The sequence below is a fragment of the Sinohyriopsis cumingii genome, chromosome 9 (genome assembly GCF_028554795.1).
Source record: "Sinohyriopsis cumingii isolate HCF-2022 chromosome 9, ASM2855479v2, whole genome shotgun sequence".
Taxonomy (NCBI): domain Eukaryota; kingdom Metazoa; phylum Mollusca; class Bivalvia; order Unionida; family Unionidae; genus Sinohyriopsis; species Sinohyriopsis cumingii.
Window position 1 is genome coordinate 120,164,511 of NC_142969.1, and position 129,343 is coordinate 120,293,853.

The 129,343-nt window shown below is 35.4% G+C and overlaps 2 protein-coding genes across 5 annotated transcripts; both read left to right on the forward strand.

Annotated features, from left to right (window-relative positions):
• Nucleotides 1–14,195: 14,195 nt before the first annotated feature.
• Nucleotides 14,196–90,047, forward strand: LOC149792600 (uncharacterized). 2 transcript variants are annotated; one of them, XM_089971218.1, is made up of 13 exons: nt 14,196–14,312; nt 35,433–35,625; nt 38,115–38,218; nt 45,218–45,356; nt 50,223–50,326; nt 51,728–51,784; nt 53,032–53,199; nt 60,485–60,615; nt 68,131–68,270; nt 68,779–68,863; nt 70,310–70,368; nt 73,541–73,645; nt 78,905–90,047. In XM_089971218.1, the coding sequence occupies exons 2-13, from the start codon at nt 35,455–35,457 to the stop codon at nt 78,986–78,988; spliced, it is 1,347 nt and encodes a 448-aa protein (XP_089827344.1). In that variant the 5' UTR covers nt 14,196–14,312; nt 35,433–35,454; the 3' UTR covers nt 78,989–90,047. The 2 variants fall into 2 exon arrangements, with proteins under 2 accessions (XP_089827344.1, XP_089827343.1); XM_089971217.1 differs by lacking the exon at nt 14,196–14,312 and adding an exon at nt 23,795–24,074.
• Nucleotides 90,048–95,814: 5,767 nt separating this feature from the next.
• On the forward strand, nt 95,815–112,074 carry LOC149792601 (phosphoserine phosphatase-like). Of its 3 annotated transcripts, none has more exons than XM_089971220.1 (6): nt 95,815–96,073; nt 99,227–99,393; nt 101,890–102,024; nt 106,229–106,374; nt 108,507–108,655; nt 109,794–112,074. In XM_089971220.1, exons 2-6 carry the CDS (start codon nt 99,245–99,247, stop codon nt 109,905–109,907), a joined length of 693 nt encoding a protein of 230 aa, XP_089827346.1. In that variant the 5' UTR covers nt 95,815–96,073; nt 99,227–99,244; the 3' UTR covers nt 109,908–112,074. The 3 variants fall into 3 exon arrangements, with proteins under 3 accessions (XP_089827346.1, XP_089827347.1, XP_089827345.1); XM_089971221.1 differs by lacking the exon at nt 95,815–96,073 and adding an exon at nt 97,323–97,390; XM_089971219.1 differs by lacking the exon at nt 95,815–96,073 and adding an exon at nt 97,754–97,861.
• The last annotated feature ends 17,269 nt before the right edge of the window (nt 112,075–129,343 follow it).

Below are 129,343 nucleotides of genomic sequence, written 5' to 3' on the forward strand. Positions count from 1 at the left end.
TCCCCTTCATGCACGTCTATACTTTTTTTGCTCGCTATAGCATTAACGTTGATTGTTTCTATTCTCTGTCCATGCGCGTCCACATTATTTATGATCGTTGTAACATTAGTAATGAGTGTATTTATTTCCCGTTCATGTACGTCTATACTCCTTTTGTTCGTTGCAACATTAGTGTTGATTGTTTTTATTTCCTGTCCATACGCAGTGATATCATTTATAGTTATTGTAATCTCATCCGGTTTGACATTTTTTTTACCAAAGAATTTATCAACGGCGTTATCGATCCTGTTAGTATTTTTTCGTAACGAGGTAAATTGGCCCGACAGCGTCGTAAACTCCGAAATAGTATTTTTTATTGTTGCAAGATTTGGTTCGGTCACCGTCGGGGTCCCAAAAAAACTAGCGGTAGTGAGTTGTATATCGGTCACCGATCTATCTAACCTTGTAAAACCATCTTGGACTAATGTTACCCTATCCGTCACCGTCGACAGATGTTCACCCGGTTTGAGTCGTCCGTCGACGGTATACAACGCGATAGTGCCCTCGCCGGCATCACGCTGTCGTGTTAAAACATCATTCAGTGACACATTACCGGATTTCAATTTACCCTGGCGGTCTTGAAATACAACTATTTCATCTGGGTCAACACTGGTTAAATTCAACGTATCAGCGATTTCATCCTCAATTAGTTTTTTTATGTCATCGGTGGCGGGCGTTTCCGTGGGCTTTTTCAGCGCCGAAACCGGTCGTCCCCAAATATCAATCATTATTATTGTAAATGTTATTCTCTAAAATCCGTTGAGCTTCTACGACCCCACTAGTATATTCGTTTACAACCACATGAGGTGGTTTTCGCGATGATGAAATCGCCGCAAGTACGTTCAATACCTCGCGGCCACATATCGGTGGGTCACTCAATTGCTGTGTTGGCAGCGTGGAATAAAAAACCCGGGTTGAACACGCCGGGGCTGAACACGCCCGGACATACCGCATGAACTCTTTCGGCGGGGCTAACCCGTATGAATCAAAATAGACGATTGCACGCGGATCAATCGCGTACGCAACCCAATGAGTTCCCGCTCCGGAGGACCCATCGAGGTTAATTATGCCTGTTTCAGTATTCCTTGGGGCCGCCGGTAATTGATCCCTCATAAAAACACCTCTGAAGTTTTTTATCGCTAACGCGTTTGCGGCGTCTATTAAATCAAAATTAGACATTGGAGTTAATAAACGGTTCCCGGTAGTCTTAGACCCTTTCCCGAGTACCATGAATACGGGGTTCCCGGTAGTCTTAGACCCTTTCCGGCCACGGGTCGTTTTTTTTTGTAGCCTTTCCCGGTTGCCTTCTTTAATGCCATTCCCGCCGCGGTACCAACGGCCCCCAACGCCGCCGCCTTAGCCACTGCTGGTGCGGCCGCGGCAATCAATGCCGGAATCGCAGCTAACAGCGGAAATATCCCACCGGTCTTTTCCATGTTTTTAATTGCTGCGGCGGAAAAATCTATTTGAACACCCTTTTTATTCTTCATCGCATCATTGAAATGTTTTATTTGACGCGCCGTCAACGATATCTTATGATTACCACCCGCCATCTGTGACGGCTTCAGCGTTATTGTGGTTCCGCATTGTTTAGCCGACTTTGATCGTAATTTCTTGACTTGACCATCAGTCAACTCTACACTGACGACACTATACGACATTTTATTGTAAACGCGTTTGTGTTTTCAATTACATGTTTTCCACTGGTGCATCAACGATTCTCATTCGTCCACCAACGCCTTCCAACAGCATTGATTTATCGCTGAGAATGACAGCAACCGCTCTATAATTAACACCACCCGGGGCTATACGAGCTCGGAAGTGTATATCAACGACGGATTGTCTCGTTAAATCAAGATGTTCCAACGAAAAGTAATAAATCGGATACAGGTTTTTAAAATCAAGTTGTGATATTTGCAAACCAGTGTCGACGTTTTGATCACGACCCATATATGACAGCAATCGATGATACACACGTGCGATATGGTTGTCGCCGTAATTAAGCTGTATATCCTCGGATGGTTCCTGTTGTCCGTTTATTCTCAGCGAAACATCCCTGACTCCTAATTGATCAAATATCATATGGCTGTGTTCTTGACTACCCAATCGATTCCTATTCTGCAGCGCTATGAATATATGACGCGGGGCTGAAACACCCTGTTTTGACGCCAGGTGCCATGTAAACGTATCGGCGACGTTATCCTCTTTAGCATCAGTTGTTACCGCTAGCCAACTCAACAGCGATTTCCCTCCCTGTTCCATAAATGCTAACAATCGTGCTTCCGTGGTAACTGATGGAGTCAGCACCGGCATCCACAATGCCATTTTAGTTAAAATGACTTTACCGGCAGCGACGCCAGCAGCATGCCATATTGCATTGTTATCATCGCCCCTTCGCGTCAGCGCGATTGTATGCTTAGCCCCATAGACAACTTTTCTAACATTTCTGCAGAATCCAAATATGTGATGGAGTGGAATCGCGCATGAAAACTTTCGGCGTGGTCCTTGCAACATTCCTACTCGTGTTGCGAATCCTAGATTGAAATCATTGTTGGTGCTTTTTATAACAGTGAAATTGTCACCTGGTTTTGCTTTGCGGTCTGGGTTAGCTGCTTCATCCTGGTCAGCTGCGGTATTTCGTAATGTCAGCACGTTAACGTACTGAAGATGGTCAGCGTTATTGGTGGTGTCCTTCGAAAACATCATAGATGGGCCCGCCGATCTTGTATAATCATCCGAGTATCTCGCCAACCCAATTATCGTTGTTGCAACATCAACCTCGCGTTCTATTGATTCAATTTCTCGCCCGTCAATAAGATATCTGGCGCTCTCAAATAACGCCATGATACCGTTGTTGACGAAGCCAACTCGAACACGATGGTCATCTGCGTATGGCGCATTATCGGCAGCATTTGTCACGAGTTCTCCCTCGATTTCGATAAACGCTTCACACGGCAGAAAGTATTTACTGGTATCTTGGACTTGAAGTTCAATTCGCGATCGTAGGTCAGGTTGCGCTGCATAATAAGAATAATATTGATAATCACGGACAGAATCATCCCTGCGCACTGGGGCGTCCATATCAAACGCGGGATCAGCGGTTCGCGCAAACATTTTATTATTTATCATGTTGATGTTTTCAATTGCGATTTTTTCGTCGTAAATTCTTTGAATTTAAACCACTACCCGCTATCGCGTTCATGAGCGCGTTGGTTGCCGCATCGGCGGATGGCTGAGCCGCCAACGACTCTAATTTTTCTTCCACGGCGTTATTTATTACTTTACTGACATTTGCAGGCATCACTGTCGTTGATGGCATTACCGGTGGTTTCTGTTTTTTTCTCTTGGATTTCACCAATGACATTAGTTTGTCCCGCGCGGCTGAAAGCGCCTTTCCGGCAACATCTCCAATAGCACTAATACCCTTATTACGAATAACATCAATAGCCCTCATTCCTAATTGTTTGGCTAACGGCGCTACTTTTGGAGCCATTCTTGTAAATAACCCCGCAATGGTGCTACCGAGACCATCTCCATAGTACGCGCGGTAAACAGGCAATCGCGAGTTTACCACGTAGACGAGTACTGGTTTATCGTGGTTGTAGTGTATGATCATCCTTATTAAAAACACCAGTTTTCCAATTAATCATCCACGAGTTCGTCTATGAGCGTTCGATATGCATTAATGTCCATAATACCGCCTGCAAATAAACGCTTGCAAATATCAGCGGCCTCATTGATTATTTCCGGAGAGTTATTTCCGGCTCGTTTTCCTCCAATTAGTACCTCTAGCCGTGATATATCACTGAGAACACTACCAGGACAGGTAACGCCGTAGGATTCTTTACCAACAGGGTATCCTTTTCCTTTTTTTGGTGTTATACTCTTAACTTCCTTGTGGAATTCATCGTAATCGGGATCACCACGATGTGGTAATGCATCTTTATGTTTACTCGCTAAATACACTATTCTTGCCCAGTCCTTTAACGACTTTATATTTTTCTCGTAACCGCTATTGATATGCTTCTTATCTCGTATGTTCTTAGCAAAATTGTTGGCAGCAAAATTAATTAATTCTTCCCTGTTGCTGAAGCCTCTAATTTGATCTATTGTGCTCTTCTTGAGTACAATACGGGGTATATTCCCCTCTTTTTCTTCTGGTATTTCTTCTTCTGGTATTTCTTCTTCTGGTATTTCTTCTTCTGGTATTTCTTCTTCTGGTATTTCTTCTTCCGGTTCTTTCGCAGTAGCACCTAGTTCTTCTTCATCGGCCATTGTAACATAGGGTTCTTGTGGTTCGGTTATAGCGAGTGGTGGCGGCCTCCGTGTTGTAGCAGCCGCTATTTTTGCAGGAAGTGTTTCTAAAGACCTTTTTGTTTGTTCGGTCTGAGCCGCTATTTTTTCAAGCGCACCAAGAACGGGTACAGTTGCCGCCGTAACATCTTTGGTCGCTTTAGTTACCGGGGCAAAGAGTTGTTCGCTTCCAACAGTAAAATCGGTTTGTAGTTGCTGCCGCGTTTGAAGTTGTTCTCGGACCCTGTCTCGTAACGGTATGAACCTTCTAAGCGCTGCTAGCCGCTCTCTGGCTAGCCGAGTAGTAAGTGATTCGCCTACCATTATTGCAATTGCGAAGCAATTTCTAATTTCTCGCCGGAGACTCCGTCTATAATCCTTCTAATGTTTTTGATCTTACTAGAAATCTCCCGGCGTCGTTCATAAACACGTCCGAGTTTTTTTCGTATTATTTCAACGGCAGTAAATAGTCCAATGAATGCATTTGCGTCATTGTGGTACAAGTTTTCATTAATCGTATGTTGTAATCGTTTTATAAAAAAGTACTCGCGGGCCAGGGTAAAACGCCCCCGTTTCGACTGTTCGTTAATAATCTCATAATCGGATAATATTTTTTCACTGTCGAGACCATCAGATAATTCAATTCCTTGATTTTTTAATTTTGAAATCTCGGCTAATATATTATTGATGTCTTCGATATTCATTATTCTTATAAAACATCTTGTTTTTAAATAAAAAAAAATGAAACCCCGTGTATCAATTCCGAAGGTGTTCATACTTTGTTTTCTTCCGGAATAGACAATAACGTTTCACACTGTCATGGTGGCCTTGTCAGCGCCATAGGCGCTGGTGACCTTGTCACTCGCTAATTTCTGTTATATATGAAAATCGAATTCTGTGACTCGTCTTTTTTGAGATCGCTGTTTGATATACTCGTTCTGCAACAAATCGTACTGCGGGCATACAAATATCAAAATATTTTCCTGCCGCATTCATGGAGTGAAATGTTTTTTCCTCGTGCGTTGTTGTATCAAACGATTTGACGCTCTTTGCTTTTTTTGCGTGCTTCCCTGTTTTACCTTTTTTGGTGTTTTCACTCTGAGAGATGGCTTGCAGGTTTGTAAGAGAATTATCAGTCTTATTATTATTAATATGATCAATCACAAGCCCATTTTCGATTAATCCGTGAAAACATTCATAGATGATTCTGTGACAGAGATATTTCTTCTTTCCGGCACCAAACATTAAATACCCGTGATTATTTACGGTACCAACCGGCTTCTTCAGTTTGCGGTTTCTAACAATGCCGTCGCGAGACGCCTCGTAACTGACGAACACAGGATGCGGCTGAAATTCTTGGTCCATTTGTATAATAATACTATTTGTCTAATTTATTATTTGGTTTAATTATGAATCTTTCAACGTAGTCTTGGGGGGTTTTGATGACTAAGTCAGCGGTGGGATCAATGACAGCGTTTTTAATTCGCTTGTCATAATAGCGTTTTAACTCTCTGTATCGCTTTCCGCCACAATTGATACACAACTGCGATTTTCCTCTTACACCAACGTGGCAAACCAAGCACGGTAGGGGGCCAAGAGAACCATTACGAACGCTTTGTAAATGATACCCGCAGAATTCACCTCTACATGATTTATTGCACGGGGTTATCGACCCAATCATCAACCATTTGCAGTGATTCATTATACTATGTTCTTTCATTTAAATACTTGTTTTAATTATATGGATGAGTTCGAGAGATTAGCAGCAATTAAGCCCCGGAAAAATATTAAGTTCAATCTCGATAGAGTCCTCAAGGACGCACCAAAAGCGTTAATAAACGATAGAACCCTGTTGAATAAAATACGCGATTGTATCAATGAATTCAAGCGTGATGGCGCATCTCACAGTTGGTCAACATTTCGAATTGATGGTGTTGTTGATGCTACCATGAACGACAACCGCGCAGCAATGATAATATCACAACTTGACGGTAAAAGATATTTCTTCAGAGTAAAATTCATTGTCCGGGTGGAATCAGGTGATTGGATCATACGTGATAAATTTGAACCAGTTTTCAGCGATAAGAAAACAGTCATTGTCAGCCGCGACTCCAAGCCGGGGTTGTTAACCGGAATTGACAAACCATACTATGAACGAGCGTATCCTGAAACAGCAGTTGTTTATGGAATATACCCGTTAAATAAGAAACCTGATATCGGAAAACTGAAACCGATGAAACAGTCAACGGGGATAAATTGTGTAGCAGAACGAATAATAGAGCATTTTACAAATGCGTGTCGAGGAAACAAATTGACTAATTTACGACGTAGCAAAATCAACCAGTGGGAACTAACCGTAAAAGAGCGTGGAGCGACCATCAGCGACATAGCGAGATTAGAAACATTGCTGAGATTTCCAATAACCGTTACAACGATAACCGGTGAAGTATTATACGAATCAAAGTACAAATCAAATGGAGCCCCAATCAAAATTATTGATCATAACGAACACGCATGGACGCCCGCGATCACAATATTTCCACGGGATAGAACAGTAAAGTATATCCCGGGGGAATTCCTGGAAGAGAACGGTTTTCTCGCGGAGAGGAAACTATTTGATGCTATTGCTTGTTTGTGTAAAAACGACCCTGTGTCAGTGTGGTTACTTCGCAGCGCTGATACCTTTGATCAGTTTGTAAGACCAAACGGTGAATTATATCGCACTGAAGCGTTTCACAACAAGATGAAAAAAACCGCCATGGAATTTGAAGAGCATGATGAACAACTGCTAACAAATTGTTTTACGATTCCATCGGTTGTAGCTCATGTTGCAGCAAGGAAAAATGCGTGGAGACCAACGCGCAAGGAATTTCTACCGGATGTACAATCCAGTTGTTTGGAATACTATCACGGTGGACTATGGAACACTGAATACAACCGCGACGCTATGATCTCGGTTGATATGGTTGCCTGTTATCCAGCGAGTTTTCTCGGGTATGGATCCGCCGCTGAGTATTTCAAACGATTTGGACACCCCAGACATGAAATGACTCGTGTTGCTATTAATGGACCACTGCCTAATTTTGATTTAACCGGATTCGCTCGCATAGTATCATTTGAATTCGCAGCAGGACTTCATCGCTGTTGCTATATTTGGATCGGTAGACACATAGCTGAAAAGAGATGGCTTCCAATAGCGCTGCTACGGTATATGATTGATTGTAAAATGCTTGTATCGTTGATTGTCAGTGACGCGATTATATCATACCGGGCACAGACTGAAGTCTGGTTACCAGAACCGGAGCGTCTAGATAGCATAATTGACGAGTCCAGAAAAAACATTGATGCTGACGAGGAATATATCATCGAATGGTCCAGGAGGATATTTAACCAACGAAACCACGAGGCAAAAGATCTCGGTAGAAGAATAATTGGTAAGTTCACACAAGGTGGAAAAAACTGCGACTACAAACGATATTGCTCACGGCTGATTATAGATGATGCAGAATATGATTTCGTAATCAAGGACGCAGTGGCGAAAAATAGATACGTGAACTGCGAAACAGCTTTCTTGTCCAATGGAACAAAGTTGGGTACAGTTGTTACCTACTTTGATGGAGACAGCCCCGCGTATCCGCATTTGAGGGCGTCTATGCTGGGTTATGCCGCTATCAATTTATTCTCGATGATAAATAGATTCCCGGATACCGCGGTTAGAGTAGCCGTTGATTCATTTTATATAGACGTAGCGTACAAGGGAAACGTAGCCGAGTTTACTAGTCCGGACGAGAGTTGGGGTACATGGAGAATTAAAAATGAAATACGACGCGATTATTCCCCGTCAGCAGATGTCACCGTTGAGAACAACTACTTACGCGGTGATAAATTGTCAGAATGGTCTAATGCACCGTCGTGTTCTGATCCAATTTGTAGACACAAGACGGTTTATTTAAGCGGCTGTGGCGGGTCAGGAAAGACGACTCGGGCAATTGAATTATTTCGAACGCGGGCAAGTATAATCGTGCTTACACCGACCCATAGACTAGCGCGAGAGATAAAACAACGAAATGTTGACGCCGTTACTTATCACAGCTTTTTTCGATACAGCGGCGGTGAGTGGACTCCTGATCGAATGGGTGAAAAATTTATTCCCGACATTATCATCTGGGATGAGATATGTACTGTTTCGTTAGATACTTTACAAATGTTTCTTGAGTGGTTGCTGCGCGCGAATACAGCGGTAATCATGTGTGGAGATCATGGCCAACCACCACCATTTGTCGGCGAGGGTCCACATGATTGGTTAAGGGGTTTTGTGGACTATTATGAAGAAACCGATACTGATTACCGAGCACTTGATGAACAACTGCGCGAGGTTAAGAAATTAATCAGATTACAGCCGGATAGAGTTCAGTGTGAAATAATCCGCGAGGTAATTCCGGAAACGCCGTTGAATGAATTCTGGGAAACATGGAGACCAAACGATTTGATTGTAGCGAGTAGAAAGATAGTCAGAGACACACTTCAGCGGAGGTTGTTTGCGTTGCATAAGGAAAAGTTTCCAACGCGTCCAGTGCCATTATGTTATAGACCCGCGGACACACGGCGGCAGAACATTGAAGTTGAAATTCCAGCCCCGACAGCGTCGGGAACAAAAAAACAAATTCTTGTGCTGAATGATATCGTGCTCGTTGATATCAGCGTCGTCGAGGACGCGCTACGTGCTGATAAATCCCCGTGGACGCTAGGATACGCAACAACAATACATTCCTCGCAGGGACTAACCATCACGGACACAATTGTTTGGATAGTTGATAATCGCATCGAATGGTCGAATCTAGTCTATCTTGCAGTGTCCAGAGTACGAAGGATAAATCAGCTTCGAAGAATTGTTATTGACGGAGTCAGTGACGGAGTCACCGACGGAGTCACTGACGAAGCCGGCGACAAAGTCACCATCGATGCAAGCGTCATTGATAGAAAACTCTCGGGTTACCGCCAACAGGATAAAAAAAAACAGCGGCGTTTTGATATTGATGCCGAATTAATAATCTCGCTACGACAACAACAGAATAATCACTGCGCGAGTTGTAATTGTGTAATGCGCTGGCGTTATTCGGATAAAGACACTCGCCAATTTACCGTGGATAGGATCGATAACAGTCTCGGTCATGTCAAAAACAATGTGAGGTTGACCTGTCTTGAGTGCAATAGACGCAACGGCGCTAGTTAAGACCACGTGGGGGCAATTGAGTATCGTTAGGTATCACTTGTAGTTGCTCGCGTGTAAATCCGCGCTGAGGAGCAGTTGAATCCAGTCTATAGATCGGTGGTCTACCAGTTGATCGTGTTATCGTTGATATGTTATGTGTGGTAACACTCCAAATAGGATCAGTAGCTCTTTTTTTACCGCCTTCAAGCTCTCCTGGTTCATATAGATATCTAACAGTGACATCGCCAAGAATCGGCTTGGAAACGCTATTTATTTTTGATTTTCCGGGTATATACTCGTATTTAATCGCGTCGCTGGGCTTCATGTTGATTGCTCGGGTAATCTCGTTATTTAACGCTGCAATTACACCTGGCAACCTTTTAACCCATTCACGAGATCGTTTTTCTTGGATGAATTCCTTCGCGTATTGATATCCAAATAACCGTTCAGCGAGAGTCCGATTGAATCGTTCAACAATTGCCTGATCACGATGTAGCGCAGTATGACCTCGTCGTATCGCGACGCTATGATGTTTCAGCGTTGATAAAACAGCGCCGCGAAATTCACTACCAGGATCAACTTGTAATAGATTTGGCCAGCGCAGAGGACCTCTTCGATAAATCCGCTCAAACGCATCGGCTACTTCAGTTGCTGACTTTGTTTTCAACGGTTCCGCTTGTTTGTATCGACTCGCAACATCAACTACGGTTAGCGCGTATTTGTAACCGTTGTCATGCGGCAGAAATAGTATATCAGCCTGATGAACTTCATTAGGTACGCTGACATCAAAGCGCGAGAAGTTGATTTGTTTAGGCGGTGGTAGATAGATTTGCCATATAGCCTGTTTGGATAACCAATTAGCCGCAGTGGTCTTTGTTACCTTTGCAGCGCTTGCAAGCTTACCAATTGCGGCCTTCCCCTTCCAGTATCCTCTCGGAGAATAATAGATGGAATCCATCGTTTTTCTTGGATGATTGTTATTAATTACCAGCGCCAATCATTAATTTACCTTTCATAGCCGATTTTACCAACCATGAGGCCAATTTTTCTTTGACGGATTTATCAGGAATAGCATTTAGCGCGTGAATTAATTTTACATCCGCGATATGACGCTGTTGCAGATCGCTACTTTTGTAAGCAACATCATGAGCATGACACGCCTTATCGATAGCGTTTATTGGATACTCACCGGGTTTGGGCTGATTTTGATCATCGAGTCTAATATCTAATCGTGTTCCGGGGCCACAGTAGTTATATCCTGGGAGGTGTTTTTCTCCTGGATACTTTGCCCACGGTGTTCCGGGGAGTTTTGCCAATTTGGCTGCGATGTCACCTCCTCGCTTTTTTTTAAAACATCTCCGGGTCTAATAGAAATAAATCTAAATTTCTTTGTACCGCATTGTACACACTTACCAGTAAGCGCCGATCTGTTATTTCTTGTCGTAACGGTTGTCATATCATTTGTGCCAGTACGCACTCTACACTTCACACAATATAGATCCATAATTTATGTATAGAGATATGAATATAATTGATTTTTCGGCGACTAAAACAAGAGAACCAGTTAAGCATGTTGCAGCGTTACCAAACTCGATCCGGATGATTATCATCGGACCATCTGGATCCGGCAAGACGCAATTGTTACTCAATTTAATAATGAGATGGATGAAGTGGGATAAGTTGTATTTGGTTGCTCCTAGCGTAGATGATCAACGATGCTACGAGGTGTTGAAAGATTTCAACGAGAATGCATCAGCGATCGCTAAAAAGAATGTCATTGAGTTTATTACGGATATCAATGATGCACCGGGTATTGATGATATTGATGGCGACGTTAACAATCTAGTCGTGTACGATGATGTTATGTTAGACAATCAAAAAAACCCAGCTAGGATATTTTCCAGAGGCAGGCATAAAAACACTGACGTGATATATGTCACTCAACGATACACTCAGATTCCAAAAGTAATTAGAGACAACTGTAATATTCTTGCTGTGTTCAACGGCGTTGATACACACACGCTACGAAATATTTGGCAGACATGGTGCGGCGGTGACATGGACTTTAATGTTTTTCGAAACTTTTTTAGTCATGCTCAGTCGACCCCACATGGATTCGTAACGATAAATTTACATGATCCTCGGACACGATATCGTATCGGACTTGACCAAATATTCGGTTAGTTGTAAATAATTTTCATTGTAAATAACTACTCAGCAGCAGGGGGGGCGATGACATCGACGCGGTCGTCGATGTGCTTACCGGACGCTGACGACGCTGGGGATCGGCACGCAGAAGGTGTTAATTAAACCAAATGACGTCACCATCGTGTAAGATGGACCGACGTCGTTTTTTTTTACCAGCGCTGATTACACCGGATCCGTTGAGTGCAGAAAGTAATAATTAAGCAAAATAACGATTGGACAAAATGTCGGATTCGCCCCCCCTGCTGCTAACCTCGACACTAAGCAGGGGCTATTGTGATTGGGCGATTTCCTATCCAGTATTGGACATTATCACTACGCTGATCTGCTAGAGGGGCAGGGGCCAGTTTCTATGTACAAATTTAATGCCGCAATCAGCGACCTAGTATAAAACAAATCATAAAAATGTCAAATACACAAGTGAGGTCAAAAAGGTCCATATTTTAGATACCTATATTAAAACAAAGCATAAGAATATTATTCACTTGACCAGAGGGGTCACTGGCAGTTCATAACAGAAGAAGTTTAAGCACCCAACCCCTATTTTATACATGCATTTTTCACATCCAAAGGCCATTTTTGACAGCATGTGGTGCTCACATTGCAAACGCAATCCCTTTCCTGGATGAAAATTTTGAAAAACATTGTCTACTAAATCAGAATAGTTGTCATCCAAGCCGTTTTTGGGATATTCTACTTGCCTTGGTTATTGTTGTTGTTATAGGTTTTAACGCCATTTTTCAACACAAGATAAGCTATACATGGCGACCAGTATTAATGGTGGAGGAAGAACCCGTGAAAACCCGGAAAGAACCACCGACCCACGAGAAGCTACTGGAAAGCTTTCTCACATACCCACAGTGGCCGAGCCCGAGACTCTAACCCACGCAGACAGCCGTGAGATGGCAGTGGTCCGTATCTGTGATCGCTTTAGACCACTCTGCCACTCGGAGCCCCCTACTTGCCTTGAACCCATGTGTCTACTGCTATAGGAGGCTAGCTCTTCTTCCATGCCGACTATTGGTATTTCACTATCAACATACTGCAGAATAAACAGTAACACAGAAAGAGTGAAAACAACAAGGTTTTTAAAATTTAACAAATAATAGTTTATTTTCCTGGAAAATTCTGTATAAATGAAAAAAGGAGAAGAACTTACGGTTTCAAGAATCAAATCCAAAAATAATCTAAGAATAATCCACGAATTAAATTGTAAAAGTCCTAGTAATAAATGTTCCAATAATTTCAAGTTCGAATCCTGATGGAAAATCCAAAATGGATGACGATTACGTATGATGTATTCAGTACTGTGCTTATCATCAGTTCCTTGTAGAAATACAAATAATGGCACTCCGGTGTTGAAAATCCAATTAAATTTGTAAGCAATGCCTTTCCAACATTTGTGTGTGAGTACTCCTCAAAATATTTGTAGAGAATAAAGAATTAATCCTTTTGAAATCCAACTGATCTGAAGAATTATTATAGCTCAAATCTGGCTACAACAAATTAACTTGACATCAGTATGAAAAGCCCCAAACTGAGAAATCTCTCTCAAAACAAAGATTATACGGTATCATAAGACGCAGTTTCGAAATTCCCCCAAGTTGCGAAATCGGGGGGGGGGGGGGTCACATGATCATGTTTTTATCACATACACAGAATATGGCATTGATTAGACCAATGATTTTATTCCCAGAACAAAAATATAAAAAAGTGATTACTTCTTAACCCCCGTAGTCCCATCATGACCTTGACAACAACCAATCATTTTAAAATAAAAAGAACTTTGTTTACTAATTCTGAATCCAGGTCAGAATTTAGATCAACACCTGTTGTTTATAAACTAACAGTCAAGGTCAAACAATTTTCTGAAAAAGTATCATTTCTAGTGAATAAATTTACATTATAGTAGCATGTAAGAAAAAGAAAAATTTAAATCAGATATACGTAACACATGCCTGACATCAATTTCAAGAACAACACAAGCCCGAAACACCTAGTTCACAAATATATCCATATCCATAAATAGTAAACAATAATACCTGAAAGAAATCACACATAGCCTTTAGTTAAGAAATTTGACAGGGGCCAATTTACGAAACTGGACCCTGAGACCTAGGCAGACAGGCATGTATGTTAGTATAGTTCCAAACAAATGGTACCCATTGTGCATTCGTTGTGAAGTTGTAGCAAAAGTCAATCGGTTATATGTCTTGATTGTAATTTGAACTAAATAAAAGTTCTTGTAAAAATGTATTAACATGTGGGGTGGGTTTTTTCTTCAAAAAACGTAAGATTACTGATACTCATTGGAGGACTTCAGTTGACAAATATTCGCTTTCGGAATGTGCATGGAGTTTGCCCGTTGTCAAGCTCTTCAGTGTCGGAGATCAATAAATCTGCACGTAGTCCGCAATCCCATCATGCATATAAAGAAGTGAGTGTTTGAAAACCAAATGAACTTACGAAGTTTGCGTTTGGAGAAGCCTCTGCAAATACAATTGTGGGCGAAACCCTAGTAGATCTATATATAAAAAAACACCACAGAAGGCTATTGTAAAAGGTAAGTTGATTTTAATCTGTACGAAATCAGTAATAGTCAAATCATTTACCCGCTGTATCCACTATATTGCTTGCACATTATTTGATCTGTTCGACTGTAACAAACAACATTATTGATTTTTGTTTAGGAACGCGGCAATTTATTAGCCAAGAACAGGTGCGTTAGTAAGGACATTTAATACTAAAAGGCTAATTATAACGCTGTATCCTGTGCTTAAAAAATAACTTTAAACCAACAATACGAAATGAAACCATACATTTAAAGGCATTTTATTATCTCGACCAAGTTTTGATAAATTTTACTTTAAGTATAGTCACTTAGTAGCCGCACAATGGCCGAATATCACTGGTACATACTACCTGCAGGCCTGTGTAAAGATATCCAGGTCTGTGCCGTAAAGTAACCTATGTTGGTGCCGTGTAGGTCAGGAATTTAGCACAGTAGCATTTGCTAGCCAGTGGATGACCTTTGGGATGCCTGTCTTTTAATTCTCCATGTCGATCCATTCTTCAGTAAAGTCATTTCATACTTTTAGAGAGAGATTTAATATCCAGCAAGTGGACATTTTGGTTCTTTATAAGCAAAACATTCGTGAACTCGATTGTTTTAGTTTTAATATATGCCACATTATTTCATCTCATGCAATGCAACCTGGAATAAAGTCGATCTTTTTATTTTCCAAGGGGTGATAACTCACTTATTTATCCCCCATAGTACCGGGTTCGTCTTCTAGTCTTTACTGGTATATCTCACGTTCCTAAGATTACCTTAATTGATATTGCTTATCGTATTTATAATATTCGCATACCTTCCCATCTGTGTTTACCCCTCTTCCCTTCCGATTTTAGAAACGAAAAGCATCAAGGATTTAAAAAGAATGCACAAAAACGTAGTCATTTTATTCATCAATTTATAATTTCTAAGCTGGTTGTCGTGATAGGGGCCCCTAATACTGTCAGCTTAATGGCTTTTCAAACCAAACGAAAGCTCCCGATGTAAACATGCAAACAGGCTGCTCACCGTCTTCGCTAGCCAAGGTTCCGATATGATAATCCTGTCTACAACTTGGCGGATCGAACAGATCCATTGGTGCTTTGTCCTAGCGACATCTATTGGATTTCATGAGTTGCCTCCCTTAGTATGTAATGCCAACTAACCAATAGCGTGGTGCATTGTACTTAGGTCGCAAATGGTGGGAGCAATTGACCCAACAAGAATACTTTTGAAGTTTAACATTGAAAGTATGACTATGTACCAGGGGGAAAACATTACAGGTGTATTGGAGTGAAAGGTATTTGTACAAACAGGGACATGTACTGGAAAATTGCTTATTTATCAGTTCATTCAAGTTGTGTGCTCCCTTTGTCTCGATCATATAGGAACAATGTTCAAATTTGAACAACTTACATTTGATTGGTTGCGGATGCTTGCCGCCGCATCGAATGAAATTCACAGACCCGAAGGACAGAAAGTTCTGCTCGATATGCTAAGGTGTTGATAGGAATATCACATCGGAACCTTGTCTGGCGAAGATGAGTGCTCAATGTCCTTTTCCGGTTTCTATAACGGTTCATTTGAGTAAAAACTAAGTTGTCTGCGTCTAACATTTGCAATGTATAGATTTTGTATTTTTAAAACAAAGTGGGCCAATGAAAAGAAGGAACTCTTGTATAAATGTATTCAAAGAGATGTAACTCGAAAATTTACGGAATTACTGAGATTATCAAAGATGGTGAATGCAGTGTAAACCTTAATCTAAGTAGCTTTGAAATATCACTTGACAGTTAAAGTAATCAGATATTCCACACCAACAGCTGGTTTATGTTATACATTCACTAGGGTTTATGTTCCATGGGAAAAATACTCTCAGGGCAGTCTTTACTCCCCTTCCTAGCGGTATTGATGTCTTGTATTTAATAAATAGTATAGAATGCCTACTCGCATCTGTTACTTGAAAACAAATCAAATACTCGTCCATGAAAATACGACGACCTTGTTGCTAAAAGGAAACTCCAGTTTAATTTGAAACGCTAACAAGTTGATAGTCTTCGGAACCCCTGTTGGAAATCAGGTTAGAAATTGTAAATTTATGAAAGAAATTACTCAGTTGTGTGGATTTGTTTATATTCCTATCTTTTATTTTAAAATATGTAAGGGGTATACACCAATGGAAGGATATGCGAATCGTTGCATATGTCGGCAACGACGCGGCATTACTCAGCGAGAAAACAATTCTTCCAACGCTGCTGCAGGTTAACAATGAATCTGGTGAAATAATGTCCACCCAGAGATCTTTCAATGATTGGTTCACAAAATACCCGCAAACCATTCTTCAGATCTTCAATCCAAGAATCCCAGAGTTATTTCTTCCTGATTTTGTAATCCTCTCTTCGAAGGGTTCGCTCTTATGGCTGTCTCTGCAACTAGATCTTGCTACCAGACCTTTATTATTTTTCTCCGTATTCCTAGTCCCACGAGTCTCTTATTGAAAATAAAGCCCCCATCTCCCAAAGGCGATAGTCCTGCGGAGGGTGAGTACAAACCGGTTTGGAGGCATATCCCTGTGAAAGTGGCTTCACAACCACTTTTACAACTGGAGAATGGGAACGAGACATGGGAATGAAAACGATGATGGTAAATGCGAACGAAGGTGTTTGTGGCCTGTTTTGGGGTATCTGGCGCCCTAGGTAAGGTTAGATTCTGGCGCCCCCCCCCCCCAAAAAAAAATATCAATTTCAAAATTTATAAACAATGAATTTAAAATAATAAAAATCAACATTTGAGCACAGACCAAAGGTAATTTAAAAATTTTGTACCCCTCTGTGCTCAAATGTCCGGACACCCCCCCCCCCAAAAAAAAGCACTACTTGATACTATTTTATTTGCAAAATTAAGACAAGAATAAACAAACATAAAGATGGACATTTAAATACCCCACACAGGCCATTTCTTTCCTTGTTTATACCATTAAAATAAGGAGTTACCCATCTCAGTTTGGTTTCCGCGGCAAACTGAAGGTTTCGTATACGCGTGGTTCCACGGAAAAACTCTTGGCCTATAAAAACACGCGAACGTAATTACGTCCTGAAAGTTTCGTATACGCGCGATTTTCACTCACTCATTTTGCTTGTTCCGGTCAGCCTGGTGTTTCGGTCAGACTGAATCTACCCGATTATTTGTCCCTGTATGAAATAAACCAGGATAAAAAACGACCCTCAATAAAACTGAAATTTATTTATTTATTTTTCAAAACTGTTGTTGATTTGGAGAAATGCGCCCCCTGAAACCAGCGCCCTAGGCGGCTGCCTAGCTTGCCTATATGGTAGCGCCGGCCCTGGGTACATGATTGATGGGTGTATTTGGGGTTATAGAGTAGATAGCAAGGCATACAGCTTGGTCTTGCTTCAGATGTACACTTATGACACAAAAACTCGGCTAGATCCACTTGGTCATTTTCACTTCCTGGACTTCGGAGGTAAATTGTAAAAAAGAACCGATAACGTTCTTACATTTGATATATTTGGTAATTCGTTCATTGCACTTTCATAAACGAGTACTGTCTAGTCTGGCAAAATTCAATTTCCCTATTTTAATCACTGAAGATAGAGTATTTTAGATTAATTCTGGCTGGGAGGAGTCATTTTGGTCACTTGTGTGCTTAGAGCATGTCTAGTTTCCTTAAGTACAATATCCAATGAAATTTCAGCCACAGTACATAAAAGTAACATAGAGCTATGCCAACATTCTCTCGACTGTGTATGTTGCAAACGCACCTTGTACCTTTCACTCTCTCAGTTTGTAATATATTTAGAGCTTCCCCATTGTCCTGAGACAATCAGTCGGAACATCCTCTGCTTTTTCTTTCAAATGGAAAAAGAAACCTCGACGCCGTTGAGTTATTTTCTGAACTACTTTCGTTTACCTCGAACACTGGCGACGGAAGAAAACAAATTCACATTCAGAATAATCAAAGCCTTTCGTGTTGAACAGGAGCATACGGTATTGTCGTTATACGGCCTTACCTCGGTATTTTTGTTTCCGGTGGTATGTACCACGGCACTGATTCAATGTACCGGTACGTAGGTAGTTTCTGCCAGTAAGGAATATACGGAAATTCCTGATAAATCTTTTACGATTTTAATTATATTAACAGTGTTTCTTCATAATTCATGATAAAATAGTTCACAAATATTTTGTGTATAAAATGGTTGTATCTCTCGCAAATTAATAGTTACTCAAATCAACGTGCGTCCAAATACAAATATCATGTTATGATACATATTCGGACCAAATCCGACTTTCAGAACAAATGTCATGTTTCAGTTATTTGCTAGCTTGTATATATATATATATATATATATATATATATATATATATATATATATATATATATATATATATATATATAGATACATACATACATACATATATGTGTGTGTTGTAATAACTTTGGAGTATGCGCATGTGTATTTAGCTCTCCATTTTAGGGATTTTGTTAGATTTTTGTGATTACTTGTTTGATTATGTGATTATGGTGCTGGGAAATAGTCCTCATCCCGAATAATTAGCCTATTACTAGGAACAAATGTCACGGAGTGCAGTGTTGGTGAGATTTCATGATGTCATGGTTTAATATTAGTGAGCTCAGGTCAGGCCCACATGAGTGTCCCTGTCCCTGTCGCTCTGTAGTTACTATTAAAATCTAATTGTGTGGATTGATTGTGTGACCCCATGTGCAGTATTTATTATTTTGACTTGTAAATTGCACACTGGAATAATTGAGAAGGGACTGTTCCATCATCTGGTGGCGCCTTTTTTTTGTTGCTATGATGGTAAATATGGTGTAGAGTTACATGAGAAATTAGGCTTGAAATCATGATTAGACTGGCCTAAAGTAGCGCCGGAAAATAGTTCCCTGTATTAGGTGGTTGATTTGTATATTTTCACGGTGTGAAATACTGGCGTTACGTTACGGAAATGTAATGGGATGAAACTATGCAGTTGTGAGGTTCACAGGCAATCGTGAAGTTGGGAGATTTGTGGTCATGTACTAGTTAGAAGAAAATTATGTCTAGTTTGAGCGGGTTTAATTTCCAGTTTACAAGAGTAGTTGTAAGTCCTGGGAATCAAGGGAAAACCAGTGACTTCTAGCGGGATTCACGCCAGGGCTGAAATCGCTCTGTGAAGTTATATATATATATATATATATATATATATATATATATATATATATATATATATATATATATATATATATATATATATATATATATATATGTGTGTGTGTGTGTGTGTGTGTGTGTGTGTGTGTGTGTGTGTGTTTTGCTTTGTACGACTGCAAATCATCCTACGATTTTCAGAAACGCACTTGTTTTCAACTGAACCTTGCATAATTTTTCAAGTACAATCAATATTTTATCGTTTGTTGAATGAGTGTGTTTTATGTTTATAGCCTTCTCGGATGAATATCTTGTCTAGGTGTCGGCTAGTCCGAATTTCCTCTGACCCTTGTCACCCCATTTTTGATTGATATTTGGATATTGATGTTGGGGTGTAGGGGCAGAGTCCATACCCTATTGAAAAGTTGGAATTCGCCCACACCTTTGGTGTCGCATGCGGTAGGCGCTTAATAATAATAATAATAATGAGGACTTTGTATAGCGCCTAATCTTTAGAAGCTCTAAGCGCTTTACAACATTAGACAACACCTATAAGATAAGAAACATAATAATATTGTTACAAAAACAAACAACACGAAATTAGAAAAACATTTTTTAAAAAAAAAACATGCTGAGAATATTTCAGGTAGGAAACATTATTAGGTCTTTAAGTTTGTTCTTGCAGTCGAAGTAAGTGAGTTTGAAAGCCCTCTTGAATGTGATCACTGTGTCTTTGTGTCTAAGTTCAGTGGGCAATTCATTCCATGTTGCTGGCCCCTGGTATGCAAAAGAACGCTGTCCATATGACTTTGTTTTCATAGTGGGAATAATGAGTATACGATTGTCAGAAGAGGAGCGTAAGTATCTTGCTGGTGTGTACACATGGGTGAGGTCAGATAGGTATGTTGGACTAGAGTCCGACAGTGAAATGTAGCACAGAGAATAAATTTTGTGTTTGATTCTGGATCGAATGGATAGCCAGTGTAGGGTACAGAGCAGCGGTGAGGTGTGCTCTGATCGTGGTACTCTAAGTATGATCCGAGCAGCTGTGTTTTGAACTTTTTGAAGTTTCTGGAGTAGATATTGAGATGAACCAGACAGAATTGAATTACAATAGTCCAATCTTGAAAGTACTAATGAACAGACAAGTGTTTTAGTGGCATCAACTGAAAGATATTTGCGAATTGAGCTGATGCGTCTCGGCTCAAGGTATGCAGCCTTGCCTATGTTCATGACATGTTGGTGCAATGTGAGAGTACTGTCCAGAGTAACACCTAGGTTTCGTACTGATTGTGTGAATTTAATGTTGGTGTTGCTGATATTTATTGTTTGAGGTAAAGGATGTGAATGAGAAAGTCTTTGTGTTGTGATCAGAATGGCCTCGGTTTTGGATGGTAGCATTAACTTCAGTTGGGTGGCTAGATTTGTATATTTGGGTGTCATCAGCGTACAGTTGGTGAGACACTGGATGTTGATCTATGACACTTGAGAGCGACTGAGTGTACAGAATGAAGAAAACAGGTCCAAGAACAAGCCCCTGTGGAACACCACAACATAGATCAACTGGGCTGGAGTGTATTCCATTTGCAGATACAATTTGTGTTCTGTTGACCAAGTGGGACTTGAACCACAGTAAGGCTGTATCATGAATGCCAAATACATGCTGGAGACGGTGAAGTAATATATCATGGTCTATTGTGTCAAATGCTGCAGACAAATCAAGGAGGATGAGGAATGTAATCTTTCCGCTATCTAATGCAGAGAGAATGTGATTAACTACAAGCTGGGATGGAACAACCTTTTCTAAGATTTTTTAAATGAATGGGAGATTAGAAACTGAGCGGTAGTTCTTTAAATCGTTATGGTCTAGTGTTGGTTTCTTCAGCAGAGGCTTTACAGTGGCAGTTTTGAAAATGATGGGAATTCCCCAGATGAGAGAGAGGTATTAATAACATCAGTAAGTGAAGGCAATACTGGATCTAAGCACTCAAGCAGCAGTGATGTTGGAATTGGATCAAGTTCACATGACTTTGGTGCACTCTTCATCACGATTGTACGTACGAAATCCATAGAGACAGGTTCAAATGCTGCTAATTGTTGCCGCTCAAATTCTGTATCCCAACTGTATGGTGACGACGAGTCAGTTGAAATTGTGGTGTCAAGCTTATCTCTAATGGTTTGTACTTTGTCATGGAAGAAATTTGCAAACATGTCCGGAAGGTCGACTGGAGAGAAGGTAGTTGGAAGTGGTGCTGATTTGTTCCTTGACGTTGGCTTGTTAGTAATCTCGAAGAGCTCTTTGCAGCTGGAACTTTCCATGATCTTAGTAGTGTAGTGGGCTGATTTCGCTGCATGGACTATATTTGTGACATTCTTCTTAGCGTCTTCATAGATTTGCTTATGAATAGTGAGTCTGGTGGAAACCCAGAGCCTCTCAGCTTTACGGCGGTCTCTTTTAGCAGTGCGAAGCTGGTCCCTAACACTGCTATACCATGGAGAACACTTTTGATTTGATACTCTGCACTTGGTAGCTGGGGCATGTTTGTCAAGTAATGAACGCATACAGTTATCGAGTTGTTCTGCGGTAGGAGGTAAGCAAGTTGTTAGGTTAGCTTGGATGTCGTGCATTAGTTTGGTTCTATTTATCATACGGAGGTTTCTCTTAGTAGCAGATAAAGGTGGAGGGTTAGGGACTGATACGTCAAGATGGCCAAGTAAAACTTTCAACGAGATCTACCTGCATGAAATCGATATGAATATGATTTATTTTCTCAAAAATCGTGAGCATTGCATTCGTTATGTCTTTAATCCACTGACAGACGAGACGAAAGTGCTTCGTTGCTGAAATTTGACCTAGATCTGGCCATTTGCATTCCGAGTCACATGCCCATAGAAATCTCGCGACCAACAGACATCAGAGGTCATATAGTCACGTGATATCGACAATAAACAAATTTCCAAAGTTGTTGTACATAGAATGTGGACATATTATATAGAAGTCACTTAATGTTTGTAAATAAATATAATGCATACTCAATTCTCAACATATTTATTATGAGAACAACTACCAGAAACCTGTCGGTATCGCAGCAGGGTAGAGAAAACCATTTTCAAGAAGTACAGAGCACGTGTCAGCGATGTTTTTGTTGGTGTCATGTGACTATCACGGTGACGTGCTCTTTGCATTGTGAATCTGGTTTTCTTCAAATTGCTGCAATATTTACAGATTTTCAGTCGTTGTTTTGACAATAAATATTTGAGAAGTTTGTTGTTTTCATTTTTCTATAAAAGAAATTACGTCATTTTCATTTATATGTTCGATTTTTTTTCTTCCTACAGCAACACTAGAAATGGTTTATTGTTGATATCACGTGCCTCTTTGACCTCTGATGTCATTGACATGTAGGTTGCGAGAGTTGTGTAGTCACGTGACTAGGAATGCAGATGGCTAGATCCATAGCAAATTCGTCTACTTTAAGATACTGGCCATTTAATTTTTGGGGCCGGGGGTGGGGTGGGTGGGCGGGGTTATAGCTAAAGTATGTTATGTTCTTTTATCTCAAAATAATTTTTACTGTTTTTTTTTTCTTCTTCTCCAAGTAATGTCATGGATATAACAGGATGTTATTATTTTGCTATAAATCAGAGCAAGATATTTTTCCAACTACACTCAATTGACAGATACAAATTAACCAAAAGAGGTGTCAGGCCACTGCCCTAGAACATTGAATCGCTGGTCCTTAGTATAATTGCGGTATACCATGGTACCTATCGCGGTACGTTAAGAAATATCGCTGTATACCGCGGTTCAGAATCTTTCGTGGTACCCAGCTCTAGTGTTGTAACATATTTGGTGTACTATGCCAGAGGCGAATCACTAAATTCATCAATCTGATGTGTATTCATCATTCCTTTTTTTTTTAAGAATATGTTTTACAATAACGATGTTTCGACAATCAATGAAATATATGCACTTTTATTTTTTAATGTATTTCTGCAGTATTTTAATGAAACATTGTAAAGAGCTTCAATTGTCTGCAATTGATTAGTGTACTGGTAGTGAATTAAATTAATGACTCATTACGACGTCTATGAAGTATTTACGTCTTAACAACGACCTCGGGCTTGATGACAGTTCTAATGGACACGTATGCACGCGAGGGAAAAGGCTGAGGATATTCCGAACAGATTACCGTCTACGCTGATGGACACCTATGCTTGCGACGGAAAAGGCTGAGGATATTCCGAACGGATTACCGTCTACGCATATGGACACTCATGCATGCGACGGAAAAGGCTGAGGATATTCCGAACGTACTACCGTCTACACTAAAGATTCACTTTGGCCCCTAGGTGTAATTTGATGCAAGTATCTGATTATTAGCGAAGGGGTGGTTTATTACCAATTGAACACTTTTGTCGGACAATAAAGCCCGATCTCAGCACCAGACCTGATCAACTTGGCCTGAAATCGATGTTTATAATATGCATTTTACAAATGGAGAATAATTTTGCGAGCACATGACAGTGTAAGTAACTGTAAAAGTAGTATTGGAATGGCCAGGACCTACAGAAGAAATAATAGTACAAAGTTCAGAATTAGGTGAGTACGGTAAAGAAGTGTTCTTATTAAGACATGACAAAGATTCAAATTGAAGAACTTTGCACCAAAGCAAATCGTTGCTCACAAAATGCGATTTTTTAATTATTATTTTTTTTTAGCTGTCAGGGGTTTAGTTACGGTAGTCGCAAACCCTCCCGTTTGTTTGCTCCCACCTTCCCCAGTCAGCACCAAACACATTAGTCCTACATGTAAGACCTCGACGCTGATATTTATGTTTTGGGCAGGATCAAAACAGCACAGTAAGTATATTAATTACATATCAATTTGTTGAAGAGTGATGATATGGTCTGCCAAGTGTGTGAAATATTCCTGAAACTTTGACTACTCGGAAAACTCTATACAAGCCTGTTATTTGGATAATAAGACATAGCACTAAGACAAAAATAACATGTGCTGTGTCTTGCATTGTAGGACTACAAACACATAAGTATCGGGCGATACATCTCATATTGTAGGGCCATTCCCTCTCTCTCTCACTCTTACAGATTTTAAAAACAAAAAGATTTAAGGATATTAAAAAAATGCATACACGTTTATTGCTAGGGTGTCATAATCACTGTCAACTTCTTGGCTTTTCGAATCAAACGGAAGTTTTGTTAGTAACATGGTTGCCATATTTGCATGGACGAGTGTGTTTTCAAGCAACAGATGTGGTATAGTTCGCAGTCGTTGATATTCTCAATAACAATGTTAATTTTGGAGTTACATATCTTTGAACACATACAAGTGGTCATCCTTTTTATTTGTTCATACCAAAACTTGACACTGCAAATATTGGATGCTGATGACAGTTTTTACTGAAATGAACTCTTGTAGAAATCAGAAAAGGACAGCGACGAGTCTGTATGTTGTTTACATCAAGAGCTTTAATTTGCTAATAAGTTGACAGTGTTAGAGGCTCCTTTGCAACAATCAGCTTAGAAATTATAAATTCCAACTAAACACTGCAAACATGACACCGAGGCAGTTTAAAGAATCCTGACTTTTTCAGACTATGGCTCATGAGGACCATTGCTGATTTTGACAAAATTATGGACAGATTCAGACCATGCAGAATATTTTTAAAAAAATGATGAACAAATAACTTACCTCATTGTTTTATAGTAGTCATTGCTGTTTTTGCAAACTTGGTAAGAGATTGAAAGAGAATGATTTACATTTAGTTCTTCATAAATTTCTAGCTGAAATCTCGGCAAATTAGACCTATTGCATTTAGATTTGTATTTTTAACTAAAGAAACTTTCAGATGTTTACAATAAGGAAATCCATAAATCAGGCTGGTATGGTCCACTTTCAACTCTATCAAGCATTAATTGTCATGAATTGACCCATGGCATTGATTGATTCTTGATTCAAATTATGTTTTCTTTGCATTATGTTTGCCAAATAAATAGAGTACAAAGATATATTGAACAGTAACAAAATATTAAACAATTTAAACATACTTTAGAGCTAACAGGTAACTGCTGTCATGCTTCAGTTGGCATAACTGAATCAAGGTTAGATTGGTTTGAGGACAGGAAGTCAATTTATGACTTAATTTGATTAACTCTTTTTCTGCAGTATATAGGAGAAAGCTAAATTTTAAAGACCATCTACCTCACCTGTCACTTTATCGCTGAAATCTAGAAATCTACCCTACCGCTTTTCCAAAATTTATTATTTATTATTATTTTCAGACCAAACTATCACTATATTTCTGCTTACTAAAAACCATTTTTTTTTCAAAAATCATCAGAACCAGTCTACAGAGAACTGCAAACTTGTATTGGTGATAGATGTCTAGCTTAGTAGTGAGATTGGCTAATGTGCACACAGTCAGCTGTTAATTGATTACCATACTGTTTTAATCTGGAGAGTTTAATGCCAAATGTGGATGGGTTTTGAGGGTCTAATAGGGAATAAAGAGAACAGAGGTGGTTTCAGCCAAACTATTATTTCAATAGGTATTTTTGTTTCATCGTCTTGCTTAATTTTTGGGGGACTTTTTGGAGGAATATTTAAGGACAATTGATATGTTTTTGTTCAATTTGTGTCAAAATACCGATATTTTTTCAATGCCATGGCAAATACTGGTTAAAAATAAATATGAAACTCAGGATTAAATCTGATGCCAAACTCAGAAACATTCTCCTCATAATGAACTTAAATTGGAGCAGTATTGGACCACAGTCATCAAACTTAAAAACCCAGTCACAAGAAAACTGAAGTTTGAATGTTCTTTCAGGCTGAGCACAAGTGCTTTGTCATTGCCACATTCTTGTCCACAGATGACATTTCATACCGAATTTAACTGAGTTGCTCCATAATTATCCGAATAACCTACCGAGTTACATTATACTCCAGCCAATCAAACGCTGGTGGGCACATGTATGTAACAAAATGACATCCATTGTTGTTAAAAAATATTTCAGAAATAAAATTCATTAAATGATTGAAATTTATATGTAAATTATCCACAGACTTTCAAAAACAAATCTGATAAACTCATATGAAACGCATTTTATTATAGTGACGTTTCAGATGCACAGAAATAGTTTGAACAACTTGCTCTTTGATTGTCAGGATTAAATTTACTTCGACACCGTTTCCTAACTTACATGTACATGTCCAGATGTAAACAGCTCAAAGCTACTCTCTCGTATGGGTTTAAAATCCGCCCTAGTTTCCAGAAAATAAAACAGAATGGTGCCAATATTACATTTCGTCAATATCTGCGGCAGCATCGCTGTTGAATATGCATTTTTCAACTCGATAAATGGTGTTGAAGTAGTTACAGAACCTGATGCTGAAGCGTTAGCCATATTTTGCCCACCACCTATTACGGTCAGCTGACCACCCGCCACGTGATCAAAATTCCAAGCAAATTATGAAGTTCACCGAAGTCTGCATGAAATGGGCTATTGGACATACATTTGGTAAACACTTGTACTGGTATAATTATATACAGAACTCATATCTACTGTCAATATAATTTTCAAACAAGATTTGTTTGTAGAAGTACATTTTATCATCATTTTATCATCAGAAATGTTAAAAGTAATTTTTGCCATCTGATGAAAGTACAGTATCAACATATATATATGGTCACTTTTATGTGAAAACATCTTTGTTGAATAACTTAATGACTGCTAGGTTAGTTCTTTGTTAATTGGAAGAAAAGACATTGTCAATAATCATTTGTTTTTTTTTAAATATTTGAGATCTTTTCTTGACATGTAAATGGTGATAAAAATATAAGGTATGTCACACTGAAGTTGTAGGTACAGTTTAGTGATCCATGTGTTAACAAGAATCTTGCTTGCCCAGAGTACAATGGCTTGTATTGAATAACTGTTATTTCAGTCACTAATTTTGCAAAGAATATTCCCAATTATTGGTATTTCAGATGTAATAGTGTCACTATTAGAACTAACATAATCCAAAAAATAACATCCTGATTACCAGACCTAAGTAGGCATAATGTGTCATGCACTATAACAAGGGGAGCATCATCATTATCAATTCAATTTTGCCCGTCACTCCTGCTGGGGTATAGGCCCCCCCACAAAAGATCGCCAGAGGCTTCTGTCCTGTGCCATCCCCTCAAGCTGACTCCAGGTGTGACCCATCATAGTGGTGTCCGCCTCAAGGTCACATCGCCAGGTGTTTCTTGGTTGTGGCTTAGGTAGGGTGTGTCCTATCCAACACCACCTTCTCTTCTTGATCTCATCCTCTACCGGAAGCAGGGAGGTTCTCTGCCACAGGTTGGTGTTGCTGATGGTATCTGGCTAGCGGATCTGGAGAATTCTTCTTAGGCAGCTGTTGATGAAGGTCTGAACTCTCTTTACGGTAGACTTGGTGGTTCTCCAGGTCTCTGCTCCATACAGTAGGACTGACTTCACGTTGGAGTTGAACAGTATGATCTTGGTAGTTAAGGAAATTTCTTTGGAGCTCCAGATGTTCTTGAGCTGTAAGAATGCTGCTCCAGGCTTTCTGATCATTGCCTTGACCTCTGGAATGTGCCACCCTGCTGGTTGATAATGCTGCCCAGGCACGTAAAGGACTCCACCTCTTCCAGGGGACTTCCCTGCAGTGTGACTGGGTTGTTAGTGGCATGATTGATCTTGAGGATCTTGGTCTTGTCTTTGTGGATGTTGAGGCCAACCTGTGCTGATGTGGCTGCCAGTACGTCGATCTTGTCCTGCATTTGCTGCTGACTATGAGACTAGAGTACTAGGTCATCGGCAAAGTCCAGGTCCTCAAGTTGACTCCACAATGTCCACTGGATCCCATTTCTATTCCCATTGGTGGATGTCTTCATAATCCAGTCAGTGGTGAGAAGGAAGAGAAATGGCAACAGCAAGCAGCCTTGCCTCACGCCAGTCTGCACTAGGAAGCTGTCTGTGTGCTGTCCTGCATGAATGACTCTGCAGGACATTCCGTTGTAAGTGTTCTTTATCAGGTTCACCAGCTTGGTTGGGATGCCATAGTGGCGAAGAAGTTTCCAGAGTGTCTCCCGGTCCACACCGTCGATTGCCTTCTCATAATCGACAAAGCGAAGAGTAGCTATTTGGTCCGTACATGATCTGTTCTGCCGGAAGCCCGCTTACTCATCTCAAAACTGGGGGTCAGCGACCTCCTTCATCCTTTCCAAGAGGACCCAGTTGAAGACTTTCCCTGGTACTGATAAGAGTGTGATTCCTTTTATGTTGGAGCAGTTGCTAAGGTCGACTTTCTTTGGGATCTTGATTAGGTGTCCCTCCTTTCAGTCAGTTGGTATTTCTTCTTCCTCCCAGGTCTTCTCAAAGAGGTGGTATAGCATTTCCACTGAAGCATCTGAGTCTGCTCTGAGGGCTTCTGCTGGGATGCCGTCAGGTCCAGCTGCCTTGCCATTCTTCAGCTGGGTGATGGCTTTCTTGATCTCATCTCTGGTGGGATTGTCACAGCTTATGGGAAGATCTGCGTTGGCTGGGGGGGTTTAGTGGGGCTGGCCTGTTCAACAGTTCTTCAAAATGTTCTGCCCATCTATTAATCTGGTGTTCTGTGCTTGCTATGGTCTTTCCCTGCTTGTCCTTTACGGGTCTCTCTGTTTTGCTGTATTTGCTGGACAGCTTCTTGGTGATGTCATACAGCTTCTTCATGTTTCCACTTCTGGTCGCTTCTTCTGCCTCTGCTGCTATAGTTTCACTTGTGTATCTTGATGCTTCTTTTCACTTCTCTCTGGGCATCAGTATACTCTTTTTGTACCTTTACTTTTTTAGTTATTGTCCTACTGCTATTTACTGCTGCTTTTTTCTGTTTATGTTCCTGGATTTTGCGCAATGTTTTGGCTGAAATCCATTCTTTCTGCTGGTGCTTCATGGGGCCTAGTATTTCTTGGCATGTTGATTTTATTGCCTCTTTAACGTTCTGCCATCTGTTGTTCACATTGTCTTCCTCATCTTCAAGAAGCTCTTGTAGCACTTGGTACTTGTTGTTAAGCGTCAGTCTGTATTTTTCTTTAATTTTTGCATCTTTCAACAGGCTGGTGTTATACTTTGTTTTATTCTCTTTTGTGCCCATCCAGTTCTTCTTCAGCTTAAGTTTCAGCCTTGCGACAACTAAGTGTTGGTCAGATGCCACATCTGCTCCCCTCTTCACCCTAACATCTTGCAGGGATCTTCTGAACTTCTTGGCTTTGCAGATGTGGTCAGTCTGATTTTCTGTCACATGGTCTGGTGATATCCATGTGTTCTTGTGGATTCTCTTGTGGGGAAAGATGGTACCCCCAATGCAATGTTCAGTGCACAAAGGTCTGCGAATCTCTCATCATTTTCATTCATCTCACCCAGGCCGTGGAACCCCATGGCTTGTTCATACCCTGTGTTATCTGACCCAACTTTGGCATTAAAGTCACCCATGAGGATGTTGATGTCTTTGTCTGGGAAGTTCTCTACTATGTTCTGTAGTCAGTTGTAAAACTGGTCCTTATCTTTTTCTTCACCATCATTTGTTGGAGCATAGCACTGTATGACATTCATCTTTATTTTCTCCTTCTTGGTCCTAAACGTTGCCTTGAGGATTCTGGGCCCATGTGGTTCCTATCCTATTAGTGAATTATATGCTTGCTTTGACAGCAAAAGCCCCACCTCCTGTGTATGAGGCGCATTATCTTCTGAATATAGTAGCATCTCTCCTGTCATCAGTCTTCTTTGTCCAGATTGAGTCCATCTTGTCTCATTAATGCCCAGTAGAGATAGGTTGTAGTTCCTCATCTCTGCTGCTACCTGTGCTGTTTTTCCTGCCTCATACATTGTCCTCACATTCCATGTTGCAATGTCAATTCTCTTGTTTAATAGAAGGATGGTCTGCTTTATGGCTTCTGTAGGCTTGAGACTTTCACGACATAGCATCATGAATCTTCCAGAAGACCCTTCCTCCCTCAGGCTTTCAGTTTCTGGTTTTTCTTCTGTTGGCATTTTTGTAGCAAGTTGGGTTTCACAGAGTTGGGTTGCTAGCCCCACACCTAACCCTCCTCTTTTTACACCCGGGCTTGGGACCAGCAATGGCAGAGTTATCATCATTGTCACTGTGTAATGATATATTTTTGCTCATTAAACCCTGCCTTGATGAAACAGTTTGCAACACTGTCTATGGAAACATGATTCCATGCTTTTATTAACTGCAGACATTTTATGTATTTCACACACAAATTTTGTGAATGCCTGGCTTCTGTTCTTTAAGACTTTATATTATTTGTTGCTTTGTGTCTCAAAAGAGGCAATTTGTTTCAGACTAGATGATTTTAAGTGATTTTCACAAGACTTAGAATTCAAAACAAACATTACTTTCAGCTTTTAGTCCACATGTAGGTTTAGAAAAATAACTATGGATATTTCTAAGTTATTTAGTCATAAAAATGTCTAACATAATATTTCTTTTCATCTGTGAACTGCACTGAAACAGCTACCCATGAATGTGAAGTGTTGATTTGAACTAATATGTAATTATCATGGTGTGATGTTACCTAGCAGCTTTCTTAGGCCTTTGTTATTTAGCAATTATGAATGATGTGATTATCAGGTACATTTGTTTTCATACCTTTCCTATTTAAATGACTGCCAATGTTATCTGGCTTCAAGATGTCAGGTGATAAATACATTATAATTGAGTTAATTTTATCAGGCAGACCACATACACCAAATATGTACTGTAACCAATTAAATGTTCTAACCAAGGAACATGAGAACAGATCCTTTGGAATGCTTGGTAATTAGGAATTTGGCTGGGTAAATTACACTCGTATGTTAGAAATGAGCCAGCATTTTATCCAAGAATATAATAAATAATCATTTATATATATATATATATATGCAGTTGAGCTGACAATGAACAGTGCAAAACTAGTATCTAACTAGCCTGAGCGCTTTCAACCCTTTAATGAGACATTTTAAGGCAAATACAAAACATAGACAAGATAAACAAATAAAACAAAAACAATTATGTTTGCAAAACTTGACATCACTGTTTCTACAAAAATTCAACCTTTTAACTCTATCATGCGTCAGCTAGTTTATTTCAGCTTGTTGCTGATACTGGAACATATTTGTATCAACCTAGAAATTGATAACCCATAATGACATCTATTATTTTATGTAAATTTATGTAAGCGCAGATTATATCCCAGATATTTCATTGTTATAGTAGTCATAGGCTATTAAGCAAATTAGGGAATTATTTAAAAGAAAATGAGTCTGCCGCAAAAGATAATTTTATTTGTGCATGGTTGTCTTTTTCTTGTCTTCTTGGTTGAAACCGCTTGGTTTCAGTGTTCCCAGGCAGCATATCCAGTAAGATTCCTTTTCTTTCCTGGTTTGGGAACTCCAGCTGGGGCTATGAGCAATAGCAATAAGTGTTAAATCACTGAAAGTGTGGCCAGGGGAGAAGTGTTCGGCGACTGGGCTTCTGTACAGCTTCTTCGTCATCATATCAGATATATGAACGTTGATCCTTTTGTGTAGCTTTTCAGTTTCTCTGACATACTGAAGGCTACAGATCTTATATGTGATGAGATAAATCACATTCTCTGTTTTGCAAGTTTTGTGTGGAACATGTATGTTTGGTTTTTATCTAATCACTTTGCTAGAAAATGTTCATGTAATGTTTTGTTTATATATATATGTGGGTGGGTGTGGTAAATATTCTTAATGAATTTTACAAAATGGCTAACCCAGTTTAAATTGACTGTTTTAAGGTATGGTCTGTATCTTTTGGTACACGTCTGTTAGAGCTACTCACAATAAAATACCTAGAGGATTCCCATGAAACTATTCTCACACATTTATACCACCATCTAGTTGGTTGTAAATGAAAATGGTGCCACTTAGAAAATCTGTCATCTTGATCATCTTGTTCTCACTACTTCTGTTTAATGGATGATCATATCAGCATGGAATTTTCACTAGAAGACTTCTAATGATGTCTCATTACTCCTAAACGAAAATGATGCCAATGAGACATACAGTATGGCTGCTATGGCAGCCATCTTGAAAATCTTATTGTTATTGTTATGTGTCGTTCTCAATGGAACTTCTTAATGACATTTGGATTTTCACTACAGGAGCTCATTACAGATTAAATGAAGAGAAGCAGTCAATCATTTAAGTGCATTGGAGTCAAAACCTGTAACAAAATAACTCAAGGGAAGACATCATTCCTCAGCCCATAGCATTTCTAATGGCTTGTCCTATTGTCATTGAACATAGAGTTTATGATGGCCATAATCAAGAATGAATCAGTCTTTAAAACAGCTCAACATGCCTCATTCAGTTAATGACATATTGCAGAAAATTAGACAGTTGTTGGCCAGTTTTGAGAACCTAGATACTGTACTACCATGGAAGTTGTTGTTAGTGTTAGGATAGTCTTAGAGTTCATCCTTGGCAGAATGTTAAGCTCAGAATGCCAGAGTTTGTATGCTAATGTATTACAATATGCAAATACTGCGGAAGAGAGGTTGTTCTGAACCTATCTTTCCATCAAGGGTGAAAATCCAAGGGTTTGGTTTGGCACTGTAAAGATCCATTTATGAAATCCTATTGGTTAGCAGGCAGCAATCAGTTGACTTTTTTCATTTTCAGCCAAAGTGGTGTGGCTTTTGCTGAGTTGAAGCTACTTGTAGTTGGGCCTTGGTTGGCTTTGTGCATGTTTTTTTTTAGCTTTTGCTGGCTTTGTCTGGGAAACATTATAATGGTAAGGCAACAGTCATGTTAGCCCTACATAAGTCATCCTCACTCACTGTGTTAGGAAAGGTTGATCTACTTATTGGCCCACAATGAGTAATGTTAATTTTACTGACATTGCTATAATTAAGCTCTCCAGCATCTTTCTTGTTCTTCTACTAAAGTTTATACATTCAGTAGAAGGATCACAACCTAGTGGTGGCAAGCATATGCAGTGTGTGAAGGGGCAAATTTTCTGGCGATCTAACAAGAATACATTAGTTGAGACCAGAGAACCATTAATTAGATTTATGGAGACAGGCGCGTATCATATTGCCATACTGCCGTGTACGGTAATGTCCTTTAGAAGGAGAATTTTGTTCCTAATTAAGCATTTGTTTATACAGCAGCCAGACGGCCTATTAGGGACACGGTAAACTTCATTTTCATGGTAAAGTTGTCACGATTGAGAGATCGCAGAAACTCTGTTACTCAAACTGCCAGGTCAGGCTGACCCCGACTTTGGCGCCTCTGGAAAAAGGCGGCAGAGATATTTGATTGTGATTGGTTACGTTAAATAAGGGGCGTGTTTCCCACACAAAATTTTCTGGCTTTTAAAATTGTCACATTGGAAATTCTAATCAGTCTAAGCTTTTCTGCGTGAGAAACCAAAAGTAGGACTCCTTGGGATTTGCAAGAAATTCCTTGTAAAAATGAACTGTTGTCCATAGGGGACTATTGTCGAAAGGAACCGAAGAACTAATTTGCTGATTAGAGGGAGGAACATTGAAAGCAAAGGGAGAAAATAGCTCCTGAGACATATTATCCTGAGATGTATTATTCTGGGACGTATGATGTGATGTTATTCTGTGAAGTATACTGAGAAGTATAGAGAGAAGTGCAGTGAGATGTATAATCCTGTGACGCAATCCTGCAACGTATTAATTTCTGAAACGTATTCTGAGAGTATCCTGAGACGGATGGTGGAAAGTATCATCCTGAGATCCAAGGGTCTGAACAGCTACAGTGGAGGACGAACAGGTTATGAAATCGTACAAGATGTTGACTTCGATTGTTCACTTGATCCTATGATGAACTAAATCTATCACTAAACAGATTGGCTGTTTTATTTAAATCTATTTGCATTTTCTTTGTATTTCGGTTAAAGTTAAATTTCTAAAAGCAGAGTATATTCCTGATGTAATGAATTTTCACAGTGTTTTTATATAATTGATTAAATTGTTTGTTTACATGTACGGGGTTTGTGTTGGTTTGTTCTATATACCTGCTCAGATCTCTATCTATTTCACCTATAAGTTTCACCACTTATATTTATATTTACTCGAACTGGGCAATAACATCAAGGGCGGTCAACCCCTAGATAATGAAAACCAAAAATTTGGCGGGACACCCACCAGGGACAATTCTCCCCCCATTACATAGTGTTTCCCTTTACCCTTGTTTGTGTGTTGAAGGCCTCATTTTTTTAAATCACCAGTTCTGACACTAAGGTTTGGTTTTTGCACAGTCTGATCCCCAGTTTTGTCACCAATGGGCCTTTTTATTCGCTGTCTAACATCCCTGGGAGAAACACAGGAAATGTTATCATACTAGTATCTTAAAAGAGTTAACTTCATTTGGTACCAATTTTAGGGTCAGTACTATATATATATATATATATATATATATATATATATATATATATATATATATATATATATATATATATATATATATATATATATATATATATATATATATATATATATATATATATATATATATATAAATAGAGATAGAGGGGAAAGACAGTTTTTTCCATCTTTCAGGGAGGGTGGAATTGGGAGGCAGTGAAGTTTATTTTCTAATGTTAATGTGATTTGTTAAGCATTTTCAGAGAAACAAAGTTTACTCTATTTCTTTCTGTTGCAAAGGTCGTCATCTTCTAAAATGTTTCCTATCTGAAATTGGCATACGTTTACATTATCAGAATGACTGAGCCTCATATTATCAAGATTTGAAGGTAATTTTTTATTTGGTAAGTACTTTTTGAAAAAAGTTAAAGGATTACTGACTTCACTGTTAAAACTATATTTGACAAGAATTCACTGTTCCGTTAGGTATCATGCAGTATAGTGTATCGGCATCTTTTCAGATTTCCTAAGATATGCCTTGTGATGGGGACGATATCATCGGCTACAAGAATCAGAATTTGGAAGCTAGCGGCACTGATGTGTATCGTGGTTATAATCTTTCTCATCTACATGGAGTTGACAGTTCCTATACCTCTGATTTTCAAAAGTATGGTCCCCATCTCTCTCCACACAAACAGATCCAAACATAGCAAGGTTTGCAAGTTTATTTCTACATACTTATTTATATTTTCAGGTCTTAAAAAAATGCAGTTGCAAAACAAAGTATATCTACCTGTAAATGAACCTACTAAAATGCTATATAATAGAATATACTGTTAAAGATTCATGTCAAGGTCATTGGCCATTATGCCAGATGAGCTTATAGTATTGTCCTGCTTTCAGGTCATCAAAAACCCATCAGTCAGTTTCAACAAAATGTGGTAGATACATCAAGGCATAACAGTTGTCAAAATTTATACAAATGACACAGATCTTACATTGAATATGGTCACCTGAACACAATAACCCCTAGCGACGAGTTAATGTGGCAGGAGGTAGTAGCCTACTGCCGAGCTCTGTAGCATCATGGTCATGCAAGATACACTAAAGTGGGTGGTATTATAGAAAGGTAGACAGATGTAGCTCTAAAATGATACTAAATAATCTGGAATATCTAGATAAAATACAAATTTTAAAAAAACTCATTTTTTGGACCCAATTTTTTTCTACCCAAATTTCACCCGTGGTCGGAATCCGATTTTGTGTCTGGATTTTATACTTTTTTGTCTCAGATCTAAGGCAAACCAGTATGAACTGCAAACAGACAGATGAACCTTTGCAAAAAGTAGGATAAGATGGGCATTTGATATAAAGAGTGGTCTCGATACAAAAATAATGGTTCCATTTAGCAAAACAAATTAAAAATAACTCCCAACTTTTACCCTTCTGCTCATGCGCAAGCCAAATAGCCAATGAAAAACGATGTTTCTTACACAGCTAGGCAGTATGTTATTGAAAGATCACCTAGGATTTGGTGTTTTCAGATCTATTAAGAAATAGCTTTCAAAATGTGTTTCCTACTTGATTTTCATGTGAAAATGACAAAAACCGCCAGGGGTTAATGTGTTAATCAAAATACACAAATCTCTGCACGACTTCTTTTCAAAACAATTGAACTGAAGTTGATAAAATTTGACAGAAAGTTTGTGGTATGAAGGACTGTAATGATTCTAGTTTTCCAGCTAGAATCTGAAAGGGGGATGGCACAGATTGCATGAATCTCATGTACAAGTGCAGTTAAATTTAAACTGGAGACAAGACATACCCAGTTTTTAAAATGTACCAAATGGTAACAGTATATCATGCTGCTGCATTTAATTGACTTTGCAAAATTTTACAGTAAAATAATTATAGAATCAAATATATTAGCTGCCACTGGATATTAGAGGATTTTTTTCTTTTCTTGCATTACATCTCAATTAAGTCATAGTTTACAGTCTCTTTGGATTTTGAATAGTCTCTAAATTTATAGGTGCTCATATACAAGTCTTTTTTAATATATGGGACTTCCCACAAACTAGTCCCAATCTATCATTAATTAAATTATGTATAGAGTTTTTGTCATTTGTGTGAGATGCAACAAATTTTAATTGCTGGTCTCATATACTGTAACCACTTGTTTACAAACATTTCTAGCCATATTGGCACATACTAAAAGTCAGTTCTAGACTGCATCGTGTGAGCTTCCTAGTACAGAGAGAGAGAGCATGATGATCCAGAGGTGTGGAGTACAGGAAGAATACACAGTGGCGATTTATCAAAGGAAGTAGTGAGCGGGTGCAAAGTTATCTCTGCATTGCTCAGGAGATAGGTTCAGAACTTTTTGTACAGAATTAACTTCAACAAATTGATTGGAAAAACAATGAGTTTCCAAATATGTTTCTGTCTGCTGTGCAATTGTCCTGAGAGTAACTTTTGAGATCACCACACTACTTAATGTGAGAGTCAGTGAGCTGACTTCATGTATACAGGTGGAGAAAATTATGAAAATATCTTTAACTGTTTGCTTGTAAAATCTAGCTGTCATTATTTGCATTTTTCTGCATTCTGGTTGAGAGGTAAGATTGGGATGAGTATAACTTTGTTAATAGTGTAGTCATCAAATGCACATCATATACATTCAGTATTTATGGAAATTTATGTATGAGGATAGATCAAATTGAGAATGATGTGGAAGTGAAAATTTGATTTTGTTTCCTTTAATGCTGTTGCCATTTATGGATTCATTGGAGTAGCAAGTCTAAATTTCAGAATACACATTGTCATGCAGAAGTGTCTTGATATATGTAATAGTTATTTTGTCAACATTTGAACAGACACTTACGTAACCAATAAATAGTGTTATGAAGTAATTTGAATTTTGGAAAGCACTTATTTTCATATCTAATTTAGAGGACTTATCCTATGTCAGCATCCTTAATGAAATTCAACTCACTGGCACTAGCTGACAGTTCTGATATACAAGAGGATGAATGATGTTAAGATGGAATCTTTGTGTTCCTCTAGTCATGTAAACATTTTGTCAGTATGACAGCCTTTATAGGCATATTAATAATAAGCATGGGGATTTACCATACCAAGCCATAGAAATAACTATAGTTTTTTTTGGAAATGGATATCATTGCCAAGTGTTTTAAATTCAGGATTGGTTCCTGTCTACCTGTGTTAATGAAACTCTACACATGTCTCTCGAGAATCTTCCTACAGTTCTGGACTTATGGAAACAATCCCAAGACAAGGAATGCAAGTAAGTTTTAAACAATAAATACACAATTCTTTGGGGCATGTATTTTAAAAGAAATGTGTGGCTGTGTGATATCAGATACTTTGGGGCATGTATTTCATATGAAATGTGTGGCTGTTTGATACCAGATTCTTTGGGGCATGTATTTCATAGGAAATGTGTGGCTGTTTGATACCGGATTCTTTGGGGCATGTATTTCATAGGAAATGTGTGGCTGTTTGATACCAGATTCTTTGGGGCATGTATTTCATAGGAAATGTGTGGCTGTGTGATGCCAGATTCTTTGGGGCATGCATTTCATATGAAATGTGTGGCTGTTTGATACCAGATTCTTTGGGCATGTATTTCATAGGAAATGTGTGGCTGTGTGATGCCAGATTCTTTTGGGCATATATTTCATAGGAAATGTGTGGCTCTGGTACTAGATTCTTTGGGGTATGCATTTCGTAGGAAATGGGTGGCTGTATGATACCAGATTCTTTGGGGCACGTATTTCGTATGAAATGGGTGGCTGTGTGATACCAGATTACTGTATACATAAATGTTTGCATATTTTTTTCCCCAAGTCTTTAACTTCCACAAACTATAAGAAAGATGGAATGACAATCGTACACATTGTACTGCATGCACATATTTGCTTCAACAGTCATGAATGATTTGTAACCATGAGACTCAGATTCTTCTCTCATCCTTTGACAAAAATGTGCACAGAGCAAATTGTTTCTCTGTAATCATTGGATCAAAGGATGTTGGGCAAAGATGGATGTCAGACACTTCTGTTAACTTCCATTATAGGACACACTCTCTCTCTCCCATTAAAAAATTTCTTAATGCCTGAATTTGTGTACAGCCTACACTCATAAATCCTATTAGTAGTTTGAGTTCTGGGAATGAAGGTTGCTTTTCCCTTTTGACGAATACACAAGGGTGAGAAGGCAAGCCAAACATGATATCTTATGTTAGAATGTATGTGAGTGGCATCAAGGAAAAATCATTTATTTAGCTTGTGGGTTTACACCAAACTTACCTTCTGATCCCAATGAGTTCTTCTTAATGGAATATTCATTATGTGTAAGCCAGTTACATTGGAAAATATTGATGCATATTGGTACAGTAAGTTAAAATATTGATGAATTTTGGTACAATAAGTTAAAATGTTGATGAATTTTGGTACAGTATGTTAAAATGTTGATGAATATTGGTACAGTAAGTTAAAATGTTGATGAATTTTGGTACAATATGTTAAAATGTTGATGAATTTTGGTACAATCAGTTAAAATGTTGATGAATATTGGTACAATATGTTAAAATGTTGATGAATTTTGGTACAATAAATTAAAATGTTGATGAATTTTGGTACAGTAAGTTAAAATGTTGATGAATATTGGTACAATATGTTAAAATGTTGATGAATTTTGGTACAATAAGTTAAAATGTTGATGAATATTGGTACAATATGTTAAAATGTTGATGAATTTTGGTACAATAAATTAAAATGTTGATGAATTTTGGTACAGTAAGTTAAAATGTTGATGAATTTTGGTACAGTAAATTAAAATGTTGATGAATTTTGGTACAATAAATTAAAATGTTGATGAATTTTGGTGCAGTAAGTTAAAATGTTGATGAATTTTGGTACAATATGTTAAAATGTTGATGAATATTGGTACAATATGTTAAAATGTTGATGAATTTTGGTACAGTAAATTAAAATGTTGATGAATTTTGGTACAGTAAGTTAAAATGTTGATGAATATTGGTACAGTAAGTTAAAATGTTGATGAATATTGGTACAGTAAGTTAAAATGTTGATGAATATTGGTACAGTAAGTTAAAATGTTGATGAATATTGGTACAATATGTTAAAATGTTGATGAATATTGGTACAGTAAGTTAAAATGTTGATGAATTTTGGTACAGTATGTTAAAATGTTGATGAATATTGGTACAATAAGTTAAAATGTTGATGAATATTGGTACAATATGTTAAAATGTTGATGAATATTGGTACAGTAAGTTAAAATGTTGATGAATTTTGGTACAATATGTTAAAATGTTGATGAATTTTGGTACAGTAAGTTAAAATGTTGATGAATATTGGTACAATATGTTAAAATGTTGATGAATATTGGTACAGTAAGTTAAAATGTTGATGAATTTTGGTACAATAAATTAAAATGTTGCTGAATATTGGTACAATATGTTAAAATGTTGATGAATTTTGGTACAGTAAATTAAAATGTTGATGAATTTTGGTACAGTATGTTAAAATGTTGATGAATATTGGTACAATATGTTAAAATGTTGATGAATATTGGTACAGTAAGTTAAAATGTTGATGAATATTGGTACAGTATGTTAAAATGTTGATGAATATTGGTACAATAAGTTAAAATGTTGATGAATATTGGTACAGTAAGTTAAAATGTTGATGAATATTGGTACAGTAAGTTAAAATGTTGATGAATTTTGGTACAGTAAGTTAAAATGTTGATGAATATTGGTACAGTAAGTTAAAATGTTGATGAATATTGGTACAGTAAGTTAAAATGTTGATGAATTTTGGTACAATAAATTAAAATGTTGCTGAATATTGGTACAGTAAGTTAAAATGTTGATGAATATTGGTACAGTAAGTTAAAATGTTGATGAATTTTGGTACAATAAGTTAAAATGTTGATGAATTTTGGTACAGTAAATTAAAATGTTGATGAATTTTGGTACAGTATGTTAAAATGTTGATGAATATTGGTACAATATGTTAAAATGTTGATGAATTTTGGTACAGTAAATTAAAATGTTGATGAATTTTGGTACAGTAAATTAAAATGTTGATGAATGTTGGTACAGTATGTTAAAATGTTGATGAATATTGGTACAATATGTTAAAATGTTGATGAATTTTGGTACAGTAAATTAAAATGTTGATGAATTTTGGTACAATAAGTTAAAATGTTGATGAATATTGGTACAGTAAGTTAAAATGTTGATGAATTTTGGTACAGTAAGTTAAAATGTTGATGAATTTTAGTACAATAAGATAAAATGTTGATGAATTTTGGTACAGTAAGTTAAAATGTTGATGAAAAATAAACTTTTTTTTAAAGAAAAATAATTTTCTTTGCCTATTTCAAGTTTTAAAAAAATGTCTAACTTATGAGGATGGATTGTTTGGTCTTAGAATTGATGTGTGTGTCTTTCTGTGATCTGTTTGTTGCCTTCCTTTTCATAATTACTTATTATTGGAGTGCAACTCCCTCAACATAGTTAAGTACTTCACACCTTTCAGAATTACTGGAATGTATTTGTTTTATAAATCTTGCATTGGTTGGTAGACTAGACAGGTGCATCACAGGAATGGGTAGTGTATTTGTAATGGATGAGTGTTGGTTGGTAGACTAGACATTTGTATTGGAGGATTGAATAGTGTGTATGTAATGGAAAAAGTGTTGGTTGTTTGGACTAGGCATTTGTATAACAGGAATGGCATGTGTGTGTGTGAAAGAGGTAAGTTGGATTGCAGAGTAGACAGTTGTATTTCAGGAATGGTTATTGTGTTTGTAATGGTAAGTTTTGGTTGGTTTGACTATACAGTTGTATTTCAGGAATGGCTAGTGTGTAATGATTAAGTGTTGGCTGGACTATACATTTGTATTAAATGAATGGCTAGCCTAAGTGTGTGTGGAATGGATAAGTGTTAGATGGTAGACTAGACAGCTGTGTTACAGAAATGGGTAGCCTGTTTATAATTGATAAGTGTTGTTTGGACTAGACATTTGTATTGCTGGAAGGAGTAGTAGATGTTTAATGGATAAGTGTTGATTGGCTGGTTGGACTAAAAAGTTGTATTACAGGAATGGGTTATATTTAATGGACAAGTGTTGGTTGGTTGGACTAGACATTTGTTTTGTAGGAATGGCTTGTATCATTGTAATGGATAGGTGTTGGTTGGATGTAATAGATATTTGTACTGTATGATTACATTAATGGATAAGTGTTGGTTGGTTGTAATACATATTTGTACTGTAGGATTACATAAATGGACAAGTGTTGATTTGTAATATATATTTGTAATGTATGATTACATTAATGGATACGTGTTGGTTGGTTGTAATGATATTTGTACTGTAGGATTACATTAATGAATAAGTGTTGGTTGTTTGTAATAGATATTTGTACTGTAGGATTACATTAATGGATAAGTGTTGGTTGGTTGTAATATATATTTGTACTGTAGGATTACATTAATGGATAAGTGTTGGTTGGTTGTAATAGATGTTTGTACTGTAGGATTACATTAATGGATAAGTGTTGGTTTGTTGTAATACATATTTGTACTGTAGGATTAGATAAATGGACAAGTGTTGATTTGTAATATATATTTGTAATGTATGATTACATTAATGGATACGTGTTGGGTGGTTGTAATAGATATTTGTACTGTAGGATTACATTAATGGATAAGTGTTGGTTGTTTGTAATAGATATTTGTACTGTAGGATTACATTAATGGATAAGTGTTGGTTGTTTGTAATAGATATTTGTACTGTAGGATTACATAAATGGACAAGTGTTGATTTGTAATATATATTTGTAATGTATGATTGCATTAATGGATAAGTGTTGGTTGGTTGTAGTACATATTTGTACTGTAGGATTACATTAATGGATAAGTGTTGGTTGGTTGTAATAGATATTTGTACTGTAGGATTACATTAATGGATAAGTGTTGGTTGGTTGTAGTACATATTTGTACTGTAGGATTACATTAATGGATAAGTTTTGGTTGGTTGTAATACATATTTGTACTGTAGGATTACATTAATGGATAAGTTTTGGTTGGTTGTAATAGATATGTGTACTGTAGGATTACATTAATGGATAGGTGTTGGTTGGTTGTAATAGATATTTGTACTGTAGGATTACATTAATGGATATGTGTTGGTTGGTTGTATTAGATATTTGTACTGTAGGATTACATTAATGGATATGTGTTGGTTGGTTGTATTAGATATTTGTACTGTAGGATTACATTAATGGATATGTGTTGGTTGGTTGTATTAGATATTTGTACTGTAGAATTACATTAATGGATAAGTGTTGGTTGGTTGTAGTACATATTTGTACTGTAGGATTACATTAATGGATATGTGTTGGTTGGTTGTATTACATATTTGTACTGTAGGATTACGTTAATGGATAGGTGTTGGTTGGTTGTAATAGATATTTGTACTGTAGGATTACATTAATGGATATGTGTTGGTTGGTTGTATTAGATATTTGTACTGTAGGATTACATTAATGGATAAGTGTTGGTTGGTTGTATTAGATATTTGTACAGTAGGATTACATTAATGGATATGTGTTGGTTGGTTGTATTAGATATTTGTACTGTAGGATTACATTAATGGATATGTGTTGGTTGGTTGTATTAGATATTTGTACTGTAGGATTACATTAATGGATATGTGTTGGTTGGTTGTATTAGATATTTGTACTGTAGGATTACATTAATGGATAAGTGTTGGTTGGTTGTAGTACATATTTGTACTGTAGGATTACATTAATGGATATGTGTTGGTTGGTTGTATTAGATATTTGTACTGTAGGATTACATTAATGGATATGTGTTGGTTGGTTGTATTAGATATTTGTACTGTAGGATTACATTAATGGATATGTGTTGGTTGGTTGTATTAGATATTTGTACTGTAGGATTACATTAATGGATATGTGTTGGTTGGTTGTATTAGATATTTGTACTGTAGGATTACATTAATGGATATGTGTTGGTTGGTTGTATTAGATATTTGTACTGTAGGATTACATTAATGGATATGTGTTGGTTGGTTGTATTAGATATTTGTACTGTAGGATTACATTAATGGATATGTGTTGGTTGGTTGTATTAGATATTTGTACTGTAGGATTACATTAATGGATAAGTGTTGGTTGTTTGTAATAGATATTTGTACTGTAGGATTACATTAATGGATAGGTGTTGGTTGGTTGTATTAGATATTTGTACTGTAGGATTACATTAATGGATAGGTGTTGGTTGGTTGTATTAGATATTTGTACTGTAGGATTACATTAATGGATATGTGTTGGTTGGTTGTATTAGATATTTGTACTGTAGGATTACATTAATGGATATGTGTTGGTTGGTTGTATTAGATATTTGTACTGTAGGATTACATTAATGGATAGGTGTTGGTTGGTTGTATTAGATATTTGTACTGTAGGATTACATTAATGGATAGGTGTTGGTTGGTTGTATTAGATATTTGTACTGTAGGATTACATTAATGGATAGGTGTTGGTTGGTTGTATTAGATATTTGTACTGTAGGATTACATTAATGGATAGGTGTTGGTTGGTTGTATTAGATATTTGTACTGTAGGATTACATTAATGGATAGGTGTTGGTTGGTTGTATTACATATTTGTACTGTAGGATTACATTAATGGATAGGTGTTGGTTGGTTGTATTAGATATTTGTACTGTAGGATTACATTAATGGATATGTGTTGGTTGGTTGTATTAGATATTTGTACTGTAGGATTACATTAATGGATAGGTGTTGGTTGGTTGTAATAGATATTTGTACTGTAGGATTACATTAATGGATATGTGTTGGTTGGTTGTATTAGATATTTGTACTGTAGGATTACATTAATGGATAGGTGTTGGTTGGTTGTATTAGATATTTGTACTGTAGGATTACATTAATGGATAGGTGTTGGTTGGTTGTATTAGATATTTGTACTGTAGGATTATATTAATGGATATGTGTTGGTTGGTTGTAATAGATATTTGTACTGTAGGATTACATTAATGGATAAGTGTTTGAAGGACAGAGAATTTTGCTGCATGTTTCTTGACTCACATTTTATTGCATTCTGTTTAAAATGTATTTTTAACCATACCTTTCAAAAGATTGTTTCAACTTGGAACTGTTATTATAAACCAATCTAAATGATTTTTTTTTTTTTTTTCAGGCTCTTCTATGAAGTTTTCACAGGAATATTTAGTGTTCAGTACAATCCTGCAAAAATAATTATTCCTTCATCTTTTGAGTCAAAGGTTAGGAAGTGGCTTGGCAGCAGTGAGAAACTGTTTCAGGAGTCCAAAAATCAGGTAAGAGAAATGTCTTTAGAAGAAAATGATGTTTTTTAATTTCGAGGAAGGTTCATGAGGTGTTTAAGGAATTATTTTATAATATTATTTTGATATGTTTATGAATGTGCAATAATTATTGGATAAATCAAGGATGTATATTTTCTTACATATATAGATGTCAGAATAAACCCTTTGTCAATACAATGATTGACACCGGCACTGACTAACCAGCCTGGAACATGCATAGCCACATGGAGCATGCATAGCCACATGGAGCATGCATAGCCGCATGGAGCATGCATAGCTGCATGGAGCATGCATAGCCACATGGAGCATGCATAGCCGCATGGAGCATGCATAGCCGCATGGAGCATGCAACTTTGCATAAACAGTTCCTGGTGACTTAAATGTTCATTGCTGTCTTGTACATACAAAAGTGTTAAGAGTTATGATAGAAAAATTCAGAAAATTGGCTTTAGCACTGATATAGGAACATAGGATTAAAACTTTAATATTCATAGATTCTCATCAATTGCATTTACTTAAACCCATTCTGTTTCCAGTGGGTTTATTTTGAGAAATGCTAAAAGACGACATTACATAGGAAGTTAGTCTTGTGCGAACTCAGACTGTCAAAGTATTTATTTCATGCATTAATTTTGGTGTAAATTGAAGTACTCCTTGTTTCTTCATGTCCAGTTGTAACAACTTTGTTGTCTTAGGAAGTATAGTCTGATGTTCCAACCAAGGACTTGGACTTATCTAGAGAGTGGGGTTTATATAGGAAAAATTTGATAAAACCCACTGGCCAACAGTGCAGGGCAACTAAATATTAGTCTCAGGCAACCAGGTTTCTCACTGTCGCAGCCTAGTTGGGCAGCTAGATTTTGACGGCTATGGTTTATAATGGATTACTATAATGAAAAGTCAGTTTGTAAGGGTCAACTTACAGGTCTGCTAGTTGTTATGCATGCTGTTGTTAAAGTTCACAAAAGATTTGATACTTGGCATAATAATCTCACTGTCACTCAACAGCTCATGACTGGCAGATGTTAAGCTCCTCACTATAAGACGCACGTTTACTTTCCGACACTAATTAGTACATTGCAAAACAAAAACTACACATGGAAGAGACACCAGAAACAGTTTTTACTCAAAATACAGTGGAACCCCGCTATAACGCGATAATTGGGGTCCACAAAATTGGATCACGTTAACATCAGGTGCGCGCTAAAGCGGGGTTTGACAGTATTTTACTTTTTTGAGAGAATAACTCATTGGCACATATACATGTATTTATGTCTACAGTATATGATGAATAGGGTATCAACACCGTTTACTAATGTGCTTCTCGTGGCATTCAGTTCATCTATAATGCATGTAATTCCATTGAAAAATTGCACACTGATTTACAATATTCAATATTTTTTCCCTGATCATTGTATCTGAATTAAACGTCTAATGTATGGCATGAACAGAGAGTATCAACACCGTCTACTTGCCATCTGATATCATAACGTCGGGGCTTGAAATTGATCCATAAAATATATAATTCCATTGCAAAAATTGCATACATATTTAAACTATTTAATAATTTTGTCACTGATCATTATGTGTCTGAATTCAATGGAAAAAATTAACAGCAAAATTAGGTTAAGAAAGATGAAGCACGTGTACGGTTCATTACATTCCAGGGTCTATGAATGGTGTATGTACAAATTTCATACTGCTAAAATTTTCTCATATGCGTTTCCATGTACATTTATCCATTGCAAATTTCCAATAAGTAACGCTTGTACACCTATTCGTTTGAACGACTACAACAAGAATAATTACAAATCAATACATGCTTTCAGCGTGCATATAACTTTTACTTCAGATTTTGTGACTATCGAAAGAAACATCTGAAAACTACTATACTAATCATGGCGCAAAGTGCAGAGAACGAATTGCGTTTGTGAGCTTGTTTTTCCATAATTGTAAAATATTTGTATAAAAAAATAGTTCATAAACAAACACCATACTCATGTAAAACCTGAGAACTAAGTGCAGTAGGCCTGCAATGGTCACAAGTCACTTTGAACAAAATGTAAAGCTGAACACATGTACAATTTCATACCCTTTCAATTTCCAGCTGATAAAGTGGACATTATTTACTGGTCAACTGATTGCATCTAATAACACCACCAAGCCCAGCAAACATATTGGCGGCTTTTGTTCTTTGATGATTATTAAATTGTGATAATCTTTTATCAACCACCGCATTTTCTGCTGCTTGTTTGTGTATGCACTTAAAGAAACACATGTTGGCTATTGTTGGAGCAACGATGGTATACAGAATTAATTGAAGACAATCACAAAGATGACTTACTGGCTTTACTCATCGATCAGTTACAAGTAACAGTTCCGATAATGTTTATTTTGGCATAACACTTCAAGAACCTGGTGAAATTATTAAATTTCAGAAGCCAATCCACGATCATATTATATTCGAATTCTTACTCAAACTCTTCCCCAAAATGATAATAAATGTTTTACACACTATTTCTCTTACTTTTAAAAAGTATTTTTCCGGGTACGAGAAAAATACATGTACATGTATTTAAAATTTCAGGAACCATGCCACGATTGTATTATACTCGAATTCATACATGATCTCTTCCCCAAAATGATAATATTTTTTTTTTGCGCAAAGTGCATAGAACGAATTGAATTTGTGAACTTGCATTACCAAAAATTTATAAAAAAACAATAGGAAATTAATAACGAGTTCTTAAGCAAACCCCATTCACATGTAAAACCCGAGAACTAAGTGCAGTAGGCCTGCAATGGTCACAAGTCACTATTATAAAAAAAAATTTTTAAAGCTGAACGCATGTACAATTTCATACCATTTCAATTTCCAGCTAATAAAGCAGAAATTGTTTACTGATAACATGTCCGATAATGTTTATTTTGGCATAACACTTCAAGAACCTGGTGATATTGTCAAATTTTAGAAGCTACGCCACGATCGTATTATATTAAAATTCATACGCGAACTCTTCCCCAAAATGATAATAAACGTTTTACACACTATTTCTCATACTTAAAAATAATATTTTTTCCCAGTACGAGAAATATGCACATACATGTATTTAAAATTTCAGGAACCATGCCATGATCATATTAAATTCGACTTCATACGTGATCTCATCCCCATAATGATAATAAATTTGTTATTCACTATCTCATGTACTTTGAACAAAAAATATTTTTTCATGTGCGAATGAATATATGAAATTTTGGGAGCCACGCCACGACCGCGTTATATCCGAATTCGCGTTATAGCGGAGCGCGTTATAGCAGGGTTGCACTGTAATCATGTTCTTTTTTTTTTGGTACCATTCTTGAACTGTCACATGTTGTGATTGCAGCAGTTTTTCCAATGCATCAACATCATTGGAGAACCTTTACGTTAGTGCTTTGTCATCGATGTTTTAAAATCAATTACTCTTTCGTAATTGTATGCAGATAAACTTTAATGATACGTACTTAGTATTTTCTAATCGTGATTGCATCTTGTATGTGAAAGTATGAGGGATAAATAATTCATCTACAAAAATAGATTTGTTGATTTGCATGGTACATTGATACACAGTTTGAAAAAAATACCATAAAGTTAAATGTATCAAATAAAAAATAAAACTTTTAGTAAATGAAAAGAACAAGAAGAAATTCATTTAGCAGAAATGTAATGTTCAGATCAGTTAAAATCATAAAACATTTTAAGCTAAAAGTAATTCTAAACTTGTAAATAATACTTTCCCTATACAACATTCAGAGAAAAATCTAACACTGTGACTTAAGAAATGTTACAAATACAGGACATATGATTATTTATCGACAGTTATATCTTTTTGGAACCATGCAGTTGGTTCTTTCAGTATTGATGTTAGGGTTTCTTTGTGTTCAAAACATATTGGGAAACAGACATGCCAAATGTATTAAAATCGTGATGTTTATTAAATCATATATAGTTTATATAATTTATTGACAAATGAAGTTAAATATAGTTTATATAATTTATTGACAAATGAAGTTAACTAACTGCCAAAGGTCAAGACCACTGACATGTACGTATTTACTTAAACTCACAAAAAAAGAGCATCATTTTGAACATCTCACAAGTTACGTTCATCCCTTTGATGCTGTTTAAGGGAACATTACCTGAATCATCCCTCGGATCCTATTTAAGGGAATATTACCTAATTAAATCATCCCTTAGATCCTGTTTAATTGAATATTACCTAATTAAATCATCCCTTAGATCCTGTTTAAGGGAATATTACCTGAATCATCCCTTGGATCCTATTTAAGGAAATATTACCTTAATCATCCCTTGGATCCTATTTAAGGGAATAATACCTGAATCATTCCTTGGATCCTATTTAAGGGAATATTACCTGAATCATCCCTTGGATCCTATTTAAGGGAATATTACCATAATCATCCCTTGGATCCTATTTAAGGGAACATTACCTGAATCATCCCTTTGATCCAGATCCTGTTTAAGGTATCATTCCTTGAATAATTCCCTTAATCCTATCTAAGGTAGCATTCCTTAAATCATTCCAATGATCCTGTTTAAGATAGCATTACCTACATTGCCCAAGATATCATTGTTCTCAATACTTTGATTTTCTAAAGACGCAAATTTATTGAACTTGTGTCCTTGAAAATTAGTTAGTCTAATTGCTGGTGACTTTAGTCTTGAACAGTTTTTATAAGCACGTTAAGTATAGTAATTACATTATTGTTATTAGTGCAAACATAATTTTCACCATTTTTTAAAATTGAATTAAGTGATGTTGATATAATGTTATGATTTTTATCTGTTTACAGTCTGTAATATTTCTATACAATGAATTCACAAGAGAACAAAACGCATACAATCCCATCCGTGGGAAAAGGCCACTACCCATACCAGAAGAACCAGAGAGACTTTAGTAAGTTTAATTGTTGGTGCCCACAGTGGTAGGTAAGGCTTTGTACTGATAATCCTTGCTGAGAAATCTTATAAATTTGATGAAGAGACAAAAAAATATTTCCAGAGTCTTATTGCTGGGAGGGGTTGTAACTTACTAGATTTTTTTTTTTACTTCTCTAAATGGTGTATTTGGTTGATATTTTAAGGCAGATTTCAAGGTATAAATGGGTTGGGTTTGGATGGCTTTTAGCACACTTACCACCATGTTTGCCTCTTGGAGAATTGTCGATTTTGGTTCTTGAGGTAATACTTGCTTACTAATCCAACTGAATCAAGAAAATAAGAAAGTATTTCAGGCTCTTTGAGATGTCAAAAATTTTATTTTGAAAAACCCCGTTACCTATAGAGTAAGTATATTCTACTATATTAAACGAAGTGCATAATTGTTGTATGCCAGCCATATGGTGGAGGATGTTTTATTATGATGTTGTCTGTCCATCTTTCGCATCTCTTGTTACTGGTTTTGTTTCCACACAATAACTCCAGGAACAATCATACTATTCAGTAATCTCCAGGATCAATCATACTATTCAGTAATCTCCATGTCAATCATACTATTCAGTAATCACCAGGTCAATCATACTATTCAGTAATCTCCATGTCAATCATACTATTCAGTAATCACCATGTCAGTCATACTATTGAGTAATCTTCAGGGTCAGTCATACTATTCAGTAATCTCCAGGGTCAATCATACTATTCAGTAATATCCAGGGTCAATCATACTATTCAGTAATCACCAGGGTCAATCATACTATTCAGTAATCTTCAGGGTCAGTCATACTATCCAGTAATCTCCAGGGTCAATCATACTATTCAGTAATCTCCAGGGTCAATCATACTATTCAGTAATCTCCAGGGTCAATCATACTATTCAGTAATCTTCAGGGTCAATCATACTATTCAGTAATCACCAGGTCAATCATACTATTTAGTAATCTCCATGTCAATCATACTATTCAGTAATCTTCAGGGTCAGTCATACTATTCAGTAATCTCCAGGGTCAATCATACTATTCAGTAATCTCCAGGGTCAATCATACTATTCAGTAATCACCAGGTCAATCATACTATTCAGTAATCTCCATGGTCAATCATACTATTTGAGTATTATCATAAAAAACTATTAAGCACTGGATGGGCATATAATGTTTCATTTTATGTGCTTTTGTGTTTCTTCTTTACTTGCCCAAACCATGTCACTGAAGTTTTATATGACCTTCATTATAAATTATAATGCATTTTGCAGTTAGGATACATGTAACGCAGTAATTATTCAGACTTATGTAAATGTTAGTAAACTAATTAAAAGACTTTTTAATTTTTTTAATTTTTATTTTTTGTTAAAATTTTATTTTAGTGTCGACAGACTTGCAAAGGACACAGCCAGTACCTGTGACTTCTGTCAGTATGAAAAGTAGGTACATGTTATGACTGCATTAATTTACACATATTAAGTTCAGACTAATTATATATCTTTATATGTACATTTATAATAGATATATAAAATAATAAATCAAATCTTAGTCATTCATTTTGAAGATTTTATTTTAAAAGTGTTATCACTGATTGTACATTCAAGAAACAAGAACATTAAAATTTTATTTTTATTGTTCTGTCAGTAAGTTATTAATGCTGTGATTTCATTGCATGTTGTAGCAAAATTTGTGCTCATACTTCATCAGCCTCTTAGTGCCAGATTAGAACTTTAAAGTTCACTGCAAACTTTGGATATTGCTTCTCCATAGTAGACCCTCTCTTTGAAACTGTAAGTTGTTCATGCACCAGGTATACCTGGGTGGGATATACCATTGCTTAATGTTAGATGCTTTTACTATGCCAGTTATAAACTAATGAAAACTGTTTGATTTTATTCTACCCTCTTTACTTGATTTGATTAAAAAGGATTTACTAATATGAAAATATAAAGCAGATACATTTTTAGTTGATTGTAACAATGCAGCAAATGCTTCAACTAGTAAAGGATCCAAGCCCAGTCAGAACTTAATTGAGTTTACACACAGCACTGATTTGCATCACTTTTGATGGTCAGTTAATACTTTTCATATTTGAATGAAAGATGGTATATTATATTTATTATGATTACATTGAAACCAGATTAAAAGATTAAAAAAAACCTCAAATTTCACTTGACAGGACTTATTTCATTGGTATTTATTTCTTAAGTGTTGCCACCAGTAGGCATCACTGACAAATTTTATTATCTGATTTTTCTCATTTAATCCCATTTTTTTTTATATGTCTGACTAATATCTTAGATAAACTCACTTTATTGCTTATACATTTTATCAAATTACCATTTGGTTATATCTTGACATAACCAAAGACCGATTCAGTGATCCATGATATCAAGTTTAAGATCAAAGGCCATGATAGAATTTTGTTCTTACTTGTGTCATGTGAACATGTTAACTCAGGCTTAAGAAAATGTTGCATTACCAAATTTTTATGTTGGAGTTTCTGAAAAGTATTAGAGATATTTTCCATTCTCTGCAGTTAAAATGAAGAAATGGACTTATCTTGACATTCTGGAATTTTTTTGAGGCAGTGAACACCTGTCCCTTCAAAGGACTCGGTTGTGATGTGTCATCAAGATTCAAAGAAATGTCAGCTTGGTGATAAAGCTTACATTTTATGTTTCAGATTTACAGCTGAAGAGTCTTTTGGGCGCATCATTTCAAATTACTCGGCAACTGCAGCAAACACTTTTAAACTCGACACCTGGCACTCTCTAATTCTAACAAGGACACATCATCCCCTTAACTGGACAATGGTACAATTTGTTGACCTTTACAACACTGCACAAAAATGGTAAGGTTTCTATGAGGATACAAAATGATACAAAAAAATACAAATCCTTGCTATTCTTTATTATTGTTAAGACTGGTCCATGATCATAAACACACAAAGCAGTTCATTTACAAATTCTATCAATGAGGTATAAATAATATCAACTGTTAATACGTTCGTCATCAGTAAAAGAAAAGTAAATGGAAATATAGTATTATATAAACAGAGATTATCATAAATCTTTATGACATTATTAGTATTGGCTACAATAATATATATTTTGAGTGTATAAATGAAGAAGTTGTAACATGGCAAGAACTCAAATATGGGATAGAGTAAGGAAGAAAACGTACCTTAAAAAAAGAAAGAAAGATTGAAATGAAATATTATTTCTGTTTATGTATGCATTGTATGCCAGCTCTTTTAGGGATTTCTGTATTTGAAAATTTGAAAAATTATATTAATTTGAACATTCTCGGATATATCCAGAATCTACTAAATGTATATTCTTACCGTAAATGTATATACCATGGACAGACAAACCTAAAAGTAGATATTACGTCTCATCCATTGTTTTTGTCTAAAATTAACATTTATTCCTGGAAAAAAATATTTTTGCTCAGAATAATGGTCATATTTGATGTAATTATGCTGTAGTACTTAGTCATATTCATCTGATTGGAGTGATTTTATTTGCATATGACTTTGGTAAATAAGCAAAAATCAAATCCAAATCTTTGTTGAATGACTAATCAGTGTAGCAACTGCAGTTCCCATTTGGTTAGATATCATATAGACAGATTTAAATACAGAACAAGGGGCCCCGAGTGGCTGAGTCGTCTAAAGTGCTGTCCATTACAGATCACTGCCATCTCACCTCTGTCTGTGTGAGTTCGAGTCTTGGATTCAGCCAATGTGGGTATGTGAGAAAGCTTGCCAGTAACTTCTCGTGGGTCTGTGGTTCTTTCCAGGGTTTTCCCAGGTTCTTCCTCCACCATTAATACTGGCCGCCATGTATAGCCTATCGTGTGCTGAAAAATGGCATTAAACCCTACTACAGCAACAACAACAACAAAGACAGAACAAAATATAGATAGACAAACAGAAGAGCAAAACTGTGGAAATAAATATGGGTCAAGTAGAGCTATGATGATTTTTTTTTGCTATTCTTCCAAATCATTTAGATAACATGTACTTAATGCAGTGATGTGTATATTTTATAGCACTGTATATTGAATGAAGCATCTCATTTTCTGGAATTTTTTAAAGTCCTACATTATTGGAACCATGGGCAATTTATTTATCATATAATATTTATGAATAATACATGTTATTCTTAATATTTTAAAATCTGATATATTTAGAATAAAAGTTTTAAAAAATCTTAAGGTGCAAAAGCTGGTGATATCCAAGTTCTTTAGTCTTAGGTAAAAACCTGAATGCAGAATGACAGTTTTGTTTTATTGTATATTAAATATTTTGGTAATACTTGTATTGAATGCATGTGGGGGTTGGAGATGCAGATTCAGTGCGGAATAACAATAGCCTAATGATATTAATGTTAATAGAGTATTTAGTTTTTTTGTGCAAATCAGGGTGGGGATGGGTGGAAGGATGTATGTAAGTTGAATGACCGTAGCCTTATGATAGTATCATTAATTGTATATTGCATGTCTTGGAAATGAATGTATTAAATGTATGCAAGGGGGAGGGGAGGATGGTTGTGAGCATTCGGGGAGTTAAGATTGGGGGTTAAATGAGCATCTCAATATTGTCTTGACATCACACACAAAAATAGAATATCATGAACTAGTGATTTAATTATCAGTTAAATGCCTGATATAAATACAATGTATTAAATTATCAATTTTCTTTGTGAGGGAGAGGGAGGAGAGAAAAGTGATGTGCTTATAACAGCTGCAGATATACATATTGGTACCAATATTTTTGCGATACATGCATTTTTTCACACAAATATACTAGATGAACTATACCATATATTGTATAAGGAAGTTTTCTATGCCACATCAGCTAAAAAAAGAAATGCTTGATCAAATTGGTAAAATGTTTCTTCACATGTGCATCTGTCTGAAGAAGGAGACATGTTTTCTTTTTTTTTAATTGAATTTTAGTTGTCAGGATTTTACATGTTCCCCTACATCACCACCTGACCAGGTGTATGGAGCATTACCTTAAGATTATTTTCCATTCTGATCTTAATGTATAATGCTCCTGTAGACACAATACATACACATGCACACACACAGACACGTACACTCACAAATATTGTGCACAAAGAACCACTCATTTACAAATCTCAGAGTGTTTTGAATTGCTTGTTTATTTGTTTGTTTGATGTGAAAGTAAAGAAAAGTTAAGAATCATGTACCAAAGTTGACAGACGAGTCAACTTTATCGTAAATTCATCACTTCAGTTATTCACTTTGGCCACATATTTATCCCTCCTTTTGTATGATAAAACTCAATTTTTATGATAGGTGAGATTTGGGATTTGGATGTAAAATGCGATCTGTATATAACATTTGCAAGCAAAACTAGGAGGGTAATAAGATAATCAAAATTATTATTTCCTATAAAGATGCCTTTTTGTGTAATTTTAACATTTGGTCGGTAAATTTTGATCCATTCCATAAATAATTTCCAAAAATATTCAATAATTTATCATTCATAGAATAAGAGCTCAATTTGTTATATTCCCTCCTTACAAAAGGTGCATTTATCATTATCACTTAATCTTTTTTCAAGGACTGGTTTGTGGCAATAATTCTGTGTAAAAATTTAAACTTAAAACTAATCAGTTTTGTGTCTTTTATACAAAGGTTGGCCAAAACAAAAAGAGTTGGTCCATTCATTTACACCAATTCTACACCCTAGCTGCCTGGACCAATGTTTCATGTGTATCATTTGGCTTTTGTATCTTGTTCCTTATCAGATCTTCATAGATTCTTTGCTCTTACACTAAGGAACAAAGTTTTGTCGAGTATTACATGGAAACTATTTCTATTTTCAAAAAACTTTTACATTTTTTCCCCACTTTATTGATATCTTTTAGATAAGAGCAAAGTACCGTATAAAATTATTTGTTTGTTGTTTGTTTGATTTCCTCAGAACTTAATAGAGATCCTTTTGCATCAGAAATATGTTTAACAAGTACAACATCATTTGTTCTTCACCTTGTGCATGATTTAAAATTATCTATAGTTACTAAATTAAGAATATCTTGAGACAAGTATTCCTGAACAGTCGATGGTTCATTTTTCCATTAAGATAAAGGATAAATAACATCACACGAAAAGATATTTTTAATAGATTTAAAGATTTCATTCCATTTTGTTTTTCCTAATTTAAATATCAATATACCTGCAAATTTTCCAAATATTTGTTCAGAAATCAGTTTTTGCCAAAAACCATTTTCATTTAATAAAAGGTGCCTAATCCAGGGAAGTTTTTTATAACACAAGTGACTGCAAGTGAATCATATTTAATCCCTCTTCTTTAAAGGAAGCAAGAAAAGTCTCTTTTTGCCCTCTCGGTTTTGCCAACCCAAATGAACTTGAAAAATAATGTATTCAGTTTTTTATCTGTATGGGGTGGAGGGTTTGGTAGAGCTGGAAGAAGATGAAAATTGTTTGGTAAAGTCAAGGATTTTATCAAGTTAGTAATTGTTCCAATAAGGGATACATTTTTTTTGTCCACCAGCCAAGCAATTTCTTTGCTTCCTTCAACTTCATCAAATAATTAAATCCTACTATATCCTCCAAATTCAGGGAAATCTACTCCCAGTTATCTAAAATTGGACATTGACCAGTTAATCTCAATTTCTGGCATATTGTTTTCATTAAAATTGTTTTTATTTCCAATCCAGCTATGAAGAAGATATGTTGACATTGAAGTCCAGCTGTTGATAGATGATGTTCATAGCTACATGTATATTTACACAGATAGCGTTATTTAAATTAAAAAAACTCAGTTCACAACATGGTGAGAGAGTAGATTGTGAGCTGTTGCTAAAAACTGTACTGCAAGACACAGAGTTACATCTAAAATTAAGTGACGTTATTTTAAATTAATTGGAATTGATCCACATGATTAAAAGAGACAAAGAGAGAACTAAAGATGCAATTAAAGTGAAGAGAATCCTAGACTTGAACCCACGCAGACAGGTGAGATGGCAGTGATCCGTAACGAAGCGCGCTTTAGACCACTCGGCCACTCGGGGCCACCATATGCAGAATTGCTGAAGATAGATGACTACATGACTGCTTATTTTTATGAAGCTGCATAAAAGACACTTAAAACAATCCAGGATATTGACCCAGAAGTTTTATTTTGCAGAATCAAAAGTGTACATTTTTTATGCATGTCTGGTTTGATTTTGAGTCATATGACACCGCAACACATAAATTCTAAACTAAATCAGACAGTGGTCTTACCCTTTTCTCTTCCTTTTGTAATCATTTACAGTTTCATGTACTGAGGCAATGGAAGATGGTTGACAGGTTTGCCTAACATAGTATGTCCTTGTAGAAAGATTTTTATACATTTCTTGGCATAAGAAATATGAACAAATTCAAGTTTTAATATTGATAGTGACCCACAGTACAATAATATATGTAGCAGTACATCTTTTCTCTAAATAATTAAACTAAATAAACCAGATCTAGGCTTAACATAAGAGAGAGATTTGGGTTCTGAGATCTGGTAGTGTCAAATATATAATTTATGACAATAATGAAAATCAAGCAAGCACACAATATTTGATGGCACACAGTGTTTGACCATTGTTAAAAAATAAAATCTGATTGCAACTTAATTATCAGAGAGAAAGACAGATTAATCTAGTAATCAAGACAATTGACAATCTAACAACATCAGTATTTATTTCAGCAATAAATTTTATTCAGTTTAATTGCAGACAATTAACAATTTCTGTTGTTATTTGATGAATAATTGGTGCTGTTAAACAAATAGCTCCTGGTTAGATGGCTGCATGTAATATAAATGACACCTTTCCCAAAATGAAACTGGCATCCTTGTTTGATGTGAATTTTTGTCAGTATTTTATAACTGTCAACAATGGCAACTGCTTTGATTTCTGTGGAACATTTGCTGAAGTCACGTTTGTGTGTGACAGACTATTTAGTTTTATAAGGAAGATTGAGATTCTACTTGAAAAGTTTGAAAACAGTTATCTTCTGATTTTGGGAAAGCTGAAAGGTGTGCCTTTTGTTAAGTCATTGTGCAAGGTTGATCATATTACTTTATAAATAAAGTAAAAATGTAACATTCCTAGAAGTGTCGGTGTGAAATTCTTGGGATACATAGTTTACACTGAATTTGGAATGAAGGTATGATATAGCAATGACTGCAAATAGAAGTAGGGATAGAAGTCAATTCTGAACACATATGTATTGAATATACAAGATTCACTTGAAAATTTTCTTCTAAATATGTAATCAACAGAAAGATGACTGATTCTTCAAGTGGTATCCAATTATCAATTATTCTGACATCGCTGTTTTTCTCTGTTTAATCATCATTTGTTCCCTATTCAAGTGTCAATCAGTGGAGTTGCACAAGGCATGCCTGCTAAATTGTGCTAGTTATTTTTAGGTATTTATCCATCTACTGCATAGTGTTAATGTGGAGTGAGCATGGCTGTGATTATCTGCCCCAACACAACATGCAGAGAAATGAAAACTTTTTTACTCTATGTATATAAATAAATAACTAGATACAACACATATGTATTAGAGAGATGGAAAGATGAACTTGTTGGTGATATTTGATATATAACAGAAAGACTAGACATCCAACTTTAAACTGCCACAGGAAAATAAACTTTACTACCTTCTGAATTCACCCCACTCTAAAGATGACCAATTCTTTTCAGCCTGTATACCATGTAGACAGGTTGCACCAGTTTTATGCTTTTGCTCAGTACCATTGACATGACCCTGTAAGACTTCCCAAAATCCTTTGAATATTTTCATGATTCCAACCCATCCACCCAGAAAGTATATTATAGTAAGGTTTTTACTACATTTGATAGACATTATTTTTGACTGTTTATCAATATTTATATGATTTATTTTAGTCATTTTTGACTTCATTTATTCTTAGTAGGTTTAAGCCCCTCTGCATGTGTCAACTGACCAACCAACGGTCATACATACCAGTCAACACTTGAACTGACCATCTTGCCAGTTCTCCATCATATTCTCTTGCTGCCAATACCAACAAAAACATATATACAGAAAGGGTATTGTGGAATTTACTTGGTTAATGTGATCAGATAAGCATTATCGGAGAAACATAATTTACTAACAAAATTTGCTTTCTCTACTCAATTTGACTAAATTAATGCTTGCTTAACCCACTTTAATAGTTGTTGTTGGGTTTAACAACATTTTTCAGCACACGATAGGCTATACATGGTGGCCAGTATTAATGGTAGAGGAAGAACCCCGGAAAACCCCAGAAAGAACCACTGACCCACGAGACTTCAACTAAGCAGAGGAAAGCTTGCTCGCCTACTCATTATGATTGTAGCAGTAGCAAGGCTTGCAAAATCCTTTATGGGTGGCTACAAAAGCTTCAATCACTCTTTAGTAGTACAAAGAAATTATACTGACATTACTCTTGGATCAGTATCATGGTAGAGATGTCCATAAATGTCAGGCATATTTAGTAAATATAAATGCCCTGTGGAAACATGTAAAGAATTTAAATATGTGAATTTATGTTACAGAGTTTCAAATCCTGTTTGAATTTGTAGGAAGATTAAACCTTGGCCCAAACTTTATTTTTAAGTGTAGGATTATTCCCCACCCCACCCCCTTTTTTTTTAAAAATAAAAATGTCATGCTTTTACATCCAGCATCATATTTGAAAGTGTCACTGATTTTATAAACATAAATCACTAATGATGAGCTTCTGTTTGAAATGTTTTCTGTTTTACTAAGATTAAATCTGACTTGGATTGCACCGGCATAATTTCAGTTCCTCACTTTAACTTAGTCTGGAATTCTGTAATCTAATTGGCTGAAGTTTAAGTTTCAATTACAGTTGATGAACTAGATGTTTAAAATCTTTAATTAACTTTCAGACTTATGTTTTATAATATCATGCCTGGTGTTCGAACATTTTATAAAAAAATCAGTGTCTGTAGCCCCTTCAAAATACATGTGCTCCAATCCTAAACATCAGACCCCTTTACTTGACTAAATAATGTTAGTAGACACATAAAAATTGTATGATAATCTTAGTTTGTCTCTTTCCACAGGTTTTCCAGGGCCCACATAGAAAATGCAGAATACAAATTTCCATCTCTGATCTGGGACCTTTTACCTCATGCAGGTGCCAGCCAGATCCACCCCCATCTTCATGTCTTCCTGGACAGAGTCAGGTATCAAGGTAGGTCTGAGGGAAATCTTGGATTTACAAGTAACTAAAGGCAGTTATAGTATACAACGAGTGTAACGACCGTATTCCACTAATTTTAATGTAGTTAGCGATAATTTACACCCAAATATATTTTGTTATATTCAGGTGTGACCGGTGCAACGGCATGTTTTTCAGTACTTAAGTTTGTGCTTGTGATATTGAGTGTTTTATGGCTTTTTATCCTTAATGTGGCATAACTTGCCAGAATGAGTTCATCATCTGTGACTAAATTACACTCGGTGAAACTTTATTGGGGTTTACTTTGGACTAAATAGTTGAGTCAAGTGATTTCTTCCGCCAATCAAAACTGGACCAGTTGAATTGTCTCTCCTGTCAGAATTTGGCAAAACTAAGGGAAGTGAATTAGAGGGAAAAATTTAGAATTTCAAAATAACTTTCAAAAAAACATTTTGTTAGCTCACCTGGCCACAAGATTTGTGTTTTGTGGGTTGAACGCCATTGTTCAGCCAGTATATCTGATGGAGGAGGAACTCTGGTAAAAACAACCAACCAGCTGGAAGCTACTGGCAAACTTTCTCATGTACCCTCATTGGTTGAACTCGAGCCTCAAACCCACTCGGACAGAGGTGAGATGTTGGTGATCTGTAGAGGCAACCACCTTAGACCACTCAGACATGCAGGGTCCCTGACCACAAGGCCAAGTGAACGTAAAGTCTCCATAGTGCATCCATCAGTGATTGCTGTTTTCAGTTCTCAAAAACTACTTGACTAAGATTTCGGCCAAACTTGGCAAGAAGCAATACAGGCATGAAGGCCTTTTATGCAAATAGTGCCAATTTGCCATAAAAAATGGCCACTAATATCAAAAATGAAAATAAATTAAAACTACTTAAACTGGCAAGAACAAGTTTGATATTGCATGGGAATATGGGTCTTCAGGCCAAGATATATTCACACACGATATTGAACTAATTATTTTCCTGGCTCAAAACAAAAATGTGAATGTGGTTTGGTATTTATTATGTAATCTTGTCTTATACATTATCCAGATGTTTTCCCTATATGGTGTGAATGGAATTCAAAACAAATTATGATTTATACAAGTTTGTTTTTAAGTATGGAAGCTAAATGATGTGCAGATGTCAATGCTGACCCTTAAATTGTAGAGTCAGAGAGCATGATTCAGAAATATCAATTGACTCTGTGCATCCCGCACCAGATCAACCATGTATGATTAAATGGGTGTGTAATGCAAATTTAAAGAACTTATTTTTAAAAAACAACTTTAAATAATTGACCAGTAGCATTCTGGTATGAAGAGCTTTTAAGTTTTGTACAAATTATGTTGATTCAATTTATATATAAAAATTTAAACAATTTTCTCAAAACCCACTCAGCAAAATTGAATTGAATATTAAGGACTCTCAGATTTTTTATTAGCAATGCCAATCCACCTTTAAACAAGGCTGCCATTCCTAAAACTTTAAACACTTGTGTACATTTTTTTTATCGTTAACCATTCAGCAGAATTTGATAATTTAATAAAAAGCATTCTGATATTAGATGAGTTCATATAGTTACAGATAATGTTGATTTGGCATCCAGTTTGGGTATCATTACTATAAAAAAAAAACATTTAAGGAACTGACATAAAAATGCTTAATAGTTATTGACCATCTTTGAACGAAAGCAACCTAGTATATAGGCCTTTAAATATTGGACAGATAATGGTGGTTTGCCATCAAATAGGTCAACATTACTAAAAGCAGAGAACTATTTGAACAAATTTAAAAATATCATTATTTACCAAATCTGAAAGAGATTATTCTGTGATATTGCAGAGCTCATTAAAAAATGTTTCCAAGCACTCATCCCTGGCCCACTTGGTTCTCTTTTAAGTCCTTTGAGTTAAATAGTATTAAACTAGACAAACTGCTCATCATTTTGTATAAAATTGAATTTCGTTTGCTTCTCTTGATTCTTTCAAACTGCTGCATAATTTTGTTAATAGCATTAGATGGTAACATTGAAAATAGGTAACTCCTTCCAAAATATGTGACTGTTGTTCATTATATGCAGATGATCTCTTCATTTTCATTTGAAAGGTTGGATAGATTCATTTGTATTTCCTAATATATAGCTTACAAATTCCATAAAGGTATAAAATCCATCCTTTTGGACTAAAAGCTTTCACTCACTTCCTTGGGGTTCACATCAGTATTTAGCAGAAAAATATCATTTAAGTGCACCAATAGCAATTAATCTGCACAAAAGTTGTTTTGCACCTGAATGAGTGTAGTATTGTCATTAAACCTTTTGTGCAAAGTATCGTTGTGGAATTGTTCCCTTTTTACTATTGTTACATTTAAAACAAAATTACTCGTTTTTGTTAGGTTGGCATACAGATTTGTAGCATAGCCTGTTATGAATAAACCTTTAGGGGAGGAAAATTACACTCTCCTCAGTCAATATTTAATAGAGTTGCTGCCCTTGGTCAAAATTAGTTGCAGGGTCAATAAGGAGGAGTGAGCTGAAAAATCACTTAATTTTATTGAAGATAAATGCTGTTTCTTAAAACGCCCAGACCCCATTCCCAGTCATCCATAAAACACACCTGATATCCACCCAGTATCCTTCAGAGATTCAAATGTACATAATATTTCTTTAATATGTGAAGATTTTTACATTGTGTGGCTTAACTGAGCCGTACCAATGCTACAGAAATAAAGCAGTGACATTGTACATTTTTGGCAAAATGACATTAAATTGCAAGAGTGGAAAGGATGATGCATAACTGAATGCAACAACAGAGAGTTGGGGGAGGATGGGGAAATTTGAATCTTGTAATAACTTGACTAAAGAAACTTGTAACCTAGGACTGAAATTTTGGTTTGAGAGGCACACCATGTTTATTTTTTTTAAATCACTTCAGTCTGTGGTGATTTTCTCCCTTTAAATGTCATGTAGCAATCTGTTCAGTGCATCTTTCTCCATTTCTTAGTCAGCCAGGTATTATATCAGTTTGGCTGTGTAATATTATGCATTTCACACTCACCCCCACCCCACCCTCATGGCCAACTCCATGGAATGACCCACCTATACTAAATCATATTACAGGGAGGGACAATTTTCTTGAGACGGGTATAATTTAGCATTGTATTGTTTCAGTTGCTGGGTTCTCAGTCATGTATTTCAAATTGTGTGAAACTAATTTCAGGAAAGAAAATATTAAGAGGCTCAACAAAATAAATTATAAACGGAAGTTAGTTTGAGATTATAAATTTTTATAAAAATAATTACAGAAATACAAGATCTTATTAACAATACACAGTGAAGATAATTGGATGCGTTCAGTGCATTAAAATCTCTTGCTGTACATTGTTGTGGCAATGATACAAATTGATCAAGTTCAGACAGAAGAAATACTCTTTGAACTGTATGAAAACAGTATGTTTTTTTTTTTTTTAATCCACAAATTTATTTTTATTAAACTTTAGCTTAATAGTATAAGATGCCAAGCTGAAATATAGATAATTCAGAATTTATTATTCATATTTGTGATGTCAGAATTTCATGTTCCTCATTAAAGATCAAGCAATGAATGGATTTTTTAAAATTTTATTACACTAATGCTTAATATAGATAATGCTGATTGAGGTTTATATTTATTTTAGGACTAGAAAAAATAATCTTATACCATCCTGTGGTATATCATTCATTTCACAGCTCTTGATATGTAACATTCTTAGAGCAGATTTGTATGCCATATTATAATTGCAGGAATATGGTAATTCAGTCAGCAGCCTAGTTGACCACAGAGCATGTATTTGCAGCATAAGAACCCTTATAGTGCTCTTTGTATTCATTAAAGTAATAAGACCAGTGATCTTGTGGCATTTAATTTCAGTGGAAAAAAGAGGAAAACCTTGTGGAAGAAGAGTAATATCTTTTTCATCAAATGGAAAAATAGGATAATGTGTATGTTCACCTGTATTCTGACATTAACCAGGATAATGTATGTGTTCACCTGTATTCTGACATTAACCAGGATAATCTCTGTATTCACCTGTATTCTGACATTAACCAGGACGATGTATGTGTTCACCTGTATTCTGATATTAGCTCTGGTATTTATCATTGAAACGAAAACTTCATAATTGACCTGTCTCAATTTATTTTACAGTGTAATTTATAGATTTTATGAAATGTCAACTGACATACAAAATGAAAGTTATGAACAGACCAAATTTACAATAGGTAATCTTGAAGACTAAACTATGTTTATTATGATAACAGATGAATTTAAACACAAAATGTTGTGCAAAAATTACGGAAATATATTGTTTTGTAGCGATATGAATTGAACACTAAGAAATAATATTGGAACCAATTTTTCAACATGGCTTTAATTTAATGAGGTGAGTAATACTTGCATGGACTTTATTTCTACCTTTTATTATCTTTCTTTTCAAGGGCAAGCCTTTCCTTATTTTAATATTTTATGGTAAAATTTGGCTATAAAGAAGAATTTGTATGACCAGGTAGTGTATTTTTTTATTTTAAAGATAAAATATAAGTTTGACGACAGCTTTTTGTACATGCCTGATATACAGTGAGCATTTGTTGATCTGCATTGTACCATTTTCGTTCCCTCACAATAACGTCGACTATTTACAGTTCTTGGGTGGCTTGCATTAAGGAAAAATCTTTTGGTTTTGGGGTCAAAGATCATAGTCACTGTCACAGAAATAGGAATGTTGGTTTCCACACAATAACATCATCTTTGATTACCAAATTTTGTTGGTGGCTTGCAGTTGGAAAACAGTAAAAGCCTATCAGTTTGGGGGCAAAAGATAAAAAGATCAAAGTCACTGTGAATGCAGACCTACCAGTTCTTACATTTTAACCATAAGACTGAACACAATGACTGTTAAGTTACAGACTTGTGGAATAACAGTGAAAATTACAAAAATTGGATTGTTACTGTAAAGTCCAGAAACTGGCCTGTTCATTTTGATCTGGATCCAAGTTTCATGTTAGATTCAGTTGAGTTGGTCAGGAAACCAGTCAAATTTTTACAGTAGTACCTTGGATGCTTAAAATTGCTCATATTTTTCATGCAAAACACCTGTATGATCAAGCAGGTGCTTTTAGCATTATCTGGAAATGGCATTGAACAAAAACAATTGTCTTGAAGATGAAATGGACCATAAGCCTCTTAAAATGTTTAACAGTCAGCAAAGAAATACATAAAGGAATATTCAGATCCTTGAGGAAGAAGGCAGGAATGGCAGCAGTTACATTGGACATCATTTCATGTTGATTTGAATATGTCATGGCAGGTGCTTTAGTGCTGTCACCACTTGAAATTGAAAAAGAACAAAATGTAAAGATGACATCAAGCACAGATAGCCTTTTAGCTCCATGTGATTTTGAACTTCAGTATCTGAAATGTGCATGAGATAGGTCTATGTGTACTTTGCAAACTGTGCATGAGATAGTTAAGGTCTATGTGTATTTTACAAACTGTTTTAGGTGAACATAATATCTGTCTTTAATGCATCAATCTCAGGTCACACATCTGAACATTTTAAATGCAAGTTTCCACATTGACATACCTTCCTTAACTGAGAAGGTCTTGGTAAGGTTGGCAGGACTGTGACTGAAAGATGGATTCAGCCCAATAAAAATAATTCTACCACTCATACCTGCTTGAAAATGTGTGGTTTACCTGCGCTTGGAATTTAGGAAGAGTCCTATTCATTGGGAATCTAAAGCTCAGACACCTAGGTCATTTTCTACAGAATACCTTGAGTTCTCCATTATCTATGGAGACAAAAATTTGTAGATGGCTTGCACTTGCAGTAAGGAAGAACCCAAATGATTTCAAGATCAGAGGTCAAGGTAACTGTGACTTTAAAAAAAGAAAAATGGTTTCTGTACAGTAATATTAATTCAATAAATGACCTGAACCAAACACTCTAGATGGCTTACACTTGGTAAAGAGGAAACCTGTTAATTTTGTAGTCAAAATGTAAAAGGTCAAGATCACTGTAACTGAAAGAAGAGAAGTGGCTTCTGCACACAAATTTCAGTTATACACATAGAAGATTATTTAACACAGGGCAGGTGTGTCATGTACTTGGTACCATTCTTAACTCTTGTTATTGTTTGACATAGCACAGTCAGAACCTTGTGTGTGGACCAGTATGTGTAATTACCTGGTTTGAGTAATGTTATGCAATGATAATAGCCCTCCTAACTCAGTCTGGCCTTACACAACTGGTAAGTGTGAAGAGCAATAAGAAAACACTTAAGCAACTCCAAAATGTGACTAAATTTAGCTCAATTGGTAAAAGACCAGAAGATCTTATGGAGTGGCCTGTTGTTGGTTGTCTGTCATCTGTTGTCTATCCATACTTTAATACAAGTTTGTTATTGCTATTACTATTAAACTACATGGACAATTGCTGTGAAATTTTACACATACTCATCTTGAAATTCTTGCTACCAAGACTCCTCTAAATGGAAAGTAATATCAATATGGGGTTTTCCCCATATGCCTTATAAAGTCTAGTTGATTCTGAATGAAAGTAGTGCTTCCCAGAAATCCAGTATGACCACCACAGGCAGCCATCTAGGAATCTTGTTATTGCCTCTTCTCTTCATTGGATGGTTGTATCAATGCAGATGTTTCATTGAAAGGCTTTTCATGATGTCTAATTGAAAATGGTAGTGATGTAGTGTCCAATATTGGCACCATAGCAGCCCTCTTGAAAATAATTAATTTTTTTCTGAAGGCTTATGATGTTTCATTGGGCCTATGCAAATGGTTCAACTTTGACTTCCAATGTGGCTGCCACAGTGGCCATCTTGAATACTTGTTTTTGCTTCCTCAGAATTGAAAAACACATGATGTTTTCACCCAAAGACTGATTATGATATCTAATTGGTCCTGAATGAAAATGGTACTGATCTGATCTCAAATATAGCTTCCACAATGAACATATTCAAAATCTTGTCACTAAATCTCCTGAATGGATTGTCATATTAACATGGGGTTTTCATCAAAAGTCTTTTAATGGTGTCTAGTTTGTCTGAAATGAAAATGGTGTTGATGTTACATACAATATCATTAACACAATAGCTATTGTGAAACTCTTGTCACTTTAAGATTTCCAGAGATGGTTTCAAAAGTTTTTTAAAAATTCTTAAAAAGAAGTAATCATATCTTGAATTTCTGGAAATTCTTTACAGACAGTAGTGCAGGCAGTAGACCACTGATCCCTTTGATGGGCTCTTGTTTTTGGTTACTATGGTACAAAAAAAGATAAAATGTGTACATAGCATGCAAAGAGTAGCATTCCCATCACAAGATGGCACATCATCTAACATGTTTATTTATTTTTCTTCAGACAAACATGGTATAAATAGGAAATGCCCAGAGTCTGAGGCATCCAGATAAAGTTAAGCAACTAGATTTAAGTTCTTGAACCTACCTGATGGTTTATGTCCCATTCTTAGGTGCTATGGAAAACTGGCGAACTGCAGCAAGGGAATATGCACAGAAGAACAAGAGGGACTTTTTCCAAGATATGATAGATGTTCATGCATTACTAGGTCTTTCTGTCCAGTATGGAAAAGCTATAGCTTTTGCCAATTTGGTAGGTTGATCTTAAATACTGTTTTATCATAGAAAGGATCAAGATGCATTCATTATCTTTTCTTTCTTTAATTTGCCAGCATAGTCTGACAGTGTTAATATCATGTATGTATATTTTTAATGACAGTCAAATTGACAGCAGTATGTATGTTTTTAATGACAGTCAAATTGACAGCAGTATGTTTTAATGACAGTCAAATTGACAGCAGTATGTATGTTTTTTAATGACAGTCAAATTGACAGCAGTATGTATGTTGTTTAATGACAGTCAAATTGACAGCAGTATGTTTTTTAATGACAGTCAAATTGACAGCAGTCTGTATGTTTTTTGACAGCAGTATGTATGTTTTTAATGACAGTCGGATTGACAGCAGTATGTATGTTTTTTAATGACAGTCAAATTGACAGCAGTATGTATGTTTTTTAATGACAGTCAGATTGACAGCGGTTTGGGTTTTTAGTTGGGAGGATTCATAATATTGATAGCTATTTCACTATTTCTCTTTCAGGTACCAAAGAAAGAAAATGAAATTGTAGTAATTAGTCAAGAACCAGATGAAGATTTCTCTAAGTTATTATACTTTGTGTTAAGAGGTAATTAAGAACTGAAATATTCATTGAAGTATGAACCGCCATAGATTGTGCAATCCTATCATGTCTAAATTTGCACAGCATTTTTTCATTTCATACTTAACTGGACTTCAAAAAAATTAACTGGTCAATCCTTATAATTAAATTTTAGATCTAGCAAAGACAAGATAATTAAAATTCTTTGAAAGCATTTTAAATAGATCTTTCTAACCTTTACTAGCCATACATGAATACATACAAAATAACAGTCATATCCATCGTAATTTGCATACAGCCAATTGGAAGACAGGAACCAGTTCCCTGACAACAAGCACAAACAACATGGCATCCTTTGTCATAAGGTCAATATATGAGAAGCCTCCAATGTATTATGTAGTCCAAGTCCAAAGTGAAATACGTGGTGGAGAAATTGGCATTAATGAATGAACTGCAGCATTAACTTCAATTGATTTAATTAATTTTACCCAAATTTCCCGATGTTGAAATGTGGGAGTGGTGATGACTTGTCCTAGCTAGTGTACAATATTCATTTTTGTTTGAATATGAAGATCATAAAAAAAATTCTAAATCCATCTATGAGCAAAGCTTTATTTATGTGCATTTAAATCAGCATACGTTGGAATAGCTATGTTTAGAATTGCAACCTATATTATTGACAATCTTTGAGCTCAAAATTTGAACTTAACAGTGTAAAAAAATTGACATTTTGACCATCATTTGTACAGACTGGATTTCAGAATGATTTTTAAAAAAATCGAAGACTTATTTATTATAAATGATAAAGACATTATCTTTGTTGATTCGACCTTGGCATTAGCTACTCATAGCAATCACTTTGGCATCCATGTTTGTGTCTGTCCTTAAGTCAACACCCAAGATTAACCTCAATGTTAAAGATTTGTCTTTCCTTATATATTACTCTTTTATAGCTGAATCTAGCTTGACATAAAAAGGGATCACTTGTTTAATGTAAATAAGATATTGATCTTATGAAATATTCCACTCAAAAGGTTATCTCAATTGGATCACAAAACAATGGACATATTTGAATAATTTTGATTTCTTTGTACATGCTAGAACAAAATGACTTTTGGACTGTTGTACTGTGAATTTATATTTTGACTTATCCTCTTGTGGGTACGTGAAAAATCTTGCCAGTAGCTTCTCATGCATAGGTGGTTCTTTCTGGGGTTTTCCTGGGTTCTTCTTCCACCATTTATACTGGCCGCCATATATAGCCTATCTTGTGCTGAAAAATGGCGTTAAACCCTACAACAACAACAACAACAACAACAACCTATCCTCTTATAACAATGATGTTGTGCAGTATGTTTTCATTGTGAAATTCTTTTACAATAATGGAATTTAATGACTGATATCAAACAGGAAATGTTGTGCCATTCTTTCATGTAGTCGAAGATTATTTTTAAAAAATATTACTTATTTCAGCTTTTATTGATGATATGGAACAACTCTGCTTTAGTTCTGGAGTAGCCTATCCTAGCCTGGTATGTACACATTTTTAAAGGAGCAAATTCTTGCAGATGGTTATTATATGAGCAGTCTTTGTACCAATTTTGGGTAATCACCAACAAGTGAATTTTTTACTCACTATTAATATACCAGAAAAGTTTATGGGATGGTCTGTCATCTGTCATTTACACATGTTATTATCACTGATCCTAGACTTGTTAGAGGATTATCCTTATTACACTTTCATCCCATGGTCTAGTTGGTCTTAAATGAAAAAATTGCCACTTGGACATTTAAGATGGCTACCAAAGCAGTAATTTGAAAACTCTATTTATCGCAACTCCTTAATGGATGGTGATATCAACATTTTTTTTTTATTGAAAGACTTCTTAGGATATCAGGTTGGTCTCCAGTGAAAATGGTGGCAATCTTGATTCCAATATGGCTGCCATGACAGCCATTTTTGAAAATCTTGTCACTACTTCTGATTTTGATGGTCATGTTGACATGGGTTTTTTACCAAATGACAAATGATGTCCACTTTGTCCTAACTGAACATAGTACCAATTTGAAATCAATTATGCCCAGCTTTTGTTTTAAAGACTTGTTATCACTGAAGAATATCAGAGGTGGTTTGAGCACTAAGCAGTTTAAAGAAAGATATGGTCTTATCCTGAATTCCTGTAAAATTCTTTTTGCCCAGTAGATCGTCAGCCCTTTCAAGGGACTGTTGTTTGCAGAAGGTGTGGTTTTGTACAGACTGATTAATGGGTGCATAAACATGTATTGGCATTAACACATCAAGATGTGACTTTTGCTGTTCCTTCTTTCAAATAAAATTTATGAAACTTGTTGACAGTTTTCAGTCTTGCTTGATATTTCTCACACATGAAAGAAATTATTTAATTTGTCTTATAAATTAATTTGAAATGAGCACACATACAAGGTCTTTTATATACAGTTGATTATGTTGTTATGACCATGTCTAGCCTAGGTTGGCTACCTTGGTGTGTCCTTTGGAAAGACACTTGGTATGATCTAGTCATTAATGTGTTTCAGGTTCCATTAATTCCACAAAAATTGCACAAAATCTTTTAAGAGTTAGTCTGTCTTGCAAACACAAAAGTTGTTCAGATAAAATATTTTTAAAATGTGTATTAAAAGAAAACTTGTCTTAAAAAGACCATTTTTATTCCCATGCCTTAGTATGATATTACAATACCATCAGTCTGTTTATGCATAGAAGTATTTTTGCAGGATTGTACAAAAAAACAACTTGATATAGAGAAATAAAATTATACCTGCATATTTGTATCCATATAAAGATGATCTGGTTCAATTTTCAAGCCATGAGAGCAATTTGTCATTTTTTTCACATTTTTTTAATCTTTTGGACTTGTATCTTCATGGAACTCTTTTGTCTGCATTGGAGACATATGTGTATTGAAGACCACAAGTTCATTTTTCATGCAGATGTTAAACGACACCATGCAGTTAGAAGAAAAACAAGGAACAGGTTTTCAAGACAAAAAATATATTTATTTTGAAAGTCAATTCAGAATGAATCATAAGCCGAGATTTTGTCTATTTAATGAATTGATGACAAACAAGAATGCATACTGTAATTCATCATAACAACAGAAAATTTCTGTGTTGGCCTTTTATATTATAAATCAGGGGTTTTTTTAGCTTTAAGAAATACACACATAACTCATTATAGCTGTCTGCAAGCTTTTAGTGGGTTGTTTTAGAAGTTGACTCCCTTATATCCAATAGGGAAGCATCTAAGTAGGGCTTGTATATGGATAATGGTTTGTACTGATATTGCAGGCGAGATTTAAGTAAAATGGGGTAAGCTTGCAAACCCCATGTACTTATGACAAAAACACAGTATCTAATGGTAAAAAGATTTATTATTTATTATATACTCACATCAGTAAATTAATAAATTGAACTTAAATTGCTGTTCCCAAAATTACAATGATTGCAACTTATTCTACTTATTTTTAATGAATGAATTACACACACATACATGTATGTGTTTGTGTCATATATATATATATATATATATATATATATATATATATATATATATATATATATATATATAAGTACATGTATGGTGTGATCTTGTGTACTCTTTTATCTCATGATGGACCTGCTGTGACATCATGTTATGCAGCAACAAACTTGTTGTGTCATTTGTTTGCTTGACAGCCTCGAGTAAGTGCTTGACAATGTCCAGTACAGTAATACCTCGTGCATTCGCGTTTCTAGATTCACGAATTCACGGATTCGCAAAATTTTCATTGGTACCCTCTACGTACATGTTTTCTTTATTTTATTGAATTGTACCTTCGTTATATGACTTCTGTGACATATGAAGTTTACCTAGTTTACCTTCCTGACAATGACAAAGAAAACGTCAGTCATTAAGTTTACAGTCCCATTCGTTACTTGGTTTTGCCTTACTCTGAGTGCAAAAGAAAATGGCAGCCAGTGAATTAGTATAGGGGTAATATTAGTATACATGTACTTTACTGTAAATGCGCTAGTGTGGCAAATACCAATTAGGCAATACTGTACTCAATTTTTACGTCTACCATTTATTTCTCTTTTTAAGGGTAATGTATTAAGCTAACTTTTAAATGAAATTAAAGTACTTTGTGAGCATGATTTGGGTCATATTTAGGGTTTAAACCCTAGAAATAAGCATTTATTAGCATTTTTAGTGACTTGTACCAAACATTCGTGATTCCTCCTGATACGCAACTGGTTCTGGAACCTAACCTCGCGAATGTTCGAGGTATTACTGTAAATATGAAAATGTACTGGATCATCCCAAGCAATACATTTGCAAAGGAAATCATGAGCTGGATTTATAACAAGATGGTTATGATAGTCTGTACCAGTTGGTGAGGGGTGGGTTTTTGAGAGACTTGACAGTCAACTCCTGGTAGCATGAAGTGTGGTGATATATGAATTGTTAACAATTGGTGAGGGGTGGGTTTTGAGAGACCTGAGGGTCAGCTTCTGGTAGTATAAAATGTGGTTATATTGATTTCTGTTTTCTTTGTATGTGTTGTATTTGAAATGATGATGCATGTAATTACCAGAAAGTCCAACACAGCTCTGTGAGAGATTCTGGATTCCAGCACATTTGATGGATGTATAGTTTTTACTGTAATGTTTTTATTTCATTTTCAGGATAGTAAGAAAAATGAAGATAGAATTCCAGTTTTTGCAAGGCTTGTTACACGGGGAGCAGTGGCTGAAATTCGCTCTGATGTCAGCTCACTAGAGCTGTTTGCAGTAAGTATGATTGATTGAAGCAGCTGAAAAACATAATCAAATCTGGTGCCATCTTTAAATGAGGAATGTTAGTTGTTTTTAAAAAAGCTTCATTTGGAATTCTGACCATTTAAAATGTCTGTACTTTTCACCAGTTTTTGTCAAAAATTAAGACACATAAAGCACTGAGGAAATTTTTAACCGTATTCAGATTAAATTTCACATTATCCTTGGTCGTTTCAGCCAGCCATAGGCTTGATATCATAACCATTAAGTTCAAAATAACCCTATTTCAATGAATGTTTGCTTGGTTTTAGATTGCATGCTTAGAATAAAGATTTGATGTGCAATGAAACATGTGATTTTGAATTTTTTGTTCTCTTTTATCCCAACAGTACAGTGTTATACATCTGTCAGATATATTATATTTGTACTCCTGAGTACTTTTTAAAAAATGCTTGCATTTGGCAGTGCAATAGCTTGAGATTCATTAAAAAATCTTGGAAATGACAATTACCAACACTTCTAGAGTGTGCAGACTTAAAAACACAAAGAATAATATGAGAGTTTGTGGTAACCCAGGTTGGGTGTTGACATTTATGTCCAGTTTTGGGCAAGTTGTTTTGTTGTGTTTCTTTTCATGGCCATTTGGATTTTTTTGTATGTATGTATGGATGTATGTGTGGATGTATGTATGGATGCATGTATGTATCTTGAGAATCCAATTGGTAAACATTTTGGAAAACGTTTTGTTAAGAGTCAGGTATATATGGTTAGCTGATTTTCTCAGTCATTGTTCATTTTTGAGTCTTAACACTAAAGAAAGGCATTTCACTGTAAGCATCTTCACTAGCCAAGTTATGCCAATCTGCTTTGTTGCACATTGACCCATGGCATATGTAGCAAGCCAAAACACTATCTGCTAATCCACTATCACATTGACCCATGGCATATATAGCAAGCCAAAACACTATCTGCTAATCCAGTATCACATTGACCCATGGCATATTTAGCAAGCCAAAACACTATCTGCTAATCCACTATCAGATTGGATGTAGCTGAACTGATCCAATCCATCACTTTTGACAGCTTTACTTTAATTTCCTCGGCATTATTGTGGGATGCATTTCTAAAATAACTTGTTTTTCTTGTAAATAATGTTCTCAAAGCCTTACAAAAACATCCGTAATTAAATATGATGATGATATGATCTAATCTGCCTGAACATTAAAAATGCTTCAGGAATGAATATCATTGCACATGGACCTTATGGCACTGTTTTACAAATATGGCACATGGACCTTATGGCACTGTAATACAGATATGGCACATGGACCTTATGGCACTGTAATACAAATATGGTACATGGACCTTATGGCACTGTAATACAAATATGGCACATGGACCTTATGGCACTGTAATACAAATATGGCACATGGACCTTATGGCACTGTAATACAGATATGGCACATGAATCTTATGGCACTGTAATACAAATATGGCACATGGATCTTATGGCACTGTAATACAGATATGGCACATGGATCTTATGGCACTGTAATACAAATATGGCACATGGACCTTATGGCACTGTAATACAAATATGGCACATGGATCTTATGGCACTGTAATACAAATATGGCACATGGATCTTATGGCACTGTAATACAAATATGGCACATGGATCTTATGGCACAGTAAGAGAAATATCATGGCACATGGACTATATGGCAGAGTAATTGAAATGTCATGGCACATGTACAATATAGCACCCAAGTAATAGAAATATAATGGCACATTGATCATATGGTACAGTAACAGAGATAGCATGGCACAGTACAGAGTGGGTCTCAAATACAACTGGACACAAAATGTCCAAATAGCCAATGTCCTGGATTACCCATATGGGAGAATAGTATGCATGTAATTTACAAGAGTGCATCACATTAAATTACATGCTGTATAATTATGCCATAACTATGCTGATATTATGAAGAATAATATTCACTAAAAGAAACACCAGTTTTAATCATTAGAAAGATACAAATCCTTAATTGTGTTTGAAAGTGTTTCTATGATGTCACATTTAGTGAAATAAATTTTAAAACACATAAGAAAATGCAAATCTGATATTGCTGTTCTGGTGCATAGCTCGGTTGTTTTCATGGAAAATATTTAATTGTATTTGTACCTATTTTCACCTTTGCATTATGTTTTTACACAATAATACAGTGTTCTATTGGTCCTTCTATCTGGTGAAGTTTTGCTTCTAGGTCCGTTTTATCACTTTGATGGGGTGCTGGTTGTAATTATGTTATGTCCTGGTAACTTCCACTTATGATTAAAATTTCTGTGCAGTTCTGATACTATACTGTGAATACACTGACAATGGAGATCCAATTCATAAATATAAATGTTATTATACTGAATAATCCATGTGCACCTACTGGAGTACATGTAGACTATCTTGTGCTTCTCGACATTGTTATATCAAATTCATGTACATTCACTTGTTATAACCAACTGCATTTATTGATATTACATGTAATTCAGCAAAAGCAGTCCCCACAAAGAACAAAACAACTATAAAATAATACACTGTATTGCATTCCTACCATTGTATATTTTTGGTTTGTTTTGGAGAACTGGTTTTAGCTGAATTGATATGTACAGTAAGTTCAAACTTCCATAAAACTGTTTTCAGTTATTATATAAATTAGCTGGCAAAATATGTGGAATACAAATTCAAGGAATGAATTTGAGAACATGAAACCCATGAGTGCAAAGTGTCATCCCTAGTATAAAACAGAAAATGGTATAGAACATCAAACCCATGATTGAACTATTGCATCCCTATTATAGGACATCAAACCCATGATTGAAGTATGGCATCCCTAATATAGAACATCAAACCCAGGATTGAAGTATGGCATCCCTGGTATAGAACGTCAAACCCATGATTGAAGTATGGCATCCTTAGTATAAAACATCAAACCCATGATTGAAGTATGGCATCCCTAGTATAGAACGTCAAACCCAGGATCGGAGGGTGGCATCCCTAGTATAGAACGTCAAAGCCATGATTGAAGTATGGCATCCCTAGTATAGAACATCAAACCCATGATTGGAGGGTGGCATCCCTAGTATAGAACATCAAAACCATGATTGAAGTATGGCATCCTTAGTATAGAACATCAAACCCATGATTGAAGTATGGCATCCCTAGTATAGAACATCAAAACCATGATTGGAGGGTGGCATCCCTAGTATAGAACATCAAAACCATGATTGAAGTATGGCATCCCTAGTATAGAACATCAAAACCATGATTGAAGTATGGCATCCCTAGTATAGAACATCAAAACCATGATTGAAGTATGGCATCCTTAGTATAGAACATCAAAACCATGATTGAAGTATGGCATCCCTAGTATAGAACATCAAACCCATGATTGAAGTATGGCATCCCTAGTATAGAACATCAAACCCATGATTGAAGTATGGCATCCCTAGTATAGAACATCAAACCCATGATTGAAGTATGGCATCCCTAGTATAGAACATCAAACCCATGATTGGAGGGTGGCATGCCTGGAATAGAACATCAAACCCATGAATAGAATTGTGATAAAAAACAACACAAACACCGAAAATTCAACACAAACGCCGAAAATTCCAAGAATTTGCAAGATTGTTTAATCAGAACTAAACAGACAGAAGATAAAAAAATACACTTTTCGTCGTCTAAATGTAACAGACACCGGTTCTCTCAATGTGCAAACATAAGAGAAAGTACTTCTTTCAGTAGTGCTAATACAAAAGAGGTATTTTCTCTATGCGATAACACTAACTGCATATCAACTGATGTGATTTATTTAATAACCTGTAAAAAATGTAGCATGCAATATGTTGGACAAGCACTACAACAAGTTTCTAAGAGAATGAATAATCATCGCTTTCATATAAAAATTTTTTAGAGATCCTCAGTTTTCCTCTAATGTTTCAACACACTTTAACACCAATAATCACTCTCTACTTAATTTTTCTTTCATGCCAATAGATATTGTGCATGGTGACATGAATAGACTCATAAAAGAAACTTATTGGATTCATAAGTTAGATACTCTGTATCCTAATGGACTTAATGCTAATGCACCATATAAAATTATATAATTTAAATTGATATATTGTATATCCTTTATAAAAATATAATTATATGTATGACTGTTTGTCTCTAGTTTATTTTACTATTCCCTAGAATAGAACATCAAACCCATGAATGGAGAGTGACATCCCTAGTGTAGACCAAATCATACCTATGAATGGAGTGACATCCCTAGTGTAGACCAAATCATACCCATGAATGAAGAGTGACATCCCTAGTGTAGACCAAATCATACCCATTAATGGAGACTGACATCCCTAGTGTAGACCAAATCATACCCATGAATGAAGAGTGACATCCCTAGTGTAGACCAAATCATACCTATGAATGGAGTGACATCCCTAGTGTAGACCAAATCATACCCATGAATGAAGAGTGACATCCCTAGTGTAGACCAAATCATACCCATTAATGGAGACTGACATCCCTAGTGTAGACCAAATCAAACCCATGAATGGAGTGACATCCCTAGTGTAGACCAAATCATACCCATGAATGAAGAGTGACATCCCTAGTGTAGACCAAATCATACCCATGAATGGAGACTGACATACCTAGTGTAGACCAAATCATACCTATTAATGGAGTGACATCCCTAGTGTAGACCAAATCATACCCATGAATGGAGACTGACATACCTAGTGTAGACCAAATCATACCCATGAACGGAGTGACATCCCTAGTGTAGACCAAATCATACCCATTAATGGAGACTGACATCCCTAGTGTAGACCAAATCAAACCCATGAATGGAGACTGACATATCTAGTACAGACCAAATCAAACCCATGAATGGAGTGACATCCCTAGTGTAGACCAAATCATACCCATGACTGGAGACTGACATACCTAGTGTAGACCAAATCATACCCATGAATGGAGAGTGACATCCATAGTGTATACCAAATCATACCTATGAATGTAGACTGACATCCCTAGTGTGGACCAAATCATACCTATGAATGGTATTGTGACGATCACATATTGGACACACATGTCAATTAATGTTCTAATTGAAGTGCATTATAGCAGGGTTGCCTATATTTTAGAAGTTGTGAAATTGATTTACAAGTCTTATTTTGAATGCAATGTTTCTGTATTTCTGTATTTTTCAGGCTACAAATGCAAATACAGATCCATTTGAAGTCATCAGAGTCATACAAAAGTCTGTTGAAAAGAGATCTCAGATGAGCAAGTAATGAAAAAGCTAACTTTGCATCCATCATGAAGAGTTTGCAAATCTTTTTTCATTCATTCATTCTTATACCTGTAAATGCCTCTACTTTTACTTGTTTTATAATTCCATTTTATACCGATCTCAATAGATGCAGCAGAACAGTGAAAATTAGAACATTCCTCTCTGCTATAAATGATATAAAGATTTATGGTTTAAGGGCTGTACATTGAAGCAAACAAAAAGTGTATTACCTCAATGTTTGCTAATGACAAAGAATAAAGAGGTTTACTTCCAATAAATAATGTGTTCAAAATTTGTAATACTAGTGTGTTAAATATATTAAACTTTCATTGGTGAATTATTGAATTTGTACAGCCCTTTATTGTCTCTTTATCACCTCTGTGCATATAAGTAATATTTAGAGATTGCAGCATTGGATTTAATAGTAGTCGGCAATCATAGCATCAGTGCCGTTGTATCAACTAGATTTTGCATTACAGTTAAACAAATGAAATCTGTCACATGAGAAAATGCTGGATAAAACCAACTGTCATATGTACAAACATTAACTAATGGCTATGACCTTCTACTTCATGTGCATAATTTGCAGTTGGATATTTCTGTGTTGTGCAGCTAGACATTTGTCTCTGTTCATCCATCTTACCAGGGTGATTTCTGCACAATAACTCAGGTTGCCTTTAACCTACAGTTACCAAACTCTGTGGGTAGTGTGCACATAGCCTAAGGAAGAATCTTTTTGATTTTAGAGTCACAAGATTGAAGGTCAGTTTCACTGTGACTAAAAGAAGAACAATGGCTTTTACACAATAACTTGAGTTTTCCATCATCTACAATTTACAGGCTTTTTGGATAGTTTGCATTTGGGGTTGGAAGAACTCTATCAGTTTCAGGCTCAAAAGAGCAAAGGTTGCAGTCCATGTGACTGAAGAAGAGAATGGTTTCCATACAATAACCAGACTTCTCCACAGCAACATTTGCCAAATTTTGTTGATGGCTTGCAGTTGGAGTAAGAAAGAACCATTTAGGTTTCAGGCTCAAAGATCAGCTGCACAATACCTTAAGTTCTCCATCATCAGTCGTATCAAGTTTTGTTGATGGCTGACACATTGGGTGGGGAAAAAAAAAACCCTCATTGATTTTGGAGTTAAAAGGTCAAAGGTCACTATGACTGAAAGAATAGAAATGTTTTCTGCGCATTAATATCATTTTTACATCATATGCCTCAAACCACATTTTGTGGATGGCTTGCACTTTGGGTAAGGAAAAAGGTAATACTTTATGGGGTACAAAGACCAAGGTCATTGGGACTGAAAGAAGAAAAAATGGTTTCCACACAACAACATAATTCTAATTTGCAGATCTTTACCAAACTTTGTGAATGGATGGCTTACTCTTGGGATAAGAAAGAATGTCTAGGTTAGAAGTTGAAGACCACTGAGTGAAAGAGCGCACATTTTCTAATCATAATTTTTAGAATATTAGAAAATAATGTTTTTGATTGTGTAGTGGAAAACAGTTAATGGTCTACTGGTATTTAACAATCCTGGTTCTTTCATTTTTGATTGATATTATGAAATTCTTGTTTGTGTAACAAATTTTTTATAATTGTGTAACTATTTATGGACGTATGTATGTAGTATGTATATATTGTGTTTAATCTCACATAAGCTTGATTCTAGCTATATATTGCTGAGGGGTGCCACAGGAAGCCAAGTGGTCTAAAGCACTCACCTTTACAGATCACTGCTGTTTCACCTCTGTAGGTTTGAGTCTTGGGATCAGCCAGTGTGGATACGTGAGAAAGCTTACCAGTAGCTTCTCATGGGTCAGTGGTTCTTTCTGAGTTTTTTCTAAGTTCTTCATCCACCATTTATAATGGTCACCATGTATAGCCTAAATTGTGCAGAAAAATGGTGTTAAATCCTACAGCAACAACAACAACAATATACTGCTGAGTAATAATTAGTATAAAACAATATTGAAGTTTACAACAGTTGCAAAAACTTTGTAGAAAGATAAACTCTTTCAAACAAAAGTAAACACCCACACCTATAAAAGTAAAGATAAAAGGTAAAGAGTTAAAAATTCTTAGCATGGTATACCACAAAATTCTTTAAAGGTAAAAAAAAAGATAAAATCCATAAAATATAGACTTAACATTTTTTATATAATCTGCATTATATTTGAAACTTGAAGATTTTATCTTGTGACACATCATCAGAAAGGTTCCTCATTGACTTCACATCAAAAAGCTTTTTTCTCACAGGGTGGAGGTTGGTAAACAAACTAAGTATGTGACATACTGTGGACACTGCTGAGGTTCACCTTTCATGAGGTAAGCCTGATTCAAATGTGTATGCGCCTTGTACTTGAGAGAAACAGGATGATTTCATCTCTCTTGTTTGTTTGTACAGGAAGAATGCCACTCTGAAATAATTTGTCTGATATTCCATGCCTTGTGTTTGGTCCATAATTATAATTATGAACAGGGGGTCCCCACTTAAATTTCATTCTCATCAAGGAAGTGAGTCTTCCTTTCTCCCAAGGTAACATTGATGGCACTCCAATCATCCCTATCAGCCTGGGTCAACAAAAGGAAGGGGGCAGCATCATTCACCCTGTAGATGACCTAGATGGAATCAGCATTCCCATTCGTCTAAGAAGTGCACTAATATAGGGTTAATCCCATCACTCCCTTCATGGGTGGCTTTGATATGAGGGCAACCCTATTTAGCATCTCTCTCTCTGGATGGACAGTCCTGTCTTGCCATGGGAGATGACTCGGGATAATATTGCCATTTCCATCGTAGTTTAGTCAGAGTTGACAGGAGCCAGTGGCAATAGTCCCTACCCCTCCATTGGGGTCATCAGATCCTTTCCACCTGTTGATCCATGTGCTGGAGGGGTAAGTGGAGATCAGTGTTTAGAGCCTCCTTTCCCAAGACTTGTATCCTAAACCTTCAAAACCGCTTATGAACCATTGACTGAAGAATGCTTTGAGAACCTTACCTGTAAGACTGTTTTCCTACTCTCCTAAGTGTCAGCAGTGAGAAGGAACAAGCTTCCTGCCTTGTCAGTGGAAATGGGTTGTTTACAGTTAAATAATAAATATGATTTGGTTTCTCTTATTTGCCAACCTACATTTCTGGCAAAGAATCAAATAACTTCAGTAGATCAAGTTCCCTCAGAGCCCCAGTGTCAGCCTTGTCTGTGTTGGGGATGGTCAAAATAGGCTCCTTTGTCTAGTTAGGGCCTTACAGTTTTATTTGGCTTCTTCTTAAAGGAGAAGGTAGAGTCCGAAGTGTCTCTTCCTACCTATTAAGGATTCTGCTGATATTTCCATTGCCATCATTTCTGGATGTATTATCCTCACTATTAAGAGAACTTATCAGTCCCTCTCTGAAATGAACCTTTCTTTCATGAGAACTGAAGCCGATGAAGTTCGGACGATTGTTACATCTTGGGCCTACATGAATCACTCTTCTTTTAGATGATTTTATAAGAGCCACCTTCTGGCAGTCTCACACTATCTTCTTTCACCCTCAGTTTTTGTTTCATCATAGTGAAGGCATCTTTTCATTGGACCCAATAGCCCATTTCATACAGAATTTAACCGAGTTGCTCCGTAATTATCTGAATAACCTCCCGAGTTACTTTATACTCCAGCCAATCAAACACTGGTGGGTACATGTACATAAGAAAGTGACGTCCATTGTTGTTTAGAAATATTTCAGAAATAAAATTAATTAAATGATTGAAATTTATATGTAAATTATCCACATACTTTCAAAAACAAATCTGATAAACTCATATGAAACGCATTTTATTATAGTGATGTTTCGGATGCACAGAAATAGTTTGAATAACTTGATCTTTGATTGCCAGGATTAAATTTGTTTACTTTGACACTGTTTCCTTACTTACATGTACATGTCCAGATGTAAACAGCTCAAAGCTACTCTCTCGCATGGGTTTGAAATCCACCATGGTTTCTAGAAAATAAGACAGGATGGTTTCAATATTAAATTTTGTCAATATCTGCAGCAGCATCGCTGTTGAATATGCATTTTTCAACTCCATAAACAATGTTGAAGTAGTTACAGAAGCTGATGCTGAAGCATTAGCCATATTTTGCCCACCACCTATTACGGTCAGCTGACCACCCACCATGTGATCAAAATTCCGAGCAAATTACGAAGTTCACCGAAGTCTGCATGAAATGGGCTATAGTGATGACATTTCATGTGGCCCAAGCTTCTACCTGCTTACAGTAGAGAACACTCCTACCATAAGAGCAAGTACAATAGTTTTCTATACCAGATCTGTTGAGGCCATCAGCCTCCCTCATCACTGATCTATTCAGTAATGCAGTAGTAACTGGTAATGTATTAAAATATTGTGATTTTTTTTTAAGGGGTAACACTAATTTTCATTATGTAACACATACCTGCTACTACTGCAAAGATTCCATCTCAGTCAGGTACTTAAGGTCCAAGTCAAAAGAGGATGGCATTCCATATGAAGGCTGTGACTATGTGGTCAGACTGGAGTCATGTTCTTTTCAATTCTGGTCCTCCATTACTAACTGGAGGAGGGCGTAATTAGCTTGAACTAGGGACTAGAGTTTTAGGAAAGGGAAGCAATGCAGTAATAGCAGTCAGTATTACACAATTTTAACAGTTTTACACTCCTCCCACAAACTTCATTTTTCTTGTTTTACTGTCAGGATTTACCCATATTGCTAGTGGTCATACATCATGATTAACATTGGACAATATTATATATGGAGAAAATATGTTTATTTGATGCTTTACTGATAATCATTTACTGGTTATTGACAAGACAGTTCATTAGTTTGAAAGCATAGTTTCTCAAGATTGAAAGCATCACTATACTAAGTTGTTGTTGTTCGGTTTAACGCCATTTTTCAGCACACGATAGGCTATACATGGCGGCCAGTATTAATGGTGGAGGAAGAACCCGGGAAAAACCCCGGAAAGAACCATCGATCCACGAGAAGCTATTGACATGCTTTCTCACATACCCATATTGGCCGAATCTGAGACTCGAACCCATGTAGACAGAGGTGAGATGGCAGTGATCCGTAACGGAGAGTGCTTTAGACACTCGCACACTCAGGGCCCCACTATACTAAGTGAAAGTGCAATAGAGGATTTTGTGATACCAACTAATTGTAATTTGTCGTACTCTTTTATTAGGTATTTTTAAGGATGTATAAGAATTTATAAATAAATGTTGTTAAATTTAATTTCTGGGTTATTCATAAATGTACAATTTTGAACAATTAATTTAGATTAATTTAGATTCTGTGGATGAATTGTTATGAAAAATCTCAGACAGTATTGTGATGTTCTTTGCACACTGTCCAAAACTAGCCTCAGTAATTTTATTTTATCGTATGAATATTTGCTTATTAACGTTGTAAAGAGTTGATTTTTTCCTCTTTTGCTCACTGAAGATGGTGATGTAAATAATTTGTGGTATAGTTTTGAATATGACTTATTTTGTCAATTTTTGTTTTACTCCATATAAATTATATATGAAATTGATATTAATCATTTTTTCATGAATTTGTTACAGTATTGTAAGACTTTTGTAATTTGAGACTTCATTGGTGGATGAAGTCCAGATTTGTCTTTTAAATTTGTTTCAGCAATGGTTGTATTTCCTTTTTATTATGCAAAATTGAATGTCAAATCTCCATGTGGAAGAAGTTGTGATTTTACTTAAATGGTCACAATGGATTTCATTGTTATCTTATAAACAATATGTGCTGTTTGCTCATCTCCTTTTTGTTAATAAATTTGGATTTTGTGGTATTGTAGGTCATCTAATGTTGTTGTCTAGTCATTAAACATCGTAATTGTTGCAATAAGTGAAAGAAATACAAAGAAACACCTTATTACAGATATATTTTGGAAATACTTTCTGAGAGACATATTTCAAATTAACAATGGACACAGTTATCCCAAATACTGTCTTCAAACAGCATTAGTTTATCCTACTTTTTTCTACTATTTTATCTATTTTTCGTGTCACAAGAGCTAAAAACTCCACCACATAGCTGTCTGGAACATTTTGTTTTCTTAAAAAGACAGCATGAATATAACAAACTAGTTATGTGAATATATTGTACAGATATCCACACAAACATGGTGCAGTTGGAAACAAAATGGACAAGAGACAGTATGTAAGATAGTGGATTTGTTCATGTTTCCAAAGATAAGTCATGTAAAGGTTTTATTTTTTATATAGTTACTATAAAATATTCCTATTTTTCCCTAGCTGTTTTAGTTTTTAAAGTAGTCCTGCTATGTCCCTACTTTTTTCACAAAGGTTTGCTGGAAAACTGTGAATGTTCATTTTTAATGACTATTCTCAAATAAATGTTAGTTTGTTGCAACAATGATAACAGCATGTTCACATGTTTGCTGTAATCAAATATAGGAACTTGATAAATACATGACTCCTCCTTCAAAAGAATATGATTCAAAGGGTAAAGCCTATCAGTTAATACAGTGGTCCCATAATATAATTATGTTAATAGGAGCAATAAAATTGTACTTTAATCATGATAAGTTAGCCACATGCTGGGTTCATTACAGGGACAAATATAACTTGGCAAATACAGTGGGATCCATGACTATTCCATGTTATATCTGGGACACTGTTATAATGAGTTTCTTTATAATGGAGGCTAGTGTTGGTATATGTACATTTAATGGCAGTAATGTTGTCATTGTTGTAGTGTAGGCAAAAACAGGCAGAACAAGGGAGCGCTTAGGAGGTAGTGAGGAACAAGTGACAAAAAAATAGAACGCGGATAAAACATGTAGGCCCAAGATGTAACAATCGTCCGAACTTCATGGGCTTCACGATAGGCTATACATGGCGGCCAGTATTAATGGTGGAGGAAGAACCCTGAAAAACCCAGGGAAGAACCACCGACCCACGAGAAGCTACTGGCAGGCTTTCCCACGTACCCACGCTAGCCGAGCCTTGGACTCGAACCCATGCAGACAGAGGTGAGATGGCAGTGATCCGTAACGGAGAGCGCTTTAGACCACTCGGCCACTCGGGGCCCCATGTCAGTAATGCATTACCTGTCAGTACTTAATAGCTTAATAGTTCCAGGATGGAATTACCTTCATCTGTATCATTGATTCTCAAACTGTATGCCGTGGCACACTAGTGTGCCGTGAGAGATTTGCAGGTGTGCCGTGGGAGTTTTGAAAAATATTTAAAATTGCTAGCATTTTGAAACCTTGAACATATCAAAAAATTAAATGGTAAATCAATGTCGCAAAAGTTAAAAAAGTAGCATATATAAAAACGCAAACTGTCAGTCTGTCATTCATTGGTTCCTTTCGTAACGCGAGACTTGTGCGAGATCTCGGGAGAACTTGATCGCTCTAATTATAATAATAGTCTAATAATAAATACATGCAGCCCATTACACTGGTGTGCCATGAAATTTTTTAGATCTTTTTGGTGCGCCGCAAGACAAAAAAGTTTGAGAAACACTGATCTATATGAGTTCCATCCTCATTGATCAATCTTCATAGAGAATTACATGGAAGAACCCTGAATATAACAGACCCGTATGCTGACAGTCACTGGTGCATGTGCTGTAGTCCTCATCTTTTTCCTGGATGCCATATGCAGTGCAATCTAATGTAACATCACTCTGTAAAATGTTTGCATTCAAGATGCATCTAATTGTGCATTGGACATTTGAATATGGATTGGAACATTTACACTCATCCACAAGTTTTTCATCTGTGGATTTAAACTCTTGTGAGTTTTTCAGGGCAAATTCAGGCAGTACCTTGTTTATTGTCCTCACTCATGCCACAACCTCTCCATGGTGTGTGGATGACCTGTAATTTTGATTCCTAACAATTGTTGTTTTATTCTGGCCCTTGAGTAGTTATCCTTCTTCATTGCTGGAACCTTAAGACCTTGTCAGATGTTGATTCTTGTTAGAAAATTAGTTAACTCATTCTTTATGCTGTACTTTGAGTTTTGTCTTGCATAAGGGGGTAAGACACCAGCCTTTTGTTTTTGTGTGTTCAGAATATTAGAGGAAGAAAAAAAATTTATTGACAAGATATATGCAGGTTTTAGATTTCAAAACAAAGATAGTATTGCTGTGTCAGCAGTACATTCCCCAGTCTCACTCATATCTGTGCTGGGGGTAACAGTATTGACTTTTATGCCTAGTTAGGGCATTCCAATTCTATTTGGACACCTGTTCAAACAAAAGAAATGGTTGGAGACAACTTTCCATCCCCTTAAAAGGTTCTGTTTTCATTTTGGTATCCACTGTTTCTATGGAGATTGTACAAGCAATCAGGAGAGCATATCAGTTCCTGACTAACAGTGATCTTTCTTTCATGAGGATTAAAACCAATGAGGTCTGAGACAATGCTGCCTCTTGGCCCTGATTAATTCATTCATCATTGGAGGACATTATGAAGGCAATGTTTTGATGATCACACATGACTTCACCTACCATCATGCCTTGGCACACCAGAGCAAAGGCATTTATTCTCTAGGGCCCATAGCCATGGCACAAAAGTATTTGCAGTGGATGCTAACTTCCAGTAGTGGACATCACTGCATTAAGGATAAGTATATCCTTGTTAACGTCAGCCTCTTGCCACACAGGCTATGCAGTAATGATGGGTAATGTATTACTGATATCAATATGCAGTGGGTGTGGAGTAAACTAATTTTATTATAATGCTTACCTGACTCCTTCCACCACCCTCTGATGCCCCTTTAGTAGTCTAGTCCTGAAACAAGTTGAAGACTGTGGTGCATGAGACAGTGATTTGGCTCTCTCTTATATTCTGGGTTCTTCACATAATTCTTTATGGAGGTTCATTGATGGGAGGATGTGGACATGGGTAATTCCAATGGGTAAGTATTATATTTTTCGGGTATGAATTTTCCTGTTTATGGTATATTTCATGTCTGTTCAGTAGATGTCTTACAGTAGTTGATCATTGTTTGCTTTATTTTATATCTTTTTCTTTCAACGTCTAGTCACTTTTATTTGTAAATGCTCAATTTAATTTTATTCTCATACCTCAGTAATTTCTGTTGTCACCACTTGATTACATGTATTTGCATTTGGTTGAATAGTTTACCTTCTGTTTACCGCTCCGGTGGCCTAATGGTTAGATCATCTGCCTCAGATGTGGAAAGTCATGGGTTCGATCTCCGGCCGAGTCATACCAAAGACTTATAAAACTGGTACTAACAGTTGCCTTGCTTGGCGTTCACTATGAAGAGGCTAATTTTACGATTGGTCGGCCTGGTGTCAGGATAATGTCACTCAGTGGGACATCATGCTACATGTCTGCAGCATGATGCCCCAGTGCTAGACATCACTGTAATCTGCCACATTGATCGTAGCGATATGACTGAAACATTGTTAAAGCTATGTTAAAATTCCAAACACACACACACACACAGACACACACACACACCTTCTGTTTACTATCTCTTGTATCATACAAATATTGCAGTTTAATTTGTTTTACATATATAGCACACCTGTGCAAAGACCAAAGCTTATGGTATTGCCTTTTGTCTGTCATTCGTCTTTTGACCATCTATCAATCAACACTTGTCTGTGAGTCTTCATTTTGGATCATATTTCAGTTGGATTTGGCATGTAAACTTTACATTATCAAGAGCTCAGACATTATTTGATTATAAGCAAAATACATGCTATTAATGAGGTGGTCTTGAATCTGATCAGCTGATCTTGTCAATACTCATGGGCCATATTTCATGTCACATTTTGATCAGATTTGGTATGTAAACTTGTGTTTTCAAGCTTTTTGATGACTTCATTAATAAGTGACATCCACGGAGACCAATGAGATGATCCTGCATCTGATTGGTCAAGCTTGTGAACACGCTTGAGGCCAAATATCCGATGAGATCCTGATTAGATTTGGTATGTAATCTTATATGATTAAGATTAGTTTGATTAGGAGAAAAATCAATTAATGACAATCCTGCCATCTGAACCAATGGTTGGTACTCTCTGGCCAAGAGGAGAGTTCATTGACTTAACCACAGAGTAACAGCAACTCCCTTGGGTGGTGATATTGTGGGTGGATTTGCATTCACGTACTGACATTTGTCAACTACATGTGAATGATATCAGACTCACTTGGTCCTCTTCTTTATTAATAATTACACTGTATCATATCAATTTTTGATTGGTTTCATTGTTCTTAATTCCTCTGGGTATCTGCAAAACTTTGTTGAATTGATTGCAATAAAATAGATGAAGACCAGTCAGTCACTTTAGGTACTTTGATGTCCCACTATAGCATTGTTAGTTATATGGTGTAGCCATGTTTTTCTTTCCTGTCCTCCACACCAGGTACTGTGCTGGAGTATCCATGTTCTATAAAAATATTTTAATTTGTTTCTTTGGATATGATTTGTACATAAAAAGGTCCTGATAGCTTATGTTCATGGGAAAATATTTTCATTTTTTGTTTTTATTGAAACAGGACAAATTACAAGGCCTTGATCAAAATCAAAATCTAAGGTTCAGTTTTGTATGGAATGATTCATCATTGTTATTCAGTTAAGATATTTGCTTTCTTGTTTAACTGAATCATTAATACAAGTTCCACTCTTAATCTCATAATTTGTTGCTTTATATATATATATATATATATATATATATATATATATATATATATATATATATATATATATATATATATATATATATATACATACATACATACATATATATATATGCTTTATTATCAGCATAGTGCAATATTACTTGTACTTGCTCTAACCAGATATTTATTGGTTGCCAGTATTCAGTCAATAATTTAGTATTTAAACCATGGTAACTTAGTCTCATTTGTAGACTTGTAAGTGTTTTTGTGCATATTTTGTCAGTTGAATGTATGTGGAAGTCATATTGCTGCAGTCTAATTCTCAGTATTTATTTATGAAAAATACAACTTCTTAATAAAGGTGTTTTGAATTCATGATGCTCTTATTTTTATTCATTTAGTAATAATTGAATATTTGGTGGAATAAATGCACTTAATGGTACTTGAAACTGCATTTTATTTTTAAATACCAATACATTTTTTACTAAATTATTTCCATTACATTACTTTTTTGTTGTTTTCTTTTTAAGGTTTTAATTTTTTTGCACTTTCGAAACAATGAACAATTTATTTATAATAAATGAGAAAGAAAAGCTTAAAACACTGATCTAACTTTTCTACACACATGTATAAACAAAGATTTGATTACAATGAGAAAACAAGAAGAGGTGTAGGACAGAGGGGGCCATATTTTTTTTTACACACCACAAAATAATTTTGCATGAGAATATTTATATCATTATGAAAGAAAATCTCTGGTGGAATAAATAAAAGGAACGTGGTTTATCATTTTCCAATTTATTTCTTGTTTCTGATAAAGAGCCTCCCAGTTTTGATGAATGCCTAAGTATAAATCATTTTCAGACAAGTTTTGTTGTAAAGAAAACCATTTTTTTTTATAGTTTTAAAAATATTGTCTATCAGACATTATGCTTTTTCATTTATTTTGTTTTTCTTTTAATCAATTCCCAACATATTCAAACTTAAGATACAAGAAAATGACACTTTATGAAGTCTTGCTATCAGATTTCATTGATAATAATCTAAAGATCAAAAGAAATAATTTCAGAATCATTATCTTTTATAGTTTGCATTCCTTTCTTTATCCATTTTTCATGCAAAGTACGTTTATTATAAAGAATTTGTGGAGTTATTCAACAGTACTTGATTTCTAAATGAGAAAACCTTTTCACTGTAGTTAAAATAACAATGATTCAATTATTTGTTAATAAAATAAAGATCCTTTAAGTTTGTTTCTCAAATGGGAGGTATTATGGTTATGTTTAAAGAAATGTTCACCACCAAGGATACTGCATTGATTTACTTGTGTTCATGTTACAAAGTCCTTTATTTTCCATATTTAAAAAGTACTTTATCCAAGTAGCTTTCAAGAAGTGCACTTCAGTGCTTTGATGTTAATCATTTTACTCCTCCACACCAGCTCACTAGATGATAATCTTTGCTTTTTTTTTTGCAATTTATTTTTGTCATTTTTATTTCCACAATTTATTTCCTTGAGAGTTTCAATTTTCGGGTTGGGTAAAACAGTAGCAGTATCACCTTTGATACAGTGAAATATTTTAAAACTGATGTTGTTCATATTGGTAATAAGTTCCTTAATTCCAATTTTCCAAACAGGAATAGGATGCTTTTAATTTGGATTAAAATTCGATTCCTGGATATGTTCTGATTTTGAATGAAAAGTGGTTTCCAAAGTTTTAGCCCTTGAAGAAGTTCAGTTAAATCTTTTCGAAGGAGCGCATGATTAATTTAAAAATATAAAAATAGTGTATTTTTCATAATTACAATTCTGGCGTTTTCTTTTAATACTCAAAAAGACTATATATCGGTGAAACTTTCTTCTTAGCCATGCAATATAATGATAGTATCATTGGCAAATAATGTTATTTAAATTTCATTTTCTAACTTTAACAGTTGTTGTTTTTTTCTTATGTAATGCATAAGAGAAAATTTTTAATGAAAGTTCAAACAGAAATGGGGAGAAAGGACATCCTAGTATAACACCAATTCAGTGGAAACATTTCAAACTGATATCCACCGATCCGGTGGCCTTGTGGTTAGAGCGTCCGCCTCCAATGCGGGAGGTCGTGGGTTCGATCACCGGCCGATTCATACCAAAGACTTACAAAAATGGTACTAACAGCTGCCTCGCTTGGCGCTCAGTATTAAGAGGTTAGTGTTAGGACTGGTCGGCCTGGTGTCAGGATAATTTGACTGGGTGGGAAATCATGCTACATGTCTGCGGCATGATGCCCCAGTGCTAGACATCACTATAAACCGTCACACTGCAGACATCGTAGCGATATGACTGAAAATTTTTTTAAAGCTACGTTAAAAGTCCAAAGCACACACACTCATTATGTTACTGTCTTTTGTCAGTGTCATCTATTCACTACCTAACGACATAAAGTTATTTAGTTTAACGCAATTCAGTCCTTCCTTGCTGTCGCACAATTATATATCTAAATATACAGCGGAATGGTCTGAGCAGAGACAGGGTATAATTTCACACTTACAGATATTATTCATGAAACAGTCAGTTACTAAAGAATTGTCTAATCTACAAAATATTGAAGGTCACTATTTAATTATATTCGTATCCAGGTAATATTTCTTCAAACATCATTACGTTTATGACTATTTTTTGGCCAAATATCAATACGATTATGCATATTTTGCGGAATACCGATACAATCATGTCTGTTTTGCCAAATATTAACACGAGTATGCCTGCATCTAAAAGTTGGTGTTTCTCTCGTATTTGATTTTACATGTGGTTGCCCTCAGTTATCAATCACAAAATTGAAAATTATATTTCAATCAGCACCAATCAATTATTTACCCGACTTATTCATTTGTACATGTCCTTACTAATAAAGTCAAGGCCCACCTTGTTCGGATCATGTACATTTATAAGTATTGCTTCCATGTAATTAATTAGCAATCTAATAGCCTACCGATTTTAATTGCAATCAGACTTTGAATTATTGACTGAGAGTTGTAATCAAATAATATTCCTACCACGGCCCCGAACTAATTTACAGTTAGCACCAAATTAAGCTTCATTTCTCCATTTGTGGAATTCGTCTCTATGCAAAAAACAAACCCAAATAAAACAAATATTACAATTTGTCCTTGCATCTATTTAGAAATCTGAAGTCTGTTTTTGCATCTCCTAGTTTTTGAAGTGTTCATATCATAATACCTTTATTATATAAAACTTATAAAAACTAAATTGCGTCGGCATTAATATAAGTTTAACCTTTTTGGATTTCAGCTAAGTACCGTAAGATTTATTACCAAATCAAAAGGTGTTTTTTGTGTATATATTGCTAATTTTGCAGCAAATTTAGCACCAAAATGCGTTACATTCAAGAACGAAGTATTTGATTTCGTCAAGTTAAAATAAACTCTCTTCGTAAATATTACTTAAATAAACGACTACTGGTAATCCATGTCAAACTTTAAGGCCTCAATATTAATTATTAAAAATACTGCAAAAGAATTTTATTTAAATTCTTGAGTTTAATAGTCAGTTTGATCTTCGTTTCATTATTTTATTTATGCATCCAATCAATTGATTATTCATTTATTTATGTGGGTTTTTTCTTCTTTACTGTCTTTCTTGATTTTTTTCTCTCTCAATAAATGCTTTTTTTCCGAGTAATTTTCATCTTTAAATTTCTCTGGTTTTTCTGTGAAACGTCATGCCACATGTGATTTACCAAGATTGAAACAAGAAAAAATAAACGAAGGAAAGAAGGAACACAAATGTTACAAGATTAAAAGATGTATTCGTTTATTTATTGTTTACACTTTACATAATATTCTGGGATATTAAGGGTTGACCGAATGAGGTGTTAAAGGTCAGCTACAGAGAAAATCTTAAATGTTTGAAGCTGTTCACAAATCATGTTAAAAAATAATGTGTGTAAATTAAAAATCCCCATTTATGGTGTAATTCATTCCCACAGAATACCTCAACGTCGTGTACATTATACTAGCTTATTTCAAATTACCGGCTACCTACCTCCCTGGATTAAATCTCTGTTTACTGCCATGTGTGAAGTCACTGAAGACTATAAGACAACCTTATATTGGTGGAATGACCGTTTCAACGGAATGAACATTTCTGATGTAGCAAATGTAATTAAAACATTCCAGCTAGATCATAAAAGTCTCCAGTCACCACTCCTGAAGCATTGCTGGGACTGGGGGGTTGTTTTCTTGTTCTTTGTTGTTTTTTTGTTTGTTTGTTGTTTTTTTTTGGGGGGGGGGTGCAGGTTCAATGCTTGCTATGATTGGCTTCCTGATTGTGCAGTGCGGCATTGAAAAAAAATAACTTAGGAAGCCAATCATGGCATGCATTGAACCAGCGCACCTTGGAAATTCAATGTTACATCAACCGTGCTACCGCGGCTTGCTAATTCTGTAGCTGAAAATACGCACCAAAAAAAATGGATCTACGGATTAAACTTGGATCAACTGAAAATTATCATCTCAGTTTGTTTGTCCAAACTCGTTATAGGTAATCAAACTACAGTAAAAGCTTCTAAAAACTTAGTAGTTAGTCACAGATTCAGATAACTGAAATCTAACTTGAGTTCGGACGATATCGGTGGGTACTGAAATAAATTACAGAAAGATATTTCGCCCATCCGTAAGGATGATAAGATATAGAAATTTTAAGCACTGTTTATTATGTGCTATTGTCTGACATAATAATAACGAAAGATATGGAAGCGGTAATTATGAAGTAACAAATTGCAAAGGATTTTTTCAAAAGTAATGTATTGTTTTTGTATAATGTTTTAAAGGTTTTCCCCATTTACAACTTCCATTTACAACAAGAATCCATAAAAAGTTATTATTGAAAATTTGGAATAAATCTATTTCGATACATGCGACTTCACATAATGACTTATATAAAAAAAAATGTAATAAACTTTATTCTAAAAACGTCGAGATCGCCCTGATTAACTAAAGAGAATAATCGAAAATTTTCAGAAATGTGTATTATTCATTTTTTTTGTTGCTGTTTGTTTGTTTTCAATATTTTTTGTTTCCTATTATTCGCTTAATATCTTTTATATGGGCTGTATGTGAATGAAGCGAAGCAATTTCATCTGTTTCCCTAAATTCATACTTTTATGTTGGAATATTTCGGGAATCTCTAACACTGTTATCTCAGCTGCAAGGACGTCATTATTCTAAAGCTGCGTCACTTCCGCACCATTATCAAGGAGAGGTAGAGCCAGTCCCACTGGTTGAAGTTGAAACCTGTACATTAAATAATGTGAAAAAGAAATGGTTATGGTATTTTTTAATCGTTGAAGATTGACATTTAATTTGAACAAAAACATCCACAACTGATACTTAATGTCTGCAATAAACACACACACACACACATAATGACACAAAAGTTGGAAAACGTAATGGAAAAAATAATAAAATTTCCCTGCATTCCTACCTAAACCAAGGATCTTCCTTAGGTAGCAATATAAAGAATATATACATGTACAGCAGCCACATGTATGAAGATTGACATGCACAGAACAATACATGATTACATTTTGGTACAAAGAAGCACAACTATTCAAAACAACGAAGAGGTCTAAAGTAGAGAAAAAAGAACAAACAAAATGTATGAGAGAAAATAAAACAACATAGCCAGAATGGGAGCTATTTGCTATGAATAATTAGGATATAAACTTTAGTAAGTATTAGAGTTGTACAGCTTGGCGTAACCTAGTTTTGTGCATTAATATAGTGGGAGACAGGGCTCACGAAGGTGGTGAAAAGACGTAATACTAATTAGTTACAATACTATTTGCGTCATGACATGCAAGTTTATGATGTGTCAGGAAAGAAAACTAACCCTATTTGCATCATGATATGCAAGGTTATGATGGGTCAGGAAAGAAAACTAACCCTAATTACGTCCTGACATGCAAGGTTATGATGTGTCAGGAAAGAAAAATAACCCTATTTACGTCCTGACAAGCAAGGTTCGGATGTGTCAGGAAAGAAAACCAAGCCATACTATTTACGCTATGACATGCAAGGTTATGATGTCAGGAAAGAAAACTAACCCTATTTACATCATGACTTGCAAGGTATATATCATATTATCGTGTGCAGTGCGTGCGCAGCCATTTAACAGCGTCATCATGAGCAAGGTGCAGAGCCTGCAGTCCACCGGGGAACTTTGTCAATGACTGACTTGGACCAAAGTGATACGTCCTATATCTATTCTACATTCATCTTCTGGCCAAATCAAGCTAGAAAGAATAATATGACACCTGTGATAACCTTGGCCAGCCGCTGCGTTGGAATGCTCATACTATCATAAGCAACTAGCCACATGACAGCCCCTTGAAGTCAGTTGTTTTTATTTTTTTATTTTTTATTTTTTTTTAATATATGCTATGGGTAATTGTATTTTGGACTTGACCTTGTCCAAAGTCAGGTTCATTTTCTACCTGACCTGAATCATTGATTTAGATTTTGTAGTAAACATGTTTCTCTCAATCTGAGTCAGGAACTTCGGAAATTTCCCATGAAATGCCAGGTCTATCTGTTTCTAGTACATTTTATGTTATTATTTTAAAAATAGACTTCTAATCATAACTAAGATTTCATCTTGTAAACTTTCCATTAGGTAACTTTTTGTGTTTCTTTTGGGGTTTATATCGTTTATATATATATATATAAAAATGTATTTATTTATTTTTGGGGGATGGGTTTTTGGAGTTTTTGTGTTTCTTTCAGAAAATGCTATATGTGACCTGCGGTCAGGTAGACGAATGTATAATTTAGTTTCTCTATTAATTAATTATTCGTGCTGTAAGATCTTAGCAGAATCAGTTGTATTATTGTTGTGTCCAGTAGTTCATTTGGACTGGAATTTATTTATTCACATTATTTAATTCAAGTGATTCTTCTCTGCAAATGTAAAATGCTAACAAATAACACTCCTGGAAATAGAGACTTGAATTTTTGATGAAATTTCTAACAAAGGATATATTTTTGGATTGGATTGTTGTGATCCAACAAAACACTGTTGGCACATCACCACTATAGGGGCCACCACAGACACATCATCATTTCCAGCATTGGATTTAATTTGGATTTCTACTAAAGTTTGTACCGAAAGTTAATCATTTTGACTTGTATGTATATTCTATGATTATTTGAAATTTAATTCGTAATACCATAAGTTCCTTTATTTATTATATTTTCACTTTGTATTCAACGGAAATAAATTATCTGTTGAATTTTACAAAGCTTGTTGCTTCTCACTCTTTTCTATTACTTGCTTTAAGACCATATAGTCGTAATAGTAATAAGGACACACGGTACTAATTATATGGAAGAACTGTGAACCAGTCTAGAAATGGGAAGAAATGATAGAGCATTTACAGGTTTGGTGGTCCATAATTGGTCAATAATGAAAATTAAAATTTTAGGAAAAATATCTTTTGAGAGCTTGTCCTATATGTAATGTAAAAAAAATATTGACAAATTTCTACTGATGCAATTTTAGCATTTTTACAGGCTTGACTCAGGAGTACTCAATACTGAAAGTAGCACCTGATTCATTTGGTGCAGAATCAATAACACGTGTTTCATGCACATGTATGTAAACAAATTGCCGCGGGTCATATGGTGTTCTCCACACATAAGCTTGCACCAAGGTTAGATGTGCACGAAAAATTATAGGTGTCATTATCAGCACCCATAAATTTTAAGTTATTGAATTTTGAATATGACAGTGTTTCCATATGTTTACCATTGGAGTGGAATTAGTACCCTGAGTCCATAAGCGATGCCCCGAGGGGATAGAGGTGGTGCAAGGTGGAAGGTTCGTCTAGGACGCAAAATCCTGTTGCACCGGTCCTAGTATAATAACGTAAATTCTATCACTATAGTAAGAAAATCCAATATAGAAATTCTCACCCCTCTAGTATTCTGACATTTCCTTACAACAGTGATATAATTTCAAATGTCTGTGGAACAACATCGTGACCAAATATTTCCGCACCGGTTCACTGGAAACTAATAGAGTGCGTGAAAAGTAATTTACCACCGGTTTCCACATGTTGGTGAGAAAACTGACAGGTTGTGGTAGAAACTTTATCAGCCATATACAGTTTAAATGCAAAGCGGTAATTATTCTAATCAAACTGTTAACTTCAAAAGCCTATGATAACATAATAATTGAATGAATTCAGTTTATACGATGCTTATGGTCATTTAAGGTGTGCTTACCTTACCAGCTGGTCAAGGGGCTGGCGTGGACGCTTGGGATTTATTTTAAAACCAGACTTTTATTTCTTTTGCCTCAATATATTTTTTCTTAGCCTAATATTTTAAATGTATTTACTTATGCAAATTAGAGCAGTAATTTTTTTTCTCCAACTTTTGGGGATGGGAATATTTTTTTCTTTACAAAACGTAAACAATCTTAGTGTCCCCCGGAAAAAAAAAAAAAAAAAAAAACATGTCCATTCCTCATTTTAAATAATACATGTACTATATATTGTTGATTTAAAATTCATCTTTAAATAATACATATATAAACTGAATTCAGTCAATCGTACATGCATCGTTTATATATAAAGAAACGATATGCTACCGCTCCGGTGGCCTAGTGGTTAGAGCGTCCGCCTCGGATGCGGGAGGTCGTGGGTTGGATCCCTAGCCGAGTCATACCAAAGACTCACAAAAATGGTAATGATGCCCCAGTGCTAGACATCACTAAAAACTGCCACACTGCAGACATCGTAGCGATATGACTGAAAAATTGTTAAAGCCACGTTAAAAATCCAAATCACACACACACACACACACAACAACATGAGACCGAGGTCACTTTATATTTTAGGAGCATGAATGAGAGACTTGTGTTGCTGTTTACTATAAATAATTGTTTACTTCCGTGTATTACGTTGTACATGTATTATTCACAGGTAGACTGTGACCAATGACACAAAATCTGTGTGCTTGATTTAAACTGAAAAATATATTTTCAAGTATCAGCCAAAAACATAGCAAGATTGTAAAATGTATACATTTGTAAGCCTTGTGATTATTTATGGCAAATGCTAAGATTATTTTAGTGGCTGTCAAAAAACAGGGACATGAATTTTTTAATCATAAATGGATAAAAAAAACAAGAATGCAACAATAAAGTTGGTTGTGCAGTGAAAATTGGCCTTTTTTCTTTTACTCACGGTGAAAAAAGTTGTAAAAATGTATGATGTTTGGCTTATATTTATCATTTATCACTATTTCTGACAAAACCTAGCAAAATTTAAAGATTTGGCATCACTATTTCCTTTGAAGTAAAGTCTTTACTGATAATGTATGCATTGGAAGTATCAGACGTGTAAATAACTCCTATGACTCGTAGATATTCTGTTTGATATGAATAACAGAAGATAGTTTATTAACTAGTTATTTTATTATTTGTGAATAAATGAGTAAATAAAAACAAATGGATCAATAAATATTATTTGTTTACATTTCAGGTACGTCAGATTAAGAAAATGTCAGTAATAGCTTCTCAAGAAGAAGTACAGTCAATCTGGCGTTCAGCAGATGCTGTATGCTTTGATGTAGATTCTACAGTCATGGAAGATGAAGGTCTTGACGAGCTGGCAGAATTTTGTGGAGTTGGACAGGAGGTTCGAGAATGGTGAAGAACCTTCCCATTATGATAAGGTTTCTTATTTGACCTCCTATGGAGAGTTTCTTAATGTCAGAAAAGTGGAAAAATTAAATTTGTGTAAGCTATTACATCAATTGGTTTGAAAAATACAATGCAACAATACAGAACAACTGCTAAAGACCAGCAATGTCAGGCATGCACCTGCTTGCATGTATCAGTAAGGAATCATGGTGGAATACACAATGCACGTGGAAACAATGTACGTTTACTTGGATTGTAAATGACAATATAAAATCAATGTTCTTGCTCTGGTCTTGTTCTTGTGTTCACTGGCAATGTGTATTTTCATTAAGTGATGACAATTTAAGATACAAGTTAATTTCATTTTTGTTTAGAATTAATAGATTTTGATTAAAGTCTGCACAATTGTTTCTAAGCTTTAATTCTGATAGTTTGTCTTGGTAACCAATTTTAGAACACTCTTTTGACATACAGAAATTAACTTCTTTTCCAGCATTGACAATATGTTTCTTATTTATAAAACCAGTTACTTGCATGGCCTATCCTTTTGCATCTGTACCTGACATTAAATTCTGGAGCATGTAATTTAAAGTATAGTGAAAGAAAGAAATTTGCACTGGTCTGTGACTAGCTTGCCAATAAATGACTTAGCAAACAGTAATCACAGTGGACTAATAACCAGTATTAGCGCTACCAATAAATTACATATCACTCAGTAATCCCTGTGGGCTGCTGACCAGTACTATTGCTGACTGGTTCTGTCACCAGCCTGCCAATAAATGACTTATCATTCAGGGTTCCCAGTGGACTGCTATTACTATTGTTAGTACTATTGCTGTCTGGGTATAGTCGTAATGTTAAAAACTTGTGGGAACATTAAGGTCTGTTGCTCTATCACCAAGATGATTGACATTGTCACTGAGTGTGTGTATATATATATATATATATATATATATATATATATATGTGTGTGTGTGTGTGTGTGTGTGTGTGTGTGTGTGTGTAAAGGTTGGAGGGTGAGATGCCAAAGTTGTTGTTGTGTGGTTTGACGCCATTTTTCAGCACACAATAGGCTATGCATGGCGGCCAGTATTGATGGTGGAGGAAGAACCAGAGAAAAGCCTGGGAAGATTCACAACCCACAATAAGCTACTGGCAAGCTTTCTCACATACCCACATTTGCCGAATCCTAGACTCAAACCCACGCAGACAAGAGGTGAGATGGCAGTGATCCGTAACGGAGAGCGCTTTAGACCACTCGGCCACTTGGGGCCCCCAGATGCCAAAGTAGGTGAGGGGTTTGGGGAACCTTTTCCAACAGGGACATAGCTTGTTTTGTTTTTTTAAATTAGCCAGTTGTAAAGTAAAAAGTAGACAGGTAAATCACCCAGCTCCTGGCTGATAAGGAAAGCCCTATTTTAGAAGTTCAGGTAGTAATAACTTAAATAATTTTCACAAGTGTTACTGTGCACAAAAAAAAAAAAAATTGATATACTAGACTATGAGTTAATAATTTTTTCTAGGTTTATCAGTTTTGTGAATTTCATGGTTTTTTACAAACAAAAGTTAAACCATATAAACAGTGATGTTTCAGACTTGCACTTATCCCAATTTCCTGATTTGTTTGCTAAAAATCCATATTTTAAAAAATGGCAAAAACTTTTTAACAAATACCTTATTGTTCATGATGGCTATGCAAAGAGAATAAAAATGATACAGAAATTACATGAAGAATACACTACAGTCATACTATGACAATCTATCATTTTTCTATTTTTTTCAATTATGTTGATGTTTAGTGTGTTAATTGAATTCATACTAAATTCCAGCATAAAAGATAAATATGGAAAATGATTGATTTTTTATATGACTAACATACATTTCTTACGTAAGTAAATAGCATAAGACAGCAGAAATTTCAATTTCTTTGTAAAGTTTTGTAAATATATGGTTGCAAACACTGATGCTAATTTTTTTTCTCAGATTCTGACTTTTGCCAATTGGCATCCTGATTTTAATTCCACTAAAGGTGGAAGGTTTGATGTTTATGTGGAAACAGTAATATCCCTTTCCACATGCATAATCTCTGGTACAATCAGTTCTTTATGCCAGATAAATCCCCATTCAAACTAATATCCACAAAAATAAATCTCTTCATGGGGGTTAACTTAACAAATATTTTTTGTTTGTTGGCACAGCAGATCATCTGCCCCCCCCCCCCCCCCAAGTACAACAAGTTATTCAGATTGTACTGGTCTGCATGCCTGCACCTGTCATTACTAACTGTCCTTCCTCAGAACCCACAGAACATGGACTTGTGGGTAGGCAGAGTTTGCTGTGCTGATTGGCTAATTGGACAATGAAATTCATGGTGAGCAGAGTCAGGCCGCTTAGGTCACATCTGTATATCATTATTTAAGTGAGAAATCAATCAATAGAAGTACACAAAAGTTGCTGCAAAACTTTTTTTCTTGCTTTCCAATATTTTTTTTTTTTTTTCAGGACCAAAAGAGCCATGGGGGGAAATGTTTCCTTCAGGGAGGCCTTGACAGCAAGACTGAAGATTGTCAACCCATCACATCAAAAGATTACAGAGTTCATTAAGCACCATGATGTGTGTTTCACGTCAGGAATAAAGTTAGTACTTGTAAATGGAAATAAATAAAAAATATTGGTTTCATATTACATTATTTTGGTCATACCATGTTCATGTCACTTTACTTTAGATGACACTTGCATAGCTGCCAACCCTCACGAATTTGGTGTGAATTTCACGAGACTTTCAGTGATTCACGGATTCACACCGCAAGCCAAAAATTCATGAATTCTCCAGTTCTCAATTATTTTAAATCTTTAATAAAATAATAGATTTCCCGTTAAGCGCTAGTCATTATATTCGCAGTTGTAGAAACGGTCCGGTACTGCTGGTCGTGATATTAGTAGATCTACAGCTGATTAGTACAGTTGGCTCGGTAGCAAGCATTTTAGCCTATTTTAATCTATATGTATAAGAGTAGTTTTACAAATTCTTTTGAGAGAAACTGGGGCATAACCGGAATTTCGCTCTGCGCATACGTCACCAACACTGATTTGAGTTACTGTTCACCATCGCATGTAAGATCTTGAAAATGTCTTCACCACTATGGAAAAAGAAATGTATTGCTCAAAAAGTGAAGTTTAATTTGGAATACATCACAAATTGGCAGTGCATTCTGCCATTAAACATTGATATTCATCATGCTTTTTGCACTTGATGTGCCATCGCAGAGATGATGTGAGGAAGCACATCGGTTGCAAAAATTACGTGGAAGTTGGGAAAATTAAGAATTAGCAGATTTCAGCTCTGGAATATTTTAAGCCATCGGCGGAAGACGTGCAAGCTACTGAGTTTTCTTGTCGAACACACTCTACCTTTATCAGCTGGAGACCGTTGCGAAACATTTGTTCCGACAAATGTTCCCTGACTCAAAAATCGCTTCCAAATTTTCCATTGGAAGAACCAGAAGTGCTGCAGCTCCTGTGCATTCCTCACAGCAACAGTGACAGCAAAAGAGTATTTTCTCTAGTGAGGAAAAATAAGACCGACTATATGGCCTCCTTAGCTGCAGAAAATTTGTCAGCAATTTTAGTCACCAAGATCAACCAGCAGGCAAGAAGTCTGAACTGTTTAGAAAACAAATTTACAATCAAGCAGTTGAGGACGTTCAAGTCTGCCACAGTATTATGTCATGATAAATAAATATTTCTGCATATATGTAGTGTTTTAGTTTTATATTGCGATCTTGATATAGTGTAGTATTGACGGTCAGAGTGGATGGAGTTATTGTCAGGGAACTTTTCACTAATTCAGGTCCAGATTCAGGACTTTTTATCCCTATTTTCACTAACTGTGAGCCCGGAAGGTTGGCAGCAATGCACTTGGTTTTTATCCTACATATATTAAATCAAAATTATGTATAATAAAATATACACAGATTTTTGTATCATTCTGTTCACAAAGTTGCAGTAGTCCTTGTTTGAATTTCTTTAAATACATAATTGGATCATAATACTTTAGGAGTATGTCAAACTACCTTGCAAGTCCAGCCCACTTTAGCTTTAAAAACACATTCATCATGTGTTTTTGTCATGTATTTGCAACAGAAGTACCAAAATAATGGAGTTGGCACCTAATCTCATAACTGCTCCAGTGGCTTAGTGGTTAGAGTGTCCGCCTTGTATGCGGAAGGTCACGGGTTCAAATCCCCAGCTGAGTCATACCAAACACATAATAATGGTACAAGCAGCTGCCTTGCTTGGCACTCAGCATTAAGAGGTTAGTGCTGGGACTGGTTGGCCTGGTGACAGGATAATGTGACTGGGTGGGACATCATGCTACATGTCTGCAATATGATGCCCCAATACTAGACATCACTACAAACTGTCCCACTGCAGACACCATAGCGATATGACTGAAAAATTGTTAATCTGTCATTGGTTAGATAAATAGATCTTTTCATTAATTGCAAGCATTGTAGATTACAAAGTAGTTCTGTCATACATTTTGACAGACAGGTGTATATGTTTACAGTCATCCATGACACACAGACACATATCCTCCACAGTTTTGAAAAGTAGTTGTATGGAATTAATGTACAGTCAGAATTTTATTTCTCTGTCCTTTTCATACTCTTAATGCCCCTCCCCATGCTTGCAGCGAGGGCATCTTGATTTAGTCATATCCATCAGTCCCCATAAACTTGTTAGAAAGACACACAAAAACCAATTACTGTAGATAGTGACAGAAATCTTATAATACTATGATGGTCAACTAGTCTTATTGTTTCATTATGGTCATACAAAAATAAAATATAAAAAACCTTGTCATTTTCTTTCGTAAATTTGAAAGTAGTAATGTTAAATCGAGACTAAGATATAATTAACATTTTATTGCAAATCTATTCTGTGATATACCCCTCTATTGTTTTCTTTATTGGCAAGTTTGAAAAACAAGTAATCCATGTTTGTGTGTCCTTACAACATCTACTATATGGACAATGGCTCCAATAGCACATTGACAAATTTTCATTTCCCTAAAGAAAGCCTCATTTTACTACTGGCAGGCTCGCTGATTTGACCTCATGTGTTGAATTTTGTCCTGTACGAGGTTTCAGCTGGAATAACCAAAGCGCTAAGCATATTTAATTAGCATGTAATAAACACTGCATAGCCATGTGATTGTTGTGATGATGCATATTGTAGTTAAAACAAGAATGAATTGTTGATTTAGAGGTGTTAATTGATAATGGAATATAGTAGTGTCGTAATACATAAGGGTTATCACAATCATCATGTAACTGAAAATACATGTAGAGTCTTTTTTCTCTTTGCAAAGCTCAAATAAAAACTGCCTGGAATAAATATGGTCTTGTACATTAACAAAATTTTGTTTCATCTCTCTCAATCTTTTTTGAGTACTTTTATTTTCATTCTAATTAGATTCTGGATTTGAGAGCAGAATGAGACAGAAAATATACGTTTATTTTGAATGTTTGTACAATTAGGTTGTTGAGTAGCATGTGTTCCGTTGAACTTGTTTGGGTAAAATCCTTTATTTTTCATACATGGTCAGTACCACAAAATGACAGGACCCCGAGTGGCCGAGTGGTCTAAAGCGCTCACCGTTCCAGATCACTGCTATCTCATCTCTGTCTGTGTGGGTTCAAGTCCAACTCTTGGCTAGCATGGGCATGTGGGAAAGCCTGCCAGTAGGTTCTTGTGGGTCAGTGGTTCTTCCCTGGGTTTTCCAGGGTTCTTCCTCCACCAGTTATACTGGCCGCCATGTATAGCCTATCTTGTGCTGAAAAATGGCATTAAACCCTAGAACAACAACAACCACAAAATGATAATTATTTATTTTACTTATAATTTTTCGTACACTGAAACTGATAATTATATTTTTGTGAATTAAAAATTCCTTGAAATACGGTTGTCATACTTCTGTAAAAAGATCTCCATTTTTTAACATCCACATTTGAATTTAACATTACTAGGGTTGACTAATACCTTCTTAGTATGGTTAAACAAAAATAACTTTAAGTAGATGCCAGTATTTGAAATGAAAGTTTTTGTATTTGTAAGCATGTGTAGATGACCTGATTACATTTTCATGCAATTGTAGCAATATTTAAAATTTGTCTTACACTTTTGAATATTTAGGGACATGGACATTTTGGTCTGCAGTTGGAGGCATATGTGTTTTAAAGACACAAATGTTAGTTATTTCTTTCATCTAATGCCTAAGTACTGTTGTCCATCTTAGGATGGAACAGTTACATTTTCAAGATAAGAATAAAAAGTATTTTAATAAATAAAAAAATCAAGATCAGTGAGTTTTAAAGACAGTTTGAGCAAAAAAATTAAAGGTATAAAATGCTGCTGCAAGTTTAACAATTGCGACCTCTTGTTTGGCAGCAGAGACACACAGGGAATGTAGGCATTTATACATTAAATATTTAAGTTACTACTACTGCAAGATTGCCTTATAATGAAGTACAAGATACATATAATTGTACTTCCATTTAATGAAATAGGATCCATGACCACAATGTCCATATAACAGAAGTCGTGTTATAATAAAGGGCCTTGTAGTGTGGGAGTGCTGTGTATTTATCGTTAATAGCAAATAAGACAAATATTGTTTGCAGGCTAAGTCAATAGCTATTACAATAAGTGATATTATAAATAATTGTGTAGCAAAGGTAAACTGGGACTCGTAGCTACACATGTACAGGGAATAATAAAAGTAAAGTTTAAAAAAACCCCAGTGAGATTATTATTTTTGTGTAATTTTCATGCACAGAGAATTGGTAGCCAGACTGCAGAGTCGAGGAACCGAAGTCTACTTGGTGTCAGGAGGTTTCCACAGTATTATAGAGCCTGCAGCTAAAGAACTCAACATTCCTGCGCAAAATATATTTGCCAACAAACTGAAGTTTGATTACAAAGGTACTTAAGGCCTTGATTTTGTTACTGGTAATTATGTGCATTAAATCTGTCTTTTGTTCCATACTTAATTCATGTAAATTTTTATCCTTGGGTAATATTTTTCAGAAGTGTTGGCACTTTTTGTATCAATATATAGTAAAACTTATAATGGTGACTCAAGGGAAAATATAAATTTATATTAGTTGGACATCTGTCCTTTATAAGAAGGTAAAATTAAAACTAATATTAAAAGATGGGACAATATATTTTGAGAATCTTGTTGTCACTGCTCCTGAATAGATGGTCATATTACTATGGGTTTTCACCAGAAGACTTCTTGTGATGTATCCCTGGTCCTGGTATGAAAACAATGGTGCTAATCTGAGATCTAATATAGCTATAATGGCAGCCATCTTGTCTACCTTGTCCTAAATGAGTACGGTGCAAATCTGACATCCAACCATACATAGCCAACACAGCCGCTAATTTGAAAAATTTGTTATTGCTTTTATTCCTTAATGGATGGTTATGTTAGCATGGCATTGTCACTAAAATACTTCTTATGATGGCTAGTTGGATTATAAATGAAAATGTTGCTGATCTGGTACCCAATATGGCCACCACAGTAGTCATCTTGGAGATCTTGTTACAGCTACTTTACAATGGATGGTTATATCAACTTGATGCAAAAGATTTCATATCATGTCTTGTTGGTTGTAAATAAAAATGGTGCCAGTCTGATGTCCAGCATGTTTACCACAGCAGACATCTTAAAAATCTTATCACAACTTCTAAACAGGAAGTCATATTTTTATGGGGTTTTTTTTTAAAACCAAAATATTTCTAATGATATCCATTCGGTCTTAAGTGAACACAGTGCCTGTGTTTCATCTAATAAGATGGAGCAGATATTTCTGTGCTTCAGGTCTGTATATCTCATTAGATGTGGCAGCAAGCCACCGCATCCAATCAAAATTAAGTTGTTAAAATTTGAGCAGTATTCATAAGTGATCAAGACAAGGGGAGTACACAACTTCAATGGGACTGAAAAATAAGCAATTTTCTAGTGCCGCTTTATGTTTACAAAAATACCTGTCACTCAAATACACCTGTAATGGCTTCCCTTTTGTACATAGTCATACTTTCGATGTTAAACTTACAAAGTATCTTTTTTAGGTCAATTGCCCCCACTATTTTCAACTGATGTACAATACACCACGCTATTGGTTACTGTATTTACTGCATATGCTGGTACATGAAACAATTATTATTTTTTTCCGTGTTTAAACCTACATTACGTGTCCCAAGACTTAGGAATTGAAATAAATTGTGTTCAGTTTACATCCCCTGCCACAACCGACCACACCGCATGTTACAATAAAATAGATAAAGAAAATGCTTATATGATACTAAAATGAAAGAAACTAACCTTGTATTGTTATCATTTATTCACTTTTTTGGTTAACATTAGCATTTTATTGAAGGAAAAATATATCCACAAACTCCTATAAGTAGTGCATGCATCCATAGTGTTATTGCTTTCGTCAGACAACACAACACATTGGTCATTGACATGAATATTGAGAAACGGATCATGTTTGGTTGTCCTCAAAGGTTTGAATGTTATGAGAATGAAAACTGGATCCTGCAGAATCACACACAAATGAGAGAGAGAGAAAGAGTAAGTGTTTGGGTCAGTTTACAACCAATGTTTTAGGCTTGGGTCATTTTTAGGTCTACAACCTATCATAGCAGCCATCTTAAAATCTTGTTTATACTACTCCTAATTGGAGATCCATATTGACCTGGGATTTTCACTACAGATTGTGATATCTAATGAATGAAAATTGTGTCAATCTGATCTCATATGGCTGCCACAATGAACAGTTGGTCATTTCCACATGGAGCTTTTACCAAAAGTCTTCTATTGACATCTGGTTTGCCCTAAATGAAAATGGTACTGTCTTTAATCCAGTATGGCTGCCAGTGTGGCTTTTTTTAAATCTCACTGATCATGAAAGTAAGAGATGCTCTCGGTATTCAGCAGTTACCAAGAACAAAGTGTTTTACCTTGAATTATTACTTAACCACATTTCCCGCACAATAAAATGAATGAAAATCAAAAATAAAATGTACATTTATTCTTTCAACAGGTGAATTTGCAGGATTTGATGAAAATCAGCCTACATCAGATTCTGGTGGGAAAGGGCTGGTTGTTAAACTGTTGAAAGAAAAGTTTGGATACAAGAAGCTGGTTTTTGTTGGGGATGGGGCTACAGATATGGAAGCCTGTCCACCTGCTGTATGTCATTTTTATTCATATATATGCAAATCAAGCCTTGAGGATTATTTTGTAGTTAAAAAAAGATCATTTCATTTTTTTTCCAAGGCTTTACTATTTGCCAGTTTTAAATAACAGAGGCATAGTAATCAATTTCAGGTGGTGTGGTAGCAAGATTGATGGAATTAAAATTCTGTTCTTAGTTGTAATGTTACAGATGTGGCAGTGAAAATAATTATCATATTTCATTCCAATGAATTATCATTTATTTCACTTTTCAAATCCAGTAATTCATGGCATAGCATAAAGTAAAGTATATAATCTTGTTTATTTGACACAAAGTTTTGCCAGAGAAAGCATCACGTAAAAACAGTCATGACACAGATTCATTTTATGAATGTTGTTATAAAAAACAGCATTTGCAGTATGATATGACCACTTGAGTGGCCTAGTACATAGAGCATCTGCCACAGATGGGGGAGGTTGCAGGTTTGAACCTCGGCCAAATCATACCAAAGACTTTTAAAAATGGTACTAGCAGCTGCCTCGCTTGGCATTCAGCATTGAGAGGTTAGTGTTAGGACTGGTCAGCCTAGTGTCAAAATAATTTGACAGGATGGGACATAATGCTACGCGTCTGCAGCACCATGCCCCATTGGTAGACATCACTTTAAACTGTGACACTACAGACATCGTAGCGATATGACTGAAAAATTGTTAAAGTACATTAAAATTCCTAAACATACACACTCACACATGCAGTATCATATAAAATTATTTGCCAAATAAACAAGCCTAGAATATCATTGAGGAAAGTTTTTGTATATTAGAGCTTTGTAACAAATTAGTAATTTTCAAATCAGAAGTTTCTCTTATCATTTAGGCAAAGTGTCTGCATGTCTTTGTGTGATATATTCTTTAAAACCAAGCATTACTATGCTAAATTTATTTGAATAGAAGATTATGAGTGTCAACCCATCTTTGTGGAATATATATTTTTGTATAACCAAACAGTTCCTTTTACATTTATTGAGATCACATTATTTTTCTCCAACAGAAAGTATGTATGGATAAATTAAGGTTATTATAACTACCGGTAGGTTAATTTATTTTTAATTTATTTGAAATCTGTTTCAAATACATTTATTCAATGTTTCAGGATGCATTTATTGGGTTTGGAGGGAATATCATAAGAAGTTCTGTGAAAGAAAAGTCAGCATGGTTTGTGATGAGCTTTCAGGAACTTATGAGTGAATTAGACAAAGCAAGTTGATAGACCCTTGAGACAGGACATGTACAGTTTGCAGAAAGTGGATGGATATTGATGCACTTGTGCTGCTAAAGAGTAATGTTGAGGGTAGATCATCGACAAGTTTAATTTATGCATTTATTGGAGTACATTTAATAATTCAAGGAGACACATAGTAAAATCCAAACTGTCCCAATGCTACCAGTGTTACTATAAAATGCTTCTATGGGTATTTAAAGGTACTACTACTAAAATGCATTTTCTTTTAGAAAAAATGTTTGTTAGCATACATGACCCATGTGACTTTGACTATAGATACCACTTGGAACTGTCACCTAGTTCTAGCTGTGTAGGCTTGTGACAAGTCTAATTTTTGTCATTTATTTCCTATTGCTAACGTCGTAAATATGTCATCTGTATTTGGCAAAGGATATTGTTCAAGACTTACTACACGATTTATTGATTGTTTGTAGTCCTGTAGGCCCCACAGAGTCTCAGTGATTTGTCTCCTTCAGGGATGACCACTATAGGAATTGTCCAATCCTTGCATTCCACGTTTTCAATCACCCCTGTTTACTCCCACTTATTTAACACATCTGATACTTTCTCCTTTAATTTATATGGAATCAGCCTAGCTTTGCAAAATTCAGTACTATTTTTGCCTTGAAGCCTTTGATTGCATTTTCATTCCTTTCAAATAGATGTGCACACTAAGGTTTTGAAGTGTCACATTCATTAATTTGAACTTGATATATGTCTCCAGTTGAGTTTGATGTCTTCCAACCGATCTCTCCCCAGCAAACTTGGTTTGTCTCCTTCAGCTTCAACCAGTTTCATTTCTGCAACTGACTACTTCCCATATTCACCAGAACATAAATTTCTTCCCAAAACTTAATACAGTCTCCTGATTACACTCTCAGTGAGATGGTTGGTTCTTACAAAGGGTATTTACTGACAACGGTACAGGCACTACCTGTATCATCTATGATATAGATGTCTTTCCCCCAGTGTTCATTGCTGCTCAATATTTTTCTTTCATTTTATCTGTTATGTTCATGTTTATGGAATAAATTCCCAGTTTTTCATTTTCTCTGGATCCAGTTCCTCCTGTTGAACATATGTTGTTTTATCCTGCTTAGGACATTTGTGAGCTATGTGGCCTATTCACAGATGTTTATAGCACTTTGCACTCTTAAGATTGCACCTGTCATGAAGGATATTATCTCCACAATGACAACTGGTTTATTTTGAAGTATTGGTGATATTAAATTTTGACTTGGGGTTTGTTCGTCACTTGTTCGCACCTAAGCTTCTGTACCTTTCTTTCACTAAGGCTACGTCTGTCACAATGCTTTTAATGATCTTTATCTGCTGTTTCCAACTCAAAGCAAAATGAACAGACTAAGATCTGCTGGCACATTCTGTGAAGGCAGATATGGGTCTGTGCTGTTTGCAGCTATTCTCAACTTACAAGTGTGTATATATGGTATTTGCTTATAAGACGAGTCCAACTGGAAACTGCATACACCCAGATTTGCCATCACATAATGCATCGGCAAATCTGGGTCTGTGCAGTTTGTGAGAAGTAATCAGTAGAACAAACAAGATAGACACTTATCTACAGGTGCATTATGTTACTGTAGATCAGGATCGTTGTTGTTTGCAGTTTGATTTTGCATCATAAGAAAGATATGTCACAATAATTCCACTCATGGCAAGATGTTACAAACCATTTAAAACTTGTTATTTCAATAGAATCAGTCTGATTTTGTTTTTAAAACATGTCATGTGTTAAATTGAGACATTATGATATTCTTGGACTGACAAAACTTATGCATTTTTACCAATAAAATTTATAGGAACAAGTATGTTTATTTTAAGCTATATATAACTCATTGCAAGAAAAAATTGATGTAGTCATATAAAGAGTGTTGCATTGTGATGACATCATCATGTTGTTTTTGAAGTAATATAAGTTGCATTTGAAAAAATACCTTCTTATTGACACTCCTTGTTGTGATACATTTCATTATGAATTTCATTATGAATTTGTGGGAAAGTAAGTAGAAACTATGTACTTTTTATGGGAGAAAGAATGTAATATCATGTTGGAACTGAATATTTTTGTGTATTGTATGTCAAAGCAATGACCAGTAAATTTTAATAGGACAATAAAAGAAGAAGAATCTAAGGTTTTTTTTTCACTTCTGCATTTCTTTTACAACTGTTAATCATCATCTTTAATTTCTGTAATCCCATTCTGAGACTACTAAATCTCTGAAATGTCCCCACAACTAAAATTACCCACTTTAAGGTATATCGATATTTACAGCAGTGCTTCTGTCATCAAAACATGCATTTGGCTGTTTGTTTCTGTGCATGCATGATTGCATACATTTTCTGTGTCATAACCAATCCTGCATTCTTAGGCCTTCCTGCAAGGTGGAGATTTTTCCTGAAATGGAGGTCACTGATGGGAAAATATATTGTCCATCAGCCCTAAACAAATTAAAAATTTTGCTGGGCAAGTAACATTTTGCACCTACCATTTTATATACCATCCGTACTCGCGTATAAGTTGAGTCAAGATATAAACAACATAGATACTGATCTGCTGTAGCATAATGCACCCGTAGATCAGGGTCTGTCTTATTTGTTCTATAGGTTACTCTCAACAAACTGCACAGATCCAGATCTGTTGGCACACAATGTGCCGGCAGATCTGGGTCTGCGCAATTTGTAGTTGGACTCATCTTATAAGTGTGCATAAATGGTAGAATATCAAGAAAAAATTCAGATTTATATTTAATTTCCTGAAAATCTCAAATTTTATACTGATGTCAGCTTGGACATTTTTCCAGCTCTCAAGGTAAAGCCCAAGAATGATTTAGATGTGACAAGTTCATATTTGCAGGTATGTGCATTATCATACTTCAACAGGTTTATCCTCATACATCAGTTAACCTCCAGTTCAAGTGTCGCAGTGTTTGTCCCGCAAACAGCATCTACCACCAAATGCATGTATTTATAATTCATGAGCAACGCCGTTCTCTTGGTGATTTCATCTGGCAGCTGTTCCGCTTCAGTTATTTCTCACATTGGCAACATTGATGGTCAGTCATTGTTCTTGTATTATTAATGTAAATACATGGTATAATTGGTTGACAATCTTGCTGACTTCAGGTGCAACATACACATGCACTTCTAACCCATGACCCTTTTTTTTACTAGTTTAACTTCCATACAGTCTTGGAAAATATCTTCCTGTGGAATATTTAAGTCACCAGCAATTGTGCAGTCTGGGACACCACATTCATTCCAAACCATATTGGTTGTGCCCTAGGTGGTGTTTGAATCGGTTATACTTGTTTTTGTCCAAGAACTATTGCACAGATAAGTGCGTGCTTGTTGAAGAATTGACTTTTTTCTCTTCTTAGTCGAGAAAATGTTAGCACATATATTTTAAGGTCTCGCAAGAAAGAAAATATCAGGACATGTTCTACACTTGTGATTCTATTTTTAATGTATTAAGGGTCATAGCCGGATGCAAATAAGATGGAACATTTCTGGGCCTGCGATCGACAATCACAGATATGTCCATGTGCCTCGTGGTATCGGGTGTATCTTGGAATTTTGCCATTGTTTTCACTTGTACATTAATGGCTTCATATAATCTCTTTTTGGTGGCTTCACAGCTAGCGTCCAGGGCTTTCCACAAGCATAATCTCCTTTCCATTATGAGATTTGCAATGGCAGAACCAGGTAAATGTTGTTGAGCGGCCTCTTTGATGATTTTACCAACGGGGAAGGCATTGTTGCTTTTGCTGGTAGTGGTTACACCTTTAGTTCTCCCTGCTGTACTTGTTTAAAAAAGTACTCCGTCAAAATCTCATCATTGATTGATTCGATATCGTACGCACCCATGGAAAATTCGATATTTTTTCAGGTGGCGCAATCGTCCATCGAAAACACAAGTTATTCGCATAAAGACGACCAAATGGCCGTGAGCAAATATTAGGCCAACTATAATATACGTGCAACGACGAAAATTGAATTTCACATCTGCATGATTTCCCAGTAGTGATTGGGGTAGAAAACAGCATGTCATGTCACGTCAAATTCGAGTTTCGTTGAAGAAATTTTAATAATTGACGTGTCACTCTTTATTGTATTCACAACGACACGCTGCATCGCAGCATTGATTTAGAGAAGAATGGCCATAAAATTAATCATCGATATCACAAGTTCATACATCAGCAAGTGAAACATCCCCAGGTTTGTTATATCGTTGGCTATGCAATCACTTGCAAATTGATGCATTCTCATTAATAACTTCTGTTGAGTTGTTGCCTCTGCGAACTGAACCCACTAGTGTTTCCAACTGATCCACGAGTTTATTTACCTACGTTTGTGTACACGATCACCAAGACCTTTTCCAGTTAGACGTGAGTCCTCCTCCGGTTGGGTGTAACATTCTCTTTTCTTGGGTTGTACATCTTCTTGTTGAGACTCCTCGAGAGATTGACTAGACCATTGTTTTATGTTTATGCTTAAAAGTCTGTCAGTATGGCACTGCTTTTTCCTTATTATCTCCATACTCTTTAACCATCTCATCGAAATGTATCCATATATCTTGAAGTTTACTGGTTAACTTAAAGCGATCAATCCACTCTAGAAATACCCATCTGAACCATTCACTTTCGACACAGTATGGTTTTGTGTCCTTATGCATTTTATTGCTTCACTGCCTATAGACAAATAAAGCTGAGTTTAAGATGCACGAGGAATGGGTGGTATCCAACATAGCGATGATTCGCCATGAAAATACCGCTACGAATTCCACGCTGGACAAACATACGCTGGTCAATGTCGGTGAGCAGTTCCAACTTTGTCTTTGTTTTTGACAGTACCCCACCCCAAACTTAGTCTTTGTTTTTGACAATAGCCCACCCCAAACTCCGCCTTTGTTTTTGACAGTAGCCCACCCCAAACTACGTCTTTCATTTTGACAGTAGCCCACCCCAAACTCCGTCTTTCTTTTTGACAGTAGCCCACCCCAAACTTCATCTTTGTTTTTGACAGTAGCCCACCCCAAACTCCATCTTTCTTTTTGATAGTAGCCCACCCCAAACTTCATCTTTGTTTTTGACAGTAGCTCACCCCAAACCATTCCAGCAAGCAAAAGTAATGTGCAGGATCAAGTTTGAGCTCGCGCATGACAGTATTACGAAACAATCTCAAAGACAAACGACACATCGGTGCGGAAATACAGATTGTGATCATTACCCGACGCGCAGAATTGGCCGACATGGTGGTATACATAGTATAATCTATAATGGTATGTGGAGAACTCGCCCCATGGAGAACTCGCACTGGGAGAACTCGCCCCAACGTATATGGAGAGTGGTTGGAGAAGTCGCCCCATTTGGTTGGAGAAGTGACCCTAAAACTTGTCACCCAGATAACATTTTTATAACAGAATTAAATCATCTCTTACGTGATTCATATCTAGATTTTTATATATACGCGATCACAAAAGATATATTAATTGGTAATCATAAAAAGCAATATCATAGTAATATTTCTAAGGACGAAATTAAGTCTTTATATAATGAATGACGACATTATAGTGATTAAAAAAGATAAGTTAAGCACTGTTATTATTATGAATCAAGATGATTATGTTAAAGAAGTTGAACGTCAATTAAATGATGAAAAGTACTACAAACATATTATCGAAGACCCATCAATGTAAATTAAATTAAAAAAATTCAACACGCATTAATGACATTGCTAAAAATAATAATTCCGTATATGAGGAATTTGATACTTTCCCTCTTTACATACGTACGCTTCAGTTCTACATATTACCCAAAACTCGTAAAAGTCCTGAGCATAATTGAGCATTAAATTTTCCAGGATGGCCCATTATATCATGTTGTAATTCATATACTGAAAACCTATCCAAATTTATTGATAGTGTTTTACAACCTTTAATGAAATCACTTCCTTCATACATTAAAGATACAACTACTTTCATTAAAAAAGTTGAAGTCTATTCCACAGCTATCGGATAATTTCAGTCCTGGTATCGTTAGATGTAACATCACTATATACCAACATTCCGCATGCAGATGGTATTGAAGCGTGTAAATATTTTCTTGATAACAATCCTAATAATAGCATACTATCTAGTGAAGATATTTGTAAAATAATAGAAACTTATCTTGGAAAATAATTATTTTTAATTTATTAATACGAATTATATACAAATAATGGGTAAGTCAAATAGTATTAATATGGCTCCTTCATACTCTTCCCTTTCATGGGTAAATTAGAAAAGGATTTTCTTTGAAAAGAAAAGTTTAATCCATCTCTTTGGTTCAGATTTTAGATGACATATTTATGATCTGAAGCATTCAACTGAAGAACTGAAAAAATGTATTGATCGCCTGAATCATTTTCACCCGACGATTCAGTTTACTTATACTGCATCTAGTACGCATGTCTGATTTTTAGATGTAAATGTAATAAAAAATATTTATAAGACTATCTCTACAAATATTCATATCAATGAAACTAATATCCACCAATATATGGAATATTCTTCATGTCATCCCATATAAAAACTGTATACCATATAGCCGGTCCAAAAGATACCGACGCATTATTTCAGATGAATGTCAATTAAAAAATCCGTTGAATAAATTACAAACATATTTACAAAATAGAAATTATCCTACACATGGAAAAGTTGAAAAGTTGCAAATTTTATAGATTTATTAAGTTATTAAGTTGAAGAAGAACAACAATAAATAAAGACTTAACAACCACGTGGCGACATCCCAGAATTACTATATATGATCCTTGGGGCGACTTCTCCGACCACCATGGGGCGACTTCTCCGACCACCATGGGGCGACTTATCCTGACACCTGGGATGAGTTCTCCCTGGGCGAGTTCTCCATGGGGCGAGTTATCCGCTATTCATCTATAACACATACAATTGCAGGGCCGGGGCAGGTCAATTTTTTTTTTTTTTTTTTGGGAAGGGGGAACGGGGTTAACAAAATTTCAAAGAAACGGCACAAAAGCAAAAGTATATGCATCTATTTACTCAAGCAGCAGAGAGGGCAAACCCTACAACTTTTGTGGAGGGCTCACCCTTAAAATATAACGTTTCCTAATAAAGATGTCGAACCCTACAAGTTTTATGGAAGACTTGCCGTTAAAAAGTAATGTTTCCTAATAAAGGTAAAAAAATGTAATATTTGATGAGATAAATCTTTGAAATATCACATAAATTTATTTTTGGTTTTCTTTTTTACCATCTAAATTGTTGTCGTCGCCCTCTCTGCTGCTGTAAATTAAATCATTACTGATATAAATAATGGCACCTGGCACTGACTCTCGTACGGCTAAATTAGCTAGAGAAAGATTAGACGCAATCAAAATGTTTTTGCCTGTTCGTGATTCTCTTAGACAAAAACTTCAAGAACATCAAGAATCTCAAGCCGAATATGCAGAAGGTGTAGAAAAATTATTTAAACCAATGGTCGAACCAACCAAGAAAATTGTTACAGCATATGAGGTAGCACAAAAAGCTCTTGAAACATTACCTGCTGATATTGCTGGCCGTCTTCAAGCAGCTCAACAGCCACCGCCCCTACCTCCTCAACCACCACGTCTGCCATGAGGTAGAATTAATATTGCAGATAAATTTACCCCCGAGGGTATTGCCGATATCAGAGACCCAAGCCAAGTAATTGATATTGCCGCATTTGGGTATCATGAAAGAGATAGGTATGTAAAACCAGAATATGTGAGAACTATGAGATCTGCCGATTGGGTATGGGATGTATTTCACATCGCTACTGATATTCCACAAATCAGATCTATGGAAGATGTTAACAATTTTAATGTTTTTGAACATGCATTAAGTGAGCCTGTTAAACAACTAGTACTGGAAAGGAGACAAAAAGAAGAAATGAAGTTGCAACTTGAAAAAGCAAACACAGAAAGGAAACAAAAAGAGGGAAATGAGGTCGAAACTTAAGGAGGTTGAACGAGAAAGGAAACCAAGAGAAGAAGAAGATCGGGAATTTGAAGAAACTAAGTAAGTTGGTAGTCGTAAATTTACTACTCTAAAGCATTCTCGGCAGGCAAGGATAGACTAGCTCGATTAACACAAAGAAAACCACCACCACTACCACAACCACAGCAATTAAAATTACATAGCACTGAAGTTATGCCTGTATTATGTCAGTAAGATAATAAGTCAAGCCGCAAATAAAAAAAACCATTAGAGTTGTCTGGTGAAGCTGCAAGAAATATACCGACAAATACGAGTTTTATTTCAGGAAGTGGTCTTCGTGTTAGGTGATAACAATTGTGATAAAATGTTCAAAGATGACTCTGTACGTGACTATCAATTTTATTCTTATGACGTACGACAACCAAATCAGCATGGCTGAATTGAATTGCAAGTTCAAGATACAAGCATTTACTGAGGTAGAAGGAGAGCTTGTAACAGATGTTCCTCTTAATACAACATATGGAGCTGATGCCATAGTTGGTTTTGTTAACAATGGTGTTATGATGTTGTTTGATAGCGCTACGTATATGATTGATGGAAGAAATATTGAAACAATTCATAAAGATGTTGATGTTTCTACAACGATAATATGTTTAGCAAAATATTCAGATGATTATACTAGATCATCTGGACCGTCAATGATGTTCGCCAAAGATAACGCTGATGATTCTGAAAGTAACCAGTATGATATAAGACGAACAATAAATAATGTAGGCGCTACTGATATTGATGCTGAAAACATGATTATTAACACCAGACCAAATTATAACCTAGGATTTGCCGCACGTAAATCAATGTTGAAAGATGGTCATAGAAGATTTTCATGTGCGATTCCATTATCTCATATCTTTGGATTTTGTAGAAATGTCAGAAAAGTTATCTTTGGAGCGAAACATACAGTTGTACTTGTAAGAAAAGGGTAAAGATAATGATGCTATTTGGCGACCAAACACTGTTGCTGAAGGTAAAGTAATTTTATTTAAACTTTCATTATGGATGCCAGTAATGACCCCATCGCATGCTGAGGAACAAAAATTACTTTATTTTATTGATTTAGGTGGTAAATCATTGTTATCGTGGTTGACTATGACCACAGATAGCATTCAGAGTGATATTGCTGGGATATGTACATGGCATATTGCATCACATCAAGGATTTTCTGCGCCAAGACATATATTTATCGCTTTACAAAATGATGAACGATTAAATAATCAAGAACGTAGTCATATGATATTTGACAATTTTAATATTTGTGAGGTTTCTTTACGGATACATGGACATCAAGAACCATCTGAATATATAACTTTATATTTTGAAAATAACTACATATCACGTGCATATCATCGTTTAATTACATTTATGGGACGTAATCAAAATATAGATACCGGTCTGCAAATATCGCAGTTAGATTTTAGAAATCTGTATCCGATCTATTACTTTTCATTGGAACATCTTGATTTATCTAGACAATATATCGTTGATATACATTTGCAAGCTCGTGTAAACCCAGCTGGTGGTATTAATTACAGAGCAATTGCAGTTATTCTTTCAGATATATCAATGTTACTTGAAGGTGCTGGTGGAAGAATGAGAGTTATTGATGCTCCAGTAGGAAACATGTAATTAAATCACTTATTATATTATAAAAATGTTGTATAGTCACGTTAATGTCACTCTAACTTCAGGTCAGTTGAAAAAATTACAATAAAAACTCGCAGATAGATACGGATTTAAAATATCACTAAAAAGATCAGATTTCTAATGGTGCTCAAAACAAATTATCATTAACTAAGACTAAACTTAACCATTTTAATAAAGCCCTGGGATTAAGAACTGGAGTTCAACTTCATCTTTCTTCACGTGTTATTAAAGATATGGTTAAAGTTGGTGGTATATTTCCACTTTTTGCAGCTATACCAGCGTTACTAGCCGGTGCAGCCCCAGCCATCGCAAGAACAGCTGCAGTTGGTGTTTTAAGTGGTGCTGCTGCAGGTCTTGGTAGAGCGGTTACAGAGAAAGTGTTGGGTAAAGGATATTAAAAGAAAGGAAGAGATCTAAGATTACCGGGAACCCCTTATCGATACGGGAAAGATCTGAGACTTCCAGGAACACTTGGTTAATCCTTCCAATGTTAAATTTTGATTTACTTGATATTGCTAAAAAATAAATATAATAATTTTTAGAGTTTTTATGTGTGACCAATTATCAAAACAACCAAACATTTTTAAAACAGGAACCATAAATCTTGATAATAATTCAGGGCCTGGTACTCATTGGGTGGCACATGCAATTGATCCACATGGAATTGTTTATTTTGATTCGTACAGGCTTCCTTCACCAGTTATGTTTTTAAGGTATATAAGCACGATAAACAGTCTTCACAAAGTAAGGGTCTGGTATTCAAAGTTACCAACCCAAATACTGACTGATCCACTGATATGTGGCCGTGAAGTAATTCATGTTATTAACGCTATATCAAAGTCTTCCAACGCATCTCATAAAGTTGTGCATGATTACACAGTTAACCGCGTAGTTTTAAACAGATCTTAAAATATAATGATTGATATTCCTGGAAGATCTTTTTCTATGAAAGACAAGAAGAAAAAAGATGACACTGACTTGTCAAATTACGCGACTAAAGATGAACTTGCTGATATTATGAACCTCTCTGGAGTTGATAAAGATGAAGTTGTTATTTTTCATGATAAATACGGTGTTTTAAAAACGAGCAACATCAGATGGAATGATATAATTCAAGTATATCATTTGCAACTATCAGAAATGAATTTGCAAGGAACGTTGCTAAACGTTTGCAGAACACCGGTGATATAATGACAGGCGAACTCAGCATGAACGGAAATAAAATAATTGTTCTAAGAGATACAACATATGATGAAGATGCCGTGACAAAAAAATTTGAAGATATTATAAGTTGAAAATATTTATCTAATTAAGATCCCTCACAAGCAGACCATCAACACAGTATCATCAGGATTCTCAACATGGTCACAGCAAAATAAAACTCTCACACATACTGCAGATGTTACTGGTGTGTACAGATTGTCTGTGTTCAGCTCTGCAAAATTTGACATATTTACTTAGTATCCCTGGCGACATTCAACCGATAAGTTATCTGGAGTTGTGTCTATTATATTAAATAAGGGAGATAAAGAAACTTTTATACTGGAAGCAGCTGATAATAAATTAACCACAGCATCTTACTGGTGGTGTATAGAATTTGTGGCTGAAACACCTCAATTGATTATTAAGTAAAATATATTAAATACTTCAATCGATGTTCAAAAATTTAGATATAATCAAGTGCGTGAATGGCAAATACAATTAAAAAATATAATCGAATAATATAACTTTAAAAATAAGGAAATATTGCAGACGTGTAATTATTGCTGATATAATTGTTTCTTCAGTTTCTGCTGTTGTTGCTGGAACCGGTGTTTTATTATCAACAATAATAATGATGGCGCCAGTAGCCATAAAAATCTGTATTTCAGCTACAACAACGATTGCCGGTGTTCTCAATATCATTGCAAAAAAAAATATGTACTTGCACAAAAACAAAATTGCACACAGCGACATCAGCATACTCTAAATTATCATCGTTATTATCAAAGAGCCTTAGCGATGGAAAAATATCAGATTTTGAATTCACAGAGATGATTAAAATCTAAAATGAAGTACTGGCGGTGATTGATTTAGAAAATCAAAATTAAATAATAATGACATCGCAAGAACTACTACAACAAATTGTAACGAATACCACTCCAACAAAAACAGCAATGATATCAGTAAATTCAAGTAATCCAGAATTTAGTGTTAACTTTCCATCTGCAATTTCAGTAAAAGAAAAATCGCACTAGCACAATTACGAGTATATGACAGTTGTCCAAATATTAGATCAAGATCATTTGGTGGATTACAGACGAATAATTCACTTGTATTTACAAATAGAAATAAAGATGATGGAACTCCCGATTGGCAAGTTATTCCAATACCCACATGAAGTTATCAGATCGAACAAATTAATGATGAATTTCAACGGAGAATCAAATCAATAACTGGAAGAGAATCGAAAATAGCTATAACAGTCCATGAACCAACATTATCAACCGCGATATAGATAAATTCCACTGATTACGTCGTTGATATTTATCAATCGTTAATCAGATATGTTTTAGGATGGCCCGAAATTCTACTAGAGTATCATGGACCACCAAACCAAAGTTACAGACAAAAAATATTTATAACAACTCCGAAATATCAAAATATTTCCCCGTGGAATGAAACTGATGGTGCATATAATATTTATTCTTTCAGTGGCGAAATATGATACTAGGACGTTTATAAAATGTATTCCGACCCCTTTAATTCTGAAGTCAAACAATCAATCGACAAAATACAAAATCTGTTTTTGTCGTTATCACAACATTATAAAGAGGAACTAAAAAATCATTAATGAAAATTTTCCTAAATTGCTCGAGTCATGGAAAAAATAGCTCCTCCTGCAGCTATTCTAAGACACAATAATAATCTGCACGGTGAAGGTCGTCATTTTTCACCAGGAATAGTTAATATAACCTCAACAATTGCGGTTAATCTTGTATATGACGTAATTGATGGCAGCTTTCAAATAGAGGTTGAAAAAAAATCAAATCAAGCTCAGCAGTTATATTCTTTATACATTTAATCCGCAAGTACCTCCTGGATATTTGATTGTACATGAACCAATCAATCCTGTTTATCTGCGTTGTCATAATCCGTGATTATCAAGAATGAATTTCAAGCTTACTGATCAATCCGAACACTTAACTGATTTAAGAAATTAAAATCTGAGCATAAATTTATATGTGAAATCTTAATAATCTTTAATAAATCAGATTTACCTTTATTTTGATGATAAAATTTATTTTTAAAAACTAAATTATCTAGAAAAGTCAAGTAAATAACCCTCTTTAATTACGAAATTTTGTGGATTTTCCACACAAAAAAACCGACCAAAATAATATAAAAAAAGGATGAATTTCGACGAAAATACGATATTTTGACAAATTTCAGAATATTTCATAAATAAGATAAAATATTATAATAATAAAAAAATAAGAAATGTTATTTTGTTAATCTGAAGTCTCTATTGTCAGTGGGGAAACTACCAGAATTCATATAAGATATAAAATAAAGGTAGTTTCCCCGCACAGTATAATGACTTTTCAACAAAGGCCGAATTTCGAAGATAGAAATATTATTAAAATGAAAAAACTGTTCGTAATTTTTTTTATATCCCTGAACGTTAAATATGGAAAAGTAAACATGAAAAGTAAATATGGACGGTAAATGTGGGTAAAGAATGCATAAATTAGGGTATTAATGCTAAGTAATGGTTAAAAAAAATTATCCATATTTCCCATCCATATTTATTCTTCCATGTTTATTTTTTCTGATAAATATATGCCTAGAGCTCCTACATATCTGTATGTTGATGATGAGAAAAAATAATAGAATTACGAGGTACTGAATCTCCGCCGAAGATTTCCAGAATGTATAAAATTGATTTATTCGTCTATATAAGATTTGGGAAAGATCAGGCAGAAAAAGAAGATTTCCTGCAGATTTTGCCGAAACAATCAAAGGTAAATGTCTTACTGAGAAAATTCAAGACTTAATGAAAATATTTGTATGATAAAAGATGAAATTAGGAATAAAACAGATTCATATGATAAAATACATGCCGAGAATAAAAACCTCGAAGCAGATTTATCTAATATTAGTGCTAGAAATCAATAGTTAAAAAAGAATTATAAAAGATTTATGTGATAAAATGCGTGTCGATAATGAAAAACTTGAGATAAATTTATCCGATGTTAACGTTAGAAATCAGAAACTGAAGAAAATAATTATCATGCAGAAATGAGAAAATTAAACGGTAAAAAGAATTATACTGCGCCGAGAATGAAAAACTTGAGGGAGATTTGTCTAATGTTAACGCCAGAAATCAAGATTTGAAAAATGACATGACTAATACAAACAAATCAGAACAATTTTTAGAATTTTCTATTTACTGATCTGACTCAAGATATCAGATTGCTTGCTCATCTTCTAGCATTAAATTCTTCAACAAAGCTAAACGTTTATTATTAAGTTTTTCTTGTTCATAAGTGTTACCTAATATGTTTTAACACTTGTGATTTTGTTATTGAGACGAGCTAATTTAGGAACATCTTCATCGTGTATGTAAGCTAATTAATTTTTTAGTGCATTATCAAGTATACTGATTACACGATATTCATTCGGTAATGTACGTCTACCATATGTTTTTGACGTCTCTATTGAGAAATATTCTTCTTATATGTATTTATGGTCAAGTATATCGTATGGAGTTTTACCTGATTCACCAGACATCAATTTAAGAACTCCAGTGGATCTTAATTTTGTGATTTCGTTGATTATACCGTCAGTGTTTTCCTTATTCATATATAATATTCATTAGTTTAGGTATAATATCATGCACAGTAAAATGATATAAATTGATCATATAAACTTCACAATCGACAACTGTTTTCTGAATGTGAAATTATGTTCAAATATTTGGTTGATAAACTCACTGATTGAAATTTAATTTTATTTACTTCAGCGATGATAATAACTTATTTTTTATGTTTGTTTTTAAAATGCATGACGGGAAACTTATTCATATAATCGGCAGCAGTTATATCGAGATTATGTTTTATTTTATAATGTCGCATTAATCCGCGGTATTGTTTACCTCCGCAATCTTTACATAACTATGTTTTTCCTCGAGTTCCAAGTCCGCAGTTTATGCAGGGAATTGGTCCTTTTCTTCCTGTTTTTTTTTTTTTACATATTGTGCGTGACCAGCACAGTATTCTTTTTTACAGTTACGATCACAAAAATCAGCAGATCGTATTAGCAACCACCTGCTTTTTTATTTATGCTTGTCCATTATATGTTTTATAGAAATTAATTAGAATTATACGAGGTTAAAAATTAGAGATGAATCGAATTTCCTTATCAGAGGAGGACCTTGAGCACAGATTCAACCTTGATCAATTCAGTATTCATAAAACATTAAAGAGAAATTAAACTTTTCCGGCAATTAGTTTAAATAAGATTTTTGATGAGGCCAAGAAAGAATTCAAAGCAGATGGAGCAATTTATACATTCACAACATTTAAGATTATTGATGATGATGGCGTTATTATTGACGCACCAATGAATGGTACAACGAGCAGGAGCTAGTATTAATTATCTCGGTGATCGGAGATATATTCTTAGAATTAAATTCATTATGAGCGTAGAAGGTGTTTGGATTGTGCGTGATAAACGTGATCCCATTTTCACAACCGAAAGAAGTACAGTTATATTAAGTAAGAATTCTAGACCATGATTATTAACTGGTATTGATAAACCGTATTATGAGCAAGCATATCCTGTAACGGCAGTTGTTTATGGACTATATTTAATAAATGATAATCCAAGTACAGATGATCTTATGGCGATGAGATATTCAAAGATAAATTGTGTGGCCGAAAGAGTAACTAAACATTTTATAAATGAGATACGTGGAAATGGTTTAACAGATATAAGACGTAAAAAAATAAACGAATGGGCAGAAATAATTAAAGATACCGGAGCGTCTATCAAAGATGTCGCTGAGCTAGGAAAGAAACTAAAATTTCCAATAATGGTAAAAACAATAATAGGAGAGATTTTACACGAATCGAAACATAAATCAAAAGGAACTCCAATTGAACTTATTGATCACAATGCGCATGCGTGGATTAATGCAGTAACAATATTCCCACGAATTCGAAATGTTAAATTTTATCAAGGAGATATGTTTGTTTTTATCAAAGAAATAAGTAAAAGCCACCGACACACGAAATGACCAGAGTATCGATAAACGGATCTTTACCAGATTTTATTTAACTTGATTCGCTTGTGTTGAGTCATTTGAGTTTGCTAAAGAACTTCATCCAATTTGTTATGTATGGTTTGGAAAACATTTCTCAGAAACGATGTGGGCACCACTAGTATTATTACGATTATAATTGAAATAAAAATACTGATATTTCTGACAGTAAGTGAAGCAATTATTTCATATTAAAAACAAACCGAAGTTTGGTTGCCACAACAACAAAAATATTCTAATGATGAAAATCCTGATAAAACTGATCATGAAAATAAAGTTGCAAAGGATATTGGCAGAAAAATAATTGGTAAATTTACACAAGGAGGATCGTATGATAATAAAGGACATTGTACAAGATTAATTATAGATGATTCTGAGTTAAATTTCATAGTTGCTGATACAACAAAAGAAAAATACATTTATAAGTCGAGAAATAGCTTTCTTGTCAAATGGAACTAAATTAGGTACAAATGTGAGTTATATTGATGGTGAATCACCCCAATTCACTCATTTAAGATCTTCAATGTGCCAACATAAGCCATTATGTTTCAATAAATCTATGATAAACAGAGATCCTGAGTTTGCTGTCAGAGTTGCCACAGATTCGTTTTATATCAATAACAAATACCCAGGATTGTTGGAAAAATTGAATATTAATAATAATGCATCATGGGGGGAATGGAGAATAAAAAAAGAAAATATACTTGATTATACTGAATCAGCTGATGTTGAAATTAAGGATATTTATTACGGAAAATATTAGACATTAAAGATATCATCTGCGCCGTCAGTGTATGACCCTGTAGCTAGACATAAAACAGTTAACTTAATGGACATGGGGTTCTGGTAAAACAACGCGTGTGATTGAATTATTTCGGAATTTTGATATGATTGTTTTAACTCCTACGCACAGACTTGCAAGAGAAATGAGAAAAAGAACTATTCAATCGTGTACTTATCACGGTTTTTTTTCGGTGGAAAGGAGAAAAATGGGCTCCTGATGGAATGGGAGAGAAATATATTCCAAGAATAATTATTTGGGATGAAATATGTACAGTATCTTTAAACACATTAAAAACATTTCTTGATTGGTTATTATTGAAGAATACTGCTGTAATAATGTGTTGTGATCATGGTCAACCACCGCCCTTTGTTGGATTATCTTCACACGAATGGTTAAAAAATTATGTGAATTATTACAAAGAAATTAATGATGATTATAGATCATTTGATCCAATTTGAGCAGAATTTAAGAAAAGAATCAGATTACAACCGAATAAGGTTCAATGTGTAATGATGCGTGAAATAATCTCAGAAACTCCTATAAATAAATTATGGAATTCATGGAAATCGTATGATTTGATAGTTGCAAATAGAAGGATAGTTCGTGATAAACTTCAGCAACAATTATTTATGTTACATAAAGAAACGTTTCCAGAATTACCTTTACCTTTGTGTTGTTATCGACCGAGTGATACACGCCGTAATATATTGATGTTTATGTGCCAGGATCATCAGAGAAACAAAATCTTGTTTTAAATGATATTATTTTAGTTGATATTAATGTTGTTGAAAATGAGTTGAAAAAAGATAAACCTCCGTGGACACTAGGATATGCAACGACAATTCATTCATCTCAAGGATTAACTATTTCTGATACACGAGTTTGGATTGTTGATGATCGTATCGAATGGTCAAATTTAGTTTATCTCGCAGTGTCTAGAGTTAGAAGAATATCTCAGCTACGAAGAATCGTCATGGACGTTACAAAAATTATAGAGGATGTTATTGACGATGATATAATAAGAAAGAAATTGATCAGTTATAAACCGTGTGACAAAAAAAAAATAAACGCATATTTGACCTTGATGCTGAATTTATAATGACGATGAAAAAACAGCAACATAATCATTGTGCGACCGGTAATACAGTAATGTTATGGCGATATTCAAGTAATAATCCAAAACAATTTACCGTAGACAAAATTAATAATGAGACTGGTCGTACACGTGAAAATGTAATGTTAACCTGTCTTGAATGTAATCGACGTAGGGGCGCTAGTTAAGTGAATGAGGTGGTAATTGTGTATCTTCAGGCATTACTTGTAATTGTTCGAGCACACATCCACGTTGAGGAGCAGTTGAATCTAATATGTAGATTGCAGGTCTACTCGTAGATCTTACCACGCTAGATATTTTATGTGTCGTTACACTCCAAATAGGTCCAGTCGCTCTTTTTTTAACACCTTCAAGTTCACCGGGTTCATATAAATACCTGACAGTAACATTACCTAAAACTGATTGTTTTGAGAAATCATTTCGTTTTATTGGTATATGGTTTGTTTTTAAATTGCATTAATAGGTTTCATGACATTTGTTCGAGTAATCTCGTTATTTAATGCAGTTTTCACACTTGGTAATCTTGTAACCCATTCGCGAGATCTTTTGTCCTGAATTATTTTCTTTGCATACTGATGACCAAATAATCGCTCAGCAAGTGTTCGATTAAATCGTTCAACAATTGTCTGATCACGATGTATTTCAGTATGACCTCGTCTAATTTCGACATCGTGTTTTTTCATCAGAGATGAAACCGCACCAAGAAATTCCTTGCCAGGATCAACTTGTAATAGATGTGGCCATCGTAAGGACCATCGTTGATAGGTTCGCTCAAAAGCAGATGTAACTTCAGTAGATGTTTTATTTGGTAGTTGTTCTACTTCTTTATACTTACTTGCAATATCAACGACAGTTAACTCGTATTTGTATGTTATTTGACGTATACCTGTTTTGATAGTATCATGTGGTAAAAATAAAATATCTGCTTGATGAACTTCATTAGGAGTGCTGACATCAAAACGTGCATGCTGAATTCGTTTATGCGGTGGTAAGTAAATTTGCCATATTGCCTGTCGTGCTAACCAACATGCAACGGCGGAACCTTTGACACCTGGTTCATCAGCAAGTTTACTAATTGCCGTTTTACCTCTCCAGTATCCCCTTGGACTATAATAAATTGATTCCATTTCTTAATTATTAGTTGATTAACTACCTGCTCCTAATGCTAGTTTACTTTTCATTGCAGATTTTATCAACCAATTAGCCAGTGATTCTTTAATATTTTTATTTTTTATGGAATCTAACGAATGAATCAACTTCACGTCTGCAATATGTCTATTTTGAAGGTTTTTACTTTTATATGCTACATCATGAACGTGACATGCTTTATCAATTGCGTTTACTGGATATTCACCAGGTTTTGGTTGATCTTGGCTGTCAAGTCGGATATTAAGTCGGGTACCAGGACCACAATAACTACATCCTGGAAGATGTTTTTCTCCTGGGTATTTACCCATGGAGTTCCTGGAAATTTTGACATTAATGTAGCAATATCACCGCCATCTTTACGTTGAATTCTGGG

Bases quoted from the DNA above. Each gene is read 5' to 3' on its own strand.
- LOC149792601 (XM_089971219.1), top strand. From the start codon at position 97,793: ATGTTGGTGAGAAAACTGACAGGTTGTGGTAGAAACTTTATCAGCCAT. The intron at 106,375-108,506 runs GTACTTAAGGCC...TTCTTTCAACAG, and splicing joins ACTGAAGTTTGATTACAAAG to GTGAATTTGCAGGATTTGAT. The intron at 108,656-109,793 runs GTATGTCATTTT...TCAATGTTTCAG, and splicing joins TGGAAGCCTGTCCACCTGCT to GATGCATTTATTGGGTTTGG.
- LOC149792600 (XM_089971217.1), top strand. From the start codon at position 24,028: ATGGCCAGGACCTACAGAAGAAATAATAGTACAAAGTTCAGAATTAG. The intron at 24,075-35,432 runs GTGAGTACGGTA...GCATCTTTTCAG, and splicing joins AGTACAAAGTTCAGAATTAG to ATTTCCTAAGATATGCCTTG. The intron at 68,864-70,309 runs GTAATTAAGAAC...TACTTATTTCAG, and splicing joins ATTATACTTTGTGTTAAGAG to CTTTTATTGATGATATGGAA.